General features: G+C 41.4%; 2 protein-coding genes and 2 long non-coding RNA genes across 12 annotated transcripts; 3 read left to right on the top strand and 1 right to left on the bottom strand.

Annotated features, from left to right (window-relative positions):
* The first annotated feature begins 25,828 nt into the window (after positions 1 to 25,828).
* Positions 25,829 to 38,248, top strand: LOC138948874 (uncharacterized). 4 transcript variants are annotated; one of them, XR_011450113.1, is made up of 5 exons: positions 25,829 to 25,940; positions 28,034 to 28,158; positions 30,329 to 30,465; positions 32,156 to 32,241; positions 33,418 to 38,248. It is a non-coding gene; the product is annotated as an uncharacterized lncRNA (long non-coding RNA). The 4 variants fall into 4 exon arrangements; XR_011450115.1 differs by lacking the exon at positions 25,829 to 25,940 and adding an exon at positions 30,623 to 30,687 and having other exon boundaries at positions 26,777 to 28,158; XR_011450112.1 differs by lacking the exon at positions 25,829 to 25,940 and having other exon boundaries at positions 26,785 to 28,158.
* A 6,198-nt stretch (positions 38,249 to 44,446) lies between these two features.
* On the bottom strand, positions 44,447 to 56,215 carry LOC138948872 (uncharacterized). Of its 3 annotated transcripts, none has more exons than XR_011450110.1 (5): positions 56,197 to 56,215; positions 55,165 to 55,287; positions 53,988 to 54,062; positions 47,201 to 47,404; positions 44,447 to 44,596 (listed from the first exon to the last, which is right to left on the bottom strand). It is a non-coding gene; the product is annotated as an uncharacterized lncRNA (long non-coding RNA). The 3 variants fall into 3 exon arrangements; XR_011450109.1 differs by lacking the exon at positions 56,197 to 56,215 and adding an exon at positions 55,725 to 55,743; XR_011450108.1 differs by lacking the exon at positions 56,197 to 56,215 and adding an exon at positions 55,579 to 55,653.
* A 3,253-nt stretch (positions 56,216 to 59,468) lies between these two features.
* Positions 59,469 to 85,163, top strand: LOC138948869 (flotillin-1-like). 3 transcript variants are annotated; one of them, XM_070320502.1, is made up of 12 exons: positions 59,469 to 59,609; positions 61,478 to 61,553; positions 66,490 to 66,580; positions 68,620 to 68,763; positions 70,908 to 71,027; positions 72,821 to 72,916; positions 76,476 to 76,628; positions 77,360 to 77,541; positions 78,270 to 78,315; positions 79,450 to 79,587; positions 80,013 to 80,177; positions 80,910 to 85,163. In XM_070320502.1, exons 1-12 carry the CDS (start codon positions 59,564 to 59,566, stop codon positions 80,934 to 80,936), a joined length of 1,284 nt encoding a protein of 427 aa, XP_070176603.1. In that variant the 5' UTR covers positions 59,469 to 59,563; the 3' UTR covers positions 80,937 to 85,163. The 3 variants fall into 3 exon arrangements, with proteins under 3 accessions (XP_070176603.1, XP_070176606.1, XP_070176604.1); XM_070320505.1 differs by lacking the exon at positions 72,821 to 72,916 and adding an exon at positions 72,254 to 72,349; XM_070320503.1 differs by lacking the exon at positions 66,490 to 66,580 and adding an exon at positions 62,564 to 62,654.
* A 737-nt stretch (positions 85,164 to 85,900) lies between these two features.
* On the top strand, positions 85,901 to 124,406 carry LOC138948861 (serine/arginine repetitive matrix protein 2-like). 2 transcript variants are annotated; one of them, XM_070320486.1, is made up of 21 exons: positions 85,901 to 85,979; positions 90,349 to 90,583; positions 91,651 to 93,312; positions 98,192 to 98,409; positions 98,829 to 98,976; positions 99,408 to 99,604; positions 100,243 to 100,425; positions 100,834 to 100,898; positions 104,393 to 104,495; positions 105,854 to 106,001; positions 106,691 to 106,836; positions 109,083 to 109,342; positions 109,828 to 110,180; positions 110,632 to 110,879; positions 111,457 to 111,644; positions 112,443 to 112,565; positions 113,120 to 114,052; positions 115,021 to 115,047; positions 118,483 to 118,638; positions 120,636 to 120,738; positions 121,624 to 124,406. In XM_070320486.1, the coding sequence occupies exons 2-21, from the start codon at positions 90,514 to 90,516 to the stop codon at positions 121,768 to 121,770; spliced, it is 5,478 nt and encodes a 1,825-aa protein (XP_070176587.1). In that variant the 5' UTR covers positions 85,901 to 85,979; positions 90,349 to 90,513; the 3' UTR covers positions 121,771 to 124,406. The 2 variants fall into 2 exon arrangements, with proteins under 2 accessions (XP_070176587.1, XP_070176588.1); XM_070320487.1 differs by lacking the exon at positions 115,021 to 115,047.
* Positions 124,407 to 125,601: the final 1,195 nt, after the last annotated feature.

Below are 125,601 nucleotides of genomic sequence, written 5' to 3'. Positions count from 1 at the left end.
ATACCGCTATTTGTTGGTTAACGAGCAAGCTGCGCTGTGGTACATGGCAATTCGTTACAAATACAGATATAAAAACATTGAATACATAAGCAAGGCGATAATGGCCAAGGGCAGCTTATGGGAGAAAACATTTTTAGGGGGAGGGGGAGGGGGGGGAGGGGGAAGGGTGGGATGGGGGGCGTATGGGTTGTTGTTTGTTTGGTGTGGGTTTTTTTTTTTTTTTTGTTTTTTTGGGGGGGGGTGTATTTATGTATTCGATTGCTTGCTCTGTTTTCTCAGATGGTTTCACGTCATAGGTATTTTGAAATTTCCCACGCACATCAACATGACTCTTAAAGGCACACTCCTTCTCGTGAAAACAGATCAGCTCGCCGTCTCAGATCAGGCGGCCGAGGTTTCACGTGGGTTAAGGCCACCCCCTCCAATGGAACACATACCAAACATCAGCTGGTTTCTCTCTGAGTAGGATGTGATTTAATGTCTTAAAAACTACCACTGGCCTTTAATAAAATACAAACACATTCCAACTCTGCACTCTGTGTTTGCCGGTGTTTTGTCTGTGTGTGTGCATGTGATTTTTGTTCCTCTGTGTTTAATAACTATCATGTCTTCGAGTCTGTGCGAGCTTGTGAATGCTGTGTTTCAAAACATACTCTAATTACCAATGCACTCTTTCCCCACAACACTGTATAATGCACACACACACACACACACACACACACACACACACACACACACACGCGCACGCACGCACGCGCACACACACACACACACACACACACACACACACACACACACACACACACACACACACACACACGCACGCACGCACGCGTACGCACACACACACACACACACACACACACACACACACACACACGAAAACAACACCCAGTAGTACAGGGTGACCCAAAAAAAGAGTACCCAAACAAAACGTCATAAATTGAACAAAAATAAAGCAATCTTCATAAAATTTATTTACACACACAAGTAGCCTCTGCATGATTTGCACAGAAAATTTTAGCGCTCTAGCTTGTCTTTCAGGAAAGTTATGCTCATTCTACAGAACATGCTCCAAACGCCGCTGCAGGCAAACTTGAACTCGCCGCGCAAAGTTATCAATCACCCGCACACACTCCTGTTGCGAGATTCCGCGAATGGTTGAATTGTGATGGCTCTCTTGAGTTCTGTGATTGTCTGTGGGTTGTTCCTGTAGATGTTGTCTTTCAGGAACCCCCAAAGATAGAAATCGCGCTGACCGAAGTGTCTCTGGAACTGTACTTGCACATCTCTGTATGATTTTGTGCGAAAATAGGTCTCTATGCAAAACGTCCGTTGATCATTAGTATAGTTCATTGTGAGAACAGCTTTTATTTCATCCAACCATGCAGTTGATTAGCTTGACTCACCTCAAAAAGAAAGAAAAAAAAGTTAAAATTGACAAAGTTATTCAATTTTGTTTGGGTACTCTTTTTTGGGGGTCACCCTGTATATGGACAACAACATGGCTACCATAACCTTGAAGTATGGATTTGCATTGAAATGGTTTAAACAAAGCAATTTGCTCTGACATGTGTGACGCTAAATCACATTCACTCTACCCATATAGCTTTGTTTAGAAACAGCTATACAGCAGAGGACTCTGATTAAACAAAATAAACCCACTGTTCAGCAGTGTCGTCATTGTCAAACCAAATAAATACAGTTGTCGAGGGCACCATAATTCTGTCTGCTGTTATTTTGGAAACAAGCAATGTACATTATGAGTGCTGAAAAACAAGCAATCTACATTATGAGTGCTGAAAAACAAGCAATCTACATTATGAGTGCTGAAAAACAAGCAATCTACATTATGAGTGCTGAAAAACAAGCAATCTACATTATGAGTGCTGAAAAACAAGCAATCTACATTATGAGTGCTGAAAAACAAGCAATCTACATTATGAGTGCTGAAAAACAAGCAATCTACATTATGAGTGCTGAAAAACAAGCAAACTACATTATGAGTGCTGAAAAACAAGCAATCTACATTATGAGTGCTGAAAAACAAGCAATCTACATTATGAGTGCTGAAAAACAAGCAATCTACATTATGAGTGCTGAAAAACAAGCAATCTACATTATGAGTGCTGAAAAACAAGCAATCTACATTATGAGTGCTGAAAAACAAGCAATCTACATTATGAGTGCTGAAAAACAAGCAATCTACATTATGAGTGCTGAAAAACAAACAATCTACATTATGAGTGCTGAAAAACAAGCAATCTACATTATGAGTGCTGAAAAACAAGCAATCTACATTATGAGTGCTGAAAAACAGCAATTTTGGTCTTGCAATCTCTCAAAAGTGACATAAAATCATCCCGTTGTCGACCGGCTCGAACGCCCGGTTAACAGTCGAAATGGCGAAAGATGAAAAGTACGCAAGATAAACTTCACTTATATAACACTACTTGCACTGAATAGGTAATTATAATCGGTCTTTCTTTTGTTTCGATTATATATGTTTTTCGTTGTTTTATCGCTGTTGTGTTTTTTGGGTAGTACAGACATTTTCCACACAAAAATACCGCTACGGCTTTTTAAAATGCATTTGTCAGTTCCTTTTTGTTGTCTCTTTTATTTTTATTTTTTTTATAGCTTCTGACTATGAAAACGTGTGGACATCTGAATGGCCATTTGAGTCTGAACAACTGGATCTGCATTGACAGTGTTTAAACAGCGTGATTGCCAGTAACATGTGTGACACTAAATCACATTCACTGTTCGTCCATGGAGCTTTATTATAGCAGACAGGCGTACGGCCATGGTCTATCTAAATTAGATGAGGTTCAAACAAATGAACGTTGATTAAACAAAATAATCCCACTGTTAAGCACTGTCATTAGCGGTGCAACACGTGTTAGCTGATTTTTTGTTTCGGGTTGTACTTTAGATTAGAGAGTGGGTGCTGGTGCACGTACTGTGCAGACTGAGAGGTTTGGGTTCGTGTAATAAAGCGGCTTATAGGTTTCACTTTGTCTGTTTGGTTTTTTTGTTTGTTTCTCTGTGTGTTTGTTTGTTTGTTTGTTTGTTTGTTTGTCTACGGATTAGACTTGTATCTCTGGTACTCTGGGGTAAATTGAGCTCAAATTTGGTGAGTAGCTTGGAATTGTGAGGCATAGGTTGTGTGCAAAAAAGTAGGTTCCTAACGGTAGTCAAACGGAAGATATTAGCTTTACACGCCTTTACGCACCTAGCCAGGGGAAAACAAAGGTTTTACATGAGGATGCGCGTCTTAACCTTAACACTTGACGTCGAAGAAATGTGCTAGTGAGACCTGGGACCTTTATTCACGAAGCATGTGTGCTTTTACAAAGCATTGGTGTGTAAACTATAGTCAAATAATATATGTTTAACTCGTTTCAGTTGTTTTTAAATACGTTTTTAATGTAAGGGGAACGTGTACGTCAACGCGTACGTCTGGGTTTTGAAACATCTTAACTAACAGGAGACTGAGGGCGAAAGGGAATTTCCGAAAAATGCGTTGGCCACAAATTATGTCTTGCTCCAACAAATACTCATGCAAAACTCATTATTTTCAAAACAAAATAGTATACAACATTACCAGTTATTTGCTATCCAACAAGACACTCTTCGTGAACATCACACCTTTTATATCAACTGCGACTGCTCAATACACCACACCACAGCTCGCACTAAGAAATCTGCGCCACAAATCTCCACGCCATGTTGAACACGGCGGTCGCTAATGCCATTAAAAATGAATCCCAAGGAAGGGGATTTATTGCACGCCGCGCCCGGGCTCTAAAGCCATGTAACCCCTCCCTCGGGGCTTTCTCCTCCTTTATTTGGAACTCTGCAAATATTGAATCATGGGTTTCCTCACCCCCCGGGCCGTCGCTCCCAGGTCTGTTGAGAACGGGGGGAGCGGCCTTCGTGAAAAATTGATGAGTGACGTCTGTGTCACTGTCAAGTGTTAGCGTCACTGATTTTGTTGTTGTTGTTGTTGTTGGATTTGTGTTTCTGTTCCAAATCACGACGTGACCAGTCTGTTGTGGTTTTTAAGTCATGTGGGAGTTGTTTGTGTTTTTTTCTTCCTGGTGTTATTATTGTCATGCCCACCATCATGAACACTTGCGTAATTTCGTATTGTTTGGGTCACCAAATTGAAGCTTTTGTTCAGTTGAGTTTGTGCTCGCTGTGTTTGCTATTAATTGTTTCATGTTATGTATTTGTGAATAACATTTTGATTAAACCACACACACACATCCCAGGCACTCAAACAACATAATATATTGCCACAGTTTTATCAATAAGAGTTATACCTGTTACAACACAACATTGCTTGCAGCCTGTACACCACCCCCACCCCCAGATCCCCCCCCCCCCTCCTTCCCCTGGACCTTGGACACTCAGCCCTGCCAGGTGCAAAAGAAAACAATGTCTACCTGTACGCTGACCCCTATGCAGGTAATACAAGAATTTGACCGCAGGACTCAGATTGCCCTCATCAAAGTTTCAGCACCAAATCTCCCAGACCAATACTCATGCTTGCATGGGCTGAGGTTTCTGTGGCTTTTGTCTATCTGTGCTGCTGTTACCGTGTTGTGCAGGATACCTAAAACAGAGATTGTGAGAGAGAGAGAGAGAGAGAGAGAGAGAGAGAGAGAGAGAGAGAGAGAGAGAGAGAGAGGGAGAGAGAGAGAGAGAGAGAGAGAGAGAGATTGATTGATTGATTAATTAAACTTTATTACAGAAGGATGGAGATTTTAGGCATTGCCTAGTCTTACAATCTGTCCTTGCAAACAAAGACGAGAACAAAACAACACATGAAAAGAGTATATGGACACTACGAATTTGACGAAACATACATATGGTAATAAGTAACATTCAAAACGGCAAATCAAAAGTTATAGATTAACTAAATAAAAACTATGAAGTATAAAGATAGCAAAAGTAACAATGATAATAGCAATGAAGGCAATGATGATGATTTCATGGTAATAAGATTAATAACAATAAAATAATAATAATGATAATAATAACACTAATAATAATGATAATAATGAGTGCAAAGTTACGTTCAATAAGAACATGAGGTCCTGAATAAAAACAACAACAGCAAGCAAACAAATAGCAAGTCAAGTGTAGAAAAACAACAATCATAAAAAGAGAATCGTATCCCGTATCTTTTTCCATGCATAAATTGCATACACGCATGCTAATATACATGTGAAGCTATAAGATAACGTTTATGTATTGATTAAATTAGGGTGGTTTAAGATATCGGAATAAACCAATTTACGAATTGCCACAATGTTACAATAACTGTTTCACTTTGAATCAGACTTCGAAGAAATGTCTGTGTGTTTGTTTTTTAAAGGCCTTGACTGATGGAATATGTTTAAGTACAGTTGGAAGCGAATTCCATACTGAAGATCCGGAGAATGCAAGACTAGACTTGTACAAATCTAGAGAGAAAGAGAGAGAGAGAGAGAGAGAGAGAGAGAGAGAGAGAGAGAGAGAGAGAGAGAGAGAGAGAGAGAGAGGGGGGGGGGTAGGTTAACTGATTGGTGCACTAAGTGACTGACTGACTGACTGACTGACTGGATGAATAGATGAATAAATACGCAGAAAAAGAGCGCGCGCGCGCGTGTGTGTGTGTGTGTGTGTGTGTGTGTGTATCTGTGTGTGTGTTTGTGTGTGTGTGTGTGTGTGTGTGTGTGTGTGTGTGAGTGTGTGTGTGTGTGTGTGTGTGCGTGTGTGTGTGCGTGTGCATTTTGCCATCAGTATATTCGAACTTGTCCTATTCTCTGCAATGTTTATTCTTTTAGTTAGTTAGTTAGTTAGTTAGTTAGTTAGTTAGTTAATTATTTAATCAGTCAGTCAGTCAGTCAGTTATTAATTAGTCAGTTAATCAGTTATTGATTTAGTTATTGATTTATTCTGTTGTTCATGCATTTTTCTATAACCCGGACAACACTTTGTTTTGCCAAAACTGACTTAACCTACTTACAGTACCACCTTCGGACTGCAGCATTTGCCATTGATTGTCCCCCCCCCCCCCCCCCCCCCCTAATACCATGTCCACGTCGCACAGCCAACAGTTCCGAGCTCAACATAGCCACCCAATACGCATGCGCAGCAAATGAAATGCATACTGTTACTGTCTATAAACACCTCCTGTAATCACCGGTGGGGGTCACAGCTGATTGAATACTGATTAACCAGACACTGTTTCACGCGCATTATATTGGAAGGGGGGGTGAGAGGGGGGGGGGGTGGATGACGTCGAATGGAGCGTATGTCATCTTTTGAATATGCTGTGGATATTATAAGTATTAATTACCGGGCGTTCGTGTCGACTTGATTATATTATCATGCTGCTCGGTGTGATGGCTCATTTTCCGAAAGCTTTGTAGAGTTTGGGCATGTAATTATGATTGTTGATGGTTGCTTTTATCTGACAGCCGCCGCATGCGGGTTGTTTCGGTAAAGTCCCGAATCGCCGCTTCCCCATTTGCCTCCCATCCTGGTTCGTCCCCTCCTGGCCATATGCTGCCGCGTTTAAATTGCTGCCCAGTCTGTTCACGTCTAGCCGCCATAAATGACATGAAAACGTTATAACTAATGTATCACTACCTTGCATTTGTTTCCCCGTAACATGGTTGTGTTAATGTTGTTATGTTGTCGTTGTTTTTCTTCTTTTTACTTTCTATCTTCCTTTGTTTTATCCTTTTTTTCTTTGTCACATTCTATGGTGGAAAAGGGATTCATGCAAGGTGAATTACAAAACATGTCTAAAGCAACGAACCCGTTTTGTAATGTTCTGTTTAAAAAAAAAATAGTCGTTCTAGCAATGTGTGAGCGTACTACGAATTAATCTTGCTCAGGTTTTGGAAGAGGAAGAGGGTAAAGAAACGTTTTCGAACAAATATACATGTATAAGTGTCGGCATGTTCCACGCAGAACATAAAATAAACAGTTTAGTGAAAACCGCCGTGTTTATTAAAATTTTTAAAAAAAGTTCAATTGTAGGCCTATTATGTTTTTAAATGTTCACAGATGTATCACAATTTCTAAGTCAGAACATGTAACAAAGTCAGTTAAAAACATAAACAACGCTGAAAGCGGCTAAAAGTGATAAATATGTAAATACATGTGTTACGATTTCGAGTTTAAAATACTACAAAAACACACAGGACAAAACTGTCTGTTTTCAAGGCTGTATTTATGTCAGCCACTTTTCGCTTGATCGGCTTTTAAGTTAATTTCTTGGCAGCTGACCTGACGCGTGTTTCCGAGTTTCAGGCGAGATATTCTTTCTGCTAGCCGCTCGCGAAGCTAGGAGGCGAGATTGTCTATGAAACGGTTTAATGGCTAGCTACGCAAGAATTAAACACCATTGAAAATTAAAAAAAATAAAAATGCAGGGGGGGGGGGATGTAGACAGCTGGCTGCCGGCTGCTAGAGGAGACCTGAAATGGGCTAGGGACCGGGTTGGGTCGTCTTGGGTCAGTGCTAAAATAGTTACTTTATTGGCTGTTGGCCGAACGGACACCCGGCCGGGCATCATATTTCTGCATGCATGTATTCGTGTTTCCAAGGCCTGAGGCTTTTGCTGTGACCCTGGGATCTTTATCGTGCGCATGCGTGCACACGGGGGTGTTCGGACACCGAGGAGAGTCTGCACAAAGTTGACTCTGGGACACACATCCCGCGCCGAACTTGGGGGTTGAACCCACGCTGAAAGTGACAACCGGTTTTAAAGCCAGCGCCTCTACCGACTGGGCAAACTCCCCACCCAATATGTTGGGGTCAAGAAGTTCCATGGAGGGCGGGGGGTATGGAGTAACACATAGTGTTTTGCTCAGAACATTCCCACCCAAGCAGAGCCGCGCTAGGGGTACGCATTACCGTGAAGCTGGCAGTCATTGCTACCAAATGTCGTCTGTGTCTACCACGCGGTGGTGACTTAATGTGGGTCAATGTAAGCAGATGCCAGCGCAAGCAATCTGATGCAGAGTCAGGAGGCGATTTGGTACAAAAGAACCTTAGAGTGACACCCCTAACCTACGGCTCTGCAAGCTGAGGCGTTTCACCGTCGAGGGCGACTGCGCCGAAACTTTCATCCAGGAGGCCAAGCTGATCCTGCAGCTACATACGGTCCCTGCACTTGCTGCAGCGGCATGGATCCTTGGAGCGCTAGACGGAAGGGCTCGACAGGAGGTCATCAGGCGACCAGCAGCGGAGGTCAACACGCCGGCCAAAATTTACACCATCTTGGAGCAGACGTGGGGCGACCAGCGAGATAATGTCGCGCTGGCTGCCGCCTTCCACAGGCGACAACAGGGTTTCGGCGAGTCCGTTGGCGAGTACGCCAGCCACCTACGCGCTGTGTGGGCCAACCCCAATGCTGCCGAGGTCAACACACTGAACGACAATACGCTGCGCAAGACCTTCGCCACAGGACTCCACCCACAATCACTGAAGCGTGACATGTTCCGCTTCCTGCGAGAAAAGCCGGCCGCCACCTTCGACGAGGTCACCAGCGAGGCCATGCGATGGATGCGGGAAGATAGCCCTGCTGAAGCAACAGCTGAACAAGTCTTCGCTGCACCGGAGGGCGATTTTCATCCTCGCTGGACGGTGCTTTCGCTGCAGTCCGCGCCTGGCCTACAAGTATAGGCCGAACACCGGCATAATTATCGTACATATTTTTGTTATTACCACGGCCTTCGTGGCTTACATCTTAATCCTTTTATTTTTAAAAAGTTTTGAGATTTATTGTTCGTGTTCCTCTTACTTGCTCATCTATTTGCTTTTATTGGTGATCCTGAAAGGTTCCACCTTTTAACTCGTTTTGAATAAAAAATCATTTTACAAACCCGTTATTCAAGATATAGAATACAGACTTATAATTCTTACCAAGAAACATCTTAACTACTTTTCATTTTAACGAATTCCACAGAGCATTATCATCTCAACCCCACCCCCTGCCCTCCTCTCCTTATTTTTATTTTTTTTAATTTTGTTTTTGAAAGCGGACAAACACTCAAGTCCTTAATGGCTTAAAACCGTAGGACTTTTAATATTAATTTTAAGCATAATTATTCTTTCGCTCCTGTAGCAGCTGAACACGACACTACAGTTGATTCTCGTCTACGGGTTTTGCCTTCGGCCTCTTCGTTTGCTTGCATTGTTTTCTTGTACAACGAATAAAAAAGTTGAAACAAGACGCTTGGACTTGGGCTTCGATTTTACTACCTTCCACTCCTCCCCACTAGCATCAAAGACAATTCACGTTTAGGGGGAAAACATTTCTAATCCCCATCCCTCTTATTGAACCCCGCCCCCCTCCTCCCCCTCCCCCTCCCCCTCCCATCACTTTCTCCAGCCGGGTAAACTTGTTCATACACTATAATGGGACGAAGTACTATCATTGGCGTTGTCCAGTGTCTATTCCTTTGACCAAACCACAGCTTGCTTTTACAGAACGATTGGACCGAAGGCATGGCTTTATTGGAGCGATGGTCACACGTTTCCAAAGCCTAACTGCAGTTAAAGAGACCCGTGCGTGGAAACTATCGGACAGAAGCATGGCATCATTGGAGCGATGGTCACACGTTTCTAAAGCCTAACTGTAGTTAGAGTGACCGGTGCGCAGTTTCAGATCTACCCCCCTCCCCCATCAAAAGCGCCGCCCCGAAGTGGACACAAAGCAATGAGAGAGAGCGGGTCGGTTTCACGCTCTGTTGCCAATAGAGCAGTCAGAACCTGAAGCAGTACAGCACGCGCCGCCGACCGGACTATATTATTTGGGGAATAAAACGACTATACGGCATAATGTCCCTAAACAGGCCCTTGTTGCCTCCGATTTAGGACTGTGACGTAAAACACCAACAGTCAGTCTGCACGGCACGCGCTTCCATCCGCGTGCCCTCGCTCTGCCCATGCGCGGTGACGGCACCTCCGCACGCTAGCACGTGGGGTCGGTGTCATGTCGGTCACCTTCAAGCCCATTTTCGGCGAGCGGCAACGGGACCCTGCGCGCTCGTTTACATGGCAATCAGATGGAGTAAGGGGTAAAGGCGCACATGCAAGTGACCGCCTCAACCTTTAAATGGTCTTCATTGGCCGCTCAGCAAAAATGGCGTTAACGGAGAAGAGTCAGTATAATTGGGCTGAAGGGGTCGAGTTTGACCGTTTCACTGTCACCCCAAGACGAGTGCCATGACCCCGCAATAGACTACGCCAAGCATCTTTAGCGAGGAGCGAAGTCCGTTAGACCTGGGAGATCGTACAAATCTCCACCCTTAACCCACCAGGCGGCCGCGCCGCCGGGATTTGACCTCACGACCTTCCGATTAGGAGGCCGATGTCTTATCCACTGGGCGGCTCTGCGCCCATCGCTAGACTCGTCGCATCGCGCACCGCCGAGTGTCGAAATAATCAAGTCAAGTCAAGTCAAGTCAATATTTATTTCAAAAAACCCATAGGGTTACATGAATAAAATAAATAAAAAAAGCAATAAACACGACAAAAAAATATATGTAATAATGAGACACAACACTTCTAATTAACCGAAAATAAATCAAACTTAATTCATAACAAAATAATTGTAATCATACATTTTTTTTTCTTTTTTACAGGAATGTATATGTTTCTGTGTTTGTTTTTGTTTTAATAAAAAAAAAATGCGATCAAATAATCAGAACTCTTTCAAAATACTCTTAATAAAATATATTAAATGCAATAACTTTCGTTTCTTTGTTAATTCAAATAATTGTTTGAATTTGACTGCATTTGAATTTCTACGAAAATACAATGGTAACAACCTTTTCCTCACATTTTCAAAAAAATGACACTGAAATATATAATGAAATTCATCTCCGAGTTCTCCAGACTGGCATTTAACACATATTTTTTCGTTATGTGGTATATTTAACATTCGGCCTGTCTGTATTGGCAATTTATGATTTAATTTTCTAAAACGTAAAAAAGAGAGTGCTAGGTTATTGGGTAAAATGTTCAAATAATTTTCAAATTTAAATGTATCTTTAAACAATCTATAATTCAAACAAGTTTCTTTTTCATTTAATTCTGAAAACCACGATTGTATATATTGATCTTTTAGGCATTGCAGCGTTTTCAATTTAAACCATTTAGACATAAAACGTGATAATATACCAACCGAACCAATCATTTTCAATAATATTGTTTTGGAAAACGTGAACCAACATAAACATCTTGGCGTAATTTTGCAGAATAATTGTAAATGGGACTTCCAAGTGAGAAGCATCGTAAAAAAGGTCACCCTCTTAATTAATTGTTTAAGATATTATAGATACAGATTAAATCGTAAAAGTCTGGAAACTATGTACAAATCCTTCGTTCTTCCACATTTTGACTATGCAGACATCCTATGGGACAACTGCACCGAGTACTGGTCAACTGCACTGGAAAAATTACATTTGGAAGCCATTCGGACTATAATCGGTGGTGTACGCGGCACCAGCCACGAAAACCTGTATAAAGAACTAGATGATTACCCGCTTCGCCGGGTACCGGCTTCGCCGGGAAGAAGTAGAGCCGAATACCAGGCTGCGCCTGGGACCCCGGCAGAGCGCCGGCTTCGCCGGCGCACGAAGGAAAGGAGATAAACGCGCAAAACACTGGAGACCTTCTAAAAATAGTAAAGTGCAGTGACCTTCTAAAAATAGTAACGTAGTAACGGGAATATGGATTGACGCCACACGGAGGAAGGGAGATAATCGCGGCTGAAAACACTGGAGAAGATAAGGAAGAGTTACTGGTAGTGGATCCCGACAAAAACAAAAAAACAACAAAAAAATCGGTTCAGCGCGCACAGCGCTGCGCGCTGAGAGCACGTGTTGAAATATCTCATCGATGAGGTTGTGTCCGGGGTGTAGCTGAATACGGTGTCCAAATTTGAAAAAGATCCACCGAGAACTTTGGCCGTGCATCGCGAACAGACAGACAGACAGATAGACAGACAGACACTAGTCGTATATATATATAGAAGCGGATTTTGTAACCTAAAAGAAAGACGGAGCAGACACAAACTAATTTTATATTACAAGATGGTATTTGGCAAATGTCCTCATTACTTATCACAACTTTTGACACCTTTAACTTCTCAGGATGCTAACCCCTATCATCGAAGAAGACCATCAGAAAGAAGAGTTCCCACTTGCAAAACTGAATTATACCGTCGATCTTTTATACCATCTACCACTGTCCTTTGGAACAACTTGCCAGACAACATCAAAACAACTAACTCAATTAGCGAATTCAAACACTATCTAACTAGTCCTGATTATAACGTACCTGCCTATTACTACTGTGGTAAACGACTGGAAGAGATTCATCACTGCAGAATGCGCCTAAACATGAGTAACTTGAATTCTGACCTGTGTAAACACCACTTACAGGAAAATCCGCAGTGCGCTTGCGGCTACCTGCACGAAACAGCTGACCATTACTTGACACATTGCCCTCTGTACGTAGACGCTCGCCTATCTTTAAATAAATGCACTACCTGCACATTAAAGACATGTTGAAATATTGTTAAATGGTAGCGAAAACCTTTCTCTTCGCACCAACAATTAAGCTTATTATTGAAAGTGTCCAATCGTTTATCTGTAAATCTGGTCGTTTTTGTTAATTTGACTCAGTACGCATATCCATGCCAACAACCCTTATCTTATATACATTTTTTCAATTATATATTCAGCGAACTACTGCTTATTTCCCACTGGATTACAGTTTACAATGTACTATGTATATTCTTTTTGTATGCGCTAACCACCTTCATCTTTCATATGAACCTACCATTCTTTCGTCCCACCTCCACCCCCCCCCTCTTCCTCCTGCTAGCTTTTTCCTGTTCTTTTTGGTTTGCTTCAACTATGCTGTTGACGTACATAGTTCCATAGTTTATAAGTAATGTTTGTCCGACATCATATTTTTGTTAATTTGTAACTACGTAGGGCGCGTAATATAAGGCAAAAAAAAAATTGTCTGTTTAGGGTAACCCGACCGACTCTATCGATTTGGCGCCGACCCAAAAACTTTTTTTGATTTCAAAAAAAAAAAAAAAAAAAAAAAGAGGTAAAAATGCTAAAAAGAGACATTTGGTGTTTCTTTCTCTCCCTTTCTCTCTGTTTTATTTATACGTTAGTTTTGAAACATGTATTCATCAAATATAAGAAGTGAATGTTCAGCCAACATAGCATTTACACAAAAAACAAACAAAAACAAAAAAAAACAAAAAAAACTTTACCTACCTACCGACCCTACTTTTTTTGGTCATGTTACCCTAAACAGACAATTTTTTTTTTTTGGCCTAAGCGTTCGCTTGAGTTCGTGTCCCTATTGTTCATCGTTGTATTGTTGTACCATGTTTGATTTAATAAAACATTGTTTAAACCAAACCATTTTTCGGAACATGGTAAATTAAACTGGTCATGCCAAAAACCACTACGACCAAGAGCATTTAAAGTTGTTTCAACATGTTTTAAATAGGGTGCTTCATATATGTTATTTACATAGAGGCGATGCAAAAAACGGTACAATACATTTGAAAACTTATTACTATTATTACAATCCACCAATTTAAACCAAAAACTAAATATTCTATTTTTTACGAGGACATCTAGTGGAAATTTGCCTAATTTGCCTAATACCATACACGTTGGGGTCGATTTTCTCAATTTCAAAATAATCTTATAAAAACGTAGCTGCAATTTTGTTGCTAAATTTACCAAATTTGGTCCCCATACTTCACAGCCATATAACATAATCGGTGCAACTATTCTATCAAACAATTCAATTTGAATATCTATGGACAACGACAATTTTCTACACTTCTTTAACAAGCTAAACATTGCTCGAGAGGCCTTATCGTATAACAACTTTTGTGATCTATTAAACTTATTAATATAATTAAAAAATAGACCCAAATATTGAAAACCAAACACTATCTCAACTAATTCATCTTTGTATTTAAATAATGGCAATTTTTGTATTTTACCTCTTGAAAAAACAACTATTTTCGTATTTTTGGCGTTCACCCGCAAACTCCACAGATTGCAGTATTCGGACAACACATTAAGCGAGTCTTGTAATGCTTCTGGGGATTCTGCTAAAATGGTTTCATCATATGCATATAATAAAATAAACATTTTAAACATCAGCTCAGCATCATCCGGCTGTAAGTCCAACATAGCAACCTCTCTTTCAATAGTAGGGAGGTGTTCAGTTGTATCAAACATATAAGCTTGTAAATCATTTAAATACACAGCAAACAATGCAGGTGACAAGTTTTCCCCTTGATGTACACCGGTAAAACATTGAAAGAAATCTGACTTTTGGTTACCTACCAAAACACATGACTTGGCCTTACTATACAAATTTTGAATAATATTTAGCATTCGCCCACTTATACCAGCGTCAAACATCTTCTTCCATAGAAAAGCTCTTTTCACATAATCAAATGCTTTTTCATAATCAATAAAAAGACAATATAACCTTTTTCTCTTTGATAGAAAGTAATCAATAATACTATGTAAAGTAAAAATGTGGTCGAGGGTTGAATGACCTGCTTGAAAACCGGCTTGTTCTTCACCAATGACTGAATACTCATCAAAATAATTAGTTAGCCTATTATTCAGAACACTGGTAAATAACTTTCCAAAGCAGCTCATCAGGGTTATACCTCTGCAATTAGCTGGGTCTTCAGCATCTCCCTTTTGCTTATACATGGGGCGTAAAAGTCCAACAGACCATTCGTCGGGCATGTGTCCAGAACAAAGAATTACATTAAACAGCTTTGTATATACTTTAATCAACTTCTCAGCAGAAGCTTTCAAAAACTCATTTATAATTTGATCATTTCCACAGGCTTTATTATTCTTTAGCTTTTTAACTGCTTTTAAAACTTCATCTTCTGTTATCATACAATTTAAATCAGCTTCATTTAAATTAGATTCATTTTTATCAACCTCATTAATTTTCACCTGCTGAAAACATACATTTAAAGTGTTTCAAAAAAACGCCAGAAGAGACTTTTGGTAATTCTTCATTTTTTTCTCTTAGTGTTCCATTAATAATCTTCCAATACGATTTTGGATCATGGCTTTTTAGGTTTTTCATTTTTTTTAACAAGGTCTGTATCTATCTGTTAGACTGAAGGGATCGAAACCGGCAACTTCTACTCGTAATGTCTGTGATCCTGCAACGATCGTCTCCGTAACTGATAGAAAGGCCCAGCATCTCAAAGGGGCTCCGCTCACATATGTAACTTCAGCAGGACCGACGACGCACTGCACATTATCCCAGCCCGCTACACGTTGCATGAAAGAAAAACAGGCCAAGTATTTGTCATAATCCCTATCGCGGCATAAATAATATGCAGTGCGTCGTCTGTGCCGCTGAAACTGTGCAGGTATATTCTGCCCATAACGACGAGAGAAGTCTGCAACGCCGAATGGGTCAAATTGTTTTCCTTGTGTGTATACCGATGGTTTTTGTGCTGTCCACGATCAATGTGGTCTTCTTGTTACTTTTTTAAACCGTCCGACCCGGTAAAAGTTAACGGGGGCGAAATGCTTATAATTTTGCGGCAATACGGAAATGGGACATGGGTGAACACTACCATTTACGGGTGGAAGTTGTCAAATTCGACCCTTTCATTGTCAGAAACAGCAAATGTCCAGCCTCCGTCGGCATGTTTGGTAGTCTAAAGCTCCCTTAGCGCTGTCTGTTAACACAGACTCAGAATAACATTAATTTTGAATTTAAAGATACCATCAAATTTCCCGTATAAGATTTTGTTAAACGTTGTAGGTCCGTGTATGCTATTTTTTGGGGGAATGAAACGTGGAGGCCTGTAGAATGGTCCATAGACGTCTGAGAGTGCCATACATTTTTCTACAGTATAATAAAAAATATATATATAAAATGCATACACACACCTGCTTAAAGTGCAGATAGAAGTTCTTGCTGTTAAGAGCATCTTTCCACTTTAACTTACAACCCCAGGCTGCTTTACCTTTGGAGAGAAAGGATTTCTTGTGGAAATAATGTATGTATGTATGTATGGGGCGATTTATATAGCGCTTGACGTTCTCTAAGCGCTTTACTTTTTTTTTTTTTTTTTTTTTTTTTTTTTTTTGCCAAGCACATCATTGTGGGGCTTTTAATGAATAACATGCATCCGTCCACTCACAATATATTTTCTTTCATCCTTCAACATTTACCACTCAAAAAGTCTATAGTATTAACATTCATGAAACAAATGAAAGGCATCTACGGATGTATAGATACATAATTGACCACACTCATTTGGAATACATTCTGACAATTCATTATAAAGACATCTTTCTGTGCTGATAGAGAGAAAGAGAGAGAGAGAGAGAGAGAGAGAGAGAGAGAGAGAGAGAGAGAGAGAGAGAGAGAGAGAGAGAGAGAGAGAGAGAGAGAGAGAGAGAGAGTGAAAGGGGGGGGTGTCAGGGAGGTGGAGGTAACATTTACACTTGTTTTTATAAAAAAAAAATAATAATAATAATAATTTCTGCCGTGTGAGATGGAATTTTTTACTCAATATAAGCATAATTATCACACATTCACATTCACATTCAAAGGCAAATTGATGTAAGTGTCAGTTACACAATAAAGTCAGGGACGTTCCAACAAATACATAAATAAATAAATAAATACACATTTAGAAAATTGAAACAAGTTTAAAGAAATCGTTCCACTTTAATTTGCAATTGAAGCAACTAGGCTGAAAAATAATGTTTTGTGTGTGTCCGAGTCGGACAGAATGCTCTGATCTTATCCTAGATAAAAAAAAATATTAAAAAAATTTAAGTAACAACAATAACATCATACAAAAACCATAAGTAAAAAAAATTTAAAAATTTAAATTAATTAAAAGTAACAAATAACAAATAACAAAATAACAAATAAAATTAAAAACAGGGAAAGTTATATTGCGATTTATTTACACGAAGTTCAACGTGGAAAGGGATAAGGTATCTTTAAAGGGTCTTTGCTGTTGTTTAGAAAGTTTATCCATTGTGTTCTGCTGCTGACCAGTGCGGCGACAGATGCTTGGACCTCGGCTGACTAGACTCGCGGACAATCTGAGCGGAAAACGCGGAGATCAAAGAACGAGGCGGACCGCTCGGGGGATTTACGGATTGAATGCGGAGCCGTCATTTTGGCGCGAGCGTGGGACGACTTTAGACCTTTGTGTAACATCATAACTAGGGGGTTCGTCACTTATTGCCAATTATCTACACGAGGTGGAAAATGTGTGGAATCTATGGCGCCTGATGCTGGGACAAAAGCTACTGCATCCTTTCGTTACCTTCTCTCCTCCCGGGCTATTGCTCCCCCCCCCCTCCCTCCCTCCCCGTCCCTCCCCAGTCGCTCGTTCTAGCAGATCGGGTGAGGATCCATCAAAGGGGTATGATATTTTTGACGAGAGTGGCAAGCTTTTTACAAATGTGAAGGAAAATCAAAAAACAGAAAAGGAAAGTGTATGGAATTAACGTTTGAAAAACAAAGGGAAGTAAGCGCTCTAAATGCATACCAAATGTGTAATAGAGTCGGTGAGAGTTATACGGAACCAGGCTCCTGGCACCTGAGAGAATAACAAGCGATGACAGGAACAAGCGACTTTTATGGAACGTTTGTTTGTTTTGTTTTTTGTTTGTTTGTTTGTTTGTTTGTTTGTTTGTTTGTTTGTTTATAGACAAAACGAAACATTCACTAGAACCTCCATCTATCAGTCTTTTGTTTGTTTGTTTGTTTATAGACAAAACGAAACATTCACTAGAACCTCCATCTATCAGTCTTTTGTTTGTTTGTTTGTTTATAGACAAAACGAAACATTCACTAGAACCTCCATCTATCAGTCTTTTGTTTGTTTGTTTGTTTATAGACAAAACGAAACATTCACTAGAACCTCCATCTATCGGTCTTTAACGTCGACGAGATAGACACGCAACAGACACTCATAATAATGAAGAGCGATCACTCATAGCTTCGGATGTTTCTTCTTGTTAAAGGGGGGAGATTAAGAAAATACATACTTAAAGGAACGCTCCTTCCCGTGTAAACCGTTCGCCTCACCGTCTCAGATCAAGCCAGATTTTCACACGGGATAAGACCTTCACCTTCCCTCCACTTGGTCACATATAACATTTCAAAAACACCTGACGGCTTGCTGTGATGGGTTAGCCTTTCTCGATGATTTAACAAAAAAATGAATGAATGAAAAAAAATTCCAACAGTGAACAGAGACCACTATACGGGGGTTGTAAAAAGAAGCCACACTATAGAAATGATAACGTCACGTGAAAGTTCCCAAACTTCTTCCAGAGGAAACAGCAAATGCAAAAGTGATGTTTTCGAGAGTGAACTCAGTGTGTCTCGGTGACCTTGTCATCATGAGCAGTGGTAAATCAGGCCCCCGCCAGACTGTAGTTTGACCTGACCTCCCATTTACATGATATAGACACGTGTGAATAGTTTTGACTAAATGTTTTAACATAGAGGGGGAATCGAGACGAGGGTCGTGGTGTGTGTGTGCCTGTGTGTGTGTGTGTGTGTGTGTGTGTGTGTGTGTGTGTGTGTGTGTGTGTGTGTCTGTGTGTCTGTGTGTCTGTGTGTGTCTGTGCGTGTGTGTGTGTGTAGAGCGATTCAGAGTAAACTACTGAACCGATCTTTATGAAATTTTACATGAGAGTTCCTGGGTATGATATCCCCAGAATTGTTTTCGTTTTTTCGATAAATGTCTTTTATGACGTCATATCCGGCTTTTTGTAAAAGTTGAGGCGGCACTGTCACACCTTCATTTTTCAATGAAATTGATTGAAATTTTGGCCAAGCAATCTTCGACAAAGGCCGTACTTCGGTATTGCATTTCAGCATTGAGGCTTAAAAATTAATTAATGACTTTGGTCATTAAAAATCTGAAAATTGTAATTAAAATTATTTTTTTATAAGACGATCCAAAATTACTTTTATTTTATTCTTCATCATGTTCTGATTCCAAAAACATATAAATATGTTATATTCGGATTAAAAACAAGTTCTGAAAATTAAAAAATATAAAAAGTATGATTAAAATCAAATTTCCGAAATCGTTTTAAAAACAATTTCATCTTATTTCCTTGTCGGTTCCTGATTCCAAAAACATATAGATATGGTATGTTTGGATTAAAAACACGCTCAGAAAGTTAAAACGAAGAGAGGTACAGTAAAGCGTGCTGTATGCAGCACAGCGCAACCGCTACCGCGCTGAACAGGCTCGTCACTTTCACTGCCTTTTGCACTAGCGGCGGACAACGGTCATAGTGAAAAAATGCAGTGCGTTCAGTTTCATTCTGTGAGTTCCACAGCTTGACTAAATGTAGTAATTTCGCCTTACGCGACTTGCTTTTTTATCACATGGGTAGTCTCTTTCACATAAATTATGTAGGATAAAATACCTTGCGACATCGTCAGATCAGAGAAAAAGACTGATCAGCTGTAGAGTGCTAGTAGTGAGTCATTCTCTCCAAACATGTACTATTTTGTGAAAGCTTGGTACCGTGGTACATGCGATGTGAGCTAAGGACCCTCCGATGAAAGGACACCTTCCATGAAAGGACACCTCCCATGAAAGGACAATTCCCATGAAAGGACACCTACCATGAAAGATTGCCTTCGGTTGTCTCCTCCCTGCCTACTATCTTTACACAAATATATATCTGTCATTAAGCCACCTGTAATGTAGGTCCACTTTCGTCTGGTAGCTAAAATAATTATGTCCTTTCATCGCAGGTATCACTTTGGAATGGACTGCATTAACATTTTTGAAAATGTGTTTATTGTTGCAAACGTTTTCATAAAATTGTATGGAGTAAAATAATCACGAAAAATCCAACCCCCCCCTCTCTTCATCAAATTCATGTTCACTGCATTTTGATATTCATGCTTTGCGAAAAAACAACATCTGTTACAATTTCTGTGTCCCATTAAAATTAACAACGCCATTAGAATGTTTAAATCTTATGTTTACCAGCATTTGTTGCCCTACTGGCGTCGATTTGCTGCAGCAAAATGATAAGTTAATATTCACTGCAATTTGATAATGCATTTTTTTATGGATGGGGAAGAGGAGGCGACATGTTATAATCAAAGTGTCCTGTTCCCTATCGCGATGAAAAACAATTAAATCTTGCATTTATGGGCCATTATTTTAATACAGCAGACAATAAAGTGGCTTCTACTCACTTAACATGCTACCTGCTGTAATTTATCACATATACGTGCATTAATATAATCAGGCCAGGTTTACATGAAGATTCAAAGTCAGTTTCGATCTTTGAATTAAAAACTAACTGCAGAAAAACATCATGGTTGGCTGAATGCACTTTCAGTTTGAAGTAACCGACACCGAATACACGTCACTTCCTGCCATGCGTGTACAGATGCACAGATGCACAGATGGAAATGATCGTTTACATTGGTGACATTTTGAGAAATTAATTCGACAGTGTTGGCAGTTTAAGTCGGCCCTTTACTCTTCCCCCTCCGGACCCTACACACATTCACGCTCGCACGCACGCATGCACATGCGGACACACACACGCACACACGCTCACACACACGCACACACACGCACGCACGCACTCACCCACGCACTCACGCACGCACGCACACACACGCACGCATACACACATACAAACACACACACACACGCACGCACGCACGCACGTACGTACGCACGTACGCATGCACACACACAAACAAAACACGCCCCCCCACGCACACACACACACACACAAACACACAAAACTCCTCCCCAAAAACAGTGTCAAGTTGGTGACGAAAATCCCACACAAATCGCGGAGGCGTCAAAGCCGGTGTCACGATTTCATCTTTCGCCTGTGTACATATTTCCCCCTCGACATATACTCAAGACTGAAATGTTGTTTCCTGGTAAAAATTAAGAAGTGAAATTATTTATAGACGAAAAGCATGTCAGTTTCTTGCATGTGAAGAAAATTGGTGGTACATTTTTTTTTATAGATTTCACCCCCCAAATCGAATTCTTCGAAAACGTGTACCGAGTGGTTACGTCCCTTGAGTAAGAAGGGAAACATTTTAGGATGAATCAAATTTCTAAGTTAAATTTTAAAAAAATTGGTTGGACAAATTTGGCCCCATGAATGTAAGGTACACAAGGTCGCTCATCAGTACTATCGAAGGGTGTTTTTTTGTTCAGTGTAGAGTTTATACTAGATCAACGAGGCCGAGAAGCGAAATATCAACACGGCGAAAGATGAAAACGTCACACCGGAGTGTGCATGTGAGTGGTGAAGGACAGAGGGGCGATGGCAAGGCGGAGTCAAGAGGGGGCGAGGAATAGAGTACAAACACAAGGAGAATGTCATGAAGAATCCAAAACACCTGAAAATAAACGTCGAATTACACACCTCCACCGCGTATAGTCCAGCTGTATCCCAGCAGTAAAACAAGACACCCCAGTAACACAGCGTGATGACAGGGCAGGTAAGACTGGGAGTGCTTGCCCCAGCTTCACCGACCCTCCCCAGCCAAAGCTCATAATTGGAAGGACGGCAGGAATTTAGCGCCAACACACAGTGTAGCGCCTGTACGGTCAGTAAATGACTCAAGCTGAAAAGCTTCCATCACCCTGAGAGAAAGTCAAGTTTTACGCCCTCAAGGCAAAGCTATTTGGGGTATGTTCCCGGGTTTTATCCCGACTTTGGATGAGATACACAAGTGTATGCGTGTTAAGGTGCAGGGCCGGACCCAGGGGAGGGGGGGTTCCAGGGGTTCCGGAACCCCACCCCTGGAAAAAGCATGTACCTTGCTTTGAGTGTTTGTTTTTTTTAGCACCAAAACAATGCTGCTCTTAACCCTCAAAACAAGGCCCAGAATGCACCAGATTGCACAGATTTTAACCGTTTTTCAAAAATTTTCCGGGGGAGCATGCCATGAAACGTCAATGTTTGATTGGTAACCGTGCAATGTTCTTGTTAATTCAAAAATGTAGAAAACTAAATTTACCAATTGATGTGCAATTGGATCTTTTTGAGAAGTGTGTACATCCAATTTTGGTATGGTTGTGAGGTGTGGGGATATGATTTATTAGACATATTGTCAAGGTTTCAATTGCGATTTTTAAAAATGCTTCTTGGTGTATATAAAACTACACCCACTTGTATGGTTTACGGAGAGCTTGGTCGTTACCCAATTAGAATTGAGATACAATGTCAGTTACTGGTTTATTGGTATAAACTGATGACAGAAATGAACGATGGTGCGAATAAGATGTCTTGTTTAATGTTAAAACTACATTTGAGGTTGTACCATGTACAAAACGTTAAATTGCCCTGGTTGTCGCATGTCAATACTATGTTAAATAAGTTGGGTCTATCATATTTATGGACAACTCAGAGTCTTGCCGTCTCAGGTTTTAAAAACGTTGTAAAACAAAGGCTAAGAGATCAATTCTTGCAGGAATGGAACACTGACGTGAATGCCAACAGCTTGTGTTTTAATTACAGAATATCTCTCTCTCTCTCTCTCTCTCTCTCTCTCTCTCTCTCTCTCTCTCTCTCTCTCTCTCTCTCTCTCTCTCTCTCTCTCTCTCTCTCCCTCTTTCCCCCTACCCCCTCGCATGACAAAAGGGACAGAACTTTTGCTACATATTCAAGACTTAATTTTTTTTTATAAACAATTACATCCCTCTAGTAAAATTTGTGATCGCGAATCCACTAGAACTTCTGACTGAAGGGAGAGTACTCCTGCTCCTCATCAAAAACTTATCCTCTGCAACAATTACCTCCCTGTTGTCAATTTGCCCAAAGTTACGCATGGTTGGGCTCTATTTCGAAATCCAACTCGTGGATTTCACAAATGTACATGTGTGTGAGCGCGTACATGACAGAAGACAACCACTTCACACTACTTCAAGGGAGACCATAATTATGTCTTTGTGAGTAGACTCTGTCTGTGTGCCTCTGTGTGTGTGTGTGTGTGTGTGTGTGTGTGTGTGTGTGTGTGTGTGTGTGTGTGTGTGTGATTGTGTGTGTATGTATGTGTGTGTGTGTGTGTGTGTGTGTGTGTGTGTGTGTGTGTGTGTGTGTGTGTGTGTGTGTGTTTTTTGTCGTTTACAACAACAAGAAGAGGAACATTTTAATTTAATCTTTTAATGTTGTCAATGAAACAAAATACAAAGGACGATAACACATAATTATTGCATCGAAATGTTAACAAGTCGCAAAATTACTACATTTAGCCAACCAGATTCTGAACGCACAGCATTTTTTCACCAAGAAATTGACAAGCCAGTTTGCCGCTTAACAGGAAAGCGCATTTTTCTGAATTCTTTCTAACTTCCTGAGCTTGTTTTGTTTTATCCAAACATAACATATCTATATGTTTTTGGAATCAGGCAACCATACAGAATAAGATGAAATCTTTTTTTTTTCTCAATTTTAATAAGGATTTTGAGATTTTTAATGACCAAACTTTTTAAATTAATTTTTCAGTTTCGAAGCAATCCTATTGTCCGGGCTTCGTCAAAGATGGCTTGACCAAAACTCAATCAATTTGATAAAAAAAAAATGAGGTCGTGACAGTGCCGCCTCAACTTTCACATAAAGACGGATAGAACGTCATCAAAGACATTATTTTATCGAGGGGAAAAAATGTCTGGGGATATCTTTCTCAGGAACTCTCATGTAAAGTTTCATGAAGATCGGTCCAGTATTTTTCTCTGAATCGTTCTACACACACACACACACACACACAAACACCACGACTCTCGTCTCGATTCCCCCTCAACTGATGTTAAAACATTTGGTCAAAACTTGACCAAAGAATTATCATATAACCCATTTCTTGTCCTTAAGAGGCGAAATATTCAGCCTGTAGGACAGTAAGCATTCACTTGACTAAATGTAAAAACGGACATTGAACCAAAAACAGATATATATCGAGATTCTGGGATTCAATGTTTATTTGCTTACAAGCCTCACACAGGTCTCAGAAGCAAATTGAAATAATAAATACACATTCGTAAACGACAATCAAAACACACAAGAAAATGAGTTTTTCAATCGTTTGCGTATTAACAAAACGAAACATTCTCAAGTACCTGGTGGCCTATGTAGTGGGATGACTTATAAATAATCACGGGACAATGTAAGAACTTCGGTCAGCAGGCTTTGGACTTCACTACATTATATTTGTGTTAACAGGTAAAAATACCGAGTAAAGAAAGTCAGTGCATTCAACCCAACAGCTCCGCCGCCTCTTAATCTTGCAAAAATATTAATCAGACTTTCCATGATAACTACATCATTCTGGGATACGCGTGAAAAATGTCTTCATGGTGGCTCCGTTTCCGCTGGCTTCCTGCAATAACAAAAACAACAACGAACATTTTTCATCTTCCTGCTTCTTGAAACACGAATTTTGACATTTAACGTCACACACACACACACACACACACACACGCACACGCACACACACACACGCACACACACACACACGCACACACACACACATATACACACACACACACACACACACACACACACACACACACACACACACACACACACACACACACACAGAAGAAACGGCGACAATGCTGTGCAGCTGCTGTGGTGACATTCGCGGTCAAAGGGAAGCAATCGAGCTTTGCAGAAATCAAGTAAATCTCCCATATTCACACGGAAGGATCGGCGCCGGGGTTCCTATAGATTGGCATTTTTATTTATTATTTATTCCAATATACTCACAAAGACCACATGCTCGTCCTTGAAGTAGCATGACGTTGTTGTCTTCTGTCCCGTGATCGGGAGGTCGTGGGTTCGAACCCCGGCCGGGTCATACCCAAGACTTTAAAATTGGCAATCTACTGGCTGCTCCGCCTGGCGTCTTGCATTATGGGGTTACATCTTGAACACACGGTACTGGCCGTGTGTTCAAGATGTATGGGGTTAGTGCTAGGACTGGTTGGTCCGGTGTCAGAATAATGTGACTGGGTGAGACATGAAACCTGTGCTGCGACTTCTGTCTTGTGTGTGGCGCACGTTATATGTCAAAGCAGCACCGCCCTGATATGGCCCTTCGTGGTCGGCTGGGTGTTAAGTAAACAAACAAACAAACTGTATTGCTCTTCGGGCGATGAGAGACAGGTTTATTGTTGGACATTATACATCACTGATGCAATCAATTACCACCCAAGGAAGGAAACGTTTATTTTCTATAATATTATCGTCCTTCAGTCAAGTTCTTCTTCCCATATAAATTGATACGCCGGTGGCCCGGGAGTACGAAGCGCTCACCCATTGCACACTGCTACTATCGAAGCCAACTCGTAAATATCTCGTGCTGCGCAGCAGCCTCAGCAACACACCCTACCCCCCAGGGGATAGTACTGGTAACGATCGCAGCTATCACAACGACAGCCAATCAGGTTTAGTAGGCATATCGTTCGGTCGATAGGAGCGAACAAGCGATCAGCCAATCAAAAACAATCGATCCAATCATGATGATCGCTTATCACTGGTGACAGATTGTATTGATCAGCAGTTCGTCGATTCCACTGCGATAATAACCAGCCGTGACATTGTAGACATAACAACAATGGATTATTGCGTGAAACGCGTCGCTTTCAGGATAAATCAACACAAATAGGATTAATTTCAACTTCACGACTTTCAATCGTCAGCGGCGGGAAGTTAAGATTCCGAACCAAAATGGCGGCCACCAAGCTTCACGTGGAACTTTCTGCACTTATGATAAGAAGGATTTTCCACGAATTACAGCGACGTGGCGGGCAGCTAGTAACTTGAACAATCTCCTGGGGCATGGTAAGTCGGCTTTCAAGAGGTCACTTTTAGCATGGTTTCATCATGTGTGTGTTAGAAGTCATCCGTGGTCTTTCTTTCTTGGTGGTACTGGTACTGGTAGGTAGCCAACATCAGCATGGTGATGAATCTGCTACGCTTGGGTGATGGTGGTTCCGGTGATGATGGTCTTCAGTATTTTAGGAGGATAGACTACCCAAGATCGAACACCGGCCCGGCATTCCAATCAAAGCAGACTGCAGACAACAGTGCCGTATTCATGTCTACGGTCACACCTCCCCCAATACCCCCTTTCCTTGCTTCTCAGTTTTTTTTGCTGGCTAACATTAACCACTCTGCCTCCCTACCGCACCTGCATCCCCAAACCCGAACCCGCAGCTGTCAATGTCATGTTACTATTTGTTAGCCCCGACTGACTATGATCAGTCCCCCTTTGTCTGAGGTGAGGGGGGTTGGCCCAGCAATCAAGGGGGGGGGGGGGGGATGGATGTCCACAGCAATTGACAGCTAGGCAGCGCCCATCACATTAAGTAGGCCTAAAAAAAATAGGTGTGGTTACGGTAACCCGACCTACCCTATTTTTAGGGGCCGACCCTATAACTTTTTATTACATTTGTCCCAAAAAAACCCACAAAAAACCAAGAAAACGAGTGCAGAAAACGCAGCGAAAGCGCTCGAGTCGCACACTTATTTCCCTGTCAAGTAGGTTTAATTTGTACACATTTAAAAAAAAAGTGATTGCCTAGCTTCCTACCATATTTTTTGGGGCTATGTTACCTTCAGTTAACCACACCTTTTTTTTATTGGGGGGGGGGGGGGGGGGCCTTATTTGGAGTTAAAGCAAAAGGAGCCGAGCCAATGAGCATGCAGCAAAGAAAGGAGCAGTGATACTGAATACTGTCTGCACTGCTTTGATTGGTGATGGTGATACTGATCGCTGTGCTGTTCGATAACTGGTGACCAGTTGCGACTTACTTGAGCCAAGCTGAGTCTATTTAGGGTGGCATTGACTAGCCACTGACTGATTGAGTGATTCTGAATGCTATCCTCTGATTTGAACAATTCTTTTACTGTCAAGTTATAATGTACGAGCTGCAAATTTACCAATTTATTTTGAAAACAAGTACAGTCATTTGATGGTGAGAAAGAGATTTAAAACAGGCACCAGTGACAAACAGTCAAACTGATAACCACACAAAGTCTCGCACAAAAATACCTTTTGTTAGCTTGTGCACACACATTGCACAATGACACATGCATGAACACATACATGTACACACACAAACAAGCACAAAAAAGTACACACTCACACACACACAAACAAAAGGTGGCACTTGCACATGTAATGATGTATGATTAAAAGTTGAAAGCCAGCAAACACACGCACACTAGAACACATAGGCATTAATTATCATGGGAACAATAAAGAACAAATAGATGCACAAACGCAACAATCCTTGAAAATACACAGTCTTACAGTTACAAATCTTAGTCTTATGCAGTTGTGCACACACATACATGTGCAAGCACATGAACATGCTCAAACTGTCAAAGGTCTGCATGCACACAGAAACACATGACATAGCTGAGAGTGAGAGTCTTGAATAGCCTTGACTGACTCAGTGACTGAGTCTTGGCTGGGTGTCAAAGTTGTGACTGAATGGACAATGACATAACAAACACCCAGTCTATGAGTACGACTCGCTCAATGACCACACACAGAGTAACAACTAACATTAACACACTTCAGGTATTTGATAATCAGGTTTCCTGGGCTGAGGTGCAGGGTGCAAAACTTGGTGTTACACAGTCACAGGGTTGGATTGGTTGAAATTAAGATTTGTTGTGATTTCAACCAGTCAGACCCCGCGTGCGATTTCCACCCAGTTCGGTGGCTCAGAGTCTGGCTTTTTGCACCTCACCCCAGGTCACATGTAATGTATGTATTATACATGTTGACATCTTATACGTTATACTTTTATGATCATTGTATTGAATGCATGTCTGGGAATTCACTAACCATCATGATTCGACTATTCCTGGTTAACCATTTTGCTACTCTTTATTTTTAGTGTGTGTGGACTCTCAATGTGCAGTTTGATTCATGCTGCCGCTGTCACCGCAAGAGATGTATGGGACAGAGACCAAGATTCAATACAACTTACAAGAATCAGAAAGCCAGCCATCACTTGAAAACTTAGGACTAACAACACTTTATCAAGTGAGTACAATTTGATGGTCTTTACTACCCTTTTTTGTTTTTGTTTTTTTCATAGATAAATTCTCCTCGGATCCCAGGATTTCCGAGAAAAGCTACACATTTCAGAGAGAACAGAATTCCTTTTCCGAGAAAAACAAAATCGAGGTACAAAAATCAAATAGAACAATCTACCCAGTAGACCAAAGTCTTCCATAAAACCGTCCCTTCATTCAGTGAGATTCCGCCCGTGTAAGTCACTTTTGAAAACTGTTTGAATGAGCTAGCTCCTACAAGTGGCACACGCAAAGCGATCATAATGTTGAACGCAGTTCAGTAGGGTAGTGCACAGTTCGAAAGGGGGTCCTGGCTTGTATGTTCAAATAATATTAATTCAGTTAAACTTGGGTTATAATGATTATTGGTTACTCGCAATACAAAACATGTACTAAATTCGGTCAGTTTTGTTGTTGTTGCTGTGTACAATATTATTCATGAAAGATACTCCCATTCCCAGAATACAGTGTTCTGGGTGGTCGAACGTGTAGCAAAGGCCTGTACGTGTAGATATTGCGTCACCTGTGACTCACTTTTTGAGTCACTTGAGAAAAAGTGACTCTATGTAATCGGTCAGTGTTAGTCTGTCCGGCCGGCCGTCCGTAGACACCACCTTAACGTTGGACTTTTCTCGGAAACTATCAAAGCGATCGGGCTCATATTTTGTTTAGTCGTGACCTCCAATGACCTCTACACTTTAACGATGGTTTCGTTGACCTTTGACCTTTTTCAAGGTCACAGGTCAGCGTCAAAGGAAAAATTAGACATTTTATATCTTTGACAAAGTTCATCGGATGTGATTGAAACTTTGTAGGATTATTCTTTACATCAAAGTATTTACATCTGTAGCCTTTTACGAACGTTATCAGAAAAACAAGGGAGATAACTAGCCTTTTCTGTTCGGCAACACACAACTTAACGTTGGGCTTTTCTCGGAAACTATAAAAGTGACCGGGCTCAAATTTTATGTGAACGTGACTCATTGTGTTGTGAATAGCAATTTCTTCCTGTCCATCTGATGCCTCATATAATATTCAGAACTGCGAAAGTGACTCGATCGAGCGTTTGCTCTTCTTGTTTCTCCAATGTTCCAAAGGCATGTGTTGTTTTGCTCCCACCAAGACTGCAGATCTTGGCAAACGCGTGATGTAAAAACTACATTTGATCACATTACCCGTACACGTCCTGGAAAGTGCTGATCTAGATCTTGCTAATATGCAAGATTGCACAGATTTTATTTTTTCAATTTGTTTTTTAATCTGGACCTGCCAACAGATCATGCATACAGGCACACACACACACCCCTTTCAGAGTTTTTCTTTAAATCAATTTACATACCAGTGAAAACTCGTTTCTATGGAAATTCCTTCTTTACGCAAACATTCCTCCGTTTTTTTTATTCTGTACATATTAAAAACCTCTTTCTATTTTAATAATTTCTATTTAAACAAAATTTTAAAAAGGAAAATAAAGGGAAATGTTACTTGGCAAGGGAAGTAACAGATTTGTTCTCAAATGGATAAACCCCCATGAATCCCACAGTTCCTAAATGGTTTGATTCAAGTAAATGTTTGCTTTATCTTTCTTTTGGAAATGGGTCATGGCGAGATTCCCAGTGCTTCACTTTGTGCCACACCCTAAAATAAGACCATTTTGCCAATTCAACATCTCAGAAAAATGAAAGGACTGAATGAAGCCATTGAAGGGTTGCAAAACATTTGGAGGAGGTGGACTGGCCTGAACTTGAACGTGATGCATTAACGACATCAGTAGGGCAGGCTGGAAGTTTCCGCAAGGAGGTTGCTACTGCTAGGAATATTAAAAAAACCCGGTTAGGTCAAAAGATAACAATGTTTTCAAAGCTTTAATATTGATATGGAAGTGTTGCCGACGCCAGACGACATTATCAGGAGTCATGCATAAGATCGCATGAATCACAAAGTGGAAATAACGGTAAAAAAGATTGTAGAAAAAAATGTTGTAGTGTACTGTATCAGTGTTATTGACTCAGTGTATGGCGGTTCACTTTCCCCAGAGAGAAAGCAACCCGGATTGCCATGAGGTTGACCTCACAGGACTATATCAATTATCACACCTTATCCTTATTCTTATCCTGTATTTTATGTGTTGTTTTCAGGTCCGAGGACTTATTGGTGGGTGCCTCTCACAAAGAAGTTCTATGGCAAGAGTACATTCAGAGCCTGACCAGTCTAGGATACCTGGGTCCGCTGCTGGAATTTCTGCATATACCACTCCTTCATCATGCAAAAACAGGTGAATATCATTAGGCTTGGCTACACACACAAATCTTTCCGGTTAATGCTGACTGTGGTTGCTATTGTTACCGTCAGCCAGACATCCCTTAATTTCATTTTCACTGTTATTCAATGTGCTGACAGAAAGCTATATCCATCGCCTTTATCTGTTTTAGCATTCCCTGGCAATGGCAGTTTTGTGACCATAGTAGTACAACAAGCAGTTGTATACATAGGCTTGGTTAGTATGTATTTCAAATCTTAAGCTGTGTTATTTTAAAGGATTATCGCAATGCTAATCTCGAACCATGTTTTTTTTCCATCTTTGGATGAGTTGTAGGTTTTGAATTAGCAGCTTTTGTTTATAAATCCAGGAGATCTGAAAAGAAAACCCGATGTTCATTACATTATTCTGGTGGTGTTTGAAATTCTCTCTAGCAATTACTTTATAAAAGTGGGGTTTGCAACTTAGTAATAGTAATACTCTTCTAATTCTATACAGTGGTGTACACCTCTTTCTGACTACATGTAGTAACATTTGAAAATGTAACCAAAAGTTGTTAATCATTACAGAGTGATTGTTATTTAATAATGTTAACGAGTTTTGGTCCATGTTGGGGTCAATCAATTCAATAATCCAGAATGGTATGGGTATTTTGCACAATGCTGCCAACAATGTGATAATGCTCTTCTTCCATTTAAAAAAGTATGGTAACTTGTTGACCATTACATTAATAACTCACACATATATTCATCTGTGTTAAATCCAGCCCTGTCTGTCACCACTACTAATCGGTTTAGGTTTGCAATAAACAGGCTAGGGTCAAAGGAAGCATACACATTATTCTTGTTGCTACTCATAGTATACCAGATTCGGACCTCAAGATTTCGGGGGGGATGTCATGACCACTAGGCCACTCCATCAGTTTTAAAAAAGATGCAAAAGTTACAATTTGTTTCTATGCTAAGGTGGAATTAATACCATTCAATGATTCATGCATTGCAATAGCGTCAAAATTGTCTGTAAACTTCGCCGTTATTTTGCAAACATGTTTCACGAAATTACAGCACATGTTTTATGTTACCAATACCATGCTACACGACATTCACGCGATGTGATGGCTGTGAATGTGATATCTATTTACAACATACAAGTTAAGTAGAAGAACAGTAATTTATTGATTTAATCTCTCCAAATCTCTGTGCAGTTCAAGTATAGCTATCCAAGAAGTAGTTAAATTCACTCCTGAGCAATTGATGGATAAAGGTATGAAATAGATGCTGCTCCAAAAATAACATAAAATGTATAAATTGTTCATCGCTTGTCATAATTGGCGCAGTAGTATAAAGTGGTTAGAACATCAGCCCTGAAATCATGAGTTCCTGAGTTTGAATCTCCACCAAGGCGTATTTGTTCCCTTTGGTGCCTCTTGAATATAGAGGGAGCAAACAGGAAGTTATCACAGCAAAAGTCAAGCGTTAAATGAATCTGTCAAGGTTTCAGGCCGCCTTCACTGTACTGAGTTCGGTACATGCTTCTAAGCCCTATCTTTTCAAACATGGAGCCACGTATAGTCGTAGATAGACGACAGCTTTAAGTACAGTCAACAGTGTGTGGTTGTGAACAGTTATCATTGTTTTGTCGCTAAAACGTTTTGACTTATGTAACTTTGCAACTGATTTCTAATTTATTTCCATTGTTCATCAAGAAACTGATGACAGACAAGCTGTTGGAGTAAGAGAAGAGGGACAACTCACAAGGGTCAAAATGGTGGCCGCCTCCGGAAGAACTCAGGTATGTTTTTAAGTTTGTAGAAGTTAAGTGGTCCTGGGATTTTGTTTACCCCTTTCGCAACCCTCCCCTGTTTGAAGATAACTGTGAATAGACGTCTTACGGAAATAACTTTTGTCCCGATGTTTGGTCGGTGTGGTAGATGAAGAGCTCATTTTACAAGGACAAGCTTTTCAAAACAAGGCGAAGAATGCACCACACTTCTTATCAGCTTTATCCTGCGATCAGAACAAACAAATAACGCTAATATGTATGTTATGCAGTCGGCGCTCATATATAATTATATTATAATACCCTTTTCTTTCAAAACTATGCACATCAGAGCCGATTGTTTGCAGATCAGTGGAAGTGTTCTCTAAGCACATGTGTTTTATGAAACTCACGTCACATCAATCAGAACATGTTGAGAGGGATCACTATAGCACATAGGCCAGCAATCATCGGGAACTCTGATAAACTTGTGAACGTTGATCATTTACAGAAAGTGGCATAGTATTGTGCACACGCTGCATAACATACACATCAGAGTTAGTTGTTAGTCCCGATCACAGGATAAACCTGTTCAGAAGCTTAATACTTGTTTCGTCTAAGTTTGAAAAGCTTGACCACTTAAAAGAGGCTCTTAGTCTTACTCTAATAGCAATAGACCTGAAAATCCTGAAAGTTATTTCTGAACATCGTCTATTAGAAAACTCTTGCTGGAATGGTAAATGGTTCGGTATTTTGTGCACCTTCTGGTACTGTATAAGTTAAAACGTACATGCTAGCCTAAACAATAGCTCAAACGCTGTTTTACACACACAGCAATATAATATTACTTGTGTCTCTAAGTTTATGTTGAGTTAATTCATTCATGATTTACAATGACCGTTTGAACAGCAAAATTACTTATGGTTGTGTGTTACTGTTAGCAATACACTGTATGAGCTCCAGCCTTCACTTTCTATTGCAGGAAGAAAATTTGAGATAAGGGTTGTGTGTTCTCCAGTCTGGTTGTGAAAGTTATGTTTTTGGGTGTGTGTGTGTGTGTGTGTGTGTGTGTGTGTGGTTATTTGTTTATAAATGAATGATAGTGTGTTCCCTTTGAGCGAATGTAGGGAGCTCAATACAACAAACCTTCGGGTTTGTTTGAAAAAGTTTTTATATCTTTGTAATTCCAGAATGTTTTGTTTTTTCCAGTGCAAGACAGACAGTGTTTTGTCCGATGGTGGCCACTACTTGTGATACTGTCTTCCAATCAAGGCACAACAAGGCTGGGATAAAAAGACATCAACACAGGAAGTTCTAGTATCACCACCAGGCAGTAGCTGTGAAGATTGATGTTAAAGCCCTCAGACATGTTCACTGTTTTATTTTAAGAGCCATAGAGGACTACTATGGACAAACAAGGGAAGATACAGTTTGGTAAACACTCACTGTACATTTTTCATCAATTCTATTGTCTAACTCTATATGTTCGTGGTGTATTTTGCAGCTTTTATGGACATGTTAGTTCAAACTTTGTCTTTTGGGGGGATTTTCAAGTGATGTATATTGATACTAGATGATTACCCGCTTCGCCGGGAAGAAGTAGAGCCGAATACCCGGCCGTCGCCGGGGACCCGGCTTTGCCGGGTGTACGCCGGCATCGCCGGCGCACGAAGGAAGGGAGATCTAAAAATAGTAACGTGCAGTGACCTTCTAAATATAAACGTACAAACGGGAATATCGATTGACGCCGGCGCACGAAGGAAGGGAGATCTAAAAATAGTAACGTGCAGTGAAAAACGAAAATCGGTTCAGCGCTGCGCGCTGAGAGCACGTGTTGAGATATCTCATCGATCAGGTTGTGTCCGGGGTCTCTGTCAATAAGCCCACCAAATTTGAAGCAGATCCATCGAGAACTTTGGCCGTGCATGGCGATCAATCACACACACACACACACACACACACACACACAGACACAAGTCGTATATATATATAGATACAGCTTCTTATTTGATTTCACACAGTGGTCTAAATAAATGTACAATAGAACCTAGCTTTCTGAGACCACCATAGAATTGATCTCCTCCCCTAACAGATGTCTTTACTCTCTTCTTGTGTTCCCCAGAAAACTGAATTTATTTATGTATGAGAGTGTAATATCTTCTTTCCCGTGTGAAAAAATTGTCACAAGGGAAAGTTTAGACACAGAAAAGCAGGGTTTATTTATTTTTAGTACACCTTGATCTAAAAATAAATAAACCCTGCTTTTCTGTGTCTAAACTTTCTCTTGTAAAAAAATTTTTCCATTTTTTTTCTCACATTTTTTAGTACACCTTGATCTGAGTGATCGACAAGAAGAAGAAGAATAAGTACACCTTGATCTCCAAAGTGTCCTTCATGGCTAGGAGTGCAGCATAAATACTTTCCAAACATCTCTGTACCGGAATATCACAGTGGTACTTGCCATGAAAAAACACCCCTATGGTCCAGCCAAAAATGTCCCTACATTGCAGGCGGCCTGTCATGACATGTATAATGTTACTGAAGATAACCAAAAAAGGGAATTCAGGTGTCCAGTCCTTTATTGCAAGGTTTCGTCTTATCATAGGCTGTTCTCATATGGCAGGTGCAACTATTTTATCTCTGTGGCAAGCTTGGCAATGTAGCAGAAGCTGAATACACTTCTGAGTTTTGAATTTTAATACCCCATGCATTTACTGTAAAAAGTTGGAAAGGTTTCTCCATGTAACTCTATTGTCTGAATGATCTCCTGCACCTTATTGATTTTACCTGATGCTTTTTTAATGACTATGTACACAGTCTATGATGCATACGTGTTATAATCGGTTTGTTTAGTACACTGTTGACTGTATCACACTTTTCAGTCACTGGGACCGAGAGACATCAGAAAATAAATTGCTTTGAAGGGCCCTTTTTGTTTTTAACAGAATGAAATATCCTATTGTGTGAAAAGACAATGAACATTTATTTGCTCTGTGTGTGTCTGAACTTTGCTGCTGTATCAATAGACGAATTCCTGAATAACTTTGTTGGGTTTATATGGGTTGTGAAAGAGTGAGTACTCTTGCTTTTGCTCCGACAAATATCAACATGTGGTTTCTGTACACGTGTTTCAGAGACACCCTCTCACTAGTGACTGGCCACTAATGTCAAGTGAGATATTTCCCCATGTGACATAGGCCAGTCACTAGCGAGGGTGTGTCTCATACATGTGTAAAGGAACCACATGTCAATATTTGTCGGAGCAAAATGAAGACTCTTGAGTACTCACTCTTTTACAACCCATACAACCCAGAAAAGTTATTTCCACAATTCATCTACATGTATTTCCCCCTTTTTCTTGAAGAAAGATGGCACTGTAGATGTTATGAGTACCCGGACTCCACTGTATATATGCAGTGGTTATTTTGACATCACATAGTTTCTGTCATCTTTGTGACTTTGTATCTTGTTGAAGGGAGAAAATTACCACTTTATTGACTTCTGGGCAGTCCTTTTGAAGTACATACATGTACTTCAATTTACAGCAGGTGTTATACATTAGTTTGGATCCTTGTGAGATTATTTTTGGGGGGTTGATTCGACTTAGAGGCTTTACAAAATGTTTCTGAGTTTTTGTTGGTTTACTTCATGTGCACATGCTTATAGTTTTTCCTTTGCCCATTATTGATGCCTTCAGTATAGTTTACTCACACCTAATTATGAACGTTGTACCAATGTTGTTTTGTGAAAATACACTACTGGAGAATACTGTTCTTCTTCATAGTTCACTCTAACTAAAAAGTCTGAACAGATTTGGTGATTTACAATAATCTTAGTCATGAGCACCAGTTGACTATGATTATTGTAAATCACCAAATCTGTTCAGACTTTTTCATGGAATATTGTCTTTTTAGACTAACACTAAAACCTAGTAGCGTGGCTACTTCTTGTATTGGCTCAATTATGTTTGGTTGTTGTTGATTTTTCCTTAATTATAATGTGGACCTAGAGAATGTCCAGAGAAGGGCAACAAGGATGATTGGAAGTCTGAAGGAACTGTCTTACTCAGAAAGGCTTAGGATCCTGGGAATTCCTTGTCTCCAGCATCGTCGGCGCAGGGGTGATATGATTGACACTTTTAAATACCTCAAAGGTATATACATTACCCAGAAACCCAATCTACACAGACCCCCACCCACTGAAAGGGACATGAGAGGAAACAGTTTTAAACTTTGCCAAGTCGAAAGTAAGGAGTGCCTTCTTCGCAGACAGAGTTGTCTTAGACTGGAACACCCTGCCCGACAATGTTGTGACAGCTGATAGCGTTAACTGCTTTAAAGCACGACTGGACAGCCACTGGAAAGACACATCAAGTGTCTACACACCAAGCTGCTACTAGCCCCCCCCCCGCGTATGCAGCTTACTTTTGTGGATCGGCGTACAGGTTTTTGAGTCACTTGAGAAAAAGTGACTCTATGTAATCGGTCAGTGTTAGTCTGTCCGGCCGGCCGTCCGGCCGGCCGTCCGGCCGGCCGTCCGTAGACACCACCTTAACGTTGGACTTTTCTCGGAAACTATCAAAGCGATCCGGCTCATATTTTGTTTAGTCGTGACCTCTACACTTTAACGATGGTTTCGTTGACCTTTGACCTTTGACCTTTTTCAAGGTCACAGGTCAGCGTCAAAGGAAAAATTAGACATTTTATATCTTTGACAAAGTTCATCGGATGTGATTGAAACTTTGTAGGATTATTCTTTACATCAAAGTATTTACATCTGTAGCCTTTTACGAACGTTATCAGAAAAACAAGGGAGATAACTAGCCTTTTCTGTTCGGCAACACACAACTTAACGTTGGGCTTTTCTCGGAAACTATAAAAGTGACCGGGCTCAAATTTTATGTGAACGTGACTCCCAGTGACCTCTACACTTTGACGTCTGCTTTGGTGACCTTTGACCTTTTTCAAGGTCACAGGTATGTCTTGAAGGAAAAAAATTGAAATATCATATCTCTGAAACTATTCATCGGATTTGATTCAAACTTTATAGGATTATTCTTTACATCAAATTATTTACATCTGTATTGTGTTGTGAATAGCAATTTCTTCCTGTCCATCTGATGCCTCATATAATATTCAGAACTGCGAAAGTGACTCGATCGAGCGTTTGCTCTTCTTGTTAACCTAAATCGTCGTACAAGTACAAGTACATTATAGGACCTGTATCATTTCCAATGTAATTATTTTAGCCACATTTTGAGAATCGCAAAAGACTTCATCGGAAAGAAATATTACATTTTTTTCTGTTCAATACATTATGTCTATGTATCTCCCTTGAGCACAAGAGAAGGTCGGTGTTCTCTCTCATTATGGCATAGAAAAGAAACCTGTCAACATAAGTTTTACCTAAAGCAGAAACGACAACTGATCAAAACATCTGTTTATGACACATGCTTATCCATTTTGTGTTTTGCAAAAGACTACACATCAAGTTCTTTTGTATATTGTGTGTACCAAGTTGTACGTTAATTCTTTGCTTTAAAAATTAAGGATGGTTGTTTGGAGATGGCAGAAAAGTTATGTGTCAGCCTATATGAGTACGTGTAATACAAATGACTGTGTGTATGATTGATTAAACTTCCAATGTTATTCCCCTGCCAAGTCAGTCACTTTACATTTGTTCTCAGTTTTGCTGTCAAATAGACGAATTCCGAAAATAAATGTCGGGTTTGTATCGGTTGTGGGAGAGTGACCTTTTCTTGCAAAACTTCTGACAAACATTGGAGGGGCCAATCACTAGTGATGGGTGTGTTGGAAACATGTGCTCTGGTCCATGTGACACACCCCTCACTATTGATTGGCCCCTCCTTTGTTTGTCATAGGTTTTGCAAGAAAAGGTCACCCTTCCACAACACATACAAACCTAAAAGCGTTTTTTTCTTCTAACTCGTCTATTCAACATGGTACTTTTGGCAGGTAAATGAACATGTCAGAGAAAGGTTTTGCAAGCTTTACTTATTAAATCAGTTTTACTGAACTTGTTTGTTGTGTTGCCAGGTTGTCTTTTCTCTATATCTCTCTGATTATGGGTGAAGTGCACAACAGGCTCCAGTGGGTAAAGGCTCACTCCTTCTAATGAAAACAATTGAGATCCAAGCAATCTCTAACCTAGTTATATAGGATAAGATCATTATTCCACTTGGACACATTCAAAATCAATACCTTGACTACTTGTGCTGATTTGGATTTTGTTTGAAATAATTTCTTGAAGGCCATTGGTTTGTTTTAATGACATTAATTAGTCAGAAAATGTCCACTGTTGACAGAGAGCACCTAGGCTGTTCATTTTTGGTTTGTGTCTTAAACTGAAGAGATGGTTTTATCTCATTTAAGAGCCTGGCCATATTTGAGATAGTGATACATGTTATCAATGAAGGAGTGTGCCTTTAACTGCAGGAACTAACTTGCATGCACTCTCTGTCTCTTATTTCATATATTTTGAAATTGGAACTTAAATGAAGCATGGGCTTGAAAGCAAAAATATTCCTCCTCAACACCCGAAAGGTTGACATCGCACACACAAGCACGCACGCAAACAAACACACACACAAAGTGTGCATTGTTAAGATACCTGCTTTCACCTGTAAGACAGCATTCTGCATTATAAACACATGTACAGTACCCGGCGAAAGAACAGTTTCCTTCACGCCCACAGTTGCAAGTGATTTTTCAAATTGTAAAATATGAACCAGATAAGGTAAATTAAAAAGAAAAACAGATTCGTGGAGGACATTTTACTGGCTCTAGGATTAGTGCATCAGCATAGTATTTAGTCGTTTTTGTTTTTTACTTTTCATAAATTGGGTTATACAGGGAAGGGGTCAAGCGAGTCGTGAATGCATGCAAAACGTGTCACTTCATGTGACACGCTACAAAAATCGTAAAGATGCTCTTTTTTTTTTAACAAGGTAAAGACACTTGTGGAGGCAATTCATTTTTCAACAAGATCATTACATTAAAATTATTCGCCAAAGCGTTTAATACTCCAGCAAATGAGCATAGATCACTTAGTGTTAAAAAGGGTTGTTTGGCAAAAGCTCATTCGCACGAAATCGACGTTATGATTTCTTTGAAAACCAGGTGCTATTTGTGGCCAAGTGTCGGGTCTACACGAACAGACTCAGACTATGACTAGAAAAAAAATCCTGCGCTTTTTTTTTCTTTTTTGTGTGAACATCGATCGATTAGCGATAGTGATTCGTATGCAAGTACTATGAAGCCAAACGCATTCTTCCCCCCTCCCTTAACACATATTTACAGACACATGCACACAAATACACGCACACACACACACACACACACACACATCCATACACAGATAAACAAAGTCGCGAAGATGTCACGCAAGAGCGCTTCGCAGTGCTGAAATGGACGCCAACTGTCACTTTGATGATCGCTGTTTGTCTGTCATTAAATATTAAACTGAAGTTATCATCTTTCTCACATGCTTCAAAACAACAGACACAGAGACAAAGACACACGCACACCGTGCCACAAACACTGACTCAAATTTACACCGCCACACACCCACACACGTGTGTGTGCGCATGCGCGCTCGAACACTCACGCGAACGCACACGCGGATAAGTGTTGTTTTTGTTCAAACTCAGTAAACACAAACACATCAGTTTATTCACACAGACTGAATACCAACACACACGTGTGTTTGTTTGCGTGTGCCGGAGTCATACACCCGTGTGTGTGCGCGCGGGTGCGTCAGTGTGTGTATGCCTTCGTGTCAGTGTCAGTTCAGTTTGTCAAGTTGTTTGTTGTGTGGGTGCCTGCTGGCGGGCGGGCGTGTGTGTGTTCGTGCGTCCATGCGTGTGTGTGCGCCGCAGTGTACTCAAGCCAAGCATTATTTATTTATTTGCTGTTGCTTTTCGGGTCCAGCGGACCATAATAGGCCAAATCAGGACCCCCGGCAACCCAAGCAACATTCCTGTGTACTGCACGTGGTTGTAATACAATCAATTATGTTTTTCTGTCTTATGTTTTATAAGTTGACCTAGCAGGTCGGAAAACTGAACTTCTTACATGTATTTATGTCAGCCTCAGTGCAGCCCGCACCAGGCCAGGCTAACCGCACAGTGTCCATCAGTGACTGGCATCGCGGCGCCGACAACTGAACAGGCAAACTGACTGACTTAAGAACAAGAAGAAATTACAGATTATGTTTCAACATATTACTGAAATCTTAGTCTAACTTGTACGACCAGGGCCAATGGCAATGCGGAAACTAAGTAGCCTAAACCAGTCAGACAGCAGTGCCAGTGTCGGTCAACGCCAGAAATGAGACCTGCAGTGAGCTGTCCCGCCGCGGAGGCTACTCGGTGTGGCGTAGTGGACCAACACGCGGAATGCCGAATGGATATGACCGGCCCGGGGTGTCAGTATCATTCTGAACACATAACGGCCTCAATCAATCGAGCCTCGCTGAGAAGTTGTTCTGAACACATAACGGGTCCTCAATCAATCGAGCCTCACGGATGAGAAGTTGTTCAAAACACATAACGGGTCCTCAATCACTGAATCCAGCCCGCTCACTGAGAAGTACACATAACGGGTCCTCAATCAATCGAGCCTCACGGATGAGAAGTTGTTCAAAACACATATCTGTCAGTGTCTGTCCCATTCACTATCCCGAAGACCGTAATATTCAAGTCAGTGTACGGTGTCCAGCCAGTCCACTTTAGATATCGGGGCCGCGGACACTTGAGCTCAGTGTTCAGTTGTCGCAATATATTGCTAGGATCGTGCGTTTAACTGAGTATTGCATGGACAACTCAGTGAATACTGTTGAACGGGAACTTGAGAATATTAATGTTCTCAGTACAGGCACAACTTGAGGTTGCGACTCTTAAGGACTAGCCTGAAGGACTGATATGATAATACTTGGGAGCCTTGAACGGGACCGGCGTGGATGCGGCCGTCAGTCATAACGGTGACTAAGGCTGCATGGCTTCAGACCCCCTCCCGCAGGCTTCATCAGCCCCAACCGCCTTGCATGCTTAAAATACCGTCAGTTTATCATCAAAGCGAAATAATATAACTGTAGTTTTCACGGTTCATATGTCTGCCGGCCCATTCAGAAAGACTGCAGCCCCGGGGTCAATCAGCGCGCTGCGTGCCTGCGCAGCGGTTACCTGACATAATGATAAACTGACTGACCGTGAGACAATCTGAAAGGCGAATTGAATTTAATGACACTAGATTCTCAGCGGCTTTTTAAAATTTAATTGTATTTCATGTTGTTGCTTGTAAATGATTTTGTCGGCGCAGTGTCGCATGAGCACGGTCGCCTGAAATACTCAGTCCCAGCGGTGGGATAAGCCACCCCAAAATGAATATGGTGTCAGTCCTAAGTAAGCAGGCACCTGGCCTGGAGTTCTTTGCAAGTTCAGTCTTCTTGCAACACACCTGGCAGCTTCGACTGATCACACTGCTTTCACTGACGACTTGTATATGACGACATTTATCATTCTAAGCGGACTCAAAGCAGACGTACGTATAATCAGGTTACAGCAGAAGTGCTTTCAAATACCTGTGGTACAGGTACGCGTGCAAGATATTCTGTTATGTACTATACCTGAATGGGGTCGGTGCCGACTGCAGCAAGCTGTTCATTTTAGGCCCTGCGGGTCCGTCCGGGCATCTTGGTACCTCCTAATCCCGCTGTTATCCGAGTTTCATCAGCTCTGACAAAGGTGTCCAATTAAGAACTCCTTTTCCATTATGTCTGTGTGAGTGTTGAGTGGTTGTGTCTCCTGGTGATCTTTTTCAGTCAAGTGTTTCTGAACTTAGTTTCAAACTTTTATGACTATAAATATAAGCCTGCGAAATGTATTCACATTCACTGACGGGCATCTGAATATCATGTAGTGTCGTACTACATTTGGGCCAAAATATTCTGAAATGAAAGTGCTCTTACGTGGCAGACATGCAGTTACTTGATATGATCCTAAGTAATTTGAGAATCACAATGACGGAAAGTACACTCTTCTGACGGGCATCACATTGTGGGTACAACCATACTTTTGCACTCTACACTGATACTCACAACTGCATGGGCACTTTTTCATTTCTTGTACACAGGTGACTTTGCAGTTTCCTCGTTTCGTATCGGCAGTGTTGGCTGACCTCAAAAACTGGAATGCTGTAATAATGGAGTCTTACATACTCAAAAGACCGAATTGGCCTTCTTCGGCATTCATATTGACTTCAAGGTTAATGCAGTTTTTTAGAGAGAGAGAGAGAGAGAGAGAGAGAGAGAGAGCACACACATCTGGACGCTGGTAGTCTATGCAGATTTATTTACTCCGACAGTGACACAATGCATCAACATCTTCTGCGTAGGAATTTTTCCTTGATGAAGTTACTGCAGACAACATATACACACCACCCTACACTGATACAATGTATTCACAACTGCATGGGCACTTTTTCTTGATCAGCCACTGCAGTCAACACAAACTGCACAATACCACACCATCTGCGATACCTTTAAACAATACGTTTATACAGTAATAATATACATTACTGCATATCTTTTCTATTTTCGTTTTTAAACGTTACCTGTAGGTTTCTAAATAAAACCTGGCTTTACAAAATCAAGTTTGTGATCTTCAGCAGCGTAGTTTAATGCATGTGGGTTTTTTTTTAAGTCTCATTCACTGTGATGCTGAAAGTCCATAAAAGTATGCTGAATATATTTTGTGTTTTATTTTTCTCTGTCACTTGAAATCTTCATGTTATGATGCTTTCAACATATTTGTACAAGAATATTTATTTAAGTCTATGGCACCGACAGGTTCTTAAAGCCAGAGATGGCACAAACGTTGGGTCAAAACACATCCTTCTTTGTTTTCTGCGCATTTGTAGGTTCTTTGAACACCACACAAATCATTGTGTGGTGTAATTATCATCCTCTTTTTTGCAATTAACTGATCATTTTCAAAGTACATGTATTGTATTTACTGTTGACACCATATTGAAAACTTTAGACGCTGTTTTCTCATTGGTAAAGAGTCGACTAGTCATCTTCTAGACTTTCTGTCAGATCTTACTTTCACCAGAAATGCGTTTTTATACAGTAACAGACCGGCACGGTTGGCCTAGTGGTAAGGCGTCTGCCCCGTGATCGGGAGGTCGTGGGTTCGAACCCCGGCCGAGTCATACCTAAGACTTTAAAATTGGCAATCTAGTGGCTGCTCCGCCTGGCGTCTGGCATTATGGGGTTAGTGCTAGGACTGGTTGGTCCGGTGTCAGAATAATGTGACTGGGTGAGACATGAAGCCTGTGCTGCGACTTCTGTCTTGTGTGTGGCGCACGTTATATGTCAAAGCAGCACCGCCCTGATATGGCCCTTCGTGGTCGGCTGGGCGTTAACCAAACAAACAAATACAGTAACAGGCTTTTTGTGAATTACATGATTTTAGAAATTCTGTCAAAAACTTTCTTTTATTTTTGAAATTTATGTTGTAAACAAAATGTTGTTGCTTCTAGAGACCTGTTTAGAGTAAAACAAAACATACTTCAAAGTTGTAAGTTCATTTTTCCAGAAGATGAATGTTTCCACAAAACTACATGTTTAATCCCTAAAAAGGTCCACTTTGACCCATAATTCAATATAACGTTTTAGAACAAGAAACACCTTTTCTTAGAATTGTTATGAAGAACCTTGAAATAAGAATTAAAAAGTTTGCCAAAGAATAAAATCTTAAAATCGGAAGGGTCATCTCTGCCTTTAAAAACAAGTGAATTGGGTCATCCTCAGAAATCATGGTCAAAAGAATTACATATGCATTAACTAAACGTGTTCAGAAAGAGAAAGTAAACACATTTAGTATAAAGCCATGGGTCTGCTTTACACAATGATGATACTGGTGGAGGGAGGGAGTGGCCTTTAAAAGTGGTGCATGAAACTAATTTTTGCTCAGCTTACCCAAATCAAATCAAATGCATTCTTGAATTGTTTATGAATCCTTCAGCATTCTGTGTCCAATTTTGTTTGTAGTCATTTGATCTGTCGAGTTACACAATGAAATATGAAATGTATTTGATGACAGCTGTAACATGGAAACTTGAGCACCACTTCTGAGAAAGACCCAAATCCCACAATATGTCACACACTCATCTGTTCTCACATTTGGCAAATCACACACAAAATCAAGAAAGGTAGCTTTTTACTGTTATTTTTTTTTATTATGAGTTGAAGAATTCACTGTTCTGTGTGACATGTGACAGTGGTGTCTAATCAATAACAGCAGAAAATTCGACTCCTGTAGGAAACATCCGTTCCAGGGGAGGCCAAGGAAGGTAGCATGATCAATCTGTAACAAAACAAACAACACCAAAAGTTACAATGCATTTGTGTTAAACATTCTATTCCAATGTGAGCTATCCTTTTTGTTTAATTAAAGGAATAAAGTGCACCAAGGACTGAGAGCTATATAGTTTGGGCTGGGGGTTGGAATCATGTTACTGAAAACACCAGGAATACTTAAAATAAGTTTTTGAGCACCGAGTTATTCCAATTTAAAACAGCTGTGTTTATGGTATTGTTTGGACATGAGTATTTATCCCCAAGTTCTTCCGCTGCACCGTGGCTGTTTTGATTTTCTTCCTACTTTCCGACCCTGAGAAGAGCAGCCTACAATTCACATGCTGTTGCTGGACGTATTCAAAATCGCCTAAAGAGCAACAGAGTTTGGTTAGGGTTTGTATTGATGACAACATACATGTATTTGAGGAATACCTTGGAATAAGAGTTTGAACGTTCTAGTATTAACATAAACATAAATACTGTCTTGGGTGGTCTTTCTAGACAATGTATTGAACAATGTTTGTTTACACTGTGCAATGCGCTTTAAACCCAAGTAGCATGGAATATGTGTACGCTGGCCAACTTGCATGTACATGTACTGGTGTGTTCTGCCTAGGTTATAGATTTGACTTCCTGATTCCAACTGTTTTTCATCTCTCAACGCAAGTATGTACCAAATAACAGTTAACACTATATGACACAACCATTCCCACATAAAATCAATTTTATTCATTGGCATATTTACCTTTTGAATACAAGAATATGTACCAAGTTGCATGATTTTGAACCATGGGGAACAGATTGTAAGATTCACACTCAACCCATATTATTATTCTTCTTTGTTCATAGGCTTAGACTACCACGTTCACTCATATTTTTAGCATGAATGGATTTTTATGTGTATGACAATTTTTACCCTGCCATTTAGGCAACATACGCCGATTTCAGGGGAGGTATGCTGGGTATTTTTGTGTTTCTATAACCCATCGTCTCTGACATGGATTACAGGATCTTTTCCGTGCGCACTTGGTCTTGTGCTTGTATGCACACACGAAGGGGGTTAAGTCACTAACAGGTCTGCACATAAGTTGACCTGGGAGATCAAATAAATCTCCACTCTTAACTCACCAGGCGGCAGCGACCGGGATTCAAACTCACTACCTCCTGATTAGGAGGCCGACATCTTACCATATGGATGTTGTGAAGGAATTTTACAATGTTTTTTAGGTTTTTTTAAGTTATATTCTACGTGTAAAACAGCAGGATATGTAATCCTGTTTGGACGTGTGAATGTGTTACAAACAATGCTCTTATTTCTGAAGTTCAAAGGATGATCAAGAGATGTTTTACTCATATGAGTTTGTATGCAAAAGAAACTAAAATTTACACTGGACAAGAAAACAGACTTTCCAGTACAATTGAAGGCTAAAGAAATTCTTGATGGGCAATATCTGGTAATATCTTTGTGTACCTGATGGAATATCAATTAGAATGAATGTGAGTACCATAATTTCTCAGCTAACATCAATTAGGGAATTAGGTGGTAAAACAGCTCAGTCGGTAGTGGCTCTGGCTTCAAAACAAGTTGTTGCTATCTAATGGAAGGGCGCTGGTTCTGTGCGATGCTTAGTTTTAGTGACGAAGAACAGGACGTCACATTCCAAATAAGCACGAATATGTTGCAGGTTGAAGCCGCTGAGATTGCATTTCTTCGGGAGGTTTTCGCAAAAATAGATATTACATGATTTGCGCGAAACATTTGAGAAGCAGACAATCTCTGATATCTCTGTTCGTCTCGTGATAACGTTATTTTGTATGATAACGGTTCACTTGCAAACTATAAAGTATGCAATTAGGTGTGTCAGTGGTAAATGTAAATAGAAATGTGTAATACAGACAAAGCAAACAAATAAACGTGTTTTTCTCGTGAAAATGTTGTGTTGTGCGGGTGTTCACGTAATGTACACAAAGCAAAGTGTGGGGCGGACTATGCTCTGTGATGAAACACTGGCAAGTTCAATACACGAGAAAAATGATTTCGTTATGCGGGCAGCCACGGAGGATGTATGTATTTTTCAAATGGTTGTAAAATAAGTCTTGTATTTATCACCGTTCTATTTTATTTTACTGGCCTTCCAGATACACTTACAAACTTAAAGCACTTAGTTGTGTGTCCTTTGCTCCTTTAACTGATTGTAGCCTGTGAGGAAGTGATGCGTACACATCCTGTGAGAGATTTGCAAGACATACCAAGTGATGACCGACAGCTACTATGTTAGAAATGAGGTGTAAGCAAATTTGAAGATAAATCCAGTTTCAACAATATTAGGAACTTGATACTGAGTGTGGTCAAGAAAGACTCTTTATCTGGTTTTCCGTCTCATCCTTACACCATAAAGTAAGAAGCATATGGATCACATATATGTTAAACACAACGATTCATTATGTGTTCTTTGTCATAATTTCTTTGCCTTTGGTATAAGTGTTTTCTTTCTTTTTGCCATATGCTGGGTAAATGGCTTACAGCAACCGTAATACATGAACCATGAGTGACCACTTTTTTTTGCATGCAGATGCAGAGATCTATACACTCAATTACCGGTACACTTACAGACAGTCAGCATGATGTTCACTTGTATTCAGTAGGCTGCATTCCACAGTCACATCACAAAGCTGATGAGATATGTTGTTTTGCACCAGTCAGCCAATGTTCTCCAATATGTGGTTAGCATAGCTGTCATCTTGCAAGCTTCTAAACCAGTGAATGCTCTTCCTACCAGGCAAGGCAAGTAGAACAAACACACCAGGAAGATGTCTGCAACAAAGAGCCACCAAGTTAGATACTAATTGCATTGTGCATCACTCATCCCACCTGCACAACAACCAACTAACACCAGTACTTTACCCCACTAACAAGACATCCCACCAGTACAATACCCCACTGATGCGAGATACCACCACTACCACACCCAACTAACGAGACATCCCACTTACCCTATCAATGCAAGATCCCACCAGTACCACACCCCAATAACGAGACATCCCACCAGTACAATACCCCATCAATGCAAGATCCCACCAGTACCACACCCCAATAACGAGACATCCCACCAGTACAATACCCCACCAATGCAAGATCCCACCAGTACCACACCCCACTAACGAGACATCCCATAAGTACAACACGAGAACCAAGGAGTACCACACCACACTAACACGAGACATCCCACCAGTACTATACCCCACTTACGCGAAATCCCACCAGCACTATAACCCACTAACAATACATCCCACCACTACCACACCCCACAAATGAGACATCCCCAGTACAATACCCCACTAACAGGAGGTCCCACCAGTACCAGACCCTACTAACGAGGCACCTCACCAGTTCAAAACCCCACAAACATGACATACCACCAGTACATAACCCCACTAGCAAGACATACCACCAGTACCACACCCAACTAACAAGACATCCCGCCAGTATTTTACCTCACTAACGAGAGACATTCGAACAATACAATACCCCTCTAAAGTGAGATCCTTCCAGTACCAGACCCCACTAATGACACTTTTACTCGCATTTGGCGAGTAGATGAACATTTCTATTCGCCAGTTACATGCATACTAACCATGGCAAGTACAATACTCGCAACTTTCTGGCCTTAAACCCCACTAACGAGACATCCAACCAGTACTATACCCCGCTAACGCAAGATTCAACCAGAACCACATCCCACTAACAAGACATCCCACCAGTAGTATACCCCACTAACGAGATATCCCCATGAGTACTACTCCCCACTAACGCAAGAACCCATAGATAGTACCACACCAAACTAACATGAGATCCTACCAGTACTTCACCCCACTAACAAGACATCCCACCTGTACTATACCCCACTCACGCAAAATCCCACAAGCACTATACCCAACTAACGAAACATACTACCACTACAACACCCAACAAGTGAGACATCCCCAGTACAATACCCACTAACGCAAGATCCAATCGGTACCAGGCCCCTCTAATAAGTCATCCCAACAGTACTAAACCTCATTAACGCGAGATCCCACCAGAACCACACCCCCAGACCTGTTTACCCTAAACCCGAGGCAAGAGTACTAACGAGACATCCCGTGAGTACCACACCCAAAAAGCATGAGATCCAACCGACACTATACTCCACCAATGCGGGATCCCACCAGTACCATACCCACCAACGAGACATCCCAGGAGTACCTCACCCCACTAACTCGAGAACCCACCAGTACTATACACTACTAACGAGACATCCCACCAGTACTATACCCCACAAACGAGACATCCTGTCTGTACCACACCCCACTAAAAGGCATTCCATGAGCACATCCCCCCAGTACTAACCCCACTTAGAAGTCATCCCAACTTTCTTTCTTTATTTTGTGTTTAACGTCGTTTTCAACCATTCAAGGTTATATCGCGACGGGGAAAGGGGGGAGATGGGATAGAGCCACTTGTTAATTGTTTCTTGTTCACAAAAGCACTAATCAAAAAATTGCTCCAGGGGCTTGCAACGTAGTACAATATATGACCTTACTGGGAGAATGCAAGTTTCCAGTACAAAGGACTTAACATTTCTTACATACTGCTTGACTAAAATCTTTATAAAAATTGACTATATTCTATACAAGGGTAAAAGGAGAAACAGAACCGTTAGTCGCCTTTTACGACATGCTGGGTAGCATCGGGTAAATTCTTTCTCGTCCCAATCAATATGGGACTCCCCCTAACCCGGGGGGAGTAAGTCATCCCAACTGTACCACCCCAAACTAATGAGACATCCCATCAGTAGTATACCCCACGAACGAGATATCCCATCAGTACCACACTCCACTAACGTGACATTCCACCAGTACCACACTCCACTAACGAGACATCCCACCAGTACCACACCCCACTAACAAGACATCACACCAGTACCACTCTCCACTAACGAGACATCACACCAGTACCACACTCCACTAATGAGACATCCCATTAGTAGTATACTCCACAAACGAGATATCCTACCTGTACCACACCCCACTAAGGAGGCATCCCATGAATACATCCCCCCCCCCCCCCCCACTAACATGAGATATCCCACCAGTACTATACCCCACTTACAAGTCATCCCAACTGTGCCACCCCCAACTAATGAGACATCCCAACAGTAGTATACCCCACGAACGAGACATCCCATCTGCAGTAAACCCCACAAATGAGACATCCTATCAGTAGTATACCCCACTAACAAGACATCCCATCAGTACCACAACCCACTAACGAGACATCCAATCAATAGTATACCCCACGAAACAGACATCCCATCAGTGGTATATCCCACTAACAAGATATCCCATCAGTACCACACTCCACTAACGAGACATTCCACCAGTACCACACTCCACTAACGAGACATCCCACCAGTACCACACCCCACTAACAAGACATCCCACCAGTACCACACTCCACTAACGAGACATCCCTCCAGTACCACACCCCACTAACAAGACATCCCACCAGTACCACACTCCACTTACGAGACATCACACCAGTTTCGCACTCCACTAATGAGACATCCCATTAGTAGTATACTCCACTAACAAAACATTCCATCACTAGCATACCCCACTAACGAGACATCCCACCAGGACCACACTCAACTAAGAAGACATCCCGCCAGTACCTCACCCCACTAACGAGACATCCCGCCAGTACCTCACCCCACTAACGAGACATCCCGCCAGTACCACACCCCACTAAAAAGACATCCCACCAGTACCACATCCCACTAACGAGACATACCACCAGTGCCACACTCCACGAATGAGACATCCCACCAGTACCACACTCCAATAACGTGACATTACACCAGTACCACACTCCACTAATGAGACATCCCATTAGTAGTATAGACCGGCACGGTTGGCCTAGTGGTAAGGCGTCCGCCCCGTGATCGGGAGGTCGTGGGTTCGAAACCCGGCCGGGTCATACCTAAGACTTTAAAATTGGCAATCTAGAGGCTGCTCAGCATGGCGTCTGGCATTATGGGGTTAGTGCTAGGACTGGTTGGTCCGGTGTCAGAATAATGTGACTGGTTGAGACATGAAGCCTGTGCTGCGACTTCTGTCTTGTGTGTGGCGCACGTTAAATGTCAAAGCAGCACCGCCCTGATATGGCCCTTCGTGGTCGGCTGGGCGTTAAGCAAACAAACAAACAAAATTAGTAGTATACCCCACCAATGAGACATCCCATCACCAGTACCATACCCCACTAATGAGACATCCCACACCTAACTAACGAGACATTCCACCACTACCAAACGCCACTAATGAGACATCCCACAAATACCACTTATGAATGAGACATCCCACCCCTACCACACGCCACTTATGAATGAGATATCCCCCCACTACCACACCACCCTAACAAGACATCCAAACACTACTATACCCCACAAACGAGACATCCTACCTGTACCGCACCCAACTAAGGAGGCATCCCATGAGTACATCCCCCTACTAACATGAGATATCCCACCAGTACAATAGCCCATTTTCAAGTCATCCCAACTGTACCACCCCCAACTAATGAGACATCCCATCTGTAGTATACCCCTCAAACAAGACATCCCATCAGTAGTATACCCCACTAACAAGACATCCCATCAGTACCACACTCCACTAACGAGACATTCCACCAGTACCACACTCCACTAACGAGACATCCCATTAGTAGTATAGACCGGCACGGTTGGCCTAGTGGTAAGGCGTCCGCCCCGTGATCGGGAGGTCGTGGGTTCGAAACCCGGCCGGGTCATACCTAAGACTTTAAAATTGGCAATCTAGAGGCTGCTCAGCATGGCGTCTGGCATTATGGGGTTAGTGCTAGGACTGGTTGGTCCGGTGTCAGAATAATGTGACTGGTTGAGACATGAAGCCTGTGCTGCGACTTCTGTCTTGTGTGTGGCGCACGTTAAATGTCAAAGCAGCACCGCCCTGATATGGCCCTTCGTGGTCGGCTGGGCGTTAAGCAAACAAACAAACAAAATTAGTAGTATACCCCACCAATGAGACATCCCATCACCAGTACCATACCCCACTAATGAGACATCCCACACCTAACTAACGAGACATTCCACCACTACCAAACGCCACTAATGAGACATCCCACAAATACCACTTATGAATGAGACATCCCACCCCTACCACACGCCACTTATGAATGAGATATCCCCCCACTACCACACCACCCTAACAAGACATCCAAACACTACTATACCCCACAAACGAGACATCCTACCTGTACCGCACCCAACTAAGGAGGCATCCCATGAGTACATCCCCCTACTAACATGAGATATCCCACCAGTACAATAGCCCATTTTCAAGTCATCCCAACTGTACCACCCCCAACTAATGAGACATCCCATCTGTAGTATACCCCTCAAACAAGACATCCCATCAGTAGTATACCCCACTAACAAGACATCCCATCAGTACCACACCCCACCAACGAGACATTCCACCAGTATCACACCCCACTAAAAAGACATCCCACCAGTACCACATCCCTTTAACGAGACATACCACAAGTACCACACTCCACTAATGAGACATCCCACCAGTACCACACCCCACTAACGTGACATCACACCAGTTCCACACTCCACTAATGAGACATCCCATTAGTAGTATACCCCACTAACGAGACATCCCATCACCAGAAACATACCCCACTAACAAGACATCCCATCAGTACCACACTTCACTAACGAGACATTCCACCAGTACCACACTCCACTAACGAGACATCCCACCAGTACCACACTCCACTAACGAGACATCACACCAGTACCACACTCCACTAATGAGACATCCCATTAGTAGTATACTCCACTAACAAAACATTCTATCACTAGCATACCCCTCTAACGTGACATCCCACCAGTACCGCACTCAACTAAGAAGACATCATCCCACCAGTACCACACCCCACCAACGAGACATCCCATCAGTACCACACTCCACTAACGAGACATCCCACCAGTATCACACCCCACTAAAAAGACATCCCACCAGTACCACATCCCTTTAACGAGACATACCACCAGTACCACACTCCACTAATGAGACATCCCACCAGTACCACACCCCACTAACGTGACATCACACCAGTTCCACACTCCACTAATGAGACATCCCATTAGTAGTATACTCCACTAACGAGACATCCCATCACCAGAAACATACCCCACTAACGAGACATTCCACCAGTACAACACCCAACTAACGATTCATTCCACCACTACCACATGCCACTAGTGAGACATCCCACAAGTACCAAACCACACTAACAAGACATATATCCCATCACTACCACACCGCACTCACGAGACATCCCATCAGAACAACACCGCACTCATGAGACATCCCATCAGTACAACACCTCACTCACAAGACATCCCATCAGTACCACACCGCACTCACAAGACATCCCATCAGTACCACACCGCACTCATGAGACATCCCATCAGTACCACACCGCACTCACAAGACATCCCATCAGTACCACACCGCACTCACGAGACATCCCATCAGTACCACACCGCACTCACAAGACATCCCATCAGTACCACACCGCACTCACAAGACATCCCATCAGTACCACACCGCACTCACGAGACATCCCATCAGTACCACACCGCACTCACAAGACATCCCATCAGTACCACACCGCACTCACAAGACATCCCATCAGTACCACACTGCACTCACAAGACATCCCATCAGTACCACACCGCACTCACAAGACATCCCATCAGTACCCCACCGCACTCACGAGACATCCCATCAGTACCACACCGCACTCATAAGACATCCCATCAGTACCACACCGCACTCACAAGACATCCCATCAGTACCACACCGCACTCTCGAGACATCCCATCAGTACCACACCACACTCACAAGACATCCTATGAGTGGCACATGCACCCACGAGACATCCCATCAGTACCACACGGTACACCCCACTAACGAAACATCCCACCACTAAACCCACGAGACATCCCATCAGTACCACACCCCACTAACGAAACATCCCACCACTAACACATCTCCCCAGTACCATACCCCATTAATGAGACATCCAGTCAGTACCATTCTCCACTAACAAGACATTTATCTCTCAAGATTATGGTTTTGTTTATGTATTTCACAGTGTGAACAGCATTGTATGATTAAATGACAAAAATGTAAGTATAGATGATAGATCTGCTACCCACCCTCTATAAAACCAAAAGAAAAACTATCATTATCAAAAGTATTACTACATACTAAAGCCAGGCATGTGATAATTTGAACAGGACCTTGAGACTGAGAGCGAAGTGATATGGCAGGTACAACATCTCATCCATGGGATCTTGTCTTGCTTGAAGCACTGTCTGAAAAGGAAATAGAAATAAGAAGAAAAAAATGAAGAAGAAAAAAGAATGTACACAACCTGTCAGAATCAACTTTTGACTATTGCAATTCAGATGAAGATGTTTCTGTTTATTATATTCCATAGTCAGGAATGTCGTTAGGCGTCGGACATCGGACATTTTACAAAATCCCCAAATGTCCGATTCACATTGCCGCATGTCGGTCAGATGTCCTATCATTTTAGCCTGAGCGTGGTCATTGTCCGATATGTACTCCATTCCTTCGGACAGCGCGATATTCGTTAATTTTCATTTCAAGATACAAATCTTCAAGAAGACCGAACGCTCTCGTGTTCAGCTGACACCCGTAGCGCCAAAGCCAGCAATCTGGATGCTAGCAACGTAACGCACATATACAGATACAGACACTGAAGTTGCCAGTGCCGCGTGCGGATCTTTTCTTTTGTCGGGAATTCCCAAACCGTTTGCGGTATGCGCCGTTTGGGTATAACCGTCTGGGTGCAGCGCACTGATCTAAAAAATAATAGTGGATTACAGGAGTATGGGAGACAACTCCGACTAAATTTGTCGTCTGCTTTTGTTTTCGATACGAGACGAAGCACTGAATTATGCCGCTGAAAAAAACCGTAAAGCCTGCAAAAGATCAGCATTAGATCAAACTGATCATTTTGTTTTCCAACTTTTATCCTGAAGTTGTTCATGTTGGTTTCTTTTTTGTGGTTTCTTTGAAACTAAACAAATACAACATTATACGCACACTGTGTTGATGTATTTACTATATTATGTGTGTATTCTACAGCGTGGGTGTGTGTGTGTGTGTGGGCGCATGATCGACATTGTAACACTTCCATGGAATGTGTTATAAGCTGTTTGGCGCAAAATCATAATTATAATGTCCTATTACACTTTCTGAAAGCGGTCAAATGTCCTAGTGATGCTGAAAAACTCAGGACATTTGTCCTACAGGTATGAATTTGTAGCAACATCCCTGCATAGTGCCTTCTTCTACCATAAAACAGGAAAAATAAATAGCCCTCTATATAATATATATTAATTATATATCATTAATTTATATTATATATAAATGTAATATTGTACATACTATGATTTACACTGCAAGGACTCAGTTTTCAGTTGATGGTCAAGACAACGTCAAATACAAATTAAGCACTGAACTGTCCTGGATCTGGATAACCGGCCTGGGTTGGTGGTTGGCGGGTGCGTCCTGTAAATAGAAAACATATCTTGCGTCCTGTAAATAGGAAACATATCTAAATGTGCATCTAATATTGTACAACATTAAAGGGCAAGTATGAGGCAAACTCATTTTGAAAATTATTTCTTTCCCCATGCTTATACTGTCATGTTCTAGGGGCATAATTCATTGAGAATGAGACCATGGCGGAGTCCGTTTCACAAGGAGAATAAATTTGCGGCATTTTCGTGAATTTTACCTTTGAGAACTCATATACTTCAAACAAGTAGCAGCAACATCTCCCGCTGCAGCTAGGCTTACCATTTTCAACTGCTGTCAACAGCTTGTGGTGCTGAGTCAGTGTTTTGACACAGTGAACATGCCGCATGCTTCGCCTTCCCGCGAGATTCAACGTGTCTTATAACCGAAATCAGACAAAATTTGAACATTTTGCCCGAATCGCACACCTTTTGGCAACTGTTCGTGTACTTGCTTCAACCCCAATGTTTGAGGTCAGTCCTGACCCTGCCAGCTTAGCAATCTGGCGGTGTTCCCGGCGGCATAAATTAGTCCATCATCAAGCTAGGCCCGACAAAAGTCCGACAGTGAAACAGATGATCATATCATTGAATATAACCTGGTTTTGTGTGCGTGTGTGTGTGTGCGTGTATTACATAATTTCGATAAATCCCTCTCTTTCTGTGCGAGAGATCATTTCAGTCTTATCAGTCTTGGTGTTCCACACGGACCCGGACGGAAAGTCTCAGGGACAGTGAGATTTTGAATGAGACTACACAAAACGTAAACATTTTATTTTTTATTTTTTATTGATATGAAATGCTACTTTCCCTTAAAAAACAACAACCAGATCTGTACCGTGTCTGAATTCAATATCAAGAGTACTTTTTTAAATTTTTATTGCAATCGTCAAATATTTACGAAAGAATCGGCACTGTCTCCGATCTGATCAGCTGTAGAGTATATCCTCGGTGAACCTCGGTGATCCTCGCCGAGACGATCGTAGCTTTGTCGTTCGTCGTTGTAAACCAAAGCTGCGATCGAGCGTAGGGTAATATGCCAGGGGACTCAAGTCATCCCCTGACGCTGCTGCGCAGCAGGAGATATTTACGAGTTGACTCCGATCGTAGCGGTGTGCATTGCCTGGAAGCGCTCTAAATGCATACGGCATGTGTAATGGCCCGAGTAAGCGTGAGTTATATATAAGGCGGACGGAACCAATCTCCTGGCACCTGAGAGCCTATATATAACACTAGAATGAATACCCGCTTCGCCGGGTAGCCGGCTTCGCCGGGAAGAAGTACTTAGAGCCGTACGCCGGCTTCGCCGGGTCCGAACAATGGACCCGCCAAGCTTAGGTCTCTCCCAGATTCGTGGAATGGGAACAGCACGAAAATGATTCAGTGGCCATAATGCCATTCCTGACCATATCGAGTCCCATCCTTGTCGACGAATGTAACCGTGTTAATCACCTTTGGAGCCGAACTCCACTCAAACAGGATTGAGCAATTAGGTATAGCTTATCTGTAAGCCCTTTTGAACTGTTATGGCTTCTCAAAGGAAGGCCAGTACATACAAATACACAAAAGCCGCCAGACCACATCACAAACAGAAGTGAACAATCCCCAGGTGTTGCTCACATAGAGAGACACACACACACACACACACACACACAAACACACACACACACACACACACACACACAAACACAGAGAAGCCGTATCTATAGAGAGATGGATGACAGTGTATTTTTCGCGTGGCTATAAATTGATTCGACCTTTGCACTTTTACAGTGAGGATAATTTACGGGTCCAATTTACGTTCTGGACACTGCGGTGACCTTCTAAAAATAGTAACAGAACGCCGGGAATATCCGAAGACGCCCCACTCATACTATAGTGCACCATACGAAGGAAGGGAGGTAAACGCTGAAAACCTGGAGAAGATGAGAAGATAAGGAAGAGTTACTTATAATGGTGAAATGAACACAAAAACCAAAATCGGTTCAGCGCTGCGCGCTGAGAGCACGTGTTGAAATATCTCATCGATGATATTGTGTCCGGGGTGTAGCTGAATACGGTGTCCAAATTTGAAAAAGATCCACCGAGAACTTTGGCTTTGGTGTGTCGGTATGGGGGCCCGGGTAGCTGAGGTGGAACCAAAATAGCTGAGGTGGAACCAAAATCGGTTCAGCGCTGCGCGCTGAGAGCACGTGTTGAAATATCGACCAGGTTGTGTCCTGTCCCGGGTCTACCTGAATATGCCCACCAAATTTGAAGCAGATCCATCGAGAACTTTGGCCGTGCATCGCGAACTCACACACAGACACACACACACACACACATAGACACAGACACAAGTCGTATATATATATATAGAAGCATTGAAATGAACAAGCGACTTTCATCCTCATATATAATATATTTAGTCCTCTAATATAGATACCCATTCGTCAAAGCATATTAAAGCTGTTGGATTGAGGAAAGTCAAACCAACAGTCTTGCAAACCGTGCATGCATATTCCGGATGACAGACACACACACACACACACACATAGCGGTGTTGGGCGCAAAGTAAGAATCCGAGGCAGAGTTGGAATAATCGGGATTTCCCGAAACCTCATTTGATTTCCAACAAAGCGCCGCATTTCCGGAAACGAGCTGCCTCGTTCTAGAAATGGCAACCCTTCGACTGGCACAAAAAAGTATACCCTTTTCACAGGTCATGAATAAGGTATATGAAAAAGCAAGGTCTTATACAGGGGAAGTCTTGAATTGGGGGTGTGGGGGTACACTGTGTAACAATTCTCTCAGACACTCAGCGCATGCAGCTAGCTAGTTGCTGCTGTCTCGATCTATTTTGAACACAATGATATTTTTTTTCTCAGAGTAGAGTGTTAGTGTGTTACAACAGGCTGAAATCATCTTTAATTTGAATCAACATGTTGCACTGAACAATCAATCACATCAATATAGCGCACAGACTTGCACTGGGATTACGTTTCAAGAGCCTAGATTACCATGCAGTGACAAGAGCCTACTCAGTAAAGGGACGTAATGCTGTCTCTGCATCTCTGTGAGTTTAATATATAATCAGTTAAGACTGAGTAAAAAGTTATTACAATCGATAGTTACCATGCAGTGAAAAGTTATATCGGAACACTCTTGTTGTGTTTTTGTTGTTGTAAAATGTAAGATCTGAAACGTGAAAAATTACGTAAAATTGGTGCGTTTTGGTCGAGTGTTGTTACAGCCCGCCGAAGTTATCAAAAGTGTTTTTGCTTTTTGTAATTCGGTTGGTTTGGTGCGTTATACAATGCATCTGCTTTTTCAAGACTAAGCATTGATCACTTTAAAACACAAGGATCATCATAGGCCATAATGACTTGTATCATTTTACATCGCATTCTAAGAAAGAGCAGAATTCTCACTATGCGCGCGGTACATTTCTAGAATCGCGTAGCGCAAAGTTGGAATTCCTACAATGGCGGCCATTGTTAGAATTCCAACAAAGCGCAGGTCATTTCCGGAAAAGCGCCGATGACGAGATGAGTCGCAACACCTGAACTGTGTTGTTACAGCCCGCCGAAGTTATCAAAAGTGTTTTTGCTTTTTGTAATTCGGTTGGTTTGGTGCGTTATACAATGCATCTGCTTTTTCAAGACTAAGCATTGATCACTTTAAAACACAAGGATCATCATAGGCCATCATGACTTGTATCATTTTACATCGCATTCTAAGAAAGAGCAGAATTCTCACTATGCGCGCGGTACATTCTGATTTCTAGAATCGCGTAGCACAAAGTTGGAATTCCTACAATGGCGGCCATTGTTGGAATTCCAACAAAGCGCAGATCATTTCCGGAAAAGCGCCGATGACGAGATGGGTCGCAACACGCATTTAGAGCGCTTACTTTCCTTTGGTTATTTGATCTCTAAACAGCGCCCTGATCTGCCTCATTTCGTTGGAGATTATCTTAAGAAGAGAAAAACAATCGTGAACCTAGAATATTTCAGTAAAATTCCCGCGGTCTATAAAAAGGTCAGTTTGCGAAAGAGCAGCAAGATATTAATCAACAGTGGATTGCAACACACTTCGTCTGCTATCTAACTTTCGACACTCCCCAGCCTCGCTTTCGGATAGCAACAAGAAATTTGACCAATGAAACGGCCCGACAGTCGTAACTCCGCAGTATGCTGCAGGACGAATAAACAAGTGGGCTCTAATTTGATGCGTCTCCTGCACTGCTAGATTCTCCGGAACTTTTCGTCGTTTTCCATTCTTTCAGGATGGGGTTCGAAGTGTGTGGACCGAACGAGGTCATGGTTGTTTCGGGTAAGCATTGCATTGGTCCTGATTGCAAAAATTCCTGATTCCTGGTCATATATTGCAGTTTTGCGGGTGTAAAATGGCATGGCAGTGCGCAGAAACATGGTCGGGTCACTTGGAATCCAAATGGCATGCAAATAATGTGGGAGACAATGCAACAAGAATTCGGGCTTGGGAAGCGCATCTGCTATATTAACAGCGTTGCTGTTGTTGTTCGATGAATTCTGACCAGTTCGATTGTGGCTCTGATTCGGTTGAAAGAAGGAATGATGAGTTTAGGCAGGCAATATGATGAATATTAAACCTAAGTCTGACATACATGTTCTATGTAGAGACTAGAGATCCCGTGGCTGTGGTCAGTTGCGCAATGCTGCTTATGCACCACTCCTCACTCGAATCACTGTTGCACTCCTCATTGCAGGATTTGCTTTCCCAACAAGCGTTATGAATGTTCAAGCACATTTTTACATTTTTGTAAGACTTGGCACAGACAAAACGCATTGAAGCTATGATTATGAAGCTTGGTGTAGAAGTTCTTGAACTAGACGGGGTCAGGACTCGTAATCGTATTCTACTTTCTAGCCGGTAACAAACAGTAGGACAGTAGGATACTGAGAAAAGGAAGAAACACCTCTCACCTGTCTGCAAAGAGAGAGAAAATGCGAGTGTGTGAATGCATGTGTTCGGATATAGCAAGAAACATACATGTGTCAAGGAAGTCAAGGAAAATGTGACCATCATGATGCACATGCAACACAGACGTGCACATGGATTTATACATGCGCATGCACAATTAGGAATAGGATAAGCTTACATCAGTGATCTAACATTAGATTTTTTTCTATTGAAAACCAATGTTCAAATAAACAAAACAAAAAACTGAGCAATGAGGCACACAGCATTGTCTGTTCTTGTAGTTGTACATATGTATTAGACTTCACTCCCTTCCATGACTTCCAATCTATCCCATGTAAATCTCACACTAACACAGCAATAAAGCCATGTTCGTTGTTCAAATCAAAAAACAGAAACTGAGCAATGACAGTGGCCTGGTGGTAAGACGTCGGCCTCCTAATCGGAAGGTCGTGTGTTCGAATCCCGGTCGCTGCTGCCTGGTGGGTTAAAAGTGGAGATTTTTCCGATCTCCCAGGTCAACTTATGTGCAGACCTGCTAGTGACTTAACCCCTGCAAGCACAAGACCAAGTGCGCACGGAAAAGATCCTGTAATCCATAAGAGTTCGGTGGGTTATAGAAACACGAAAATACCCAGCATGCTTCCCCCGAAATATACAGTGCTGTCCCTTCTGCGCCGAGCGGCTGCATTTCAGGGCTCTCTCATATTTCGTACTGTGCGCCTTGTGGTGAGATACGTGCGCGATATAAATTCTCGTATGATATTGATAATGATGCACACAACATGGTCTGTTCTGTTACATTAGACTTCACTCCCTTCCATGACTTCCACTCCTTTGTAAATCTCACACACACACAACAATAAAGCCATGATGAACAGTTAAAATGAAAGTAACAGAAGTGAGTTATGATTTCAAACAAACATCTTTACAAAACACGACCTAAGGAAGAATTTTCTTAATTTTTGATGAGCTAGGTTTTTGGAGAAAAGTAGTACCGCACATGCACTGGTGCAGTACTTAATTAATTCAATTACTGAGGAAGGAACATGTCATGCTTTCTTTAATTTTTGCTTTTAACTTCTAGTTCTACATTGAATCCAAGTGGACCTTGTGAATGATGAACTCCTATGTCATGTGTGTCTGTGTTGCTTTTTGGAATAAATTGTCACAAATTCTTATTTTCACAGCATAGGTCATGTGCTGGTTATTGATATTATTTTTGCATTTGTTCGTTTCAGGATGCTGCCTGGGACAGTCAGTATTTATCCCAGGTGGTCGGATTTTTGTATGGCCTGGCATACAGAAACTGCAGAGGTAAGACCGCTGTTTCAATTCATTTGCTGTTGGGGCTAGAAAGTAGGATTGTACTATGAAATGTACTTGATGAGAATGTGATGATTAACGATCATGGGACCAAATGAAACTTGATTTGAACATCAGAGATAAAACTGTAAGTTCCCATCAAAAAACCACGACTTCCTGATTTGACAGATTATTGTATTACCGATTTCCTGGATTTTCCCAAATGCAAGGAGGAAAATGGTCAACAGAAATCAACAATGAAAATGTAAGCGTCATGAGTCATCTACACCTTTAAACTAAGCCTGTTTTCCTGATTTTGATGATTCTCAGCTTTCATCCCTGGAAGTGGAAGTTGGAACATTGATTCTTTATCCTGTTTTTCTCTATAAAGAGTAAGAATTGCACTTGCTGATTTAGCGAAGGTATGGGGTTGGGAAGAGGCATTGCAGATCATGAGAAATATGTCAAATGTCATATTATTCATTTTCCCCCCTGATGTTATAGGCTAGTCACTAGCGAGGAGGTGTGTCTGACTCTGAAACACGTGGACAGGAAACGTGTAGATAATTGTTTCCCACAAAACAAGGGTACTAACTTTTTCACAACCCATACAAACGCGACAGATTTATTTCCGATTATCGTCTATTGTACTTGTAGAATTCCTCGGATGACATTTATATATTATATATATATATATATCATTCCCTGATTCATCATTCAGTTCACATGACTTGCACATTTGGTAAATCGATCAATGAATATATATATAAATTCTGCAAAATCAGAAGGATTTTCAGACAGCTGCATGGTGATTTCTTCCTTTGGTAGCGTTTTGTTTACTTTAAGTTATAATATATTATAAACTTGTTTTTTTAATACCCTTTTAGTTTTACACTTACAGGCTAATTTTAATGTCACTGACATTGATAAGTGGCGTAGTTGAAATGATAACACTAATAATAGAACATTCTTCTTTTTCCTCCATTTGTGCTGGCTATTCTCCGCCTTCTTCTATCGTAAAGAATGACCTTGAACACTCTGTCCTTGACAATCGAGAGTCCTCAAGTGTACACTAAACGCGGCGTGGCAATTTATGTCACGGGTATCGCACAAGTAAGTTTCTGTTCCCATGGAGTCTGGGGGCAGTGCTACTGCTAAAAGTGTTCATTGTTCATCTTGTTCCGTTATCAGTGGTGCTTGACTGTGGCTGTAGCAGAAGCTGCCATTTCTTTATTAGCATATCTCGTTGGGTCACTTTCTAATCTTTTTCTGTTTGCTTGGTTTATAAGTAGTTCTGCAGCATTAGTTTGCGTGTGTTATGTTGCTTCTTTTGCTTGCATTTCTATTCTGTTTTCTGATTCTGTTTACACAGTCTGTCACTTGATTTTTTTGTTTCTGCAGAAAGTAGAGTTGGGTCCTAGTCCTAGTCATGATACATTAATTAAACAGTATTTATCGGTCTATAGACTGGTTCTTGGCTGTTTTTCTTTGTAGTAAACTGTAGCCTGCAGCTTCCTTTGTTCTTCTTTGCTGATGTATTCTGAAAACAAGCTCGCAGTCTCATTGAGTCTTTCTTAGGCTTACAAGTATCAGAGTCGGATACATGCAGCTGCAGCCATATTTGTATTTAATCGGATCAGAAGGTTTTTTTGGATCTTTTAACAATCATACTATGTATTGCTTAAGTAATGGTTATTAAAGCAATTTATTATCCCACTGAGTTCAAGCATCAGTAATGTAGTGAGTTCACGGTACATGTATAAGTAAGTTCGTAAATATTTATTTATTATTGTCTGCTTTTGCACAGTACCACATGCTGGAATACAAACTGTGACAGCTAGTGCGTTTTGCCCCCCGCGGGTTAGGGGGAAGAATTTACCCGATGCTCCCCAGCATGTCGTAAGAGGCGACTAACGGATTCTGTTTCTCTTTTTACCCTTGTTTAGTGTTTCTTGTATAGAATATAGTCAATTTTTGTAAAGATTTTAGTCAAGCAGTATGTAAGAAATGTTAAGTCCTTTGTACTGGAAACTTGCATTCTCCCAGTAAGGTAATACATTGTACTACGTTGCAAGCCCCTGGAGCAAATTTTTGATTAGTGCTTTTGTGAACAAGAAACAATTGACAAGTGGCTCTATCCCATCTCCCCCCTTTCCCTGTCGTCGCGATATAACCTTCGTGGTTGAAAACGACGTTAAACACCAAATAAAGAAAGAACAGTGCGTTTTGCCTTCATATTTTAACAACTGGTAGTGGTACAGCCGAACCCTCTTTTTCAGACCTCGAAAAAATCTGAGAAAATAGGTTCTTGAAAAGCAGATCTCGAGTCTTAAATTGGAGGTGCTTTTGCAGAGGTTATAAACACTAAAATAAAAAAGCTAGGTCTTGAACAGAAGGAAGTCTTAAATTGGGGGGAAAAACGGGGTTCCGCTGTCAATGTGATAGACACATTGTGAAAACAAGAGGCGAAGCCATCAAGGCTCACGTAAGAAATCGACAAACAGTAACACACACACACACACACACACACACACACACACACACAGAGAGAAAGAGCATAGGTGAAACTGTGCAAGAAAGCGAGACTCTAGATCTGTCTGTCTGCATGTAGCCTACTTACAGGGACACGACTGCCAACTAGTCTCGGCGCGCTCAAAATAATAATGACCGAGACTTTCAGTACTTCCTTCGCGTGACGTCTAACCCTCTTACGTCATAATGTGACGTCAATGTAATGTGACGTCTTCAAATGTTAGAGTTTCTACCACAGACATACGCACGCACAGACAGACAAAGTTACGATCGCATAGGCTACACTTACGTGAGCCAATAACTCTGTCGGGTTTGTATGGGTTGTGAAAAACCTCTGCCAAAACCTCGGACAAACATCACAAGGGCCAATCACTAGCGAGGGGTGTGTCGGAAACAGTAATCATGCTCCTGTCAACGTGTTTCCGACACACCCCTCGCTAGTGATTATGGCCCCTCCGATGTTTGTCAGAGGTTTTGGCAACGTTAAATTCTTCCACACCCCATACAAACCCGATGGAATTACTTCTGAAAATCGTCTATGTCAGAATAGAGTAAACTAATTTAAATTAATACTAGGATTTGAGCGACAGTATTTTTGGTGGCATTTCTCACTTACAGTATCGGCAAGGAAATTGATCACATTCACCGATTCAGGCAATAACATGCAATGTCCAAGCACACCATTACAGTTTAGAGTCGTTCTACTAGTGTAACTGGGCTTGGTGTAACAGGTACCTTCCAACTCTTAATGTTGGGGATGATGAAATTGACAAAACTGATAATTATCTTACTAATGACACCTACAGTTCTGTATACTTTATTCAAGTTAGACTATATTTGCGGCATACTGAACTTTGTGAATTTTTCAGTGTTCTCTAAGGGAATTTTCTCTTTTCGGTTTTCCTTTTATGTGAAAGTGAGTACACTGTGTGCAAACAGTAATTCATTCCTTGTTTTTTATAATTTTTATCAGTTGAATTTGTCAAAGGTTTTCTGGTTATTGCATGTTTTTTGTTATGTTCTGCTTTTGTTTGATTAGTTAATGGTGAAGCTCAATAAAACAAAAGCACTGTCTAAAGACTCTAATGGCTTCATTGTGTGATCATCATACCTAACCTTTGACAGCAGCAAAGTTTAATCTCACCAGGGTCCGGACGTTCCTGATCGCACAACAGCTCTCCCCTGTTCTATCACTATCACCATTCTAATAATAATAATAATAATATGGGAGATTTATAGAGCACTTTACGTTCTCTAAGCGCTTTACAATGGGAAAAAACATACATATATACAAAGCAAAGCGAAAAAGCATGTGCAGCAGCATTCAGCACACAAGTGAACAACGAAACACTACATCAATACAAGCTGCAAGCATACTAACACAGGCAAAACATTCAAACACCTGATCAAAAAGCCTTTTCCAGCACACTAAAATAATAATTACAAAACAAGCAAAACTACACATACAATGTACAGTAATGTACTGGAGATAATGTAAGTCCTTGATGATTGTACTCTCCCATTATCTATTAACACGCGCAGTTAATTGAGTAAATCTGGAGTAATTATCATGTACACCCCCACCAAATTCCTACCCGGTCCCCCACCACTAACGATTGCTCTATTGAAGCAAATTCGGCTCAGCGGTGCCTCTGTCAGGTGTTAAACCCTTGATGTTACCAAAAAGTGTCCTTCGATTGAATGTGCATGGTCTTTGGCATTTCCTGGTTCAGCACAATGTCCATGATAAATTAGATGATATCCTTCCAGGTTCAGGCAACCCATTAAATCTCCGCAACAAAAACAAAACAAACAGTTCTTCTTTACATGCACAAGTGTGACCCTCCATCACGAAATGAGTCACATTTGCATGATTTTCATATTTTTACATTTTCCTAAAGAGTTTTTTTTATGCTCTATCCAGTGGTGAAAACCGTTTTAGAAAAGAGCGAAAACTGTTTGAGTTATAAGCATGTGACTAAGTTGACCCTCACACTGTTACCAGACACTCCCCGGACTAATATTAAGCCTAGCGCAGAATTGCGCGAGGTGACATGCGACTCATTTCGTGGTGGAGGGTCACAATTTATCTTTCACCAGAGGGGGATAAATTCATATAATTTTACAAGGCCAAATTGCTTTAGCATCTGGGGACATTGCCCCCAGACCCCCACCAGGAGACCAACGCTGCCCCCTAGACCCCCGGCGTTATTTATTTCCTTGAAACTCAATTCTTCCTTGAATGGATTACCTGAGGTTGAAATCCTTTGACTAGTTTAAGTTTTATGATCATGATGGCACACACAAAATGTGCGTATGCAGACAGTTTTGAATTTGATGAGGTTCACCATTGGCTGAGTCTGTTTGGTATTTGTTGTTGTTGGTGTAGTAGGAGCTGTTATTGATTTGTTTTCAGGTTAACCTTAAATACCCTCACCTTGACGATAGAAAGTAACAACGTCTACACACAGTTAGGCGTAGCTGTTTCTGTCACGGGCATTGCACAGGTGAGAAAGGATGTGAACAGTAAAGTATCAGAGTGATTTTCATATTGTTGTTTAAGTATTTCAACTATTTGTATAGATTTATTAAATAGTTATTGGTATAAATTATAATGCTAATACTTTACTTACAGCTAAATCTATTGGCAATTGCTTGTTTAAGGCTATTAGTATTATAATAATGTTGTAGCCTGATATTATAATGCAGAGCTATGTGTATATGGTGCACCAGATAAGATCAGGTTTTCAACATATATCTATTGAGTTTAGATAATTGATGTTTACTGTTAATGTTTGCATGACAAAAAAGAGTCGTGATCATGAAAGTGAAAACGTTCATGGATGTGACACTCACAGTCATATTGGTATTTTAGTATTTAATATGAATGTGTAGTTCATTATTGCACAGGTCATTTACAGGCAAAAGTTTTGCCCATTTTGCAGTAAATATGTATTGTGTTGTTGTTTAACCTAGCTGGCTCCTGTATGTTGCATGGATTAGTTTCTTTTTTAAAGAGATATGGTGTTATGGAAGTACATGTATAAATGTATTTCTTTTGTACATGTTTCTGTTCTGTCAAGAATGTAAATTTAGCAACGTCTTAAAACTCTTGTTCAGATCAGTCAGGCTCAGATCCTGTCCCCAAAGTCATTTCATGGATAAGATAGCGAAATTTTGATTGAAGACGTGTACATGCTTTGACAGCTGAAAGTTATCGATGAGATTTATTCTCATTATATGGTCTCATTCATGTTTTGTGGTGTTTTTGTTGTTGTAATGATCGCCGATTAAAGGGCTCAGAGGTCTTCAAGTCATTAAAGTTCAAGAAATAAGAAGGAGAATGTTTCACACACGTATTAATCTATTATCTTGACTGTGAATATTCAGAATTTCAAACAGAATGAGGCAGAGCGATGTTAAGATATCAAATAACCAAAGGGAAGTAATCGCTCTTAATGCATACGACATGTGTAATAGAGAAGTCGCTTGTTCATTTCAATGCTTGTTATTCTCTCAGGTGCCAGGAGAAAAGGTTCCGTACGACTCTCGCTTACTCTATTACACATGTCGTATGCATTAAGAGCGATTACTTCCCTTTGGTTATTTGATATGTGAATATTCATGTAAGAGGAACTTTTAACATTGGTATGATAATTATGGTATTGGTATAAAGTGTACATTTAACTCATTTACTGTAACTTTCTTGGGGGGGGGGGGGGAGCTGGTACTGGTACACATCAAGATCTAGACATGTATCACTGATTACAGTCTGTCACTTTTCTTGTGTTCAAATCTCACTCAGCTTCATGTCATTCTTATGCTACTGAACAGTATAATTAATTTGTACATGATGACTTTTGATGGAAGTCAGTTTTTATGAGCTCCAAGCATACATTTTCAGAGGTTTTACTGTATGGATGGATCTACTGGAACCGACTTAGTAATACTTTCACTTTTAGACATTGTTTTGTATCCATGTTCTCATGCCTGAATATTAAATGAGATGTCGGCTAACGATATATATTTATAAAAAAGAAGAAAGGTTTGTTGTTAGAACGTTTAATTATTGACATAACAAAATGTTACGTTCACAGTGTAACCCCCCACGGGTTAGGGGGAAGAATTTACCCGATGCTCCAGTGAGCATGTCGTAAGAGGCGACTAATGGATTCTGTTTCTCCTTTTACCCATGTTAAATGTTTCTTGTATAGAATTATAGTCAATTTTTGTAAAGATTTTAGTCAAGCAGTATGTAAGAAATGTTAAGTCCTTTGTACTGGAAACTTGCATTCTCCCAGTAAGGTAATATATTGTACTACGTTGCAAGCCCCTGGAGCAAATTTTTGATTAGTGCTTTTGTGAACAAGAAACAATTGACAAGTGGCTCTATCCCATCTTCCCCCTTACCCTGTCGCGATATAACCCTTCGTGGTTGAAAACGACGTTAAGCACCAAATAAAGAAAGAAAGTTCACAGTGTAAACTTTGAAGTTCAATTTTGTTTTTGGGTTTCTGCTAACAATATATTCATTTCGATGATTCAGGTGAAAATTCAGGGCAGTAACGAAGACATGCTCCAGTCAGCCTGCGAGCTGTTTCTGGGCAAGTCGGAGCGGGAGATCCAGAGTGTGGCCCAGGAAACGCTGGAGGGTCACCAGAGAGCCATCATGGGCAACATGACTGTTGAGGTGAGAAGGAACCCTGGTTCCATGTACAGTGGAACCTCCCTTTTAAGACACCCCGGTTTAAGATTAAGACTCACTCTATTTTAAGACCCTGTTTTCTCAGATTTTCTGTTCATAACCTCTGTAAATGTACATTTTAAGACTCCCTCCACCCCCCGCGGGTTAGGGGGAAGAATTTACTTGATGCTCCCTAGCATGTCGTAAGAGGCGACTAACGGATTCTGTTTCTCTTTTTACCCTTGTTTAGTGTTTCTTGTATAGAATATAGTCAATTTTTGTAAAGATTTTAGTCAAGCAGTATGTAAGAAATGTTAAGTCCTTTGTACTGGAAACTTGCATTCTCCCAGTAAGGTAATATATTGTACTACGTTGCAAGCCCCTGGAGCAAATTTTGATTAGTGCTTTTGTGAACAAGAAACAATTGACAAGTGGCTCTATCCCATCTCCCCCCTTTCCCCGTCGCGATATAACCTTCGTGGTTGAAAACGACGTTAAACACCAAATAAAGAAAGAAAGAAAAGAAAGAAAGTTCATAACCTGTGTAAATGTACCTCCTTTTCAAGACCTCATTTTCTAAGATTTGTGGAGGTCTTAAAAGGGGGTTCCACTGTACCTAAATGCCACTGTAGTGAGAAGGCCCACAATATGGCAGTTTGAGGAAACAACTGACTCAACAGGGGCTGAGGGAGAGTCTTTTCCTCTCATTGCAAAGGTTTATCCTCAATGCCACTGTAGTGAGAATTATGCCCATGGTGTGGCAGTTTGAGGAAAACAACTGACAGTGACACTGAGCCCGTGTTTCTCCAAAGGTTAATACCTGATGCCACTGTAGTGAGAATGCTGACGAGAGCTTTCCGATTCTGAGAGCTATCCATGTTTGTCTGGCATAATGGAGAGTTAGCCGGTCTGCAGACAGCATGTAGGCTTTTATTCCACCACCCCCCTCCCTCCAAGAGCTGCCCCTTTGAGTTTTAACTGGGTTTGCTAAGGGGAATGGGGGAGTTGACAGGGGGCCAGTGCCAGGGTATTGTCCACAGGGCCTTGTTCACACAAAGCTGGGTGGCCCTGACCTACTTCTGATTTGAAGCTGCATCATATTGATCCTGTGGAGGTTGGTGTTATGCAGGCACTTTTTTTGTGGCTAGACTGGTGCTATATTGCTTGGTTCAGAGAACAGTGTGGGCTTCACGCTTCTGGCAGTTGTCATGGCAATTTGCATGTACTGGTGTTCTGAACATGCATAGCTGCTTTGATATAGTATATCCGTGTGAGGAAAGAAGGGGGGTGGGGATTCCACCTTCCACCGGGCATCTCCGGTCCACCGCTAGCATGGCTTGAGTCCTATCTCATTGGCAGGACTCAGGCTGTGCTTGTCGATGGCCAGATGTCTGCTCCAGCCCCACTTTCTTTCGGCGTTCCTCAAGGTTCAGTACTCGGTCCCATCCTTTTCATCATGTACACTAAGCCCCTCTCCACACTGATTCAAAACCATTCTGTTTTAAATCAGTCTTTTGCTGATGACACCCAGCTGTACAAACCCAGTCCCCCTGCAGAGACACATTCCGCCATCCAGACCATTCAGACATGCATCACTGTTATAGGCTTTTTAAACTTTTAGCTGTCAACTTCAGCAGTTTCTTTGAGCAACATCTTCATGAATCAAGAGTCATGGTGACTTGAAAATCCAACCTCGGTCAGAGATCTCTCTGAACTGACTGACATGACTGTGTATGTGAACAGGAAATCTACAAAGACCGCAAGAAATTCCAAAAGACCCTGGAATGAGAGATGCTTTTTGGTTGTAATTAAAGCGCCGATAAGGAGAGAAGAAAATGTGACCCTCCACCACGGAATGAGTCGCATGTCACCTTTGCATGATTTTCATATTTTTACATTTTCCTAAAGCGTTTTTTTATGCTCTATCCAGTGGTGAAAACCGTTTTAGAAAAGAGCGATAACTGTTTGAGTTATAAGCCTGTGACTAAGGTGACCCTCACACTGTTACCAGACACTCCCCGGACTTATATTATTAAGCCTAACGCAGAACCGCGCGGGGTGACATGCGACTCATTTCGTGGTGGAGGGTCACAAATGGGGGACTAAGATCTATTTAACCTGACTGGCATGACTGTGTATGTGATTTACAGGAAATCTACAAAGACCGCAAGAAGTTCTCCAAAGCTGTGTTTGAGGTGGCATCCTCAGACCTGGTCAACATGGGCATCTACGTGGTCAGCTACACGCTCAAGGACATCCGGGATGAGGAGGTCAGTCTTCATCAAAGCTCGTTGAATTAAAATACTTGGTGCTTTTAAGATGATGATGATCCTAAAACTTCTAAGCGCCTCACACAAACATAAATTTATAAATTATTATGTACACAATTCCAAATCAAATAGTATTGCATGGGAATTTTCACCGTGCAAGTATTCACTGCAGTAATATATGGTTACTTTGATAATGCTTGTGGATCCACATGCAGCAGTACGGCTGTTCATGTTATTTCTTAACTGATGTGTAAGTGATATTTCTTAACTGACTGGTTTTTTTTCTTGAAACCAGGTGGGAGGTCTTACAAACTGAAATGCTGCTTAAAGCCACTGAAGCACTAGTAGATCCTTGCAGGCTCTTTTCTGTTAGGTAACACCTGAATCCATACCAACCTTGCCTCCAGTGACGTGTTTTGGACATCTTGAAATCGTTTACATTTTCAGTGATCTAGCAAGAAATGAAAGCATAATTTATTTGAGGGAGAAAAAATTCTCATCATTGTTATTCTTGTTTTCTCAATTCCTGTTTTCAGTATCATTCTGGAAGAGTCAGTAGTTCTTTACCGGTTCTTGCTGCCGTAAATTTGTAAGATAATATGAACTTGGCTAACTAGAATATTGCACCATTATTTTGTTCCTCAAGTAAAAAGGTCACGCTCATGTATATGTCATTTTATTCTAGCTTTCTAATTCTATGCCTTAAAAAGGTTTGAATAAAATGACATGGGTTATATTCATTTTTTAGTTGAGGTGAAAAAAAGTGGCGCATGATATTTTTGGTCAAGTTTAGTTCCAGGTTGTTGAATTGACACTGTGGGGCATAGTAAGTTCAAGACGTCATCTTATATTTGCAGTATTATGCTTTTTGTGTGAACTGATTTTTAGATTCATTGTTTTACAATTGACAGACTTGGGTATTTTGTATTTTTTTGCAGCAGAAGGAAAGTTTGATATACAGCACATTTATTTTTGAAATGATTACAGATTTGAGAGGTTCTTCGGGATACAGTGGAAACCCCCCTTTAAGACTTATAAGACACCCCCCCCCCCCCCCTTCAATTTTAAGAAGTCTTAAGTGCAGGGTTTCACTGTAGTTATTTGATTTTATTTCAAATATTGTATGTCAGTAATGTTATATTTGTAGAGCATGCACTGTTGTTGACGCTGGCCTCTACTGCAAACACTGCAGCAGAACGTGTGTGTAATGTGCTTGTTTTTTTCAGGGTTACTTAAAAGCTTTAGGCCAGAAACGAACGGAAGAAGTAAAGCGAGATGCTAGAATCGGTGAAGCTGAGGCCCATCGAGACGCTGGCATAAAGGTGAAAAAGGACACACATTCAAAAAGTGTCCCATCTGTACCGGTGGTAACAGGGGAATTCTGTAGTCTCTACTACAAGGCATAAGGCGGTACTGTTGATGTCAGTTGCACAGAAAGAGATAGAGAAAAGAAAGAAATTAGGAGGAGAAGACAAATTGTTGCTGGTGATTGCTTAATCTTTTTGCTTGTTCGTCAACAGAATTGTTCAAAACCTTCACAGATGAAAGGATTTTCAAGTTGAACAAATTTATTTGAAACTTTTGAACTTTTTTTTCGTACCTCAGTGGTAGTTCCTGCCCAGGGACAGTGTTCAACTCCCGTGAAAGTTTTGTTTTCAGTTTCGCTAGCAGTAGCAGCTGACACCACCGGCCTCCAACTGTCAACAGTAGCCCCAAAATCTAACCTGGAAAAACTTCATATTCACTCTGTCTTTGTGCTTTTCCCTATGTCTTTTCACCGTGGCATAAACCAGGGCTACCTCAAATCATTGGGAATGAGCAGAACAGCTCAGGTGAAACGAGACGCACGTATTGGTGAGGCAGAAGCAAGACGGGACGCCGGGATCAAGGTAGCATTGGGATTTGAATGTCATCTTTTGTGGTCTTGTGTTTTGTGCGTGACGGCAGTATTTCTCCGTTGGTCCTCCCCCCCACACACACACACACGCACACCCCATGTGATGTAAAACTCTTTATCAAGGTAGCAATGGGATCGATCATTTGAATGTCATCTTTTGTTGTCTTGTATTTCGTGTGTGACAGCAGTATTTCTATATTGCATACCCTGGGTGGCCGAGTGGTAACGCACTTGCGCTCGGAAGCGAGAGGTTGCGAGTTCGACCCTGGGTCAGGGCGTTAGCAATTTTCTCCCCCCTTTCCTAACCTAGGTGGTGGGTTCAAGTGCTAGTCTTTCGGATGAGACGAAAAACCGAGGTCCCTCCGTGTACACTACATTGGGGTGTGCACGTTAAAGATCCCACGATTGACAAAAGGGTCTTTCCTGGCAAAATTGTATAGGCACAGATAAAAATGTCCACCTAAATACCCGTGTGACTTGGAATAATAGGCCGTGAAAAGTAGGATATGCGCCGAAATGGCTGCGATCTGCTGGCCGATGTGAATGCGTGATGTATTGTGTAAAAAAATTCACACGGCATAAATAAATCCCTGCGCCTTGAATATGTGCGCGATATAAATTGCATAAAATAAAAATTTAAAAAAATAAAAAATAGAAATCCCTGCACTTAGAACTGTACCCACGGAATACGCGCGATATAAGCCTCATATTGATTGATTGATTGATTGATTGATTGATACCCCTCCCCACACACACCCCATGTGATGTAATACTCTTTATCGTCCAAGCACCAATGTCGCCTTCAAAGATCATTCCAGGATTTTGTTGTCTGATTCTTCCTGAACTGACAAATATTTTGATAATCAATGAAGACATCCATGAATGAGGAGAGAGTGGGTTTCAAGTTATTGAACATTTCATTTCAACAAGCAGTTGCTTAGAAAGAGGAAAGGATAGCAGAGAGCTTTAAAACAAAAATATCAGACTTTAGTTTAGAAAGTCTATCTTTTCTGCGTTTTTGGATTGATTCTTTTGGATGAGACACTGGGATTTAAAATAAGAAGATGAGATCTTGGGCATAACAGATGCCTGTGTATCTACTATCTGTGGTAGACTCTTGTGTTGTTTGTGTCATTTTTATCGGAACGGTCGTCTGAAAGTGACCAACAATGGGTTGTTGTTGTTGTTGTTGTTGTTGTTGTTGTTGTTGTTGTTGTTGTTGTTGTTGTTGTTGTTGTTGTTGTTGTTGTTGTTGTTGTTGTTGTTGTTGTTGTTTCTGTGTGCCCAAAACTTGATGTGATCGAGAGTTTCTATGCCAAAATTAGCTTGTGTGTGAACAAAGTCCTCAACATTAAGTCCTCTGTATTACATGTTTTCAATGAAACCGCACAGCATCTGAAAAGTTAATGTTGTTATAGTGATAGAATTTGCTACCAAGAGAGGTTGCCCTGTTGTCCTGTTTTCTATCTAATTAGTAACTGCACATTTCATTAATCTTTCCCTTAATACTTTATAATCCTTAGTGATCTAAAAACTATCTTTGTGTTCTCTTCAAAGTTTTCCCAACTTCCTTTGTTTTCTTTTTGTTTTTCTTTTTGACTCACATGCGAAGCAAAAGTGAGTCTATGTACTCACCCGAGTCGTCCGTCCGTCCGTCCGTCCGTCCGGAAAACTTTAACGTTGGATATTTCTTGGACACTATTCAGTCTATCAGTACCAAATTTGGCAAGATGGTGTATGATGACAAGGCCCCAAAAAACATACATAGCATCTTGACCTTGCTTCAAGGTCAAGGTCGCAGGGGCCATAAATGTTGCCTAAAAAACAGCTATTTTTCACATTTTCTCTGAAGTTTTTGAGATTCAATACCTCACCTGTATATGATATATAGGGCAAAGTAAGCCCCATCTTTTGATACCAGTTTGGTTTACCTTGCTTCAAGGTCAAGGTCACAGGAGCTCTTCAAAGTTGGATTGTATACATATTTTGAAGTGACCTTGACCCTGAACTATGGAAGATAACTGTTTCAAACTTAAAAATTATGTGGGGCACATGTTATGCTTTCATCATGAGACACATTTGGTCACATATGATCAAGGTCAAGGTCACTTTGACCCTTATGAAATGTGACCAAAATAAGGTAGTGAACCACTAAAAGTGACCATATCTCATGGTAGAAAGAGCCAATAAGCACCATTGTACTTCCTATGTCTTGAATTAACAGCTTTGTGTTGCATGACCTTGGATGACCTTGACCTTGGGTCAAGGTCACATGTATTTTGGTAGGAAAAATGTGTAAAGCATGTGAGTCGTATGGGCTTTGCCCTTCTTTTTATATTATTGCTCAACATATTTGGTACTATTGGGAACCTTGTTCAGATTTAATCTAATCATTCTTGTAATGTCTTAGCACTTAGTTTACACATATTTCCTGTAGTTGTAACCACTTTCTTTGCCTAATATTTTTTTTAATTCATATTTTTATAACCTTAACATGAAAGAAACTTGCATGTTTTCACAAAAGGTATTTTCAGAGGTGCTAGTTTTCCGGTTTATTCCTGATTTTGGGGCTTAGAAAAAGTGAAACTTGATTTTTAGTGTAGCTCTGGGTTTCAAACCATTCAGCAATGTATGTTCAGGTTAAAGGCTCCCAGGATTTTCAGTTTCAGGTATCGACATAATGTAGCCCTAGCACTAACCACTACCCCCTGTATCTTTGTAGTTAGTATTTCATTGATGAAGATGGAGTAGTGTTCTGTGGATGTAAAGAACGTCTAAATCTTGGCAGTCATTAAGACCTCCCCGTCTTCCTTCCCCCCCCCTCTCTCTCTCTCCCTCTCTCTCTCTCTCTCTCTCTCTCTCTCTCTCTCTCTCTCTCTCTCTCTCTCTCTCTCTCTCTCTCTCTCTCTCTCTCTCTCTCTCTCTCTCTCTCTCTCTCTCTCTCTCTCTCTCTCTCTCTCTCTCTCTCTCGCTCGCACACACGTTCTCTCTCTCGCTCGCACGTTCTCTCCCCCTCTGTCATCGGAGGATTTTCTGTTCAAGATCAGATTGTAAGAAAAGGTCTAGCCTATAAATCTTTATCCTTGTTGATATAAAGTTGAGTTCAGTCCTCTCTCTCTCTCTCTCTCCCTCCCTCTCCCTCTTCCTCACGCGCGCGCGCGACAAGTCTCGCGAGTGGATAACATGTTCATAATCTTTTAGTTATATAAGCATGTTAAGTAATTTACAAGTAACTCAAGAGTAATTACTATTATGAGAATAGGACATGTCCAGCAGCTTTTTTAAGAATATTATGTTTAACTTTTCGGACAATTGTGACTTATAATCAATTCATTTAGTGAGACCAAGAGAACATTTGCTCTTCAGCATCATAAGGTCTTGCTGGGCTTCAGAATCCTTGACTAAATAGTTCGTGAATCAGGAAGAATTATCTGCACTTGTTTTGCTGAAGTGGTGGGGGGGGGGGGGGGGGGGGGTGACCAACAACACAACTAGTGTGCAACTCTTGATTAAAACACTGCTTGACCAGATGTGTAATTGTTACAAAACAGGAAGCTTCAGCGGAAGAGAAGCGCATGCAGGCTCGCTTCCTCAACGACATTGAGATCGCCAAATCTCAGCGTGACTTTGAGGTGAAGAAAGCGGCCTACGACATGGAGGTCCAGACCACAAAGGCCCAGGCCGACCTCGCTTACGACCTGCAGGTGAGAATTTACCTTGTGGTGTGCAAATAAATACTTTGACTTACAAGTTGCATGAATGTTGTAGTGTACTATCAGCAGTTTGCTGGTTTTTTGTTTGCATACTTACAGATGCAGATTTCACGAATTTCTATTTGCTCCGTGTTCTGTGCTGGGGTTTGTTTTTCATTTCACCCTTACTATCTTTCTGTCTCGCACACAAACCCACACACCTAAACACACTCCATATCAACTAAATACATTTATGTTACCTGTTCTCTCTTTCTGTCTCTCTCCCTCTTTCTGTCTCTCTCCCTCTTTCTCGCTCCCTCTTTCTCTCTCTCTCTCTCTCTCTCTCTCTCTCTCTCTCTCTCTCTCTCTCTCTCTCTCTCTCTCTCTCTCTCTCTCTCTCTCTCTCTCTCTCTCTCTCTCTCTCTCTCTCTCTCTCTCTCTCACTCTCTCTTTCTCTCTTGCTTGGTGATAAGTTTTGCTTATACATTTGTTTGCTTGTTCAAATGTTCTTGCAGTTTGTTTGGTTGTTTCATTGTTTTCGTTCTTGCTCTTCGTTTTATGTTTGTGTTGTTGCAAGGACTACCTGTAAGAAAGGACCATATGGACCTAATGCTATAATCTTGATGTAATACATTTTTTTGAGTTCTCGTTCTCTCTCTCACACACACACACACGTACACACACACACACTCTCTTACGCCATTATTATTGTGATTGGTAAACATCGGTGGTTTCCACAACAGGCGGCCAAGACGAAGCAGCGTATCCGTGAGGAACAGATGCAGGTGACGGTCATCGAGCGCTCCCAGGCCATCCAGGTGCAGGAACAGGAAATCATCCGTCGCGAGCGAGAGCTGGACGCTCAGGTCCGCAAACCCGCCGAGGCAGAGAAGTTCCGTCTGGAGAAGCTGGCTGAGGCCAACAAGTAAGTGTGTGATGTTGAGAGGGGTAGGGGGGGTGGTAGTGGAATGGGAGTGTGTGGGTTAAGAGAAAGAAGAAAGAATGTGGGAGTGGGGGGGTGGGTGGTTAGAATAGGTGTGTGTGCGTTAAGCGATAGAATGTGCGTCGTGTTGGGGGTAGAATGGGAGTGTGTGTGGTTTAGCCTAGGCCAACAACCCTATGGATGCTAATAAGGGATAAGAGTGTGTTGGGGGGGGGGGGGGGGGGAGGAAGGTAGGTAGAATGGGTGTGAATGTGTTGAGAGATAGATTGTGTGTGTTCAGCCTAGGGTGGCAACCATATGGTAGCGGACCTGTGGAAGCTTTGTGGAGGACCCCCAACTTTATCTCAAGACCACAACTCTGAGTGTGACAAGCAATTAACAGGAAGAAGAAGAAAACTGTGTTGTGGGAAGGGTGGGTAGAAATAGGAGTGTGTGTATTAAGAGATAGACTGAGGGGGGGGGGGGGGGGGAATGTGTTAAGAGTGTGTGTAGTGTTGGAATAGGGGTTGGGGGTGTTGTGTGTAAGATTGGCGCAGGTGTGTGTGTGTGTGAGAGATAGGAAGAGGGAGAGAGCAGAATAGTGCTTTTCTCGAGCAAACTTGCTGAAGATAAGACCAAGGTTCTGTCTGGAGTATCTTGCTGAGGAAGAAATAATGTCATGAGAGTGTTGAGGTTTACAGTGTCTGAATTGTGCCCTGTGTGTGTTGCAGGACCCGTGTGGTCATGGAGGCTGAGGCTGAGGCAGAAGCCATCCAAGTAAGTTGCAGGGGCATGGCTAGCATTTAGTTTCCACAATGGGCATACAAGACTGGGCAATTTTCTGAGAAGTTAGAGGCAGTATTTGGTGTCACCTTTCTCTCTTCCTCATAGTTTTGCGGCTGTGCCGAAGCGACCGCAATTTTGGGCGATTGTAAAGGAGTTGCTGAGTTTTGCAGACTTGCAACACTAAGCGACATTACTTTACTAAATGACACTTGAGACCAAAGTTATGTCCCTCAAAATAGGTGTGTTCTGTTTCCAAATATTAATATTTGCCCCATCATTTTATTTTTTTAATTTTTAACAGAAGAAAAGTGAGGGACAACACAAAGTGTCCTTGATTGCAAGGTGTCTTTTCATCAAAGGGGCCTAAAATTACAAGTACCACTGAATTTGGTGTTTAACGTACAACCGTTTTAGTTCTGTTATAACTAAATGTACCAAAACATCAACACTCTGACTGCCTGCTGTGGTGAGTTGGAATTTTTTTAACATTAATTTTCTGAACATTTTACTAAATGAATTGATGAAAAATACTCCCACCGTGCACAGAGAACACCCAGGCTGTTTATGTTAGGTATGTGTCCAAGTGGATTGTACTTGTGACAGTGGAAGCATCTTGAGCACCCAGGCTGTTTATGTTAGGTATGTGTCCAAGTGGATTGTACTTGTGGCTCTGACAGTGGAAGCATCTTGAGCACCCAGGCTGTTTATGTTAGGTATGTGTCCAAGTGGGTTGTACTTGTGACAGTGGAAGCATCTTGAGCACCCAGGCTGTTTATGTTAGGTATGTGTCCAAGTGGATTGTACTTGTGGCTCTGACAGTGGAAGCATCTTGAGCACCCAGGCTGTTTATGTTAGGTATGTGTCCAAGTGGGTTGTACTTGTGACAGTGGAAGCATCTTGAGCACCCAGGCTGTTTATGTTAGGTATGTGTCCAAGTGGATTGTACTTGTGGCTCTGACAGTAGAAGCATCTTGAGCACCCAGGCTGTTTATGTTAGGTATGTGTCCAAGTGGATTGTACTTGTGGCTCTGACAGTGGAAGCATCTTGAGCACCCAGGCTGTTTATGTTAGGTATGTGTCCAAGTGGATTGTACTTGTGACAGTGGAAGCATCTTGTGTGCCCAGGTGAAAGGAGAGGCAGAGGCCTTCGCCATCGAGGCCAAGGCCAGAGCAGAGGCCGAACAGATGGCCAAGAAGGCTGACGCCTGGAAGGACTACCAGGATGCCGCCATGATCGACATGGTTCTCGAGACACTCCCCAAGGTAAACACTAACATTGAAAGTACAGGCAATCCAAATCTCCATTTTCGCCAAAGCAAAAAACAAAACAAAAACAAAAAAATAGTGTTTTTCTTTATATACACAATTGTGACCCTCGACCACGGAATGAGCTGCTTGTCACAAATGCATGATTTTTATATTTCTACATTTTCTAAAGGATTTGTTTATGCTCTACCCAGTGGTGAAAACCGTTTTACAAAAGAGCAAACAGAATTTCGAGTTATAACCTGTGAACCGCGGTTCTGAGAAAAACATCCCCAAACAATTTTGACCTTACCCAGACCTTTTTCCTTGTGATAATGTTTAACGTGCTTTTGAAAGGGAAAAAAACCTCGGTCAAAACAAAATGTCATCCAGTAGCATCAACCACCTACATTATTACCCTATGTTTTGTTTTTTAATTGCAGGTTGCAGCAGAAATCGCCCAGCCACTGAGCAACGCCAAGAAGATCACCATGGTGTCCAGCGGCAAGGGTGACATTGGTGCCAGCAAACTGACCAACGAGGTCATGTCCATTATGGAGAAACTGCCCTCCGTGGTGGAGAATCTGACCGGCATCAACATCTCCAAGGTAAGAGAAGAGAGAGAGAGGGTTGTGTTAGTTAGTGTGTTCCAGGGAGAGAGAGAGTTGTGTCTGTGTGTGTGTTTGGTAACTGCATGGTCTGAAATCCTCCTTGTCTAGGCATCGACATCTGCAAGGTAAGAGAGAGAGTTGTGTCTGTGTGTGTGTTTGGTAACTGCATGGTCTGAAATCCTCCTTGTCTAGGCATCGACATCTGCAAGGTAAGAGAGAGAGTTGTGTCTGTGTGTGTTTGGTAACTGCATGGTCTTAAAACCTTCTTGTCTTAGAGGATTTCCTCTAAAGAAAGCCCCGTTTTCTATCTTCTGAAAAACTTGACGTTTGTCTGTTGTACATTCTAAGTTATGCCCAGAATGCACCACGATTGCATTCATTTGATTATATATATTCTTTTTTTGTGTGTGTGGGGGGGGGAGGGGGGAGAAAGGGGGGCCCTAAGCCGTCAGCCCACAATCCCCCACCCTTCCCTAATTTCTTCATTTACCATAGTGCACCATTCCACAAGAACTGTAACTACCAACTCTAGGTATTTCATAGTGCCATACTTCTGTTGGACATTTTGAACCGTACTCGAAATCACAGTAATCACAAGACAGGCATAGATCAGCTTTTTGTGTGTGGAACTGGCTGAACCGTGTATTAGAATGTGCTTATGTAATCTAAGTACAATGTCTTGTCTTTGTCCAAAGCCACAAGCTGTGATGTGTGTTGAATGTGTTGCAGTCCTTGAAGCTTCAGCAACGCAAGTAGAGCGAGCATCACCACAAGTACACGCCTTGTTTATACTTCATCGGACACACCTGACCTGGACCTGTGGTCCGTCAAACTCCACCTTTTTATCGTCATTAATTCTTGTGGATCTTCCTTGTCTAACTGTGTATAGTTAACTCCTTGTACTCTCCGCATCACTCCTGTACAGAAAACTATCAATCGGCTGTTGGTGTGTGTGTGTGTTGTTTGTCTTTTCCTACGCCAAGCATGATTAAGTCTTGACGGGCGCAGTGGCCTGGTGGTAAGACGTCGGCCTCCTAATCGGGAGGTCGTGAGTTCGAATCCTGGTCGCTGCCGCCTGGTGGGTTAAGAGTGGAGATTTTTCCGATCTCCCAGGTCAACTTATGTGCAGACCTGCTTGTGACTTAACCCCCTTCGTGTGTACACGCAAGCACAAGACCAAGTGCGCACGGAAAAGATCCTGTAAGCCATGTCGGAGTTCGGTGGGTTATGGAAACACGAAAATGCCCAGCATGCCGACTCAACGAAAGCGGAGTGAGCTGACTATGCTCTCAGAGTATAGTGTGGGGAACCCAAATGGGCAAACGAGCTCACACGTAACCAGAAAAATTCTGGAACGCTGAAGAAGAAAAGAAGATTAAGTCTTAATTGTGTCAGATCTTTGTACAGGTGCATTGCTGGGTTTGACATGAAGGGCGAAACATGATTTGCTGGGTTAAGAATGAAGGCGATGCATGCGCTTTCAGCAAACTTTTGCTCTCCAAGAGTTTTACGGGTTGATGGTCATGGGAAAGGAATGAGGAATGAACTTAGCCTCATGAGGTACAAAGTACAATGTAGCACATTGATCAAGCGTTTGAGAAGATCAAAAGTTGTTTTATTCCTGCTGTTTCACTGTTTTGAAAAAGGATGAATTTTCTGTTCTGATCAAGTGGACTTTATTTAATATGCATATGTTATGACAGAAATGTTTATCTTTTTGTGTTCTTGTAACAGAAAATTGGACAATCTGTGCATTAATATCCAGCGTTTGTGACCAATCATCATTTATTGTTTTTCAACCATTGGTCAACAAGGAATTTTGTTTACCTCTTCTTCAGAGGTGAGGTTAGGTTCATAGTGAATTATTTTAAATCCATGATGTTTGCGTTTGTTGCATAAGTATTGCTCAGTTATTCACTTGTTGGCCTTTTCTTCAATATTTTGAATACATCTTTTTTGTCCATCATTTTTGTCTCTTTCAGTGTCAAGAAGAAGAAAATCTTGAAATTAGAATATTGAGTAGTTGTAGGTCAGTTTGTTTTTACTATAGTTATGTGCATAATAACAGGAAGAATTTAACTGCATTTGCATTGTAAATATACTACATTAGTGTATACACTCCTGGTTAATTCTGATTAGAATGTTGTTTGAAAATGTTTTCAGTTTTAGAATAAGGAAACATGAGATTACACAGATGAGTTAGATGTTTTAGCCCCCTTTTGTGTTTGATGTTTTAATGTGTTTGGGAAACAGAAACCCTCCAAGCCTTTGTAATTTTTAATCACTGCTTATTTGTTTTTTTAACTTTCTGTCCAGGTAGAGATGGTATTTTGGGCCTCATTTTAGACTGGAAATTAGGCAAGGTTTTACTCAGATTGCTTTTTTTTTAATCTTTTTTTTTTTCATCACACATCTGATTCATTGTCACCGTTATGATTATTGTTGAAGTTGTTGCAGCTGAACCCCCCTTTTAAGATCTCCAAAAATCTGACAAAATCCGGTTAAGAAGGGGGGAGTCTCAAAATGGGGGTTAATAGAAAGATTTCCGCCAGTTATCTCTTTGAGGTTTTGGGTTTTGGGTGCTTACAGAGTACCGGGCCCCTTGCGGGGGCATCAAACATCGAGGTCACAAGCAGGGTCAAGGGGAAGGTCGGCTGGGCGGACAGGAGACTATTTAAAGGGGGTATGAATAGAAAGTATAAGAAAACAAGGTCCTGAAAAGGGGGAGGTCTTAAAAGGGGGGTTTCACTGTATTTCTGATTCAGACACTGATTTTTGTTTAAATTGTTTTATTTGTCCTTGTTTTAACATGTTTTTATTATGAAGAAGAAAAAACCCACACATTTGCTGTGCTTTTGCCAAGATAGTTTAGTTAGATAGGCATATTATTGTACTGTAAGACACAGTGTTTTAAGAAACTTTCCGCCTTGCTGAAATTTTGCGAAAGGAGGAGTTCAGTGTCATTGTTTTGGCAATCTTTATGAAGTTGACTCGTTCAGCGCATTATATTAACATTTATACTTCAATGAACTTTGGCATTTAAAATTGAATTCAAAAATGAAGGTGATCAATGAGTTAGGTAAAAGTACTCGGGATAAACATCCTTGTTAACCTCCGGTTTGATCATTCTTGGGGGAGGAAACAACTACGGTATTGTGGTTCTTCTTTCTGTTTTCAATAATCAGTAATTAATGGGTGATGGGCTTCACATGAATATTGAATTTGTTACCCTTTGTGTTGCTGGAGTGAGAATGGAACCTTTGCTAAAAACTTTAAAGAAAAAAGAAACTGGGGTGGTCATATTCACAGTAGGACTGTTTTTTTTTATCTATGTCAGAATAACAGGATTCACTCTCACAAATCTACGCATGACATGTGCACAACAACAAAATAATGTATCTCTGAAAAAAGTTGTCAAAAAGGAGTGGACACTTTACAGTGACATGGAAAGGCAGTTTTTTTCAACACAGCAGTTAGCAACAGAATTGGTGTGAAGATTCTGAGTCGTAGTTATTCGATTGTGACTTTTAGCTTCCCAACAATTTATGATGCCTGCCCCAAGTAGCTGTGTGCAGGGTTGTTATTGATTAAATAATTCTAAAACAAATGCTGAAAATCAAAAAGTTTTCCAGTGCCTCATTCCGAGAAGCTACCAGTCGCAAGATTTTGAAATGTCCATATTATGTCTTTCTTGAAGTGTGCACACAATCCTAGAATGATCTTCGACAGTTAGAGACGTGTTGGGGGAGAGAAGTCAATGCTCTTTTTAGTTTCTTCGTTTGAGTGAGAAAAAAAACGCGGGCTAGGGGGAGTCCCATATTGGTTGGGACGAGAAAGAATTTACCCGATGCTCCCCAGCATGTCGTAAGAGGCGACTAACGGATTCTGTTTCTCCTTTTACCCTTGTTAAGTGTTTCTTGTATAGAATATAGTCAATTTTTGTTAAGATTTTAGTCAAGCAGTATGTAAGAAATGTTAAGTCCTTTGTACTGGAAACTTGCATTCTCCCAGTAAGGTAATATATTGTACTACGTTGCAAGCCCCTGGAGCAATTTTTTGATTAGTGCTTTTGTGAACAAGAAACAATTGACAAGTGGCTCTATCCCATCTTCTCCCTTTCCCCGTCGCGATATAACCCTTCGTGGTTGAAAACGACTTTAAACACCAAATAAAGAAAGAAAGTTTGAGTGAAACTTTTGGTTTAACTGTTTGAAATATGAAATTACCCTAGAAAGTGTGTGTTTGTTTGTGTACACAGCAGCATGGTCGAGTTTGTTTTTTACTTTTTATTTTATTTTGTATGTGTAATGGGTTAATTTAAAACTTTTCATTGTGTACAATTTCGTATTTTGCTTCTTTTTTTTTTTCATTAGATTATGTTCACTTCGTCAGCAGCATTTTGAGATGAATTGCAATGTTTTTTATCGCTCAACTTAATTTTCTGTGTAGGATAATTGATGAGGTTCATTTTTTTTTGTACAGTTTTATATGACCCCTCCTTTTCTGTTTTGTATGCTTTACATTTGTCGTCTTTTGTATTATTTTGTTATGATATTCATAATTTGCAAAGGGCAGCTCACGAAGGATGGTTGACATCACAATTTTGTTCCAAATGACATCGTGGTTTCTCATGATTTTGAGATCAGCAGTGCGAAGTAAAACATAAAACCCCTTTCCCCGTCGCGATATAACCTTCGTGGTTGAAAACGACGTTAAACACCAAATAAAGAAAAAGACTGACCAATTATCGTCCCAGTCATTGACTGAATACATGTAAGCAGTGTAATACTTACTGCCAGTGTTATTGATGTATCTCCTAGGCCAGGGATTTCCATTTGTTATTAACCTGAACTGAAGAAATAGTCAGTCGTAATGCATGCTGTACAAAGATATTTTGCCTTTTTTAATAATGTCCGATTTGTATTGATCTTCTTGTTATTGTATTTTCTGTACTCGTTTTGTATAAAAACAAATGTCATTTAATTTTACTTGTTTTGTGAATTTATGTGTGAGTGTGTGTTCTGTGTGTGTGTGTTCTGTGTGTGTGTGTGTGTGTGTGTGTGTGTGTGTGTGTGTGTGTGTGTGTGTGTTCTGTGTGTGTGTGTGTGTGTGTGTTCTGTGTGTGTGTGTTCTGTGTGTGTGTGTGTGTGTATGATGATGAGTGCGTGAGCGGACGGACACTCCTCTTAATTTCTAGCAGTCAGTTGAGAAGTTTTAGACGGAAGAAATAAAATCATCTCTCAAGACAACACAGAAACCACAGGGAGAAAGTTAAATTGTGTGTTGTGACCACTGACACACAGAAACAGCAATTTACACTTGCAACACACCTTTTACAGTTAGTTTACTGCAAGTCTGAGTGGACTCATATACCCCTTGCAAAAAAAGCCAGAAAGTGCACGACTGGTCATGGAAGAATTGAAAGCCACATGTTCTTCTTTACAATTTATCTTTTTTTTTTACATTTAAAAAAATAAAGTGTGATTATGAATATCGGGTTTCAAGGTTTGATTTTGAAGGGAGAGTGAAAGAGGGATCACTCCACAGATATGAAATGGGGGGGGGGGGGGGGGGGGGAGAGAACCACTCCTACAAGTTTGGCAGGACATGTACAATGTAGTAGTCATGAGAGCACCCCCAGCCCCCATCCAGTTTCAAGTCCCAGTGGTTCCCTCCCTTTGTGCGCCACGCAGATTTTGTGACGTCAGAGCGCAAGTGCGAGAAAACATGTCCGCCTCGGATTGTGTAGCACTACTAGGCTACGGACGCTGTACCTGTGACAACGCGGCACGCACTGACGTACGTATCTCGCTTACAGCTTCGGATACAATCACGGCTTTTCGCTCTGTACATGGTAGCATATCTATGACCGAAGAATGCTTTTGTTTTAGACTTTTTCAGGCCTTGATCGACGCAGAGAGCGCAAATGGTATAACGTAAACGTGTTTATGCAGCACTGCAAAGTTTATGTTCGATTTCTTTTTCTCGCATATATCGTCTGCAGTTCTTAGATCGCATGTGATTCACGTGTGCTACAGGCATGCTGCACATGTGCTGGAAGAATTGAAATGATTGGGTATAAACGTAGTAACGAAGAAGACGAAGCGGTACGTTGGAAATATGATCGATAAGCGGAGAGAATGAGAGGGTGAGTGAGGTGTATTATGGCAGTGCCAGTTCCATTGTGTTACTACTACACAATGATCAAGTCCATGCTTGTCAGTACCCCTAGCCAGGGTGTCGCTTCTCAATGTTAGGTTGGAATGTGTCCCATTGTATCAGTGTCTGTCAATATATAGTGTACTATCTTATTGGTTTAAGACTGCAAGTGAGTTAATTGATACTAAACATGGTTACAAATTTACTTGACAAACACTGGAGACAATTTATGTTCTCTGCAAATTTAAAACTCAACTGAGATTGTCCTAGGATGTACGCAGGGCACACATTATGAACAATGATACATTGTACTTCAAATCATCATTGGAAAACATATAGCAGGCAAAAGGCTGGAAAGCCTATTAGGCCGCATATGTTATGTTATTATGTTATGTTATACTGAAACTTAGATATATAGGGAGGGGAAGAGTGGAGGAGGTTAGGAATTGTTTAAAATATTAATCTCGTCTTCTTTTGGGGGGGTATTACTTCTTACTTTTGCGTTATTATAGTATAGATATATATATCTGCCTGTTTTGTTTTGTTTGATTTTGTGTGGATTCTTTTGCATAACATTTATTCAAACAGTACAGTAGTAAAAAAAAAAAAAAAAAGCTGTGGTGATGGCACATATTCTTTTGCAATACAAGTATAAATACAACACTTGAGGTAACAGGGTGGTGGGTGTAGTCTAAGGTGTATACTTGTCGAGGGGCCTGCATGAAAACAATACAAGAGGATCGAGGTATTGGTATTTAAGTATATATACGTACGCTGTTCCATAATTATTTAGAATCTCAGAAACGGCCCTCATGAAGGCTCGGACAGAGTCTTCAGGGGTCTCTTACCGTGTTTCCGCGGCTATTTCTTGAAATCCGAGAACAGGCTGAACTAGCATGGGGAGATGTCAAGAAAATAGGGTGGATGCAACCAGCAGCAGTGCTCCCTTTTGTGCCAAGAAATATACATGTTGCAAAATCAGTATACACAGGTGCGTTCGCCGTTGTCATGTTACAGCATAAGCCCTTGAATACCCGTGTTTGGACGGTGTTTGTGTCAAGCCTCGAATATTTTTGACCATTAGTGGTGGAAACACCAGTCAGACATGACTGTATGCCTGTCCTCAAGAGTCACAGTGTTTAAATGCCTTCATATAGCGACGAAAGATGCAAACAATGTTTAGGGCTTCTTGTTATTTGAACTTTGGCAGGGGTTGGGTCACCTGGTTAAACACCCGAACAGACGACAGTTGTTTGGTTTCAGAGTGGAACTAATTAACCTAGGTTTCGTCACCACTGACGATAGTCCATGTTGATTTCGACAAGCCATTGCTGATTTTTTCAAGTATTGTCAGGCAACACTCTGCCCTATCCCTCTTTTTCCCGTCAAACTCACTGGGTTCATGTGGTACCCAACCGGCAAATCGCTTTGGGGCCATTAGGCACAAAAAAAAATTGTCTGTTTCTGGTCACCCGACCGACCCTAAATTTCGGCGCCGACCCTAAACTTTATTTTTCCAAACTCAAGATGTAAGATGATTGTCTCATAGGCATTACATATTTGTGTAAGATCTTTTCAAATGCAGAGCTTTTAATGCCAAGGGCATATTGCATCTCCCTGATTATAATTAAAGCGATCTTCTCTTATTATTTGTTCAACAGCGCTAATGTTTTCGAGGATAACGGATGAAATGAGTAGACCAGGGTGGGTATCATTTTCGAGGCTCCATTTACTCGATTTAAAATTGTTGTACCAGTTTTACACCACATGTGCAGCTCTTCAAAAAGCGTTCATCCTAAAACATTTCATCACACTTTCATGCAAATCGGCCTCTTTTAATTCTTATTTTGTAGTTATTGTAAGTTATGGCTACGAAATCGCGAATTTGAGCTTCATGACGCAATCTCATACATTGCGCGGTGAGTATCTTCCCGAGTCGACCATATGAAAACGACATAACTCTGGAACTTTATTTTTTGTGTCAAACCTCACGATAGTCTATTCTTTGACGGCATGATTTTGTATTTAACGCCTTATTGCCAGGAGCCTGGATTCTAAATAATAATGGAACAGCCCTCGTATATATATACATGTATATGTATAAAACATCAGAAATTGGGAAAGATCGAAACAATTGAAAGTCAGCAGAGACTTTCTTCCGAGATTTGTTAAAATCTCTTAGCAGAGAAAGAGATTAAATATCACAGTTAAAAGGCCTGCTAGGCTGAGAAAATTAGCTCTTGAAAGAAATAGCAATCGTACATGGACATTTAAATTCACAGATATTGTGAAGAGAAAAAAAACCACAAGTAAATAATGTCTTGAAAACAAGGGGCTAGAGGTTTCTGTCATCTGAAATCAATCCAGGATCATGACACTCTGGGGGCCACTCCTGAATCGATCGATCACTACACGATCTCTGCAGAGGAATTCACAATGCCATCTATGAAGGGAAAGGGGAGTTGGGATGATATGAACAATACATTAGTGTTCTCTGCCCACCCAGCACCTATACCTAGTTCTGTACGGTAGGCAGTACATTCTTGGCACATAGCCACAGCGTGCAGTAGACCCACTTTGGCACAGGGCCAACTTATGTATTGTGACTAATTCCTAATAGGCATTTGTACCTGTCCGTGAAATTGTTTCGGTTGTATTGAAAATATTTGCTCCCTTGTGAATTGGTATTTTGGCAGGACAATTTTTGGATCAGGCCCTGTCAAAAAATATTTCACTGTGTAGTACGACTATGAGGGTCAACTGGGTGAATATTTTAGTGGAGTGTTCACAATGTTTGGAGAGTTATAACATTTATGTGATGTGGGATTGATTCTGTTGTGATCTTAGTGAAAGAGTTTGCTCTTTTGCCAGGTAGGGGCCGGGTGGAATGTGTTTGTTGTGGTTCAGTTCTGCTCCCTGTGTTTACTACTTCGTGTACACTACATTGGGGTGTGCATGCACGTTAAAGATCCCATGATTGACAAAAGGGTCTTTCCTGGCAAAATTGTATAGGCATAGATAAAAAATGTCCACCAAAATACCCGTGTGACTTGGAATAATAGGCCATGAAAAGTAGGATATATATATATTGCGCCGAAATGGCTGCGATCTGCTGGTCGATGTGAATGCGTGATGTATTGTGTAAAAACATTCCATCTCACACGGCATAAATAGATCCCTGCGCCTTGAGTCCGAGTCTGGAGATACGCGCGCGATATAAGACTTCATAGAACTGAAACGTTAATGGTATTGGTCACATGTGCAGATACATGCATGGGTGGGATTCTTCCGGTATATATATGCCGGAAATCCAGATTTGATTATGGCCTCTCTTTTTTGTCTCTCTTTTTTTGTGTGGTTTGGTTGAGGTTCAGGATTCATGACATTGTTCAGTCCCACCCATGTAGATGATTTTTTTTTTTTAATTTTCCTGTGAGTACAAAACTGATTTAATGTTAACTTTAAAACCTATTTTCTGTTGGGGCTTACATTTTCTATGTGTGTTTGTTGACAAACTTTTTTTTTATATGAAATTGCTGATATAATCTATGATGATTGTTAGCTGAAACTATTTCCCACTTTGTCTTTGTTTCTCTTATGATTCCCTATGGGTTGATATATATTTTCCAATCAGCTGCATTTACAGTAGAACTTTTTCTGAATGGAAGCAAAAAAACAACTTTAAAAAAAACTAGAATTACCGGGAGCATCTCGTTACTCCCCCGTATTGTTACTCCCCCGGCTTGTTACTAACCCTAACCCTAACCCTAAGGGGGAGTAACGAGCCGGGGGAGTAACGAGCTGATCCCGAATTACCTCATTGCAGTGATCCAACTATAGCTCAGTGTTGACAGATTTGTTTGTACACTCAATAGTGTGTGTTTGTGTTAGCATGGTTGTATACATGTGTGTCTGTGTCAAAGTGTGTGTGTGTGTGTCTGTGTGTGTGTGTAGTTCTGGCACTTTGTATGATATTTTATATCTCATAATGTGTTTGTTTTTGTGACAGGTTGAAATCAATTGTCTTGAAACGAGACATCCACTGAAGGCATGATGGGATGACCAATGCAGAGCAAACTTTATGAATGGACACTTGTGTGAAAAGGAACTTCAGAAACAGTGTTGTGGATTCAAAGAAGAGAAGGTCTGATTCAAACGAGTTGAAAGACTTAGGATGGCGCTCACAGGAATGAGCGATGACTTTGATCTGGATGACCATGGGATTCTGCGAGATTCCTTTGCTTGTGAGTGTTGAATGTGCAACATGCATATAATTTTTTTTTATATGTGACCCTCCACAACGGAACGAGTCGCATGTCACCGTTTCATGATTTTCATATTTTTACCCTTTTTTTACAGAGTTTTTTATGCTCTATCCAGTGGTGAAAACCGTTTTAGAAAAGAGTGAAAACTGTTTGAGTTATAAGCCTGTGACTAAGGTGACCCTCACACTGTTACCAGACACTCCCCGGACTTATATTAAGCCTAGCGCAGAACCGCGCGAGGTGACATGCTTGTTTTTCTAAAGAGAGCAAATGCTTTTGTGTGCGTGACGGGAGGAGGAGAAGAAAGAGAGAGAGAGAGAGAGATAAATCAACAGCACCTGTACACATCTGCACATGTGCGTTATGCATACCAAAAAGATACATGATATATATATATTTATATATGTAAATGTTCTTTGCAATGTTTTGCCTGAAGTTTTCACCTGAAAAAAGTTCTCTGTCAATCAGGATTCACCTTGTGTATGTAATCCCAGTGATATGAGTTCAAACATTTTAATTCTGAGTCATTGTTGCTCTATGTATGCTATAGATGAGTGTGAGACTGGGTGTGTTGGTAAGTGTCTGTAGGAGAGTGTCTTTCTGTGCAGAATGTCGATCTATATATTCTATTTGCTTAATCACTTAAAGCCATATGTACTCGATGACTATACACGCTAATTGCTTTACCAACAGCTGGAGACATGCTAAATTAAGTTCCCTGCAAAATATTGTGGTCTAGGACCCCTTCAATGTTGAGATATGTTAATTTTCATTTTGATCTGGATCGTCCTATTTATAGATTTGCCAACAGAGGTAGCGTTGACGCAAGGGAAATAACTCCGCGTCTTTGTTTACATCCAAAGTTTTTGAGACTCTAAAACAAGCTGTAATGCATGTATATGGTCCGCGCATGGCGACATATCGTCATTACATGGTCTTATGGTGCGTTTGACATCGATTATGGGCAAACTACACTTTGTAAACACGGGAGCGCGTACATATGCCTTTAAGCATGGCCTAAAACAAATCTTTCATTATCTCACCAGCTGACTTCCAAGTTGACGACGATGGAATCCTCCATGACGACCTCGACCTCTTCAAACATGCGGTCAACACAGCGGGGCACGGCACGGACTCAGGTTTTGGGGGAGACAAGCAATCCAGCACCTCCACCTTGCAGCACATGCACGCCAGCTTCGATGACGACCTCGCCCCCATCGGAGACGAAAGCATCAACATCTCAGACTTTGAAGCCTCCAGAGATGACCTTGACAGCTTTGAAGGTGACGTTGATGGCAGGGACAAAAGGTCAAAGAGCAGAGGATATCGAGGCTCTGCCAGGGACCTGGACACCCCAGGCAGTACTCTTGAGCGCCCTCTGGATGTGTCAAAGGAGACAGGAGCGAGCGCGGCGAAGATATCTCGGCAGAAAGCTCAACACTATGGAGAGGACCAAGAAGACCAGGACCTCTTCTCTGAGTCATACTACCAACAGCTGCGAGAACTCGGGGTGCTGGTTGATGGCGCCGATTTCTCTCGCGACGAGTCGCAGCAAGACTTTGAAGCCTTGGAGTCCCACCTGTCTCGCGAACAGATTGACTACGATGATGAAAACCGAGACCTGATCGGAGAGTACCTTCAGGATCAGTACGAGCGAGAGCGCAGAGATGAGGAAGACGAGGAGGTGGAGGAAGAAAGGGTGGCTGATGGGAAGGGAAGAAGAAACCGTTCATACGCCGTGCCAAACTCTCGAGCCAGCTCTGCGATGACCATCAGCGGGCAGTCTTTTCCTGAGATCTCCCCTGAGGATGCAGAAATGATGTACACAGAGTCTCAGCAGACTGGAGACGACGATGAGATATTTTTGATCAACCGTCACCTTATACCAGGATCCGCGCATATTCAGGCACAGAAATTGCCAGACACGCCGGGACCAGACAGTCGCCCTAACAGCCGAGGTGTGCAACCGCAAACTCCGGGTCAGCAGAACGCGCATTCACGACGCACCCCTTCACCCAGTCGGGGAGGCAATGCTCTGAGGTCAAGGTCAGCAGTCAACACTCCGCACAAAGCTCGGCCAGACTCTGCTGCTTCTGCAGCCTCAGAGAACAATCGACCGCAGTCTGCCGCTTCAAGCCCCGGAAAGTCTGCCATGTCCAAAGCTCGCTCACAGGAAAGTTTCTTCGAGCACGACAAGCAGCCGAGTAAGAGCGGCAGCGAGAAAATCCCAAAGCGTTTGCTTCCCACCCCCAGCGCTCCAGACACCAACCAGTCGTTCCGAGTGAAGAGCAAGAGTAAGAGTGTGAGCAACATCAATAAGTCTGCCCCCGTTAAACCCACCCACATGTCTCTCGCAGAGATCACGCGCGCCACCATGGACGAAACGGAGGACGGAGCTGTCGACAGATCGCAAGGGGAGTTATCAACACAGCTGAAGCAGGAGTCATCAAAGAGAAAACAGGCCACGGAACTTGTGCAGCAGCTGCAGAAAGAGTATGACTCGTTGCTGTCCAAGTACGCTATGGCCGAGTTGACCATCGACCAGTTTAGGTTGGGGGCCCGCATAACGCTGCACTCTGACTCGCCCACCCCGAACTCTGCACATTCGGGGCCCCCTGTGTCTCCTGGAACCAAGAAGGCCCAGGTGATGTCTGTCCAGCAACCCTCCGCCCAGCGTGCAGTGGTCGGCCACTTTGGCTCTGGGGCTGGTGAGTGATTGTGTGTGTGTGTGGGGGTGTGTGTGAGTGTGTGCGTGTAGGTGGGGGGGTATGTGCGTTCTGTGTGAGTGTATGTGTGCGTTCTGTGTGAGTGTATGTGTGCGTTCTGTGTGAGTGTATGTGTGTGTCCGTGTGTGTGTGTATTCATGTGTGTACGTGTGTTCTGTGTGTATGTGTATGTGTTGGGGTGTTTTTCATTCTCATTTAATCTGCTCAACCACAAAGTCCAACAGCATTTTTTCCCAACACATCAGTTGACATACACTTGCCAGTCTACCAGGTGGACTGCTTAGCATTTGATGTTCCAAATATTTGCCACCAGTGACGTCATATATATATATATATATATATATATCCCATTCATCTGTCAGTGTCGCAACATGTTCAAATCAACTAATCCTATTCATCAACCTGTCGTCCGTTCACTATAATCATCACTCATCCACCACCTCATGCAAAGCACTGAGATGTTATTATTTCTTTGTGCATACTCAACTTGGCATTTTTTGAGCTGCTGTCGAGTGTTAAAATTCATTCAGTCAATGACATTTCATGTTCTGAAGTCTGGTTTTGACAGAAAATCATGATGTTGACCAGAAGATGAGAGTGAGCAGGGCTTAATTGTCAGACTTTTCATAGATCGACTCGGGAACATAACAGGTCATGTGTGATATTATCCAGCATTTAAGTTGTGATGTCTCTATTGTATTCATATAGCAGTGCATGTTGATAAATTTTGAATTTGATCCAACGGATTCAGTTTGCCCACCATTGTTATACAGTGGAACCCCTCTTTTAATAGAACCTAAAAACATCTGAAAAATCAGGTCTTAAAAAGGAGGTCGAGTCTTGATAGGTCGATTGCAGTGTTAAGCCACTTCACACAAACGGTATAACAGCATGCTAGTTTATCAGAGTATTTTTCATCTACTCTTGTGTAGTACTCTTATGACACTGGCTATAGACCTGCCTGTACGTTGGCTTAGTCTGAAAAAATGTGTTGGTCTGCTCACTTCGAAAGTATAGCTAGAAATCCACTGGCTAGAGGTTTCAGGTATTCTATTTGTAGGCTTTTCCTTCTCTTGCGTCTCACACCTGACTGACTGTAGCATTGGGCAGGTAAGAGGATTAAGGGATTAGCAGCTTGTCCTTTCCGATGACATACTTCTCTCCCTGACATTGGCCTCTTGATTGCCAGTATAGGCGCTTGAGAATGAGACATTCCATGAGAATGCGGTCTGGAATGCTCACAGAAAAATTCTGGGCTGAGGGTATTGTCTCGGCTAGCCAGAAAAATGGATTTGGAGGGAGAAGGGGGGGGGGGGGGAGGGGGTGTCAGGTCGCTGTCCATGCTATATCATTCAGGCTTAATTCAGAGACAAAGTGTAGTCGCGGTCGGTTAGTTAAAGTTTAATAAGACACGAGGGAAGAAGCTTAATTTGTATGCACCAGTGTGACAAGTGGAAACTGTTTTATTCTGCTAATGTACAAACTTTTACCTTAATTTTTTTTATTCAGACCGAGTCCATTGAATATAATGCTTACTTGTAAATTACTTCTTTAAATTTACATCTTAATTGCTACACATTCAAGGATCACAACTTTTCCACAGCACATACAAACCCTGACAGAGTTATTTGCTGAAAACGTTGAGTCACACTTATAAGTTCTATACAAAACACAGGAAAGCACGAGAGAACAACTGTTCTTCGGAAGTTTATAAGTCTGATGTCAACACATTTAGCGGATTATTAGGATTGTCACACCAATGTTTTTATGACAAATTAGGAGTCACGAGTAAGGCCAAAAAAAAAAATAGGTCTGTTTACGGTAACATAGGCCAAAAAAATAGGGTCGGTAGGTCGGGATTTTTTTTTTTTTTTTCCAAAAAAAACATATTTTTACGTTATTTTGCCAAAAAAACACGATTTTTTTAAATTTTTTTTCCAAATGCCAAAAAAAAGTCTAGGGTCGCGCGAAAAAACTAGGGTCGGTCGGGTTACCGTAAACAGACCTATTTTTTTTTTTGGCCTAATGGGGGAACAAATTTCACAGACCTGCCTTGAACAACGTTTAACACTAACAGCAATAGAATTAGCCTTGTATAACTAGACAAACCACCAAGCCAATGATTGTGTTGAGGCGATAAAATTCTAGCAAGCTGCTGGCATTCTATTGCTAGATTAATTGGAATTTTCTTTTGGGGGGGAGGAAGAAGGATCGAGGTGTTTTCTTGTCTTTTTCTGGATTGCACGAGCTTTGAAGACATGGATATAAGTTACATTTGTTTGAAATTGAATGATTTGGATTTTTTGAGTCACTTGAGAAAAAGTGACTCTATGTAATCGGTCAGTGTTAGTCTGTCCGGCCGGCCGGCCGGCCGTCCGTCCGGCCGGCCGTCCGTAGACACCACCTTAACGTTGGACTTTTCTCGGAAACTATCAAAGCGATCGGGCTCATATTTTGTTTAGTCGTGACCTCCAATGACCTCTACACTTTAACGATGGTTTCGTTGACCTTTGACCTTTTTCAAGGTCACAGGTCAGCGTCAAAGGAAAAATTAGACATTTTATATCTTTTCTCGGAAACTATCAAAGCGATCGGGCTCATATTTTGTTTAGTCGTGACCTCCAATGACCTCTACACTTTAACGATGGTTTCGTTGACCTTTGACCTTTTTCAAGGTCACAGGTCAGCGTCAAAGGAAAAATTAGACATTTTATATCTTTGACAAAGTTCATCGGATGTGATTGAAACTTTGTAGGATTATTCTTTACATCAAAGTATTTACATCTGTAGCCTTTTACGAACGTTATCAGAAAAACAAGGGAGATAACTAGTCTTTTCTGTTCGGCAACACACAACTTAACGTTGGGCTTTTCTCGAAAACTATAAAAGTGACCGGGCTCAAATTTTATGTGAACGTGACTCATTGTGTTGTGAATAGCAATTTCTTCCTGTCCATCTGATGCCTCATATAATATTCAGAACTGCGAAAGTGACTCGATCGAGCATTTGCTCTTCTTGTAGTACTATGCTCTTGCATACATAGAAGCTGAGATGACTCCAGACTAGTCCAGAGTGAAGCTACAGCAATTCTTTGTAATCTAGATAAGTGCCAGAAAAAATCTCAGCTGGACAATAGCTACTGTATCATATTAGCTACGGACCAACATCCTTACGCATCACCACAAGGACACACCAACTGCAACAATTTTTTCATTTGAACTTGAAGGGTAATTCTTGAGGACCAAAGAAAAGCAAAAAACGGTCAAAGTAGCTAAAGATTGTGCCTTGTGTTTATTGGTTCAATATTTTAATCTATTTATTCATGCTTTTATTTATGGTTCAATACTGAAAGCTGAACTATGGGAGGGACGAGACTGTGCCAAAACCTGACCTGTTCACAATTCAAGAAGCGTGCCCTTTTGAAGAGTTGCGTGCCAGTTTAAGTTTTGAGTTTCTGGATAAGTTTGGCTGGTGCGGTCTGAAGAAGAAACCGTCTTTAAGTCTTTGTGGTAACTAGCGAGGCATCTAGTAATGCACATGGTAGGGGTAGTTTCAGTGATGAAGAAAAACCTGAGTGTGACAGAATTTGTGAAAAATCTGAGCGCCTGGAGAAATTAGGTACATGTACTGCAATTAGTTTGTGTTTTTGGATATATGCAGATCTATGCTTTGTGTTTGAAATTAACATATATTTATTCATCATGATGTTTTTGTTGGTGAAAAAGGTAAAGATTCATTGTATGAAAAGAATGGGGACAGAGGAGGGGGTAGGTATTATAAAGGTTGAGAGGGGGATCGACACCTATAAGAGTCAAGAGTTAAGTTACACAAATTCAAGAGTCAAGTACTCTAGTTTATTGCCACAGTGGTACCTGGTGTGACAAAAAAAGACACACTAGGGAAAACTAAGTGTCCCCACATCGTAGATAATGACTCCTCCCAGGACAGGTATATTTTGGAGAAGATGATGAGAAGGAACAACACAAGCTGATGTCCCCTTATGGGAGGTCAGTCCTGTATGTGAGGTACCAGACATCACACTCGATGGTACCACTGTGCTAACAAAATGTTCTGTTACACCAGTCAAAAGCGTATTGTCTTCTCGTTGCAATAATTCAGGGTAATATAGACTGGTTAAACATTCCACCTGTATGCAATAAAAATGCCTGCACTTGGTCGACACCTTAGATAGGCTATTACACCCTCAATGTTTACTGTTTGGAATGCTGCCAATTCATATCTCTGCTGGTCGGAAGGAGTAAGAATCCATATGCTTCAATAAATCAAGCCAGTTTTGAATGTGAAACAAACTTTTGGACTGCAGACTTCATTCAGACTCCATTAGGCCGTTGACTTACCATCTATGAAAGTGATCCTTGAAGAGTTAAATGCCTTATGAAGAGATCGAGACTGCTCACAATAGTGTCTGTTTGAGGCCCATAAGGTCTTTGTTCAATGTATAGTTATTGTACTGAGGTCGATCGTTAATGCCAAGAGTTGGAATATTATATGTGTATGTGAAATTGTGATCAGTTAGCAGTATTATAGGTGGCACGAACTCACAGTATTTGCAATAAATCATGTTTACAAATATGTGAAGTTAGTGTTTTCAAGTTCATATTCTCATATCCCTTGGTGGTCATCTTCAATATATGAGTATATGGCTGTCATTTGTCAAAAAGGCAAACAAATCCCAGTGTCATCTGCAGATCATGTCTGCCCCAATTAATGCTTGCTTAAAAAATGGTTCCAACCCCAAGGAATTAACAACTTAGTCAAGAGTCTGGTCTTTCCACTTGTTACATTATCAGCTCAGTAAGAAAAAAGTAATTTTGATAACTAATTTTTCTGTTCACAACAGGTAATGGGCCGTCACTCTCGACAGCACAGATCCAGACGGCAGATGTTAACTCCCGCTCAGCGTCACGAGCCGATAAGCCGTTGGTAGGAGGTCATGACAACGTGGATGGGGATGGGGTGTTCTACGAATCGGAGGATCGCACCTCCAGCAAGCAGCCCGTGTCGGCGGAAACCTTGAAAGTCAACATACAACAGCAGGCCGCCAGTCTCAATGGCAGGGTAAAGAGATGTGCTATCTGTCATAATTCAAACAAAATATAAATGTTCTATTATTATTCTAATTTTTCTTAGTGAAACTTGGTGGTTTTTCACATGCTCAGTGTGTGTGTGTGTCTGTCTGTCTGTCTGTCTGTCTGTGTCTCTGTGTGTTTTTCTATCCATCAGTCCGTCTAGTCTGTCTGTCTGTCTGTCAGTCATGCAGTCTCTCAATCTCTGTCTGTCTCGCTCTGTCTGCACAGTCTCTCTGTCTCTCTGTCTCTCTCTCTCTCTGAGTCTCTCTCTCTCCCCCCCCCCCCCACTTCTCTCTCTCTTTCTCTCTGTATTTATTTGTCTTTCATTTTGTGCCTGAGCGTTTGCATTTTGTCTGTAGTGACTATATAACAAACTTTAACTGAGGTTGTGTTTCTATCTGTTCTCAGTTGGATCAGTTTCATACGCTCATGGAGAACCGGCAGCTCACATTAGAAGAACAAGAGAAAGCCTTTGAGAACATTCGCACAGACCATGAGAAGCTGAGACGCTCTTACCTTCAGGCCAAAGAAGATTACAATGTCTTACGGCGATCAGGTTTGTAGTGCTGCAATATTATATTAATTGTGCCTTTGTTTTTAACATTTGGATCTTTATGTTAGACTTAAAATATGCAGACAAGTTTGTTATTTCCTTAGGATTTAGAGAAGAAGTCTGGCCCACAGGGCCGGGACATCGCTGCACACCAAGCTATGGGGCAGCACTCAGGACCTGGAAATGACAGCCCACTTTGTCAACATCATGGGCCAAAGAATCTAGACACAGCCATCGTCGAACGCTGAAGAAGAAGAAGAAGAGAAGAAGTACAAAAGATTATCTAACTTGCATGCTAAAGGATTGATTTGCTTTGAAATTGATAAGTTGACTGTTAGTTGAAGCTTAGTCACTGATCAGTTAGATCAGGTCTCTTTTTCGACATTTGCTCTGCATGTGATCTTGACCTTAACCTAACCTGTCTGACCTTCAAGGGGCAGGGTTGCCGGACGGAGACTTTGACGGCAACAAGGAGCTGGAGGGACAGCTGTTCCGTCTAGGCATGAAGTTTGACGAGGTCCACGAGCATGTCGACTCCAACGTGAGGGAGCAGACCACCCGACGCAAGCCCTTCCAGTCCGGCCGTCTTGCGGACGACCAGGCTGACCAGGACGCTTCTGATGACAGTCAGGTAATTGACGTGTTGATTATAGTACAGTGGTATGATTGATAGGTTCATTATTTTTTTTTTTTTTACCTTTTTTTTTAGCGGTTTCTGGGAGTAGATTGATTAAGTCCTGTTTCTGTTGAACACAGTTGAGAGGAAGGTGTGTGTGTGTGTGTGTGTGTGTGTGTGTGTGTGTGTGTGTGTGTGTGTGTGTGTGTGTGTGTGTGAGAGAGTAGATATGTGAGCGTATGTGTGTGTGCGTGTGTGCATGCATGTTTGTGTGTGTGTGTGTGTGTGTGAGTTTGTACCATTTAGCCCTTATTTTTTTGAGGGACTGAAATACTTCCTACTGTATGTATAAGTGGATGATAACCATGACAAAGCATTTACTGGTGTTTAATGTTTTCTCCCTTAGCATAAAGGAAGCAATCTCCACAACACACAAGTTTTCAACCACTTCATTATGCACATGGCACAACATTGACGCTAATTAAAAGACAGCAGTATGAATAAAGAACCAAACAAATGAAACGGGAAAATAATTCCTTTGAACAAGAGCTAGGTTTTTATTAATGCTGTACAGAAAAACACTAAAAGACATCAATTCCTACAATGAAGACGCCGTTAACAAATTTATACGTTTTCTTTCATCCACTTTCCAGGGCCCGGAACAAGGCGTTGAAAAGACAGATGGTGCTACGGGAGGCGGAAACTATGATGCGGAATTTGAAAAGCGTGCTGGGCACCTGAATGAAGAGTACAGGGCCCTGATGGATCGTTATCGCAGGTTGAAACAGATGGCTCCTACTCCTGACATGGAAAAAGAAACGGATAACCTTGTTAGGGTGAGAGAAGTGATGAAATGGGAAGCGCAGAAGATGTGTGTGTGTGTGTGTGTGTGTGTGTGTGTGTGTGTACGTACGTGCATGCCTGCGTGCGTGCGTGCGAGCGTGCATGTGTGTGTGTGTGCCTGTGTTTGTGCAAAACCTTAAAGCATTGAATTCCTCTGTGTGTGTGTGTGTGTGTGTGTGTGTGTGTGTGTGTGTGTGTGTGTGTGTGTGTGTGTGTGTGTGTGTGTGTGTGCATGTGAGTTGGCGTGCATGCGTGCATGAGTGCCTGAGTGTGTTTACAAAACATTTTGATTCCTAACACTATACAGTTGAAGGATGTTCATTATGAAAACTGACTAATTAAGGAGATAAACAGACAGTGTTTGGCAGCCTTCTTTAGTATAGCTTATTTCCTTTCCTCAGAAACTCCAAGACATCTGCAATGAAATGCCGGAGATGTTCAGACTCCCGCCAGAGGTGCAAGAAAGGTGAGGATAACATTATGTTGAGCTACAATCATTTTAGGGAAAGACATTCACGCAGGCTTGTGAACATTTTTTTTAAAGGTACTGAACTTGTCAAATCCAGGTGCACGGAGCCCCTGGGGCTTTTAGTCATACCTCAGGCAGCTATCCGTTAGAAGAACTACCAAGTTTCATTGACTTGCACCCAAAGAGTCAAGAACTGCGATTTTTTTTACGAATTAATTTTGTACTCGGACCCGGCTGGTCTTGACCTATTTTTGGATCTAAATTTAGATCAGGTAGATCACCACATCATGCACAAAAAGACACGTCACTAAAGCAAACTATGTCAGAAGTCATCATGAGTTTGTGGAAAACAAAATGGAGGCCGGAATCACTCAGTTGAATCGAACTCCGACCAAACACCACGTAATAACTAGGTTAATTTATGCACTCGCGTGAACAAGAAACTGTCGAGCTTCACAGATGTCGTCGTTGGGTAGTTTTGGGTTTGTTTTACTACCATAGGAGGATTTTTGAACTGTAAATGCACTCAGCTGCAACAAAAACGCAAAACGAAGGCTGTGAGCTGCACTGTGCCTTTAACTTTTGATTTAGATGTCACATTTTTCATTTTGATTTTTGGTCTGAGCTAACCATGCAGTGCATAAAAGGGATCAGCATTTTTCATATATTTATTTCATTGCTTTTAACTTCTATTGTGTGTGTTTTATTATGCCTTGAAATCAAAGGTTAAAAAAAAAGTTTGTTAAAAGACTTATAATTTCATTAAAGGTTTAAAGATTGGAAAAAGAAAGAGCGACTCAAAATTTATGACCGACTTAACAATGTGTGAGTCTGCGCACTGAATGCCGTATGTTGTGCTTAATAACCAAAGTGTGTTTGAATACACCTGCAGTGTGTATGTGTGTTATTGTTGTGTTTTTAAAAACATTTTTTATCCCATTGGGGTAAACGTCAAACTTTTGAACACATGAAGTTGAAATAAGTGGACCAAAATAAGGTCAAAATGATATGTATTCTACCAGCTCTGTGGAACTGCATGTTTGGACAAATAACTATATATTCAGTGACAAACTAATTTTCTCTTTCTGCTGATAATGATAAACATTATACTGCCTGTTTGCTTAAAGGCACAGTAAGCCTCCCGTAAACCATCACAGATACTGTCAGGCTTTTACACACACTACAAACACCCTTCCATTTGAACGCTCACCGAACGGGAACATCCTGGCTGCTTTGAGACATTTTCTAAGAATTTATTTTTGTGGACCGTCTCTTCCACAATCAGGCGCCTCGTTTTTGGCGCTAGAACTAACTTTTAAAATCTAAATAATAAATTGACAGCTTGTAACACAAACATTCCTAAATCATAAAAGATTTCTTTTTTCAGCAAGACAAGATCAGTACAATTCGAAATTTTGAAAGTTTTAAAAAAGATAGGCCGGAAGCAGGGTCACGAAAGGTCGTGTCTCAAAGCAGACAATTTTTCTGCATAGCGCTCGCTTTCTTTGAAGCCAGCCGCCGCCGACAAGTTCGTGTGACTCTTAGAGGTACACATTAACGTGCTAGCTATTGCAGATACAGCCAGTCGCATTGACTTGAAATCACAAACTGACGACTAAATTGTGAAAAAAACCGAAAGTGGATCACACAGGTTCACGATGGCTCAGGGGTTAGATAAACCACGAAATCTGGTGTGTGGTTTACGTGAGCTAAATAGCAATGCAAACAAACTGTTCCATGTAATGTTATTAAATGCTATTGCAAGTGTGTTCCATAAGCTTAGAACTTCTTTTCTCATTAGAAGATTTAAATCGTTTTGTAAACCATTTGAGACATACTGGGGCTTTAAGAAGCACAATTAAGCAACATCATAAAAAAGGATGATGCCTATGTTTTAGTGGTTGTTTTTTATATTTAGTCAAGTTTTGACTAAATATTTTAACATCGAGGGGGAATCGAAACGAGGGTCGTGGTGTATGTGCGTGTGTCTGTGTGTGTGTGTGTGTGTCTGTGTGTGTGTGTGTGTGTGTGTGTAGAGCGATTCAGACTAAACTACTGGACCGATCTTTATGAAATTTGACATGAGAGTTCCTGGGTATGAAATCCCCGAACGTTTTTTTCATTTTTTTGATAAATGTCTTTGATGACGTCATATCCGGCTTTTCGTGAAAGTTGAGGCGGCACTGTCACGCCCTCATTTTTCAACCAAATTGGTTGAAATTTTGGTCAAGTAATCTTCGACGAAGCCCGGGGTTCGGTATTGCATTTCAGCTTGGTGGCTTAAAAATTAATTAATGACTTTGGTCATTAAAAATCGGAAAATTGTAAAAAAAAATAAAAATTTATAAAACGATCCAAATTTACGTTTATCTTATTCTCCATCATTTGCTGATTCCAAAAACATATAAATATGTTATATTCGGATTAAAAACAAGCTCTGAAAATTAAATATATAAAAATTATTATCAAAATTAAATTGTCCAAATCAATTTAAAAACACTTTCATCTTATTCCTTGTCGGTTCCTGATTCCAAAAACATATAGATATGATATGTTTGGATTAAAAATACGCTCAGAAAGTTAAAACAAAGAGAGGTACAGAAAAGCGTGCTATCCTTCCCAGCGCAACTACTACCCCGCTCTTCTTGTCAATTTCACTGCCTTTGCCATGAGCGGTGGCCTGACGATGCTACGAGTAAAATGGCATTGCGTTTCATTCTGTGAGTTCGACAGCTACTTGACTAAATATTGTATTTTCGCCTTACGCGACTTGTTTGTGTTTGTTTTTTAGCACTATTTCTACATGGTAAATGTTTGCAGTGGTATTTCAGTGCACACATATGCCTGTGTGTGTGTGTGTGTGTGTGTGTGTGTGTGTGTGTGTGTGTGTGTGTGTGTGTGTGTGTGTGTGTGTGTGTGTGTGTGTGTGTGTGTTTGCGTGCGTGCGTGTGTGCATGCATGTGTGTGTTTGCGTGTGTGCATGCATGTGTGTGTTTGCGTGTGTGTAGAAGAATGATTGGCTGTCCTTTTCCCTTTACTTTGCAAGGTGGTTTTTTTTCTACTCTGTTCTTTTCTTTTTTTCTGTTCTGTTCTTTTTGGTACTTTTCTGTTCTGCTCTGTTCTGTTCTTTTCTGTTTGTTTTTCTTCTTGGTTTTCTTTTGTGTTCTTTTCTTTTCTGTTCTTTTCTTTAGTGCTCTGTTCTGTTCTGTTCTGTTCTTTATATTCTGTTCTTTTTCTGTTTTGGTCTGTTATTTCTTTTCTGTTCTTTTCTTTTTTCTATTCTGTTCTGTTCTTTTTGATGCTGATATGCTCTGTTCTGTTTTCTGCCGTGTTCTTTTCTTTTCCGTTCTTTTTTCTTTTCCTCATGGTTCTAATGTTCTGCTCTATTGTCCTGTTCTATTTTCTTTTCTTTTCTGTTGCTCAGGGGTGCATATATACAGTGTTTTTTTTGTACAGAAAATAAAAGTTTTGAGTCTTGTTTCATTTTCCAGATGGGAGAGGCTTCACCGGCGAGATCAGCGACGCTCGCCCCTCCCACAGGGAGGTCAGGAGGTCGAACACCGTGGCCTCCCCTCCCTTCCCCCCAACTCCAAGGTAGGTTGCATCAAGTTTGACAGGGAGACTAATGCGTCACCCTTCACAGCAGACACTGCAGAGTCGTCTGCCGGCGAAGAGCGTGGGCTATTTATAGTAGCTCGACGTTTCTTCTATGTCGCCGAGTAGACACCTGTCAATTGTAGAGTTCTGTATGTGATGGGGTCTGGCTGCTGTTGTCTCCTTGTACGCTCTTGGAACCTATGCGTTCCCATGGCAGTTTTTATAGAACTTTTAAAACACGTAGCTCTAAAAAATCTTAACCCAATTTGACTGGCTTTGCCTCCAAAGGTGATTGTTGTGCTTCGTGCACTCGGTTACACAAGTGTTTGCGTTGGCTTGGTTGACTGCTGCTGCTGTTGAATTGATTGATTGATCTATTGATTTTATGTAACTACAAGTTTCATATGCCGCCAACAAATATGCTATTCTAAAAAAAAAATAGTTTTCTTTTTCTTCAGCAGTAATATTCATCATCAGTGTCACTGTACAGGGGAACCCCCCTTTTGAGACAATTGCTTTTTGGCTCACGTAAGTGTAGCCTATGCGATGCTAACTTTTGTCTGTCTGTGCGTGCGTGCGTGTGTGCGTGCATATGTATGTATGTATGTATGTCTGTGGTAGAAACTTTAACATTTGAAGACGTCACAACATTTGAAGACGTCACATTATGACGTAAGAGGGTTAGACGTCACGCGAAGGAATTACTGAAAGTCTCGGTCATTGTTATTTTGCCGAGCGGGCCGAGACTAGTTTTTTCTTCGAAATCGGCCATTCAGATCTAGATCTAGTGTCTCGCTTTCTTGCACAGTGTCACCTATGCCGCTTACTGTGTGTGTGTGTGTGTGTATGTGTGTGTGTGTGTGTGTGTGTGTGTGTGTGTGTGTTTGTGTGACGAAGTGATTGAGTTTGTGTTACTGTTTGTCGATTTCTTACGTGAGCCTTGAAGGCTTCGCCTCTTGTTCAGAGTTTTATTCATACATTCTCTGTAAATGTATACCTTCCACTCTAATCAATCAATCAATCAATGAGGTTTATATCGCGCATATTCCGTGGGTACAGTTCTAGGCGCTCTGCAGTGATGCCGTGCGAGATGAAATTTTATACGGCCAGTAGATTGACCGTCTCAGATTTTTGAAGGTCTCAAAACGGTGTTCCACTAAACAGCAAAGGAAACATCAGCATTATAAGAGTAAAGTGGCATATGGCTGCCTGAATGGCAGGATAAAAACGTTAATGCACGTAAAAGATCATGGGAGTTTCAACCCATAAACAAAGAAGACGAAGAATAAAAATAAAACAATGTATACAAAGGACAGAATTGAATCACTCTCTGCATTTTATATTTGCCCTTGTAGATGCACGGTTCTTCATTGGTGGGAGACCACTCTATCAGCCCCTATGTGTCGGGTCGTCAGGGCGGCAGAGATGACAGCTTTCACCGAACGGCAAGCAGCAGTCGCTCCAGCCTCGTCTCCCCCAGGGACCACAACTCCTCCACTGCTGGTGAGGCATTACAGAGATATAATTAGACGCCTGATTATATCTAGCCAAACTGCTCTTCCCGCATTAGGAAGTATAGCTCCAATAGCTGAACTGGCCTTCAAGTCTGGCAAAAATTGCCGCTTAAAACTAGTTTGAGCTTTTGCGCTGTTCACATGGGCAGCGATTTTGATTTGACTTGGAGCCAACTAAAATCGTTTGAAAGTTGGGGGAAAGTTCGTAAAAAGTCTGCCATGTGAAAGACACTTAATGAATATATAAGCAAACGAGTAAATAATAAATTAGTAAGTAAGTAGAAATGACCAACTGACTGACAGAATGAATGAATAAGGGTGAGGTGTTTATATTCCGAATTGTTCCTGATTTCGGTTTGGGAAAAGTCCAAAAATTAGCTTCTAGTTTAACTCTGCAGGCATAGCTCATAGTTTTATTAATTTCAGCAATACATGCTCAGTTGTAGGGCTACTAGGATTTTCAGTTTCAGGTTTGGACATAATGGAGCCCTGGTAGATGATAAAGAAATGAAATAAGAAATGAAATGAAATAAATAGTACCCCAGTGACTATTGTGATCTATTTTATTGTTAATGTTGTGCACAGGACTATTGTAGTTCTAATCCCGGTGCCTTTTTTTTTTATCCCACCATCCATCTATTCATCCATCAATTAATTTTTGTTCCGCATCCTTCCCAGCTCTGCCGTCAAGTGACATGGATGGCCGAGCATCTCCAAGTAGTGTGGACGGAGCGGCCGCCCCGCGTGACAGAGACGGCTATGACGCTCGCATCAACCGCCCCCGCCGACATCGTCATGACTTCCGCGACCCCAAACTCAGCAAGGTCAGAGGGGACATTGTGTGGCGTTCATGTTACTGTGTACAGTGGAGTCCGGTAACAACGAATCTCAAGGGAGATACATTTTAGTTCGTTATATCAGTAATTCGCTGTAGAGTTTTCAACCCTAAATGGCCTCAAGACAAGTTTTCCCACCACCTTCAAATGATCGTCCCCTCGATCTTTCCTTGGAGAGTACAATCTCTGCATGTTTTCAACAGCTTCATAATATAATCCATAGAGAGACATAGTTCAAATGTTCACTTTACTGTCATTTTAGAAGTAACATTTAAAAAGTCGTGTAAAAGCATGTACCGTATTTTCCGGGTCATATTCCTCGAGTGTATCAAAATACGAAAAAAATCAAAGAGACCGCCTGAGTACCAGTCAAACAACTTGTGATAATGCATGTTTCAGCTACTAGGTACTACCCTGGCCATGTTTCCTCTCAAGACATCAAAGAGACCGCCCCATAGGTTAAACTCGGTCACTGACCCCGGTGCAGGAAGTGTTTCCTCTCTCAGATATGACAGGGGAACCACCTCTCATAGCTAAAACTGGGTCATTGACCCCTGGGAAGAAGGTCAGTGACTATAAACAAGGCATCACAATGGACCTGCCTTTGATCTCGCCGCTCACACAAGGTTCGTTGTAGCCGGAAAGTAACAAGTAAGAAATAGAAGGCTGTCTGCCGGGAAATCAATGGCAGTTCGTTAAAAGCGGGATTTTGTTATACCCAGGTTCGTTATAGCTGGACTCCACTGTAGTTGTGTGTGTCTTCGTTTGTTTACAATGGAACCCTCCTTTTAAGGCCTCCAAAAATCTGAGAAAATCAGGTCTTAAAAAGGAGGGAGTCTTAGAATGGGGGTTAATTTACAGAGGTTATCAACAGAAAGTCTGAAAAAACATGGTCTTAAAAAGGAGGGAGTCTTAAATTGGGGTGGTCTTACAAGGGGGGGTTCCACTGTATTTGATTTTAATGCTCAGGTTTTGTACAGTGTTAATAGTCGTAATGCCCTGCTGGATCAGGGTTCGTAGGTTGATGCCTGTTATGTTGAAATCCCCAGTAGCTTCAGTTCATATTTTTATTTAATGAAAATGATGCTTTCTAGTAGACAGTGGCCTCAATTGTTTTGTGTTTGCTTTTAGTTTTAGTCCACTTCCTGATGTTCTTCCTCTTTACCAGAGTCCTTTTCGTTCTTGTTTTTCTTCATCTTTTTTTTCTTTCTCCAAAATTAGTTAAATAAAGTTTTTACTGTGGAGGTTTCATTTAAACTAGTGTCTGTAAACCAGCTATGGGTAAAAGTTTGGCTGTGTCACTCAGTATTCCAAAATATAACAAGTCGCGTAAGGCGAAAATACAATATTTAGTCAAGTAGCTGCCATTTTTCAGCAAGACCGTATACTCGTAGCATCGTCAGTCCACCGCTCACGGCACAGGCAGTGAAATTGACAAGAAGAGCGGGGTAGTAGTTGCGCTAAGAAGGATAGCACGCTTTTCTGTACCTCTCTTTGTTTTAACTTTCTGAGCGTGTTTTTAATCCAAACATATCCCATCTATATGTTTTTGGAATCAGGAACCGACAAGGAATAAGATGAAAGTGTTTTTAAATTGATTTGGACAATTTAATTTTGATAATAATTTTTATATATTTAATTTTCAGAGCTTGTTTTTAATCCGAATATAACATATTTATATGTTTTTGGAATCAGCAAATGATGGAGAATAAGATAAACGTAAATTTGGATCGTTTTATAAATTTTTATTTTTTTTTTACAATTTTCCGATTTTTAATGACCAAAGTCATTAATTAATTTTTAAGCCACCAAGCTGAAATGCAATACCGAACCCCGGGCTTCGTCGAAGATTACTTGACCAAAATTTCAACCAATTTGGTTGAAAAATGAGGGCGTGACAGTGCCGCCTCAACTTTCACGAAAAGCCGGATATGACGTCATCAAAGACATTTATCAAAAAAATGAAAAAAACGTTCGGGGATTTCATACCCAGGAACTCTCATGTCAAATTTCATAAAGATCGGTCCAGTAGTTTAGTCTGAATCGCTCTACACACACACACACACACACACACACACGCACACACGCACACACGCACACACGCACATACACCACGACCCTCGTTTCGATTCCCCCTCGATGTTAAAATATTTAGTCGTTGACTAAATATAAAAAAAAGAAGATGAAATCACGTTCAGAAGACTTGAAGACAAAACTTTTTCTTTATCACGCAGAGGCCAGACCGCGGCAGTTACTCCAGCCTGCCAGACAGCGGAATCTCCGACCAGGAAGGACGTGAACGACGCCCGGACAGTGCCCTTGCCCACTTGCCCGGGCCAGGCAAGATGAAGCAGATGACCCGCCAGCGGGGCGAGAATGACATGGACAGCGGTTTCATCGGCTCTGTGGTCAGTGCGGAGGGAGGGCAGATTCCTCCCAGAGACTTTCAGCCAGAGGCGCCCTTGAGACTGCGTGATAGAGCCCCTGCTGACAGGTTGGTTGGTTTATAGGTTGTTCTCTGGGAAAGTTCATATGCGTGACATGGCAGTGAAAAATAAAAAGTTTTCCAAGCCATCAAAATTTTATAGAGTATCAAAGAACAGGAATTTACATCTGTGAAACATAAGATAATACAAGACCTACTCTGTGACCCACGCAATGTTTAATGACGTCACTTGGCAGTACCGCATTTGTTGCATGGATCACCGAACAACCACTATTTCCACACTGTAAAACACCATCCCAATACTTACTCCACCGACTACTTTTTAATTGCTGAACATTACCTCCTAAACCCTGAGGTGTATTACACTGCAGCCATTTACTTACGGAGCCCCTTATAATCTCACCTAGAACCGTTGCACGCAGAAAGCGAGGAATGATTCAAACACTCTAACATTTAAAACAAAATTTGTGTACAATGAAAAGGACAAAAGTATGGGATCCTGTCTGAACCTTTACATGTTGTGTCCGATGCAGAAATCAGAACCGCCTGGACAGCTCTGCCTCCTCCTCAACCATCGGCAGCGTGCAGCGAGAACTGGACACTGTCCGGCGCTCACGCAAACCCCCGGCCGCACCAGTCGGGCAACACAGCATCGACCGCAGCTACGATGCAGAGCTGGACGAGTCTACCATCAGCGATCGCGACGTCCGACTGAAAGGTGTCCGCCCCAAGGAGCAGACGACTAGCAGTCAGACTGGAAGCCGGCAGCAGCAGAGGGGGCGGAAGGGGGAGGAGGGCTCGTTGAGGTCACAGTCGTCAAGGTCGACCAGGTCGCAGCTGCACTCCACGCAGGAGGATGAAACGCTGGAGGATGTCAGCGATGCTGGTGAGTGTTTGAGTGGTTTTTAAAATGTTTATTGTGAGGTGCGCTTGTAATAAAGTTGCTTTGACACAAAGATTCAATTGATAATGATTGATATTATCCTTTTATTCCCATTGAAAGAGTGGTGTTCTTGTGTGTGTGTGTGTGTGTGTGTGTGTGTGTGTGTGTGTGCGTGTGTGTGTGTGTGTGTGTGTGCGTGTGTGTGTGTGTGTGTGCATTTCGCAAGGATGAATTTTTTAGACATGCCAGCTGTTTAAGTCCACACTGTACTCCTAAATGTTATTGACTACTATTCAGCAGGCTTGTTTGCTTTTTTTTGGTCAGATGTACGTCGTCAGTGAAATTAAATTAATTAAATTTCCAGTGTTGTTAATCCTTCCTTTGCACTCTGACATTATGTAGTGAGGCTGGTACCACATTATACTAATAGTGATATATTCACTTTCTTTGACAGAAATGACAGATATTTCAACACCACGGCCAGTTCAGCCATCTCAAGATTCTTCCAACAAAGAATCCTCTACCCAGCATGCTTCTCCAATTTCCCGTCGACCTCCCACCCCTCTTCGACCTGCCACCCCACAGCGACCCCCGACCCCATATCGCGCAGAGGGAAAAGAAGCAGCAGAAGCTGATTTGGAAGAGAGTGAAACAGTGCCGAAAGTGTCGACGACTAGATCTGGACGCATGTCTGATGATGAGGTATGTTATAAAAACTCAGTGAGACTGAGACGTTTGTTGTGGTTTTTTTTTGTTTTGTTTTTTAAAAGTGGTCTTCACAAGAGGTATGCCTTGGATACCAGTAAGTCAGGTAGGTTTTATGCTAAAGTCCAACACGATCATAACACAGGTGGGCACGCATGCATGAACAGACACTCAGGGTCATGACTGTGCAGGTATACTTTATTTCTTTGTCTATGTCTCTGTCTTGCTGAAACACTCAGGCACATCACTGTCTTCTCTCTCTCGACTCTCTCTGTCTCTCACTGTCTCACTCCTTCACGCTCTCTCTCTCTCTCTCTCAGACGCAGATAATTCATTCAATAGGCCATTGGCCATAGGTCTCTCTCTCTCTCTCTGTCTCTCACTGTCTCTCTCCTTTACGCTCTCTCTCTCTCTTTCACACTTTCTCTCTCTCTCTCCCTCTCTCTCTCACACACATTCACACACACACACATACCACTCCCCCTCCACACACACACACTACTCTCTCTTCTTTCTCTTGATCTCTTCCCCACCCCGTAACCCCTCTCATAGACATTTACTCTCCTTCCGTCAGGTGGTCCAGAGAAGGTCACAGCAGCAGCGAAAGTCTCGGTCACCCGCTCCCTTACGTCCAGAGGAGGAACAGAGGCCGGTGAGTCGCGGTGAGCCCACCACAGACCTGTACCACACTCGCCCCCGACGCCAGCGAAGTCGCGACCGCAGTGCTGACAGAGACAGTGCATTTTCTGCTGAATCATCAAGGTAAGAGGGTACCCAGCCAGCCAAACATTGCGCAGGTACTGCGAGACCACAGTTGCCAAATTCTGGGTATCAACTGCGGGAGACACACTTGCGATGCACACGATTTTGCAAAGTGAAATACATGCGTGACAAAGTCGTTTTTCACTCAGATTCCGATGACCATAATTATGCACCTGCAGCACACACTTATGCAACAGCTCTCACACGGACAATATGACTGCTTTACGCACTCTCACACAGACAATATGACTACTTTACACACTCTCACACAGACAATATGACTACTTTACGCACTCTCACACAGACAATATGACTACTTTACGCACTCTCACACAGACTCACGAATGCTTTACGCACTCTCACACAGACAATATGACTACTTTACGCACTCTCACACAGACTCACGAATGCTTTACGCACTCTCACACGGACAATATGACTGCTTTACGCACTCTCACACAGACAATATGACTACTTTACACACTCTCACACAGACAATATGACTACTTTACGCACTCTCACACAGACAATATGACTACTTTACGCACTCTCACACAGACAATATGACTACTTTACGCACTCTCACACAGACAATATGACTACTTTACGCACTCTCACACAGACAATATGACTACTTTACGCACTCTCACGCAGTTAACTGACTGGCGACGTCATAAAGCAGGAAGGTAAGAGACAGTTTTCCAACTGTGGAAATTGGAGTAACATTGTGACAGAATATGGAAAAATAAGTATTACTTGTAGTACAAGCGAGTATCGAGATCTCAATCTTTTTTGCAGACCAGGGTCCCGTTACAGTCGACGTAACAGCGAACAGTCTGAGCAAATCAGGGGAGAGGACCGTGCAGTGGGATCCGATGTGGAAGTGAACTCCAATGCCACACAAGGATCTTCTGTTCATAGGTACGGCTTCTTTCTTACCTGTGTGTTTTAGAAGTCTTTGTTTAGTAAACTGTTTACTCTGATAACAGCCCTATGGAGAGAAAAAACAATACAAAAACAAGAACAACCCAATCGAAGATGGCAACTCAGCCGTTTCTGGTGTGCTTTTTCAGAAACCTATGGAAGCAGATATGTCTCGAGTCTTTTCTAGATATATTATACCATATATATATGAGACAGGTTGACGTTTCAGAGGTTGAACTTTGTTTTTTGTTATACCTGTGTTATTTGTCTCCGCGGTGACAGATTGAGGTGAGATAGTGAGGTTTCGTCAGGAGAACAAAATACAGTATTTTAGATACCTGTAAGGTTCATTACATCAAAGACAAAGTGATAATTAACACAGATCAACTCACAGAGTAGTTGAAGTTTAGAGTATAAATTATTCATAGATTCCGTAATGCCCATGTAATTTATTACCACTGTAACAATACTAAATGTAAGATGGGACTGAGAAGTCCAAGCTCCAGAGATCAAACCTTGGTAAAATGAATATCCGTGTTGATTCACCACAGTGGCAGACTGCGAGCGCTGCAGGATGAAATCGAAAGGCTCAAGATCGGCGTGCAGCAAGCGAATGACAAAGCCTCAGAGCGACAAGCACCCCAGCAGCCAGAACCACCTCAACAGCCGCAGGAACCCGAGTACTACGACCCCTTTGATGACCCCTACGGCTTTATGCGCATGCCTCGCCGCCGAGCTGCCTCCTTCTCGGGGCGGCATGTGCGTGACTTTGAGGAGTGGTATGGGCCCAACCAGCAACGCCACAATGATGATATTCCTTTAGGCTACGCAGCCGCTGACGCCTATAACCGAAACTACCGTGCCAAGACTCCTGAAGCTGCACGACAAAGACTTCGTCGCCGACACGACCGACGAAGACACAGTGAAGACCCACGAGTAAAAACAATGGAGGATGGTGGTGGTGGGGAGGCGGAAACGATGGCTCCACCTCCCCCCGTAGGAGCAACCCCTCACGTTCATCGTCCACCTATCACTGATCCTCAGGCGTTATACAACTACTACGTGCCGTCTCGACAGGGCATTCAGCAAGGGGCCCCGGCGGCCAACCCCTATCGCCAGCACACCACCCCTCTCTCCGCCTCCCAGCCTAACTTGGCTGGAACGCTGAGCGGCATTCAGCCTGCAACGTATCAGTACCAGGCATCGCAGGCACGGCCGTGGTATCAGATTCGTCGGGCGTCTTCAGGACAGTACTATCCCACCACAGGGGCCAGAAACGCTGTACTTCAGCCAGCCGCTCACACGCAGCCGGCCGCCTATTACTCTGCCTACCCGGTTGCAGGGCATGCTACTCCTGCTCAGATTGGAGTGGACTACAGGACTGAGTTGTGCCCCCTGTGTGGGGGAGCTGGACCGCATATTCATGAGGAGGATGTGGTACCGGTGTCGGGATATGCGTCGCAGGACTTTGCTACTCAGCCAGGGTGAGTACAATGGGGTTATAGGCATGAACATTTTTGTTTGCTGCATTTACTGTCTTTCCGCGTTCTTTCTTTCGACGACCTGTAAAGCGAATGGTGGATTATTAAGACATTTTATACTCAGTCGCAATACAGTATAGTACTCTTTCAATTATTCAAATTTATCATTTCTGCTTTGTTTCTTCCTTCGTTTTTACATACCGGTAGTTAGAAATTGCATGGGGCATAAATGCTACGATCTTGTGTACCCATCAAGGGGCAAGCTGCTGCTTATTTCTATTTTCAGCATGCAAAATCAATTTCAATGTTTTTTTCAAGGCATACAGTATTCCTCTGTTTGTCATTGATTTTAAACTAGTGTTCCTGCAAGTGTTTGGTTTTATACTGTGAGTAGACTGTACTGGGACTCTCAGTTCTGTATTGATATATTTTCGGTGTAGACTTGATTCTGCAGTTGAAGAAAATCTGCTGGTTTAAATAGAACAAATGGACTTACAGTGCTTTAAATCATGAATCTGGTTTGCAAAACTGATTTGTTCATGCAAGAACTTAATTGAGCAAGGATGAAGACAGCTTAATAAGCCAGTGTATTTCCAAAGCTTGTGCAGAAACATACAGCTAGACATACATTTTTCCCCCCTTCCAGGCCTGAAAGTGGCGAGTATTTTACTCGCCATGGCAAGTAGAAACATGTAACTGGCGAGTAGAAATATGTAACTGGCAAGTAGAAATATGTTCATCTACTCACCAAATGCGAGTAAAATTGCTGAAACAAATTGTTGGATTGGCTAGTAAAGTTTGCTCTCTGGAAGTTAGTAGTACATTTTCAGAATCACTAGCCATTTGTTGGACTTTCAGGGCTGCCTTCTGAGCATTTTGTTTTTGTTTAAATTTCAGAGAACTGCTTATTAGTTAGGCAATTAATTTAAAGATCTATCCATCATTATTTAAATCATCCAACCACATTTCAGGATTTATTCATATTACAGACGTAGAAGGTAAGTTTACCACATTTACAGTAAGCCTTAATATGGAGTCATCTGTCCTCTCGTTCCAGGAACTTTCTCTGTGCTTCTGCAAACAGTTCTTTTTATATTTAGTCAAGTTTTGACTAAATATTTTAACATCGAGGGGGAATCGAAACGAGGGTCGTGGTGTATGTGCGTGCGTGTGTGTGTGTGTGTGTCTGTCTGTGTGTGTGTGTAGAGCGATTCAGACTAAACTACTGGACCGATCTTTATGAAATTTGACATGAGAGTTCCTGGGAATAATATCCCCGGACGTTTTTTTCTTTTTTTCGATAAATGTCTTTGATGACGTCATATCCGGCTTTTTGTAAAAGTTGAGGCGGCACTGTCACACCCTCATTTTTCAATCAAATTGATTGAAATTTTGGCCAAGCAATCTTCGACAAAGGCCGGACTTCGGTATTGCATTTCAGTTTGGTGGCTTAAAAATTAATCAATGACTTTGGTCATTAAAAATCTGAAAATTGTAAAAAAAAGATGTTTTTTATAAAACGATCCAAATTTACGTTCATCTTATTCTTCATCATTTTCTGATTCCAAAAACATATAAATATGTTATATTTGGATTAAAAACAATCTCTGAAAATTAAAAATATACAAATTATGATTAAAATTAAATTTCCGAAATCGTTTCAAAAACTATTTCATCTTATTCCTTATCGGTTCCTGATTCCAAAAACATATAGATATGATATGTTTGGATCAAAAACACACTCAAAAAGTTGAAACGAAGAGAGGTACAGTAAAGCGTGCTTTACGAAGCACAGCGCAACCGCTGCCGCGCCAAACAGGCTCGTCCCTTTCACTGCCTTTTGCACTAGCGGCGGACTACGTTCAGTTTCATTCTGTGAGTTCCACAGCTTGACTAAATGTAGTAATTTTGCCTTACGCGACTTGTTTGCTTATGTATCCAGCAGTTTGAGAAAACTGAAAATCTGGCTTGGTGTTAGAAGTGCAGTGGTACCTGCCATGAAAGGACACCCTTGGGACCAGCCAGATTTTTAAATTTGTGGCCTGTGATGACATTGGTAATAGACAGAGAGACCTCAGAATGTGTCCTGTCATCGGAGTGGCCACACATCGCAGGTACCACTGTGCTAGCTATATGAGGGGCAACACGATGGTCGATTGTGCTTTCAGTTCTGTGCTGCTTTCAGATCCTTTGTAGCTCTGTACCTGTATGTCTTCTTTCAATGTAACGTCGCATGCATTGCTCTCTCTGTCTATCTGTTTTCTACAACTATCTGCAGTTATAAGCAAATGAGCAATGTACTGCACTAACTTTATACCAACCAACAGGGTTTCATTTACTAGTGCGCCTTGCGCCATTGGCGCGTAACATTTCAAAATGTCCCATTGGAATTCCCTTCAGTGTGTCAAAGGGCGCACTGAGATAACGTACCACTGTGCCACCCCATGCACACTTTTCACGGGAGTACAATGTTTGCAATGAGCTAGGCAAAAACGCGTGTCAAGCCGAACAACTTGCGAGTTTGTGAAATGTGCTGTGATTGGCTTTTAAAATGTAATTAATTAATATTCAACCAATCCTGCAAACTATCTGTGCTTGCGCGATTAACTCTGTGGAAACTGTCAACAGAAGCGATATCGATCGAAACACACACACACACTAACCGGATACACTGGCATTAAAAATGGCAGAAATTAATATGTAAAGCGCTTAGAGAACGTCAAGCGCTATATATAAATCTCCCATATATATATAAATAAATAAATAAATGTTCATATCATTGTATGCCTTGTATGGCACCAAATAGCACTATTTTGCATCTTTCGACAAAAGCATTTTCGGACCGCCTAGCCTGCTTTGTGCGTTTTGCCTTTGACTATGTATAAATGTCACATCAAAATTTGGTTGATGGGGACAAATATCCCATTGTCTTTTTCTTCCAGGCTAAACCCTGAACCAAGGGATACAATTTGCATTTATTTCAAGTTGCTGTTATGAATGAGCACATAATGTACATGTATGTCTGTTAATGAATCAAAACCAACTTGAGCCTTGACTTAAATAACAAACAAACCAGAGACCAAAAGCAGATCATGGGGATAAGCATTATTTTCTAAAGCAATCTAAAAAGTGACATTAAACTTTTTTTCACGTGAAAACAACAATACACTAATGGTACTACTGTCTATAACAAAACAATTGTATACCATTATCAGTCTTCTTACAAACTCAACAATTATTGACTTGATCAGAATTGCTTGCAAAGTGGAGGTACGTGGTACATGTATTACCTTTTGTTTTGATATATTTTCTTCTACTATTATAAACAGCTGCAGGAATTAATTAATGTTGTTAACATGATTGTAAGTGTAGGGTGGGTTATTTCAATGCAGAGAGTGGACTAGTATTTACAACATAGTCTTAGGGGTAAACCCAGAAAAACTAACTTTACTACATGTAATGCCTGAAACAATGTAATTTTAAGTTTAACTGATTTTTAAGGATATTATTCTTTGATATCATCCAAAGTGCTGCATTTGAAACTTATCTTTAGGTTCCATCTAATGTATAGCAGTATTTCTTTCTCTATGTCATGGAAATAACAGAAATGTTATGGCTAAATTTACTGCAAAAAATTAACACAATGATTATCAGTCTGGTGCTTTTATATTCTTTGGTGCTGAAATGTATGTTCTAATTGATTATACAATCTATCCTGCAGACTCATGTTTCTGCTTTGATTTTTTCGTTTGTTTCTTCTCCCTCCCTTTCTTTATGTATATTTTATTTTGAATCTGGATTTTTGAAAGTATTGCAAAGATTGTGAATGTAGTGTGTGTGTGTGTGTGTGGGGGGGCTGTGTGTGTGTTTGTGTGTGTTTGTTTGTGTGTGTGACAGAGAGAGAGAGAGAGAGAGAGAGAGAGAGAGAGAGAGAGAGAGAGAGAGAGAGAGAGAGAGAGAGAGAGAGAGAGAGAGAGAGAGAGAGAGAAAGAGAGAGATTGCATATATGTACGTGTGTGTGAGCGTGCATGATGAATGGGTGTGTGTGTGTGTGTGTGTGTGTGTGTGTGTGTGTGTGTGTGTGTGTGTGTGTGTGATTGTATGTGTGTGAGAGCAAGAGAATGTTTGTGTGTGCAGAAAGAGTGTATGCATACATGTATACATGTGTGTGTTGTGATGCACACACTGCTGCACTACAGCAGTGAAGCATTACAATGTCTGTGCATTCCACCAAGATTGTAAATGCACTGATGATAGTTATTGGCACAGTAAAGTGTATTTGATCATGCCAAAACAGAACATTTGATCTATTATAGGTTCCAATTGGCTGGGATAAAATATTGTAGTGAAAGTGTAACTTGATCTGTCTTGCCGAGAATTTGTTATGACCTTACCCAAAATACAGAAAACAAACAAATCTTTTCTTTTTATAGGCATCAGAGAAAAGGTCGCACAAGGTCACGATCGGTTCCAAGAGCACGACATTACACGCCTGAACGCAGTTCTTCCAGCAGTCGTTACCTGATTAGAGAGTTTGGTGACAGTGCAAGTGATGAATCGGACATCGAATTCTCCAGAGGGCGTCAAAGGTGAGCTGTCAGAAAGTGTTTGGCAATCTCCTGATTTGCCCTCGTTTTAAGTATGTTTGCCATCACATTGAATTAATCTCAAATGTTAACTTGTCTCTTTGACAGCTGCCATGTGAGCTAAAGAAGACATTGCCTGAAGTATACTGAAATCATCAAATGTGTATAGCCCTGTGAAGAAGAAGACTCTTTCAGTGTGTAACATTAATTTCATGGGGCTATGTCAGGAGTTAGTCAAATGTTTTGATCTTTTTGAAGCTGGATCCTCAGAGTGTCAGGCATGGGAATAATTGTTCGCCAAAAGGCAAATTTCCGCCGATTTTTTTGTTTTGTTCCGCTGAAAAAGCAAAAGTGTCAGCCGATAAAATAAATGGGGGAGGCAAAAATGGTTCTAAAAACTGAATTTAATGGCAAACTTGGAGCTCAGATGACACCAAATTGCACCATTTGGGTTCTTTGGAGAAAAACAATTCTGGGGGGGGGGGGGGTGGGGGGGGGGGCGAGGCATGCCTCCGAACCCCCCTAGCGGGGCTAGGCGCTTCGCGTCGTCGACTTTGCTATTACTTACACATTTTCAGCCTTTTTTACTTTTTTCAATTCCCATGCCTGGAGTGTGTGCACTGGCTGCTGTGGATTGATTGCTTTGACCCCTGTCCTATCCCAACCTCCTACACACATTGTACCCTTACTCTTACCCCAACTTCCACCGGCACAGTTGGCCTAGTGGTAAGGCATCCGCCCCGTGATCGGGAGGTCGTGGGTTCGAACCCCGGCCGGGTCATACCTAAGACTTTAAAATTGGCAATCTAGTGGCTGCTCCGCCTGGCGTCTGGCATTATGGGGTTAGTGCTAGGACTGGTTGGTCCGGTGTCAGAATAATGTGACTGGGTGAGACATGAAGCCTGTGCTGCGACTTCTGTCTTGTGTGTGGCGCACGTTATATGTCAAAGCAGCACCGCCCTGATATGGCCCTTCGTGGTCCGCTGGACGTTAAGCAAACAAACAAACAAACAAACAAACAAACCCCAACTTCCACCCCTCTCTCTGACTTTCAACCCACCCACCCTTATCGTCCCTCTTCCTCCAGATGTCAACTCAATTCTCTCCATTCCCCCCTCCCTCTCCCCTTCCTCCCGGCCACTCTGCATCTATTGATAATGTGTGCGAGTGGTCTGCACAGCACGCTATCCTGTTACCAGAGCTCCTCCTACTGTTTCGCAAATTTCCAAGATAAGTGTTCTGACAAAAAAAAACTGTACGTATAACAGTGCTCCGATTTATGTCAGACTGCACTATTTTGAATACAGATTTCAAAGTACAGTATATTTGGATTCTCCCTAAATTTCAGTGATATTTGATTTTCTCAGAAGGAGCTCTGGTTACAATTGTTTGAACATTAACAGTGAAATCTTTCTCATTATTAAATGATTTTTGAGTCACTTGAGAAAAAGTGACTCTATGTAATCGGTCAGTGTTAGTCTGTCCGGCCGGCCGGCCGGCCGGCCGTAGACACCACCTTAACGTTGGACTTTTCTCGGAAACTATCAAAGCGATCGGGCTCATATTTTGTTTAGTCGTGACCTCCAATGACCTCTACACTTTAACGATGGTTTCGTTGACCTTTGACCTTTTTCAAGGTCACAGGTCAGCGTCAAAGGAAAAATTAGACATTTTATATCTTTGACAAAGTTCATCGGATGTGATTGAAACTTTGTAGGATTATTCTTTACATCAAAGTATTTACATCTGTAGCCTTTTACGAACGTTATCAGAAAAACAAGGGAGATAACTAGCCTTTTCTGTTCGGCAACACACAACTTAACGTTGGGCTTTTCTCGGAAACTATAAAAGTGACCGGGCTCAAATTTTATGTGAACGTGACTCATTGTGTTGTGAATAGCAATTTCTTCCTGTCCATCTGATGCCTCATATAATATTCAGAACTGCGAAAGTGACTCGATCGAGCGTTTGCTCTTCTTGTTTAAAAATCATTTGCACAGATCACGCAGCTTGTCAAGATCAAGGGGTCATTCTGAGACAAGGTCATCTGCAAGGTCATCATCACGACGACGAGGAAGACGCTACGGACGGAAAACAGACAGGGTGAGCTAACAGTCCACATTCCTTTTCTGTTTTTGTGAATGCAATTATTGCTTGCATTATTGGCAGCTCCGTTCAGGCTTCACCCACTCATACAGTACCGTGTGCCAATTGCTGACCAACTCACTTGAGAATTGCACGCAAATAATTAAGAATGAAGTGAAATTGCATCACATATCTAACTATTCCTTGTTATTCTACATCAAAAGGATAAAAAATCAAGTGAAATTGCATCATTACACTTACTATTCCTTGTTATTGTGCATCAAAATAATTAAGAATCAAGTGAAATTGCATCACTAACTAACTATTCCGTGTTATCATCGGTCACAAACTAACAAATCCTTGTTTTCTTAACAATTTATTTATCATGACAGCTAGTTGCTTAATTGATGAAAATTGAGACAAAATGTCCCAAATATACTTCAGCTATATACCCTAAAACTAGACACACAAAAACAAGTCAGTAAAATTGTGCTTTTACGTCATTTCCTCTCTGTCTGACGTTGAGTCTGAATCTGTTGTTACAGTTGTGAGGAGATCGATGCAATGTGAAGATGTTTCAACTGTAGTGATTGAATATTGCAGCTAGATCATGACAGGCGAAAATAGAATTGGTGGGGTCAAATGTTTAACCCTAGCTTAATTGTTTTGTTTTGCCTAGTTTTAGGGAATTATAGCTGAAGTACATTTAGGATACTTTGTCTTAATCATCAGGCAACTGTCATGATGAATAAATTACCAAGATATCATCTTTGGGCTTTTTTTCTTCATTTTTTGTCCTTCTTTCTTTCTTTTGTTCTTACTTTCTTTCTTTCTTTCTTTCTAATTCTTTCTTTCTTTGTTTCATTGATCTTGCTTTCCATTCTTTTCTTATTTTTGTTCCAGTACGACTCAGATGAGGAAGTGGACCTGAACGAAACGCTGGTGCTGTCGGAGGACATTAATCGTCTCACCAAGCGAATGATTGGCACTGTGCGCGGTGAACTCAAACATCACAAAGACAGAACGGAGTTTGGCTCGTCATACTGGTGATTTAACCAGCAATTAATGGGCGTAAATTGTTATGTAAGGGACAGAGTTGATTGATATGTAGGGGAAGAGTTTGGCTTGACAAAATGGTGATTTAAATTCTTAATTATAGCCAACATGTCTAAATTGTACAGTAGGAAACTTCAGTGAGGAGAGTGAAGGTCTGTGCTCTCAGCTGTAAAAGAATTGTGCTCACTTTACCTTCTTCTTCTTCTGCGTTCGTGGGCTGAAACTCCCACGTACACTCGTGTTTTTTGCACGAGTGGAATTTTAATTACGTTTATGACCGGGTTTTTTTTTACCCCGCCATTTAGGCAGCCATACGCCGTTTTCGGAGGAAGCATGCTGGGTATTTTCGTGTTTCTATAACCCACCGAACTCGGACATGGATTACAGGATCTTTTTCGTGCGCACTTGGTCTTGTGCTTGCGTGTACACACGGGGATGTTCGGACACCGAGGAGAGTCTGCACACAAAGTTGACTCTGAGAAATAAATCTCTCGCCGAACGTGGGGACGAACTCACGCTGACAGCGGCCAACTGGATACAAATCTAGCGCGCTACCGACTGAGCTACGTCCCCGCCCAGCCAACAGGTCTAAATTGTACAGTAGGAAACTTCAGTGAGGAGAGTGAAGGTCTGTGCTCTCAGCTGTAAAAGAATTGTGCTCACTTTACCTCAGAACATTTGAAGAAAGGAAACTTATTTCTGCATGAGATAATTAAGGATCAGTAAAGCAGCATTTAACAATGAAAGCAAATGAATGAATAAAAGACTGGATTCCTTTATCGCGATGAATTGGCAAAGATGTCACTAGTTTTGTTTATTTTTTTTACTATGGCTTATTAAGGTCTGCAGTCATTGAAATACTGCTACACAGTTATAGTCACACTCAATGAACAAATAATATGACAAGCCAGATTCCAGTTCACAACACGTACAGAGCGCCAATCATGTGCATAGTGAGTCGGTTTTTCAAATCCTTCATGGAGAACACAGGCTGAACTGAGCAACGATTTGAAGACCTCAGCAGAAACGCCGCCAGCATTACAAGGAAGGAGGAGGAGGCAAGTGGAGATAACCTTCAAACACTGAGCAACAGCTAGGTTGTTGTCATGGGAACGAGAGAAGGGAGTACAGCACTGTCTGTGATGGTGATTGCAGCCAGGGAATGGACTGAGACTGAGAGTGATGTTGCATACAATTGTAATAATATGCATCACTTTTTGACAGCAGGGATGTCATTCTTTGTCACCAGTCAGCGAATTGTAAAAACTTGTTTTAAATCGCCAAAAATGTTGCCGTCATTTCGGCAGAATTGACAAACTTTCTGGTGGAAAGGTGAAATTTGCATTCAAAAATTGCTGACATGGCCATTTGGCCAAAATTGCTTGCAAAAATGAATCCTGCATCCTATATACGTGACATTATATATGTTGTTCAAAATTTAAGGATGCAAGGTGGCCAGATTGTCTTTGAAATATAGGTACATGTAACAGATATTAACCCTTTGCCTCCAGTGACATATAGGAAGTATAATTCTGTCAATTTTGTAAAAAAAAGTAACCACTGCAAGTTTTCTTGTCGGTGCATTTCATGGGAAGAAAGTCAAGATTGATTGAGTGATAATAGAATGATGCGTGAAAAGTACATGATGTATGATACATATTGAATGAAACCTCTTCAAACTAGTAAGAATGTGTTTGGTTAAAGACTTATAAAAGAGGAATGGTGGCAGATGTATTTGCTTTGGTACTGGGCATTGTGAGTATTTGCATGAGCTTCCCAATGGTATAAACATCAGCTATATCCACAAGAAAGGACTATTTTCAGTGAGATTGTGCAGTAGCTCTGAATTGTCACAGAAGATAAGATTCTGGTATGTCCATCAGATAGAAATGTAAAAAAAAAACCCAGCAAACCCCCTTTTGCAGAAATGTGTGTGTAATTTCACTGTGTCTGTTTTTGAATTGCATATGTGTCGCTGTTAACAGCAATACTGACTTTGATATTTCAGCCAGCAATAGTCACATGTCTGTTATCTGTGCTCATTGAAAAACTGTAGAAAGTGTGGTAAAATCAATGTGAGCAAATCAAAAGGGAAGCTCGCCAACAGTGCCCTAATGTGTGTAAACCAAGCAATTTTCCTCAGGTTCAGCTTGACTGGGATAATCATTTGGAAACGTTTTGACATCAAAGGTTCTTTTGTTTTCTGGTTTTCTTGTGATCAGATTTCAGCATCAAATAGGCAGAAGGAAGGATATGATTTACACATACACATAGACGAGCATGCATTGACAAAAACATGACGCCCTTCATCGCAGCCTGTCATGGCGAAAGAGGAAGTTGAATACTCCGTCACATCTGTTTGACTTAAAGTACCGAAACATATTGCAAATTGGACATTGTATCAGCGAACGGATCGATAATTGATTGATCGACAGGCTAAATTTGCCCTGTATCAAGGGGAGCTGCTGAATCAGATCATATCTGGTAATTTAACCAAAAACTTAAATTGTATTAAATCATTTTGCAAATGTCTGTTTCACTCTGCATGCCCGTCCAAACCCCTTTCTGTGCTGGTATTTAAGGTGTGAAGGCTGGGGGAGCTAGGGTCGGAGCGAAGGCTAGATTAGGTTTGGGGGGGGGGGGGGGGGGGGGGGGGGGGGGGGGGGGGGGGGGGAGATGAGGATACTTTTCTGCTTGTTCATATATGAGCTTCCATCTATTCAAGCATGTATCACTTTATTATTATTATGATAATAATGGTTCTTCTTAATATTACTTCCAAGTTTACTTTGTATTGTCAGCATTTTATCTGGCTGCATGTTTCCGGTTCTTAAACCAACGGGTAATATACAGCAGTACGCTAAAGATGCTTTCTGTGAATCAAAAATTGTCATTCCAGTGTTGATAGTTTCAAAGTTTGCTGCATGCATTTGTTCAGGTAGCTAACAAACTCTATTATTCCTTCACATGAAAAGGAGATCGACATTGATTTCATCAAGGTTTGGGCCTATACATGTCTTTATGAGAAGCTCAGAGAGTAAAAGATTTTAATTTTGCATGGGCTTTAACTGGTAATTAGTCGGTGGGCTACTTGACAGATAGATGTCAATGAGCGCTTCTGGGGTGATAACGCGAGACAACTCCTGTGATCTTGCCGCGAGGTTCCGCCCGTTACCATTGTCTTTTTACCGTATAAAATGCACGACTTACACACGAACTGCTACCAAAGCGACATGCTATTTGGGACCAATGCACGTTTTTTTTTCTTTCTCGTGTGATCTTGCCGCGAGGTTCCGCCTGTTACCAGCCAAAAGATTGAAGGGGCATAACCTCACCAGAACCCCCCATTCATGTTTCGCGTTGGTATAATTATAGTGGGCAAAATGCTGGAACTTCTTTCCAATGGGCAATAACTTTGCAGTCTTTTTCCCGATCTGCTGAACTTTTCTTCACAGCTGGGTAAAAGGAAAAACAAAGGACTGCCTGTCAGACTTCTGAAATTCACCAAAAATGTTATGGCTACTTCAGCAAATTTGCAGAAGAAAGTAAATCCTAGCAACATCTCTTTGTTCATGGTAGAGAATAATGTCACTGTGTCCGCTGAATCATCTTATGTGCCTCAATCATCTTGTATAGTGCCTACACATCCATGAATATTAAAAGCTGTATATATTTGAAGAAATGTTGTGTTTGAGGACACAGTCTTGTCTTCAAGAAGTAGTGTTTTGTACCTGTAAATGTAATCACAAATGGCAATAGAAGTTGTGAAGACTTGTGTACTTTATACTTTTCTTTTTGTGCTTCTTTCCTTCCTTTCTTCTTCCT

Source organism: Littorina saxatilis, linkage group LG15 (genome assembly GCF_037325665.1).
Source record: "Littorina saxatilis isolate snail1 linkage group LG15, US_GU_Lsax_2.0, whole genome shotgun sequence".
NCBI classification, from domain to species: domain Eukaryota; kingdom Metazoa; phylum Mollusca; class Gastropoda; order Littorinimorpha; family Littorinidae; genus Littorina; species Littorina saxatilis.
The sequence above is the reverse complement of the archived record's forward strand: the minus strand, read 5'-3'. Positions and strand labels throughout refer to the sequence as shown.

Bases quoted from the DNA above. Each gene is read 5' to 3' on its own strand.
- LOC138948869 (XM_070320502.1), top strand. From the start codon at position 59,564: ATGGGGTTCGAAGTGTGTGGACCGAACGAGGTCATGGTTGTTTCGG. The intron at 66,581-68,619 runs GTGAGAAAGGAT...TCGATGATTCAG, and splicing joins CTGTCACGGGCATTGCACAG to GTGAAAATTCAGGGCAGTAA. The intron at 78,316-79,449 runs GTAAGTTGCAGG...TTGTGTGCCCAG, and splicing joins CTGAGGCAGAAGCCATCCAA to GTGAAAGGAGAGGCAGAGGC.
- LOC138948861 (XM_070320486.1), top strand. From the start codon at position 90,514: ATGGCGCTCACAGGAATGAGCGATGACTTTGATCTGGATGACCATGGG. The intron at 98,977-99,407 runs GTTTGTAGTGCT...CTGACCTTCAAG, and splicing joins CAATGTCTTACGGCGATCAG to GGGCAGGGTTGCCGGACGGA. The intron at 104,496-105,853 runs GTAGGTTGCATC...TTGCCCTTGTAG, and splicing joins CCCTTCCCCCCAACTCCAAG to ATGCACGGTTCTTCATTGGT.